At 41.3% G+C, this 144,179-nt stretch overlaps 3 protein-coding genes across 5 annotated transcripts in view; 2 read left to right on the top strand and 1 right to left on the bottom strand.

Moving 5' to 3' along the window:
• Positions 1-5,472, top strand: part of SREK1IP1 (SREK1 interacting protein 1) — an 11,348-nt gene extending 5,876 nt beyond the window's left edge. Inside the window, exons 3-5 of one of the 2 annotated variants that reach the window (XM_054986148.1) lie at positions 549-686; positions 2,803-2,881; positions 3,857-5,472. In XM_054986148.1, the coding sequence (XP_054842123.1) occupies positions 549-686; positions 2,803-2,881; positions 3,857-4,043 (404 nt within the window). In that variant the 3' untranslated portion in view covers positions 4,044-5,472. Of the gene's footprint in view, positions 1-545; positions 687-2,802; positions 2,882-3,856 lie in introns of both variants that reach the window. The other variant, XM_054986147.1, reaches the window with a different exon arrangement.
• A 25,170-nt stretch (positions 5,473-30,642) lies between these two features.
• Positions 30,643-92,108, bottom strand: RGS7BP (regulator of G protein signaling 7 binding protein). Of its 2 annotated transcripts, XM_054987048.1 has the most exons (6): positions 91,363-92,108; positions 88,038-88,204; positions 40,785-40,915; positions 35,054-35,201; positions 32,164-32,234; positions 30,643-31,601 (listed from the first exon to the last, which is right to left on the bottom strand). In XM_054987048.1, the coding sequence occupies exons 1-6, from the start codon at positions 91,519-91,521 to the stop codon at positions 31,510-31,512; spliced, it is 768 nt and encodes a 255-aa protein (XP_054843023.1). In that variant the 5' UTR covers positions 91,522-92,108; the 3' UTR covers positions 30,643-31,509. The 2 variants fall into 2 exon arrangements, with proteins under 2 accessions (XP_054843023.1, XP_054843024.1); XM_054987049.1 differs by lacking the exon at positions 30,643-31,601 and having other exon boundaries at positions 32,160-32,234; positions 35,050-35,201.
• A 16,679-nt stretch (positions 92,109-108,787) lies between these two features.
• On the top strand, positions 108,788-140,284 carry LOC129334538 (trifunctional nucleotide phosphoesterase protein YfkN-like). The gene is made up of 9 exons (XM_054986698.1): positions 108,788-108,984; positions 118,323-118,474; positions 119,904-120,484; positions 122,182-122,329; positions 122,605-122,770; positions 127,423-127,570; positions 129,608-129,791; positions 139,948-140,073; positions 140,259-140,284. Exons 1-9 carry the CDS (start codon positions 108,788-108,790, stop codon positions 140,282-140,284), a joined length of 1,728 nt encoding a protein of 575 aa, XP_054842673.1.
• Positions 140,285-144,179: the final 3,895 nt, after the last annotated feature.

The following is a 144,179-nucleotide window of genomic DNA, read 5'->3' as shown; positions in this document are numbered from 1 at the left end:
ATTATGTACATTCCCTTAATAATAATGGTGATGATGATAACAACAGCAATAACAACAATAATAGCATTCAGTTTATATACTGCCCTTCAGGACATCTTAATGCCACACTCAGAGCAGTTTACAAAGTGTGTTGTTATTATCCCCACAACAATAATCACCTTGTGAGGTGGGTGGGGCTGAGAGATCTCCGAGAAGCTGTGATTGGCCCAAGGTCACCCAGATGGCTTCAAGCGGAGGAGTGGGGAATCAAACCCGGCTCTCCTGATTAGAGCCCTGCCACTCTTAACCACTACACAAAACTGGTTCAATCTTGCCATCATGTCTTCTGGCAGCAGAACACAAAACAGATTTAAGGCTGTGAACCTTAAACTATTTATTTTAAAGAAAATTGCATTAATTTTGTTGGAAGAGCGTTTATATTGTTTTTCTACTATTCATCCATTTCATGAGGGTTGGTTGTTTTAAGTGTTCCAGAGAACAATAAACTCTTACTGTTTTCTGCTGCTGGATTTTCCTAAATTCCTTTTTGGTTCATTTTTACACAGCAGGCCACCTTACATTTGAATGTCGAAACTTTCTCCGGGTGGACCCAAAAAGAGACATCGTTTTAGATGTCAGCAGTACAAGCAGTGAAGACAGTGAAGAGGAGGAATTGGGTAAGCTGCAGGCTGCACAAGAAAAAAAGAGTAAGTTTTGGTCATTTGATTATCCCCTGCTTTTTTTTCTCATGTTCTTCCTGTTAAGTAGTCTTCTACTACTGACTCGTCTCTCACACAAAAATTGAAACATATTCCATAGTTATGTTTCAACAGCCTTGTTCACATTAACAAGCTACTTGTTGAAATATGTCAGTGCAGTTTAAACAAATGTTATTGGTATTTCCACCATAAGACTGATGACTGACTGACCTTTGCCAGGATAGTGACAGGGAGTACATTAAAGGTGTGTCATTCAGATCTATGGTTTGGGGGATAAGCTGAATTTTTGCTGATTTGGTCAGTGTCAGTCCTAGGGTATAAGTCCCTGGCAGTGAGATCCCCAAGCCCCTCACAGCAAGCTAACTTTATTCAGAGATCCATTCAGTTCAGGTATTCACTCATAGGGAAAAGTTGGCAGAAGTGATTAGGCAAACAATAGGACTACTAATATAGAGGGACGTTCTCCTGCCCCTTTGCATTTAGGCACGAAAGCCTAAAAAGTTACATGGAAACAAAAAGCAGTTTAGTCTGAGATAAGGTACACAGTGGAATCTTCCCTCCTGTGAAACAGATACATGTTAGTACCCAGCTGCAAGCTCTTAGCCAAGGCCACACAGAAATGAAAGCTCAGATTTCTTAGAGATAAGGGAGAGCTTGCCAGCTCCTTTGGCAACTAATATTAGCAGTTTGGACTCCTTCAGGAGTTTTCTCATAAAATGCATTAAATACAGTAATATAAGATAAAATGCAGGAGACCACAATTGTCTATATCATTCTTAGTATACAGCGATGGCATACAATACAACAATGGCATGTATGCAGGGCGTGCATGACAGTCAGTCAGGAAGTAGGTAAAGCACTTGCACATGGGCAACAGACATAAAACCTTACTGTTACTATCTAAAAATCTGCCTATCTAACAACTTAAGAGTTTACTACCTTAAACATCTCTGATTGGCATCCATTTGTTGTTCTGTCAGATGCATTCTACCCATCTGGTAGAATGCATGCTCCCTCCATGCTGTGTCCCTGGCATAGGGATATGCTGAGGCAGAAAGAAGGGTAGCTAGGTGAGCTGAGAAGCCATCTTTTCTACAACTCAGCACATCTCCCAGTACTCAAAAGCCAATCAGGGCCAAGCTGTTAATTAGCATTACTGCTGTGAGAACATCCGGGGAGGACAGATAGAGGCTCTCTGAGACCGTCTCTCGAGGTCGAATCACTGGGGAACTCAGAGACTGTTTGCAAGTGTTGTTGATCAGCTTAGCCAGCATGTTTTAGCTTAAGCCAGAGCCTGCGAACACTCACAACGTTGAACCAAAGTTCAGCCATCCTTATTAGAATCCTGGCTTTAACTGGCAACTTCCATATAAGAGGTAATCCAGGGATTTGGAGTGAGGTGTCACCAATATGTGGATGACACCCAGACTGTTTTCACTTAACAGCTAAGCGGATCTGTGGATAGATAAAAAGAAGCACTACTTCATGCAAAGCCTAATTAATTTGTGAGATAACTGTTGTGAAATAAGGTGATGGCAACTAGATTGAAAATCTTTACAGGGGGACTAGACAGATTCATGAAGGATGTATGTAGCTATGTTGGATAAATGGAACCTCAGTCTTCTGAGACAGCGGGCTGCTAAATAACAATTCCAGAGGCCACACCATGGAAGAGCTATTGCTCTCTTGCCCTGATTTTGGGCTTCCTGAGAGCATCTCTTGGAATTCAAGATGGTGATCCTGATAGGCTTTTGCTATCACTTGGCAAGGCTCTTTCTATGTTTTTAATTGTCCCAGTCTTTGGAAGGGAAGACATTTTAAAGATCATGTTAATGCTTACCATATGTCCTGCTAATATGAGGTGAGGAGGAAAGGTTATACTTCATTGCATCCAACAGCTTTAAAATCTAACTTGCTGCTTTGTAACTTCTGCAGTTTAAAGTCCTTTTATCCCCTGCTTTGTTTTGTATTGCCGAATATCAGAGTTGAGCAAAAGTGAAGTATGATTTTTTTTGTTACACAGTAATGTAAGTAGAACCTAAATTTACCTGATTAAGACTTCTGTAAACAATGTTCTGTAAAAGCTTACATTTTGAATCTCCAGATATTGCTGAGGAAGAAGATAAGAAAAAGGCTAAAAAGAAAAGCAAAGAAAAATCAAAAGTGAAGAAAGCAAGGAAGAGGTATTGTTTTAAAAAGTTTTCTATCAAATGTTCCAAATGCCGAAGGAATGCTTAAGAAGATCCTTATTCTAATCTCTGCATAATATGAAGCAAATAAGAGTTACTAGGAAATTACTTTGAATCTATCTAGTATTTTTACCAAAAAGAAATGCAGCTAAAAGATTAATATATTGGAAAATATTTGTTTAAATTAATAGAAAGGTAATCTCTTCTGAAATAAAAAATCTCTGTTTTTACTAATTCCTTGAGGAACCTGTGCAAGTAAATGCATAAATAAAAATAGTTGTGAGAGGTATTTGCTATGATCTTAAATATGTGTCCAAGACAGTTCCCAATAACAGAGTTCTGTTTATCTTCTGATTACTTTAGCCAGGAACACTACTGCTATTAGTGTTCTAAACTTATTCCTTGCTCCTATCTCATGGCACAAAGTAATTAAACAAAGCAAATGCACCAGTGTTACTCAGTTGGTCAGCCTGTTTTGCATTTGTGAATGCTTCTTGTATGTCCCATTTCCTTTGGAAAATATCCAGGGCTTTGTTTTAACCTACAGCACGAAGATGTTTCAAAGCTGGAGAACATTCACTCAAAATGCCTATTCATGTTCATATCTGATACACAAAAAGCAACTGTACTCAGTGAACTGCTAAGTGATTTATGTCTTTGTATATTAAAACTATCAGTGTGCTTTGTTCTCAGAGGGCAACAGGAGCACATGCATATGCTAGAAGAGAGATGTTTTCAGAAGATGCATCTGCACTGTGACTCACTATCACACTATTCACATTTTTCAGTGCAAGTGTTTATGCTGCTTGCCGACAATCATTGTGGTTGAATGAATGGAGTCTAAGTGAAGACTCTTTGGTGCGTTTATTACTAGAATGACTGAGACTTCCTTCTGACATAAAACCTGTTGGTTTCCACCAACCCACTATTCGCTGTTTTGGTAAATCATCTACATTCTTATGCTTATAGATCGTATCCATCAAGTGCCTCAGAAGATGATGAGACCAAGTCAAAAAAACAGAAATACCATAAGAAGGAAAAGAAGGAGAAAAAGAGCAAATCTAAAAAAAGAAAACATCACAAAAAGGAGAAGAAAAAGAGAAAAAAGGGAAGATATTCCTCTTCTGATAGTTCAGACTCTTCTAGCAGTGATTGAGAAGCAAAGCTAAACTAATTTTAGTTTTTTTGTGACATTTGAAGAGTTCACGGAATGAGTTGGCAGGGTGGATCTGTCCCTACCTTCCTACCCCCAAACAGCCTGCCGTTTGTCCTGAACCTCATTAGGAGATCCGCATTAGCAAACTGTGCCACAGGATAGGGTACTGCAGGGACAAAGGAGAATCTGTTATTCTTGCCTCTTTCTCCTCCTGCTGCTTGCAACTTCCATCAGTGGAACAGAAAGGGAAAGGTGATTTTTACTCCATGTCCCCTTCTCACTGTAGCACTCCACCTTGAGGCCGTTTTTTTGTGAGGCTGTCCTGATCTTCAGATAGGCATTGGGGGGACAAATGATAGGCTGTTCCGGGAAGATAAAGGGGTTTAAAGATCTGCTCTGCCAGCTCCTTCCATGAATTCTTTTGCTGGATCAGATCCTATGTTTAGTTTTCTATGAAGCTGCCAAGTTAAAAATATATATATTTTTTTACTTGAACACCCCACCTCTATTTATACGTTTTCTTTTATTAAATTAAACATTTTAGAAATCTACAGAGACTGATTCCCCCCTCTGCATTGTAGCTGTTCTGTTCATACTTTATTTTTTTCAAAGGGAAGTGGTTTCTTTTCTTAAGGGTTCACTTGAAATGTCTATGTCTGCCTTCTGTTTATATACAGGATATATTAATGCTAATATCAGGGAGTTCTATCATTAGTTATTTATGCTTGTGCTAGAATTTCAAGAAAACAAACCAGTGGAAACAGATGACATATAAGGCTTTTAGCATAGACATTAATTACTCAGTAAAATAGGATACAGACTATCATCTTGAGCCAGTATGATTGCATTTAGATCTTGACATTTTTGAAGTGTGGAGTCCCCTACTTGACACAACACTGTAGTGATAAGGATCCAGAGCAGGGTAGTTTCTTATAGTACGGTTGAGTCTGTGGGTTTGGGAAGGACCTTAGAGAGCCCTGGTGTGTATGCGCAACTCCACCCTCTCCCCCCATGTGCACACACCATACCTCTTTGAATCAGGACCTGTGTGGTTGTTTGTGCGTTAAGAGAGAGAGGATTTTTGAAGTAGAAATAGAGACCGTGTTTTCTAGACTGAACTGATAACATGCTTTTAAGCACGCAATGATGTTTTTCCCTAATGCAAAGAATCTTTCTGAGGTCCTGGACTAAGATGAAAGCTATCTCCCTTCAATGCAAATTTCCTATTTCCTTCTTTTTTTCCCCTTGCCATTACAACTAATACTTGTCAGATGATAGACTCATAATAGTTCATGTATATTTTGTTGGCTCAAATAAGTAAATATACAAAAATACTTTCTGTCTCCTTGAAGATGGTTCTGCTAAATGATGGTTCTACTAAATGATTATTCTGTAGTACCGGTAGTTTTAATAAATAAGGTTAAAATGATTCAGGACCGTCAATCCTGCCATTTCTTTAATACTTTTTATATTGGCTAGGGTGAGGGGAAATCTTTCCACTTCAAAAGTGATAATATTTTTACTGTATTTGTTCGGTCACTAATAATGTTATGAAATACCTAAAATTAGGTGTTGTTGGAAATGTCTTCCCTGTAACAACTGAAGATAAAAATTAGCTATTTTAGAGAAGAAAGGGTAATTGAATTAGGATATTTCTAATTAAGCATGTACTGGTTCTACCTGGCTGTTTGGTTCCACTTTAACTTGCTTATTGCAGCGCATTTTTGGGGAGCAGCTGCATAACGTCATCCTAGAGTTGCCAACCTCCAAGTGGGGTCTAGAGTTCTCTCAGTTAGAAGTGATCTCCAGACAGGTCAGTTCCCCTGGAGAACATGGCAGCTTTGGAGGGTAGACTCTACGACATAACATCCATGCTCAACTCCCTCCCCAAACTTCACCCCCAAATCTTCCGGAATTTCCTAACCCAGAGTTGGCAATCGTGCCTCACCATCTATTCATCCTGTTTCTGTATTTTTCTCTGGGGTTTTTTTGTGATCTTTCTCAAACCTGGTTTGTTACGTTTTGAGAGGGGGGAGGGGTAATCAAAGTGCCTTCAGACATTGTGTGGATGAGAAGACATTTCTGCAGGTTCTGCCCACATCAGCACCATTTTCCTTACCTCAGTCCCTGTGGCCATTTCCTCCCCCAGCCTCATAACTAGATTTTTTTTTAAAAATGGAAATAGATCACTAGACCATTATAATGCTATAATAAACAATGGACAAAGTCTTTGTTTTTATTTTGGAGTTAGAAGGGGAAATGGACAGGTTGCACATTTCTTGTTGTCTTTCTGCAATGAAAATTGCTAGAGACTGAACTTTTATGACAGCTGGGAAACTGTTGCACTATATCATTATAACATGTTACAGTGCTAGTTCCATTATCTTTCTATTCCTCACAAAAGCTGTTCAGTTGCAGCAAAGGGGCAGGGGAATGGCAGGCCACAAAGGGCTAAGGCAAGGAGAGTACAGGCAAAATGTGAATGCCTCTTCATTCACAGTAGCAATAAGAGCTACATAGAGAATTGTCTCTAAGTAGAAGCAGCAAGGGTTTAATCTGTTATGATTTTTTCTACATATAAGCTTCACTGAAATAAATGGAAATTGCAAAGAGAAATATTGTGTTTATTCTACCCATTTCAGTAAATAGGGGTATACATATAAAGCTGTCTTAGTGGATTCTTTAAAGAATTTGCTTCTAGCATTTAGGTTTTAACAATGAATTAATTTTTTTCTGAATGCTGCAGGTTTTTCAAGTGCAATGTACAGTGTGGGCTTGCTGTATAAATCAATGTACAGACATCGTAGGTAGAAATCTCTTCTTTAAAGGGGGAGGAGAATGAGCCAATAAGCATTACTCATATTTTCAAGATATTTGCTTCATGACGTTTGCTATTTTCATTTTAAAAAAATGTTTAGTAAGGTATTGCTGAACAGATAATCTTAGGAGAATTGTGCTATTTGGAGCCTACTGAAATGCTATGCCTTGCGCTGAGTGGTTCAGCTGAAAGAATTGCAGCCTCAAAGTCAATGAGAATTGAACAAGTGTCAGGGTTGAAATTACAGTGCAATCCTAAGAACACTTTTCTGGGAGTAAGCCCCATTGATCAGATCTGAGTAGGGTTCTGAGTAGACCTACTTAGGATTGCTCTCTTAGTTTCCTTAGCAGTTTGGAAGATGTTTTTGAGATTTTTTAAATTCCGATGTGGCCAGGATATATTGTTCAGCAACAATAGGTTCTTAATGGCGCTATGTAAACAATTTCCAAAAGAATATTCACTCTTCTTTCCAAAGGCAGAATATTTTCCTATCATCCTCTTAATGAATTTGGGTATATGTGTAGCGTTTCTCTCTGTCACACACACAGACACAGGGCCAAGCTAGAAGTGATGAATTATACTTGAATGGCAAGTGAACAGACTCACATGTATTCCTCCCTGTTCACTTGAATTCCACACGACTGTGTGGAGCGCAAGTGAAGTGCAAGTGAACAGGGAGGAATACATGTGAGTCTGTTCACTTGCCATTCAAGTGTAATTCGTCACTTCTAGCTTGGCTCATACACACACTTAACACACTGAATGCCAAGATGGAAAAGGTGCATTCAAAGAATTCCTGAAAGCAATACATCAGATGTAGCCTCTTATCTCAAAAACATTCTTATTAGATTAAAATTCATAATGGCTCCTTGGTGAAAATTAATTCACGAGTTATTGGACTTGATTGGTCCCTTATATCTTAGAAGAGGGAAGGCAGCATGGTATAGCCCTATCTTGTCAGATCTCAGTCAGAAGCTAAGCAGGATCAGTCGTTGGATGGCAAACAACCTCTGCTTCTCGCTTGCCTTGAAAGCTCCTTGCTGGGGTTGCCGTAAGTCAGTTGTGACTTGACAGCACACACACACACACACACACACACAATATCTTAGAAGCATGATATTGTTAAATGATTATTTAAAAGCCAGAGATCTGTAAGAAATGTTGGGAAGCAGAAGACCATTTGGAAATCCCACCCACAAACTCTTCCCCTTTCTAAGTTTTCAGAGGCTTCAGCTGGCTGTTTTCCTCTCGTTTCTTTAACTAACATTCAGCTGCTATCAATATTCTATCCCTTCTAGAGCAAATCAAGCTATTTTTCTTCTGTTCCCCGTACCTTATCAATGGGAATACCCATTGTTCAGTTTTCATCATCCATCTCGGAGGTGGTCAGTCCGTTTAGAATTTGATGTGGTACATTTATCAATGAAGATGGCCCATTACTAAGTGACTAAAAAGCAATATGCCTAACTCTGTCCCAACCATCAGTAATGAGTAATTGTTAAATAATAAATAACTTGAACCTTCATAGGGTCAGCAGTGAGTTGAAGAGACAAAAGGCAAGGATAAGATGGAGAAAACATTTACAAGTACCATTTTGCTATTTAAGCTTTGCTACATGTTTATCAGTTTACTGTAATTCTGGACATAATCAAAAAATCCCCAAAATGGTAATGGGGTATGGTGCTAGCAAGACAGAGCAAAGTGGCACTGAAAATCAGGAGAACTGTGCAGACCCTGTCAACAAAATCTGCTCAGCCTTCTCTGATAATCATAGAAATAGAAATCGATTAAGCATTCTGATAAGCACAGGGCCATACATCTTCCTAAATTATAAAAGAAGTCTTCTGTTAAATTAGGGACTTAACATAGTTTCTGGAGGCTTCTTGGCAAGATGTCGCCAGCTGGGTACTTCTGGTCTCTCCCTTTCTCCTCCTCTTCCCATTATAGTGAACAGATGAGCAGTGGTTGCTGCTATGAACAGCAGCTATGCTGATTGCTCGTCCATGCCTCTCCCTATGCTATGGCAGTGCAAGTGCGGCCCCCCCTTAAAGGTATTGGCAACCACCACCCCAAGAAATTAGGCGATAAACAAGTGAGGAGCAGCTAGATAGCTTATTCACCTGGGTGTGGTTGGCAGTGGTGCCTAGCCACCACCACCACTACTCTTACTTCTCTGGAGTGTCTGCCAGTACCTTTTAAGGTAACACAGTCTGTATGATAGCCTCTGTTTAGACTTCTTAGCTTCTAGGGAGCATTCAGGCTTGATTTGATCTAGAACCCACTTATTTGTCTTTTTGGCCATTCATAGTATCCATAAAACTGCTCCAGCACTGCATTTCAAATGAGTTGATGTTTTTCCTGTCAGCTGTCTTCATTTCCCAACTTTCACATCCAGAGGCAATTAAGTACAGATTATGCAGCATGAAATAATTCAGTTATTATGAGCATGTTGTTTTAATAATAAAAAAAATGTACACTGCAGTTTGAAGTCCTGTGCCATCTTTCACAACTGTTGAAAGCTTACGCCTCAATACATTCGTTTGCTTTTAAGGTACCACAAGACTGTTAATTTTCCCTACTGCTCTAATCCAAATGCATCAGGATGTTAGATTTCAGCAATATGTCTGTTTGGTTCCCAGAAGTTTTTTTAAAAATTAATTCTTCAGATTGGATATATTTTTGTGTGACTGAATTCAAGGGTACATTTGAACAGCTGGTTTTATTTTTTTTCTGCTGGAGTTGCCTAATGTGAAATACAAACAAAGGAGAGAAGAAGGAAAAATACTCCTTTACAGGCAAGAAAAGACCAAAATATTTTTTGCTGGCATGCTTAAGAATGGCTAGAAGCTTTACACAGCTAGAAACATGGTTGCACACTTTACAGATTAAACCTTTTCTAAAATGGCCAGTGTGGGCCAAACTGCATGTATGTTGCAGTTCTGTGACAGAAAATCCCAAGGAGGTTTTTTTTGGCCCTAAAAACAGTTGTGGGGGCCTGATTTGGATTGGGGCCACAGTGCTGAGAAAGAGGGTAGAAAACAGTTTCCATTTCCTCCATCAGAAATGGTTCCTCCACAAGCTGCATTCAGTCTCTATAGAGAACAAAGACCAAGCAGCCATAGAGTTTTCACAGAAGAAACAATACAGAGAAGAAAACAGTTAACTGCCCACCCACACAAGTACTGCGGCTCCAACCCGTATCAGCACTCAGCACCATTTAGAGCCAGAAAGTAATATTAAGAATATCAGCCACAAAACTCCATTGTCATGTGATCTTGTATGTGCAGTGTTTGTTGTACGCTCTCGGGCAGGAAATCCATGGTGCACACTGCACCTTACCCATGAGCAAACAATGCAATGGAGCTGTCCATCAAGGTCAGTATTCTTTACTTTGGATGACAATGGCTCTCCGGAATATCAGGTGGAGGTCTTTTACATCACCTACTCCTTTCTTCTTCTAACAGAAGATGCTGGGGACTGCACCTAGGCCTTCCTGCATGCGAAACTGAGATGCTCTACTACTGAGCCATAGCTCCCTCTCACAGCAAGCCTTGGATCTACAGCTGCAGCTAGGAGATAAAAATAAAGGCCTACGTCTAGGGTTGCCAGGTCTCTCTATCCTCCTGCCAGGAGGTTTGGGACCTGGCACTTACCTTTTGCCGGGCTGTCTTAAATCCTCTTGTGCGCTCTGGCAGCGACGTGATGACATCACTTCTGCAAGTGATGTCACCACACTGGCTGTGGGGCTATGTCACTTCTGTAAGTGATGTCGTTACACTGTTCTTGCCTGTTCTGCCAGTTTGGGGCCCAATCGGCCCCAAATGAAGGGCAGAAATGCTCCTGTGGCCGGCATGATGATGTCACTTACAGAAGTGACATCGCCGTGGCGGGTGGGAGTGCGGGCATGGTGCGTGCTCCTGAGGTGCCTGCTGGTGGCGGGCAAGCTCCAGGAGCTTGCTTCCTCCTGCTGATCGCCCAGTGATCGGCAGACGAGGGAGCAAATCCCCAGGAGTTTGCCCACCACCAGCAGGCACCTGGGAACCCTACCTACATCTCAGAATTTTTTGTTTTTAGGATTATAGAGATGTATTATGTGCTGTGAAGATTCTAAAGCATTACAGAAACGCTATGGATTATGAGTTCGGTCAAGCAAGGAATTTTTCATACTCTTGCATGAGTAGCACAAAGTTGTCAGGGTTAAATTGGGCAAACGGCTTTTTGCATTTGGATCTGATTACAAGTAATTTAAAGTAAAAATAAGCAGCATGTAATGTTCCTTCTTTGTTTAAGTTAACTGTCACATATACTTCTGCAAGATGTATAATTAATTGCCATTCCTACTAAAAGTAAACTTTAAAAAGAGGATTCAAGTGTGCCCTTATAATTAAGAACACTTAAAAGTTCTTTTTAATGTCAAATGGATGAAATTCCTACCTTCTTAAGCGGAAGGGCTCTCCAGATGTTGCCATTTCAGACCCCTATCTAGTCTCTGTGGCTTTGTATAAAACAACAACAGAGCATAAGGAAACAAATGACGAAGGCAAGTCGAACTAATTCACCAATTCCCAGTCCAGTCAATGCTCCTATGCTAAAATACGTAGTATCTATTACAGTTAAAAGCTCAACAGCACACATAATTACTAGCTGTAAAATGAATTGCTTGTTAAATAACGTATAACCAATGTAAAATATTTGTTCACACTATTAGATCCCCCGCCCTTTCACTTTGAAGGCCTGGAGCCTCCCACTCCACACAGCAAAGTTTGAAGCTGTTCTCCAGTATGAGAGGTGCCGTCTTCCAAGTCTTTCTCCAGTGGATGAGCCACTCAAGCTGGAGGAAGGCTTTTTAGGCTACAGGGAAACTTACAACTTTTCTGAATGGATTAGTAGGCCACATGCCAATATAATTAGACGGAGCCCCACAATTTTAACATAGGAGCCTTGCAGAATCAGATCCGTGGTCCCTCCAGTCCAGCATCCTGTCTTACAAAGATGCCAACCAGTTTCTCTGGAAGGCAAAGAGCAGGACGCAGAAGCCTTCCCCTGATGTCGCCTCCTAGCACAGGGGTATCCAGAGGTTTACTGACTCTTAAGTGTGGGTCTTTCCTTTAGTCACCGTTGCTAGTAGACACTTACGAACCTATCCTCCCCTTATGCTTGCGGCTATATTACATCCTCTGGCAGTGAATTCTATATTTTAATTACTTGTTGAATCAAGAAGTATTTCATTTTGTCCTTCCTGAATCTGCTGGCCATAAATCTATCATTTTATAACATAAACATTTATTATTTAGTCAGTATGCAATTTCTAGCAGTTACTATATTTCTAAAATGGTAGATGCTACCAAAATACCAATGTGGCCTACTAAAGATACTATTTTTCTCTCAGTTATTCTTTCTCCATTCTTCCTCCACAGTTCTTAGGTAGTCTCCCATCCCAGCTTCTGAGCCAGTTTGGTGTAGTGGTTAAGAGCATGGGACTGTAATCTGGAGAACTGGGTTTGATTCCCCACTCCTCCCCTTGAAGCCAGCTGGGTGACCTTGGGTCAGTCATATCTTCTAACTCAGCCCCACCCACCTCATGGGGTGTTTTGTGGTGGGGATAATAATAACATACTTTGTAAACCACTCTGAGTGGGTGTTAAGTCATCCTGAAGGGCTGTATATAAATCAAGTGTTGTTGTTGTTGTTATTCAAATTATCCAAAACACAATCAACAATAAGCAGAGGTCACATGTTATTTGTCATGAGTCAGCCTTGCCCTATGCTCAGTGAAGAGTCATCAGAGGAAGAGCTGCCTGCAGTTCACACCTACACTGACCCAGCTGCAGCTGACCTTGAGTTTGATGAATAGCAATTGCCGGCTAATCAATCGGCAGAGCCTTCAGCTGTAACAGACTCAGCTGGAGAAAGCCACTCCTCCCCTCCCTCTTCGCCAACACCCTGGCAGCGCCGGCGCTGTCAGAGATGGGTAGAGCTGCAAGAACACAGGAGGAGTGCACGACTCATGAGTCAGTGGCAACTGTCAAATGACCAGGATGAATGAGTGAAGTCAGGATGTATACCTAGTAAGTGGCTGACAGTTTAGCTCATTAAGACTTTGCTATAAAAACAGCTGGAAGGAGCAGCAGTTTGTGAAAGCAACTAGTATACTTTATGGCTGCTTCACTGGCCTGACTATTGTTCATACTCTGGACCCCGGACCCGGCTCTTTTGGAACTCTGACCCTTGGACTGAACCTGACTTGTGGCTTCTCTGGAACTCTGACCCTTGGACTGGACTCTGTTTATTCTTTGCTCCCTGGTCATAACTGGCCCCTGCACTCCAGCCCCTGGGGGACTACACCACTATTTTATTATTGATTGGCCTTGCTAAGCTGATACAAGTTTCCACAGGAGACCTAAGTATCAACCAGATATTGGCATAATAGGTATGCTGTTCCAAGTAGTGCCATCTTTTGCAGTTCTGTAGGTGTTATGTCAGAAAGCTGCAGTTTTTCCATATGAATTGCAAAGTTGTTGTTGTTATAATTATTATTATAGGATCTGGAAAGCTTAGCTTCAGCAATAGACCTGAACCACACTTTTCAGGCCAATGTGGAGGCCCTTATTGTTTGGCCTATGTTTGCTGTCTCTTATGTGGTGTCAATGGGTATCCTTGGACTTGCTTTAACCTAGTTAATAATAACAACAGAGTACTGATAATCTGCCCTTCTGGAGAGATTAGTGCCACACTCAGAGCGGTGAAAAAAGTCAGTGTTATTATTATCCCCACTATACAGAGGAGTGGCTTACCCAAGACCATCTACTGAGCTCATGGCAGTAGTGGGAGTAGAATCAGCAGAGTGCTGATTCACAACCCAGCCACTTAACCACTATGCTACATAGTGTTGTGGGGTCCAAGTTAGGACTTTGGATAAGTTCAGAGTACTGTCTATATTAGATAGGTACCATTTTGCTTAGCTGGACAGAATCATCCCATAACTCTTGCCAATCTGCTCTGTGTCATGGGAATGCGTTGGGCAGCTAGCACATACAAAAGACTTATCTACACTTTTTGCTGCACCTGGATAAGATGCATGTTAGCTTTAATTTCCCAGTATGCAACATGCAAACAGTAACAACCTCATAAAGCTATTAAAAGAATTAATGAGCTAAGGTATATGTGGCTAACCTGTGGCAGATGTGCCAAAAGTAGCAAAAAGACTGAAAGACTGTGACATTTCTTGAAAGAAGGACGGGGCAATAGACTTAGCCTACAATCCTATTTAGTTCTTTTTTTCTGTGCTATGCTGCAGTTTGGTCCCTAGACAAGTATGCTAGCCATCAATCCATGGCAATAGGAAAATCCACATATACTGTGTGCATACTAGAGTATTATCTCATTTTCTCAAGGACATCACAACCTGGGAGGAAAAGCAAAAGTGTACAGTTGGGTCTTTTGGTCATTTTACCGGAATATGAGTCTCAATCACAAGCCATGTCATACATCATTTAGTCTGGAATCTATCATTATTATTCACCTTCTTGCTTTAAAGCATGCTTTTTAAGAATTGCAATATCCCAAAATAAATATTAAATGTTTTAGCTAGGGTTGTGTGGATAAAGTTGCAACCGACTTATGACAACCCCATGGCATAGAGTTTTCAAAGCAAGAGATGAACAGAGGTGATTTGCCGTTGCCTGCCTCCGCAAAGCCATCCTGGACTTCCTTGGTAGTCTCCAAAGGCCAACCGTGCTTAACTTTCAATCTTCTCTTCCATTTTTATTACTTGAAACACTGATTTGTTTTTCTCGACAAATCCTTAAATTATCTAATATCTTATGAAAAACCTTTCCTATACATAATTTTCTTTCTGCTTCTGACAGTGCCATCCTAAGAAAAGTGCTTAGGATAGCAGTGGTTTTGGCCTTTTTAGTTTTTCGATTGACCTGGCTTCTAGTTGTCTTCCTGCAGTAGATAAGAGCAAGAGTCCAGTACCACAAATTTTGTTAGTCTCATAGGTGCAACAGACAGACTAACATGGCTATCCATCTTGTGTTCTCAGGGCTTGGCTGCCCTGGCTCGACAATCTAATTTTTAAAAAGCATCCCTCCTAGGGTTGCCAGGTCCCCTAACCCCCAGTGGGAGATCTGGGGCCTGGCTCCTGCCTTGTGCTTTTCTTTTTTGCACGTGCACAGTGTGTGTGCCCTGCCGGCATGCGCAATGATCTTACTTCTGGGATGTGACGTCATTGCATGGGTCACGGGCCACTCTGAGAGCACTCCTATGCTTTCCAGGGGGCCAAATCAGGCTTGATTTGGCCCTTTGACGTGATTCGGGCCCAAATCAGGCCGCTGTGGAGTGCAGCAGCACTCCTGCACTATGCAGTGGCCCAATTCATCCTGATTTGTGCTCATCTGGGCTGATTTGGGCCAAATGGGGCCTGAATTGGCCCAGATCCAACTGTTTCTTAGTGCGGCAGCATTTCCGTGCTATGTAGTGGCCTAATTTGGGCTGAATTCAGCCTGAAACAGGCTGCTGCAGTGCACAGGAGCATGCCGCACTGCCCAGGAACACGCTGCCCAGGGACGTGCCCTGGGGGTGTATCCTAGGAGGCATGTTCCCTTCTGCTGGCTAGGTAAGAGGGAGCAGGGGGGTGGGAGCGGGGGATTCCTCCTCCACATCCACCCTTAGTTGCAATTTAAAAGGTTCACTGGCCCATCCAATGGCCCTTGCCCCCCGCTATCTGCACGACACTTTCCCTTATAACCCTTTTAAGGCTCCTTTCCTTGCGCCTGAGGAATCTCTACCAGTTGCTGCAGTTCTCTCTCCTTATCTTAGGCACCACAGGTAGTTGTACTTGTCAGGGAAGTTGCTGCCTGGAGAAGCTGCAGCAGTAGAGCAGGTGGTCACTGTCGTCCCGATGTGGGCAGTGGAAAGGGCTGGCGTAGGAGCAGTTGAGTACAAAGCAGTGTGCGCAAACAATGGGCTGCCACCGCTGCTCATGGCCAAGCAGGGAGAAGAGCGAGGAAAGGTGGTAGGTGGCATGTTTAGTTCCCAGCCTCGATGGGAGGACGGGCCCTTTAGGGCACGCTGGTTGGCATCGCATTGGGAAAAATAAAGATTAAGAGGCAGTATACAAATTTAGTAAATAAATAAATCTCCAATAAGACATCCTCATATGCTTATAGGTATTGCTTCCAAATTGTTTTTGAAAGCTTGGTACAGACACTTTAGGATTTTATCATGCAATCCTAAGTATACTTATTCCAGTCTAAACCCGTTGATTTCAATGGGCTTAGACTGGGGTAACTCTGCACAGAGTTGCACTGTATGTCTTTTAGGAAATGTCAACTTGACAGAGTGTAATGATTTCCCACTCTCTTTTCTGACAGGGATCACAGGTAAGAGATGTCTCTTTTCTATTTACTACAAGTAGTGAATGTTTGATTTCTAAAATAATGTCCTGGGGTTCCAGGATGTTCTTCACTACTCTGTAGTATGATTTACAGTATCTTACCAAAACGGAGGGGAAAGGATGGGTGGGGGATGGTGTTCCATGTGTGGATGTACCCATCTAGTTTTAATGATTTTATAAATTTGATTTATTTTAGAAATTCAAATATTTTAGATACATTTCTTACATTACATTCCTTTGCTCATTGGGATTCCAACAACCGTTTAATTTTAGCTATTTTTTTATTACATTGAATGCAATTTCTTTCCTGGCTTTGCCCCTCACTGGAGTTGACTGCATGTATGTACATGTATACAGGTAAGCACGTTTCAATACTATTCAAAGTACTGATAAAGACTATTTCTTCCATTGGGTGCAGTAAGTGTAGTGCATAAAATCTTCTCATTTCACCTTCAGAATGCACTTTTATGAGAACAAAGCTTCATCAACAAAGTCATAATCTAAATAAAGAATATTATAAATTAGTGTGATTGGCTCTGTTAATGATCTGTTTTGGAATTCTTAGCTGAAACGATTGAGCTTTAAGTGATATTGCAAGTTTCTTTTAACTATTTACTTTGCTAAATAGCTTTATTTTTGTTTGCTTATCTACACGTTCCTTGTGAACTGTTTCCTGAATTCTTTCACAAAAACCATGTCAATTTAGTACAGATGCTTCCTCAACTGGATACAAAAATTATAAACCTGTTCTTTGCTGAAAATGGTTTTCATGGACACAGAATAAATATACTGTAGTAGTTAGTGTTGGGCTCAGATCTGGGAGACCTAGCTTCAAACTCCAACTCTTGTGGAATCTTACTGGGTGATTTTCAAGCCTGTCACACTTTCTCTCTCAGCCTAACCCATACCTTACTTTGGGAGGGCAGTGCAAACACTGAGTCATTACTAGAGATGGGCACGAGCCAAAAAAAATTAACGATCCAGCTGATTGTGGATTGGCTCTGGCAACGATCCCGAATTAACGATCCACACCGATCATCTCCAGTTCCTGATCCGTGGATCATGGAGGCCAAAGCATGGGTCCCATTCAGCAACACAGGAGGTCTGTGTTTGGCCGTCAGAGCTGCCTATCAAGGTTTGCAGGGATGAGATTGGAGTGCCCATGGCTACAGAACACCCCTTTCCCCTCCCTCCCCTGGGTGTCTTCTCCCAACTTGTGACTGCTTTGCTGCTCCATGGTTGGAAGGAAGCCCTGCTGATCAAGGAAAGCTGGGCTTCCATTTGGGTTTCCAGGGCGACAGAAGGAGGGCAAACAGAGCTCAGGCATTCCCCTGGCTCCGTTGCCAGGGGAATAGATTGCTGGCGCCTGAATGTCTGGATCCCCGATCCAAGCCCAGACGCCCCGATCCAGACCTCTCCCGATCGCTGGATTGATGGCTGTGGACAATCACGATCTGCTGGGTCACGATCGCGCGATCGCCATTATCGTGGTTTTTTTTCATTCGTAATGCAGATCGTGCCCATCTCTAGTCATTACTGACCCATGGGGGACGTCGCATCATGACATTTTCTTGGCAGACTTTTAATGGGGTGGTTTGCCATTGCCCTCCCCAGTCATCTACAGTGACTTTACTCCCAAGAAACCGGGTACTCCTTTTACTGACCTCAGAAGGATGGAAGGCTGAGTCCACCTTGAGCAAGCTACCTGAACCTGGCTTCTGCCAGGATCAAACTCAGGTCGTGAGCAGAGCTTGGACTGCAGTACTGCAGCTTACCACTATGCGCCACAGGGATCTTCAAGCAGTGACAAGCCACTGTGAAATACTGAAAGCCATGCCACATAAGGAAAAGAGGGTGGAGGGCATCAGTCGTGGGAAGAATGTAGAAATTCAGGGTAATATAGTATGCCTGTAGAATTATTCTAGAATGAACAAATGACACAGCATTCTGTAGTATGTATTGCATTGTAATGACTTTATTAATATTAAAGAAATAAGGAGTTAATAAAAAATAGTTTTAATCTTGCAGTCAGCATAATATGACTCCAATATGGTCTCAGACTACTCGTATTGTTGGAACTCAGTATGTAAATTTTCAAAAAGCTGTGGGATTTGATAAAACTCAAAAACATGTGAAGAGATTATAAGCAGTGCTGTTAAACAAGGTCCTGAAGTTCCTAGAGGTGAACATGAAAAGGAACATAATGAGCTTTCTTTTTGCATAACCACAGATCACTAATGCATCATTAGCATTTGTCCTGAAAAATATGATTACACTGAATTTCTGTGTTCCTTATGTATCAAATTGATCTGCTTTACCTCATGTTGTATAAGCTAGTGTAATGGCAAGCCCCAATGCAGTCAATGCAGACTTGTATAGATCTCTAGGGTTAACAACTGTCCAAGCAAACCATTTGCGTTCAGCTCTTGAAAATATTTTAAATTGTATCTGCTTCGTACGCTGTGACACTCATCATGAAATTAACTTGTTCATTTCTTTTGCATATCATCTAATTGGTGAATGATTATCAGCTAACACTGCTAAGCCGACTTTGACATGACTTTTACTGGGATTTAAACAAGTAAAGTTATCACTTATGGCTGTGTTGCTGCGCAGACAAATAATTGTTTATGGTCACACGGCTCACAGACTGCTTTGCAGGTGCAGTCTGGCAATTACTCGTGTCATCATAAGCAAGACAATAAGGGTATTATGCTAGTACAGCATTATCAGCCAGTGCTACTGCACCGGGAAAAACCACCAGTGCCAAATACAAAATAATGGTATAACAGTTACTACTTCTATAATTTTCTGGAAGCAATGCCTGTATCCAACAACATTAAAAAAAACTTAAGGACACTTAAGTTTTCTTCAGATGGTCTTCAGGAACAAATGAGGGATATGTTAATAGACTGGAATGGGAAAGAAGAATGAGAAGAAATTATATATTTCTTTATATATTTATACAGTGTGCATATAATTTAAAATCATATTTTTATTTACTTAGTAATTTTTTATGCCAGTCCTGAGAAACACCAGGCTAACAAAATACTCTGCACCCTACAATAGCCCTGCAGAGAAGATTAGCATATCAAGCACCAATCCATATGGAAAAGAACCTCCTCAGGATACAGTGAAGCCTCCCTCCATTAGCATTCCACACCCTAGGAAACTCTTACAGGATGACTCAGCCCAAACCCACCTCCCTGAGTAGATATAAATTACCTGCCAACATCTTCTCCACACTGTGACACAGAAAGATCTCTGTCTTTTGGTGCTACACCTCTGAAGATGCCAGCCACAGCTGCTGGCGAAACATCAGGAACTACAATGCCAAGATCACGGTTATATAGCCCAGAAAATCCACAACAACCATCATTCTCCGGCCATGAAAGCCTTCGACACTAGTTCCTTAAGAGTTGTGTTAATCATTTATGAATCTGCGAGTTGCTACTTCCTCAGCTTAGATAATCTCTTGTTAAGCTTTGATGTCATGACGGAACCGCCCCCCCTCACTCTCCCTACTGTGAGATAGATTTTCCCACCAAAATTCAGTTTCCCTGCTTTGACTAAGCTGCCCCAAGTAATGTGTTCATATTTGTGGTTTAGAAAGTCTGTTTGTCCCACCCAGATATGCAGATATAATTTTGTCTTTTAGCCCAGCCCAGGAAGTTGATGGGGAAAAGCAGGAGCCTTCTTCCTTTTTGCTGGAAATGGCACTGGAAACTGTATAACATTCCAAAAAGAAATAACTTTATTTAACAGGCAGGGATTGAGTAAGTGTAGTCAGAGGATGGAAATGCAGAGGTAGAACTTGGTTGGTATTACAGAATACACTTTGGGTAACAGGTAAAATAGTATTCTTGAAGCTTATTTTCATATATTCTTGTTCCCTAACCACAAGAGGTGTTTTACTTAGTAAATTTATTTACAGCAACAGTGTTTATTCAGGAAGTTGCTTATGCCAGTTCAGATTTTCTGGAGTTAGTCACTTTCTTTGTGTACCTAACTCACTCCTTTCCTGGAACTAGAGGGTATTTCTATCTTCTGGGTAGTCTAAAACCATTTTCCCTTCACAACAGATCTGGGGTCCTCCTCAGAGCCAACTCCCCTTTGAAGAATTAATCTTCTTCTCCCCGGAAGATATAACCCCTCTTCTTTTGGGCTTGAAAGGGAGTCTCAACCTACTACCAAATAACTCTCAACCAAAACACACTCCCAGTTCTCTGGTGTCTGTGAATCATCCAATTAATTTAAGTTTTGCCTATTAATATCCTTTGTCCTACAAGCAGTCGGAAATAGAGCACCAAATTTCAACACATTCAGTATTTATTTTATATTATGTTTGGTTTGATAAGCCCTTTCTCTTCATTATGTTTTTGGCATTCAATGGCAAACCACCTCTGTTAGTCTCTTGCCATGAAAACCCCACCAGGGGTTGCCATAAGTCAACTATGACTTGAGGGCCGGATTTCATTTCATATTATATACTAACCCTGGTTAGTACTGTGAAGAAGGTGGCAATGGTAAACCACTTCTGATAATCTTTTACCTTGAAAACCTTATGATGAAACAACCCAAAACAGAAGAAGATATAGTGCTGGATGACAGGACTCCCAGTCAGAAGGCTCTCTGTTGGCTATTGGGGAATAGCAGTGGACAAGTATGAATAGTGGTGTTCTTAATGACGGGACTGGATTATAGCCAAAAGAATGCGCAGTTGCTGATATGAACAGACACAAAAAGGAAGTTCAAACAAAGTTCTGTGACACATATAATAGCTGTCCCTGGGTGTCATTCTGGCCTTTCCAATCGTCTTTGTCATATGTCAGGGGGATACTATAGATAATGGAAAGGCCAGAATGACACCAAGGGACAGCTTGCTACAAGACAAGCCCAAAGAAAATAACAACAGAACACCACTGGTGGTCACCTACAACTCTCGATTCAAGCCAGTTCAACACATTATTAATGACCTACAACCCATGCTGGATTGTGATACTTTCCTCACTCAGGCACTGGGTGGGGTGGGGGGTGGGCTTTTCTTGCTTACAGGCAGCCTGCTAACAAAAAACAACTACTCATCCACAACAATAGACTACCTAACACTAACACGGACTCTGGTACCAAGGCCTGAAACAAACCAAGATGCCAACTTTGCTCTCATATAGATCCTAGCAGCACCATCAGTAGACCCAACAACATCAGACATACCAGCTCCGGTTCGTACTCCTGCTCATCCTTCAATGTGATTTATGCCATCATGTGTCGGCAATGCCTTTCCACGCTCTACATTGGACAAACTGGAAAGTCCCTTTAACAAAGAATTAAGTCTGACATCAGAAACCAAAACATTCAAAAACCAGTGGGAGAACATTTTAACCTTCCAGGACATTCAGTTGCTGACCTAAAAGTAGCAGTTATCTTGCAGAGGAATTTCAAAGGAAGATTAGAGACTGCTGAATTGCAACTGACAATGCTCAAGACAATGCTCCTGGACTGAACTGAGACCTAGACTTCCTGTCTCGTTACCAATACTGATTCTCCACATCAACTACCCCTCTGCATACCCCACCCTATCCAATCACACCTGCTATTGTCATTCACTGTCTATTGTCATTTGGCTTTTGAAATCACTCCTCTCGGAGCAGGCAAAGAACGCTCAAGACCCTAGGGTGAGCTAGATCTCGGACGAGGGGGGGCTCTACACAGCGAATCTCCCCCCGATCCTTGAGGTCCCACCTTGCGACGGGTCGGCTATAATCTCTGCGGCAGTTTTGGGGCCAATTCGGCTGGCATAAGACCTACATACCCAAGCATCGATTGGGGGAAGAAGCTGAGAGGAGAACTTAAAATCGAAACAGCGATTACAACCCGAGAAAAGTGAAGAGAAGGTAAAGATCATTATCTTCTGAGACGGGACAGATTGATAAAAACAGAGAGGAAAAAAAGTAGATTTTTAAACTGCAACAGACTAGTGAAAAGGAGGGGAAGACTCGGCAGGAATCGAATTTAAAAAGAGACTAAGTTTAAAGAAGTTATTAAAGAAATGGGACTATTGTTTTGAATACCTGTGGCTTTGGAGCTGTGAGAAAAAGACACCATCGCGAGATCTGCTGTGGGAAGACGGGAGACAGGAAGTGCGTAATAACAATAGAGTGGCTGGAGAGAAGCGGCCCTTGCTGGAGGGCAGGAAGTAGGGAATCGCCATTTTTGAAAGGGGAAGGGTCGCGGCTTCAGCAGAAGAGGAAGTAGGCCATCTTGGATTACAAAATCATAGAGAAACCATAGAGAAAAGACGCCCGACATTTTGGACTCTTTAAAACTTAATTTCTATAAGAAGACCGGGACATTTAAAATAGAAAAACGTTAAATTTTACGCCACGGAGTTAAGGAAGAGAGCGGATTCGTGGGAGCGAGCTAAAGCAAGCCCCACGATGTCAAAAAAAGAGTGGCAATCGGCAATAGAAAACCTGGATAAAAACCTGGACAAAAAACTTTTAGATATGATTAAAGAACTTAAGGACACGAAATTGGAGCTGATAAAAGAGGTTAAAGAGGTTACACAGACAGTAAAATCGGAGCTGTCAGAAGTGAAAAAAGGTATGGAAACAATACGAAGTGAATTACAAGGAACGCAGCAGAGAGTTAAAACAGTAGAAGACGCGATGGAGAATTTAGCAGACACGCAAAAAACAGAGATGAGATTGGTGAAGGGGAGAATGTCAGTTGCAGAAACTAAACATATGGAGAAGCAGCTACGTTTTCGTGGCTTGCCAGAAGTGGAAGGAAAGTCAGCGCAAGAACAGATGACTGAGGTGTTGGCTGAGTACCTGGGGAAGGAGGAGGAGGAAGTTGTGGCTATCCTAGATGTGGCATACCGTGTGAATTCGAGAATAGCAACCCAGAGGAAACTACCAAGAGATGTGATTGTGCAGTTTACAACACGAAATATGAAAGAGAGGATTGTGACAAAACAGTTTCAAGATCCATTGGAGATTGATGGCAAGACGATTATTATAATGAAGGAACTGCCCAGATCAGTGTTACTGGACCGGAAAAAATATAAAGTGCTAATTCAGATTTTGAAGGACATGAAAATCAGGTACAGATGGGAGTTACCGGAAGGAGTGTCCTTTGAGTTTGGAGGGGCCAAAAAACGCATCAGATCTGAGCGAGAGATGGAGCGATTTATTAAGGACAATGAAAAAGACTTACCAACAAGATCATGAGTATGGAGTGTAAAGTATTATCTTGGAATGTAAATGGACTAAACTCACCGAATAAGAGGAAAAATACTTTTCACTGGCTACTAAAACAAAAATGTGACATTGTTTGTTTGCAAGAGACCCATATCAGAAAGCAGGATGTAAAATATTTAAAATCTGGAAAATTGGGCAAAGAATATGTAGCGGCCTCCAACAAGAAAAAAAGAGGAGTGGTGTTGTACATAAAAGAGGAGCTACAGCCAAAATTTGTTATGAGAGATGTGGAAGCTAGATTTGTAGCAGTGGAATGTATTTGGAATTTAAAGAGAGTGTTGGTAGTCGGACTTTATGCACCTAACGGTGCAAAAGAAAGCTTCTTTGAGGATTTAAGGAAGCATTTAGATGATCTTGCATACGACCAGATAATTCTTGCTGGAGACTTCAATGGAGTGACAGACTTGGAACTAGACAAAAAGACTACAACGGCACAAAAGAAAAGAGGACTATTACCAAAGCTTTTTTTTGAGTTGATTCAACAAGAGACTCTTGAAGATGTATGGAGGAGAGAATATCCTAAAAGCAGACAGTTTACTTTTTATTCTGCAAGGCATTCTACATTATCAAGAATTGATATGATCTGGGCCTCAAAAGACTTAGCATTATGGACTAAGGAGGTAGAAATAATGCCTATGGTAGGCTCAGATCACAACCCAATTATGTGGAAATTTGGAAAAAAGAGAAAAAGGAAAGCATGGAGAATAAATGAGGACTTGTTACAGGAAAGAGAGAATATGGAAATACTGAGAAGAGAGACAAAGTTTTTTATACAATACAACGTGAATAAAGAAGTACCAACCAATAAAGTTTGGGATGCTTACAAGGCGGTTGTAAGGGGCATACTAATGGACTTAAATGGTAGAGCAAGAAAGAAGAAAGAGGAGAAAAGACAAGAGATTGAGGAGAAAATAAAAGCCAAAGAAACACAGCTAAAAAAGAGACCAGGGAAAAAGAAGGTATACCAGGAAATTAAAATACTTCAAGAACAGCTAACAGCAATGAGCAATAAAGAATTGGAGTGGAATCTCAAAAGACTGAATCAAAAAGCGTTTGAGGGTGCTAATAAACCTGGGAAGTACCTGGCATGGCAATTGAAGAAGAAAAGGGAAAAGAAGATAATAAATAAAATTTGCGAAGATAACAAAACGTATTTGGAGCAGGCTACCATTAGTAGAGCCTTTTATAAATTTTACGCTAAGCTGTATAATAAAAAAGAAGTAAACAAAGAATCAATAGTGTCATATTTGGAGAAAACCAAACTTCCAGAAATCTCGGAAGCTTGGAGAAATAAGTTGAATAGTGAAGTAACTGACGAGGAAATAAGTAAGGCAATACAATCTGCAAATCTAGGAAAGGCGCCAGGGCCAGATGGACTTACGGCTAAATTCTATAAGACAATGGCTAATGAACTGGCACCATTCCTAAAAGAGGTGATGAATGGGGTTTTAAGGGATCAAAGGATTCCAGAAACTTGGAGTGAAGCGAATATATCATTGATCCCAAAAGAGGGCCAAGACCTGACTAATGTGAAAAATTATAGACCTATATCGCTACTCAACAATGACTACAAAATTTTTGCGAAGATATTGGCGGAGAGATTGAAGGGGTGGCTCTCGGAAGTCATAGAGGAGGAACAAGCAGGCTTTTTGCCAGACAGACAAATAAGAGACAACTTAAGGACAGTGATCAATGCTATTGAATATTATGACAAGCGTTGTGACAAAGAGGTTGGTTTCTTCTTTGTTGACGCTGAAAAAGCGTTTGACAATTTAAACTGGGACTTTATGTTTGCCACTATGGAAAAGCTACAATTGGGAGAAAGATTCATCAGAGCAATTAAGGAAATTTATAGAGACCAGACTGCAGCAATTGTGGTGAATGATGAATTGACCAAGAAATTGACGATAAGTAAAGGAACAAGACAAGGTTGCCTGTTATCTCCATTGTTGTTCATTTTAGTATTGGAGATTCTGATGATACAAATACGTCAAGATGATGAAATTCGTGGAATAAAAATAAAGGACTATTCATACAAGGTCAGAGCATTTGCGGATGACATAATGTTAATTGTAGAGGACCCATTGGAGAACATGCCAAGAGTGATAGATAAGATCAAGGAGTTTGGAGACTTGGCAGGTTTCTTCATTAACAAAAAGAAGTCAAAGATATTATGCAAAAATATGACTAAGCAGAAACAACAATTGTTAATGGAAACAACGGATTGTGAAGTAACAAGTAAAGTGAAATATTTGGGAGTCGAATTAACTGCAAAGAACATAGATCTATTCAAAAACAATTATGAAAAACTATGGACTCAGATAGAGAGAGACTTGATTAAATGGAATAGATTGAATTTGTCATGGTTGGGTAGGATTGCAGCAGTTAAGATGAATGTGTTACCAAGAGTAATGTTTTTGCTACAGACAATACCAATCATCAGAGACTCCAAACAATTTGAAAAATGGCAGAGGAAAATATCAGATTTTGTTTGGGCAGGCAAGAAGCCTCGAGTGAAAGTGAAAGTTTTACAAGATGCAAAGGAAAGAGGCGGAATGCAACTGCCCAATCTGAGACTTTATCATGATGCAATCTGCCTAGTTTGGTTGAAAGAATGGATGACATTAAAGAACAAGAAACTATTAGCCCTAGAGGGATATAAAAAAATATTTGGATGGCACGCATATTTATGGCATGACAAAGTAAAGGTCAACTCGATGTTCCTGCATCACTTTGTTCGGAGAAGTCTATACATAATCTGGAAGAAGTACAGAATTTATCTACAAGAAGGAACCCCTTTGTGGGTGGTTCCATATGAGGTGATAGACCCGAGAGCTGTTGATAATGAACAACAATGTTTAACGTATAAAGAAATAACTAAAACTGAAGCATCCAAACTTAGAATAAAGACACAAGAGGAACTATCACCTAACTACGATTGGTTCCAGTATAGACAGATCAGAGACTTATATAATTCGGACTCTGTAAAGGGAGGTATACGAATAGAGAATTCGGAACTAGAGCAGACCCTTCTTAAAGAAGATAAGAAAAGAATATCCAAGGTATACCAAGTACTGTTGAAGTGGTATACCGAGGATGAGATAGTTAAAACACAAATGGTGAAATGGGCTATAAACTTTAATAAAGAAATAACAATGGAGGCATGGGAATACTTGTGGAAAACTACAATGAAGACAACGACATGTATTAATATCAAAGAGAACATTCATAAAATGATCTATCGTTGGTACATGACACCAAAGAAGATTGCGCTAGGGAATTTGAATACTTCTAATAAATGCTGGAAATGTAAGAAGCATGAGGGCTCCCTCTATCATATGTGGTGGTCGTGTGAGGTAGCCAGGCAGTACTGGGGGGAAATAATAAGAGAAATGAGTGAAATTTTACAATTTCAAATTAATAAGAACCCAGAACTCCTGCTACTGAACTTGGGAATGGAGGGAATTCCAGCCCAACACAGGACGTTGATATTTTATATGACAGCAGCAGCTAGACTTTTGTATGCGCAAAAATGGAAAGTACAAGAAGTGCCAACTATTGAAGATTGGACTTACAAATTGCTGTATATGGCTGAAATGGACAAGATGACAAGAAAATTGAGAGATCTGGACTCAGGGCAGTTCAACACAGACTGGGAGAAGCTGAAACAATACCTGGAGAAGAAATGGGAGGTGGGAGGAAAACTGTGGCAGTTTGAGAACTACTGAAGTATTGAAGTAGAGGGGGGAGACTTTACCGGGGGGAGAAGAGATAAATGTGAATTAATAAGCAGTCAGATTAATAGATTGACATATATATAGATATATATAGGTTAACAAACAGAACATAGAGAAAATAATTAATTATAAGGACTAAATATAAGGAGCGATTAACTAACAATATTTTCTTTTTTTTCTGACAAGTTTTGTACCAAACTGAATGTCTGAAGATATAGATGGGTCAAATTGATTGACTACGTGAGGAGAGATATATAGAACTATTATAAAAAGATAGAATGAGTAATATATATAGAGAATAAGTCAAATTGTTTGATATAAACGAATGTATGATCTATATGGTTTATGATATATAGAAATACCTGAAATTGAAAAATTGGGATAAATTGTTTATCTAAGATAGAAACAAAGGCTTACAGTTTGGGCATATAATGTTAAAAATAGTTAAGGATGTACTGCTTAGAATAATGGAGAATATATATTTGTTTTAGATAGAGGAAGCTAATAAAAGTAAGGGAAAGGGGACAAAGGGTTGGAAAGCTGTTGGAAGTCAATAAAAAGGGGGGGAAAGGGAGGGGGTTAGAGATGAAAAAATTGGGGAAAATTGAATGTAAATGTGGAAATAATGGATTCTAACCCAATAAAAATTTTTCAAAAAAAAAAAAAAGAAATCACTCCTCTCCAAGATATAGACGGATAGACTCAGACGCTAGCTGTATCTGAAGAAGTGAGCTGAAGTGTTAGTCTTATAGGTGCTACTGGACTCTCGCTATTTTCAACTACAGACAGACTAACACGGCTACTCATTGTAATCCTGTGTGTAACTGAAGTAAAGTAGACTGGTTTAGGACATTTTTAGTCCGAAAATTATTTTGCTGTGGAAATGACAAGCTTAGAAGAAACAGTGTTGCTTTTATAGTGAGGCGAGACATTGCACAAGCAATCAGGAGCTATAATGCAAAGTCTTACCGTATAATATCAATCAGACTTCATGGAAAGCCTATCAAGATAACTGTCATTCAAGTTTACCCCCAACTATGGATACTTAACAGGAAAAAATTCAAAACTTTTAGGAGACAAAGCAGAATCAAACATTATCTGAAAATTTGGACTAGGAGTATGAAACGAAGCACAAGAGTGACTTATAGAATTTTGTGAAGCCAACTGAACAGACTGTTGTGTATGTAAAAATCACTGAAGGGCCAATAAAGGAATTAAATATCCACAACAACCAAGGAATTAAATAGATTACATAATCACAAGCAGAAGATGGGAGCAGCTCAATTCTCTCTGCTAAAACAGCACCAGGAGCTCATTGTGGTACAGATCACCAATTGTTAATATCAAAAACTAGAATAAAATTGAAGAGCAATACTAAAAGAATCATAGTGCCAAAATATAATATAAATAACACCTCTGAAGAATGTAAAGACCATGTAAAGAACAGATTTGCATTATTAAGTTTAATTGATCTGGAAGAGAAAGAGCTGTGGGCTGAAACCAGAGACGTTAAGAATGCTGCAAGGCAGTAGCACCATCTGTGCAGGCAGAGAAGGAATGAAAAAGGCAGTGTATTGGTGGCTCTTGCACAAGTTTTGAGGGCTATGCTCCTTAAGAACACTCACTCCTAGGGTATGTGCCAAGAAAATTCCATAGTGTGGGCCACAAGCTTTAAACAAGTGGGATAGATATGCGTTTGTTCCACTTGGCTAACATAGGCTGCTTGTTGCTTTGTCTGCTGTGATACACAACCTTCTTTTTGTATTTCAGCTGCTAAGTCAACGATTGGGCTGCTCGTTAAAAGGAAGCCTCCCCTTCTGTGTATGACAAGTCAATAGAGCAATACTGTAATCTGTTAAGAAATACGATTACTTGGTTGAACAAATCAGGTCTATTTTATATATCTTTTGAAGCCATTGGCTAATATTTGATGCATTGGTCACCTTGAACTATTGCATTGGAGCTATAAAGAATCAGTAAAATAAATGGTCTGTCTTCAGTCCAACTAGATGTTTAGCAACTGACCCGGAGGCCATAGTTCAAGAGTACATTCCAAGTTAAATTCTTAGCATTTCCAGTTGAAGGACAGCTGACATGCAAGACTTTAGCGAGCTTCTGCCAGTCAGAACAGACGATACTGGGCTAGAAAGATCAAAGATCAGACTCGGCTTCATATATTGAATAAGGACTGGTAGCCGAGATATCGGTGGAGTGAGAGTTCAATTTGCAGTGTAAAAGCATCAGGGATATGTTTATCCACTTTCCCCTTACAGTGTCCAGTCAGGGTAACAAGATTTTATTTGTGGCGTTGCGAGGAAAATGAACTATTCAGCTTAAGAGGAAGAGGTTATAGATGAAAAACTGTAGGCTTCCCACTACTTGTTTTTATCTTACTGCTTCATAACTATTATTCAGAAACCCAGCTTGTCAGATCTGGGACTCCTGCTTAACACCCATGTCTAAATTGTCATAAATACAAAGTCCGACATGACAATTAAAGTTGTTTTTACAGGAACAATGCTGGTGGATATTGAGATTGTACATTCTCCGCCTCCTGCCCACCCCATAACTCAATTATAAAAAACTTCTGCTCTCATAGGAGTTTGTAGATCTAATCGATATACTTTCTATGGTTTGAGCTTGTCACTGTAAACCAGGGTTAAACTACAGTCTGGAATTTTGGTATGTCGGGGCAAAAACAAGTCATTGCTTGTGTGATTCAGACACAGCCACACCGATGGATTTCCATAAATGTGGAAATATTTCCATTTTTAGCTATGGGCAAAGAGAGGAAAAACCTCATGAACCCGAAACTCCTCCTGTATTGTTCCATTATGCAAACCACAGAGCTGCTGTAAGTGTAGTAGTTAAATGGTTGAACTCTGAATCAGCAGTCTGCGTGTTCAAATCCCACTGCTGCCATGAGCTCAGTAGGTGGTTTGGGGTAAGTTGCTCTTCTCAGAGCAAGCTCCCCAGGTGTATTGTGGAGACAATAACAACACTCTCTTTGTTCACTGTTCTGAGTGGGGCACTAATCTTTCTAGAAGAGAGGTGTATACACACACACAGTTATCATCTCATTTATCAGAATGCTCAGGAGAATTCCCTTCTCTACAACCACTCCAATATGGAGTACGGCAAGAATTGTTAGCAAGAACTCTTTTCTGTGAAAGTTCAAGGGGGAAAAGCAGGAAGGCAACCAGGTCCCAATTTCACAGTAGACAAGGGGTAAATTCATCAGAGCAGAGCAGTGACAATAGGGATGAAGAATTATACTTATTTAGCCATATAATTAATATCAAGACAACATGTTTTAAGTTTAACTAAAAAATATTTATTAACAATGTAAAATGTTTAATATTTTACAGTCAGAGCTACTCCTGGCATGCCCTATAAGCAATAAACACTAATTTAATGTGCAGACACCATGCTTCAACCTTTAATGGAAACAAAATGGGATAATCTGCTTTACATCTGTGGATTGTATAGTTTCCTACACCGTCTTTTAAACTTTTAGTCCTTTCTTCCCAAAGTTGAATAGATAACATTTGGTTTTTTTTAAAGTAAATTATCTATTTCTATGTATTGTACAGTATGTAGATATAACTCTCATATTTACAGAATCAACATATTAATGTTATGTTGCTTGTGTATTAGAAATTAAAATATCGTCGTATGAAGGACTTGGATAAGTTGAGATATAGAGTGGAAGACTAAATATGAATGAGAGCACAAAAAGCAATAGGAGAGTTTGTGCATGTTCTCTTACAATATTGGCTCTGTTTATTTTAGCGCTTTAGAACTTAAGCACAGTTTTGCTGTTCTAAATACTTTTCTATGGATTAAGATTGCTTAATAGAATATGTTCAAATATTTTAACATCATACTAGCAAGAGCTACAGTCATACTACTGTACTGTACACAATCAGTTGTTGTGGTTTGTACACTAAATAAAAATTTCTGCATGATTTATTTAATAATAATAATTGTATCTAATCAAAGAATGATTTCAAATAGACATGCCGTATGCTGCTTAAAAAAAAAACATTAAAATATCCTTAATAATGTTAAATTGGTTTCCCGATTTGGTTCTGATCAGAAACAATCTGTAAACCTCTTAAAAAGGAGAGGAATAGGTAGAATTAGGGCAGTGTAGAAAACATACATCATAACTTAGAGCATTAGGTTTATCCAGCTGAAGGTCAATTGTATTGGCTATGGTTATCTGAGCAGTTCTGCACTGAGTCCTCTAGCTTGAGACAAGACAGCAGAGTCCAAAGAACCTTCGCTTCCGTCTTCGCACTAACGGATAAGGAGTCAAGTTTAGGAGGCTGCTATCATCTGCGATTTAAAAAAAAAAATTAGGTTGAGCAGCAAGCAAACATTTATTCTCAATTCTGAAAGGGAAAAGGAAGCTCTAGCAAGAAACGAGGTGGTTCTAGGTGCCATTCAGGAAAAAGAGTGAGAAACAGATGGGGAACCCCACTTAAGTCTTTGAAAAATCCTTTCCACTTGCATTGAATAAATAAATAATAAATTATACGTTAGAAAGTTGGCAGCTTTTACAGGCACAGGTTATTGGGTGTCTTCTTTCACCCCCTTCACAATTCAGGACTGCCGAAGCTCTTAATTCCTTACATTATATTACGTATAAGTAGCTGCAGCTACATGACTCTTAACCTGTGAAGGTTAAGGCTTCACAGAAAACATGGATTTGCAGGAGGGATTTGAAAAAAAGGAAGGGGTACTTGGGTTGCAAAATTCTGGGAGCCAGCCCAGCCCCTGGCAAGAGTGAAACATGATACGTGCCATCATCTGTGTAATCAAGTTTAAAATATAAAGAATTCATTCAATCTGACCCCGACGGCATAAATATGCAAATATTATATGCAGAAAAGTTTACCTTGATTTTTCAATGGCAAAGGCATAGTCTCCCTGAGTTTGCTTAAAAGGTTTTTCATTTCTCTCATATCCCTATAAAAATGAAACACAGAACAAATTAAACAGAAGGAACATTACTAGAGTTGAGATAAAAACCCATTTTCTGTTTTTTTTCGCATTCTAAGAAAATAGGTGTTCTACATGTTCCAGAAATGGGTGGGTTTTTTTGTAATTAAAAAAATCAGAACATTGATTTGAAAGCTTCTGAAAACATCTAATGGCCAAGTGGTATATTTTTAACAATAAATACAATTGTGTGTTTTCTTAATTTCATTTGAGTATATACTTCCAGTGCAAATAAAAATAAGAAAAACTGGACAGCTGCAAAGTTTAATATTATCTAATAAAAATGCTTATCTGTAGGCCATTAAAGGTATTTGAAGCTGAAAAATGCATATCCAATTTTTTTTTTAATTGCTCAGCTTTCTTTATCAACCCAGTTTGTAGTAGACAGGTAAATACTATGAAACACTGACTTTTTACACATGGGCTATTTGCCCCACGTTTGGCCCTATACTGTGTTGGATGTTTTTCTGATTTATACACAGCATTCAGTACCTTCAGTGGCGACCCTGACTGTATCCTGGGGTTTGTCTGAGTTTAGTGGTTTCCTGCTATTTTTTCCTCAATGTGATAACATGCCAAATCTGACTCCTGTGTACATGTTTACATTTGCCTTTCTTCGTCCTGCTCTACACCTGCTCCCTGCATGATGACTGGTCTTTTTGGCTCCTCCCCGCTTTCCTTCTCCTCTCATTTCCCTCCCTTTTCCTGCCCTCTCTCTCTTCTTTCAGCTTCCAGGATATTTTAAAAAAATGGCTCTGGCTCCTTGTGGGCACTTCATTACGCTCCACAACCTTCTTGCCTTGTTTGTGTCATCTGGCCTCACCCAGTGCCAATGCACCGTGCCCTGTAGCACTGTGCTGCCAGTGACTTGGCCCCTGGAAGCACTGCCTGAATGCCTGGCGAGCCCCTTGGATAGAAACATAGGGCAAATACAGTCCTGAGAAGTGTCTCTCCACTCAGCACCTACATTCTGTCTTCACACATGTAATCTAAAGGTTTCTAGATGACTTGAAACCCAAATCATCTCTGCTACACAATGTAATTATAGATTATTTTGCTTACTATCACAGCAGTTAAGATCACCCAGAGCAAAATATGCAAGATGGATTATCAAGGCTCAGCACTTGTGCCGAGATGAGATCCCACAAGACTTCACAATGGATTCTAGCTTTAAGTGGCCAAGAAGATACTGCCTTAATCTCTCAGAACAAGATGCTTTTAGCCAAAACTCTATACGCTACAGTTGTGGGAAGGTAGAAAAAGCAGTAGCAGGTGTAGAAGTGTTGTAGTCATCATGGAATTCAGCCATTTTTTAAAAGTTTCTAGTTCTTAGGGATGCCAGGTGACTGAAGTAGGCAGGGCTCCAGTCCCAAGACCTGTGTCCCATGTGGACGCAAGCCAGAGCCAGCCAGCCTGGGCTCACACAAGCAGCCAGCGTGGCAGCAGAGCTCCTTTACCGCTAATGAGCAGGGGCTGAGCAGGCCAGTGAAGGAAGGAGCAGCTGCTGGACAAGCTGTATGCCACGGCCTTGCTGCTGTTGCTCTGGCTGCTTGCATGGACAGGGCAAGCCATGCCAATGCTACCACTGGTGAGACAACTGGGGGGGGGGCACCACTGCAGCGAGGAGCTCTCCAGGCATGCAAAGCTACTGAGGACTGTGTCCCGGGTGGCATGGCCCTGAAGTGCAGGATACTTTGGTCCTTGGCAAGGCTGGATGGCCAAAATCAGGCAAGAGGACTGAAGGGCGCTTGGGTGTACAGAACCAGTAGCATACGAAATAAACCAAAAATATGATGCAAAATCAGTGTGTGTAAGGAGAGAGAGGAGGAGAGATTCTCAGGCTGGATGTTGGCGATTGGTTGCTTTAGGAGTTTAACAGTTGTGCAAAGCAAATGATGTATGCAACAAGGTAAGCATTCTCAGAGGATCTTTCTTCCTGTCAGAACTCTTTTTCCAATAAGGCAGAACTGTGCGGACAATTAACATTGGAGAGAAATCTGACATGAAGGTGGAGGTGCATAACACTCCAAACAAAACAGGCTAAATAAATGAACTTTCACTTTTAACAAGATCAGGAGCAAGGCAAGAGTGCATGAAGTTAACTGGAACCCAGTTTTTCTTAAACTCTTTTTGTTCCTACTGGAGCCATTAATATCTATTATGCCTTACACATGGGCAACAAATACCTGCTACACTATGTGTGAAAGATTTGGAGGGGGGGGTGTTGAATCAGATAGTCTGACAGTCAATACTTGACAGTGGCAATTAACTCCTATTAAGTCCAGAATAAAGATTTTATCAACGGGTATGGAAGCAACTGTTGATTTTGGATTCCATGTCTAACCTTAAAATGGTCATTGAGATTCTAAACATAGAGGTATTTGCCATATTGTTAATAATTTAACTATTTAATATAATATTGATGGTATCACATTAAATTTTTAAAATTACCATTGGTTCTTCATCACGCATGTAACCTCCCCCCCCCTCGTTTTTGTATGTGACAACAATAGCAACATCCAATTTGGGTGGAGGGAAGTGTGAGACTAAATTCAGTTCCCTCTGTTCCACTATTTCTATGAAGGTGTTTGGTGCTGCTGCTAGACATATCTATGCCCATATCTATGCCCAATTATCAGAAACCACACACCTTTGCAGCAAGAATAAGTGGTTCTTCGTGAAGCACAAGCAACACAATTTGGAGCTGCTTTCTACATATTCCTCACCTTCACTGAATCAAAACAATTGTATTTAATGAGATCAAGTTTTTAGAATAAGGCACATACCTCTCTGTGTTTTCAATATCTGCGGAAACCTGCCATAGATGCTGCTGGATGTCTGTGGGTGAAGATGACGTATCTTCTAAAATAGGAACTTCTGAAGTCTCCTCTACTTTACTATCTACAGTCTTGGGAGCTGCACAAGTCTCCATCCCTTGGAAACATTCAAGAACAATAAAATCATCAACATTCGATCAAATCACCAACCATCTAGATACAGATAAGTCGTCCCTGGTCAGCTATTCCTTTGGAAAAGCTGGCTTGACTTTAGAGCTTTAAAAACTCAGAGCTCTTAAAAATATTCATTAAGAACAGCAGAACTCTAAATAAATTGTGCACATTTGCATTTGTTTGGTTATTTTCTGCTTCTGCTTGTCAGAGAAGGAAGGGGCAGAAGGGCAGTGAATGAATTATGCAGCCCCCAATTGCTGGAAATCTTGTCATTCTGTCACCCCCCCCCCCCGACTCCAAGTCTTCATTTACTAACCACAACATCTCCAGCTCACTGCTTCTCTTCAAGAAACATAAAAAAGTAAGAGGTCTGGGAATCCTCCTTTCCAATATCTAATTTCAGAGCCCAGATACAGATGAATACATGTACACATCTCCTCCTCTCCACATCTTAGTGCCCACCCCTTTCCTGTCTTTATCTTTATTACTTACACCACCTGCATATCTTAAAATAGAAGATGAAACCAGAGCCCCCTGGTTAAACTATCCATTCCTTCAACACTTGTTTGGCTTTAATTTAAACTGGAAAAATACCCTGGCTTTAATGAATTTCTCATTATCGGAAATATGAACTATCAGAAGTCATATATACTGGCATCAGAAGAGTCACTGTTAATATGACACAAAACTGCGAAACAGTAATTATGCTATGAACTTTAATTTCTGGACTGTGTATGGCACACATTAGGTGCATTGCACCATCGCCCTTATTTTGGAGCGTCCTCAGTGCAACCTATCTAGGTCATTTTGAATTTCCATCAAAGGTGCACTGTAGCAGAATCTTTCAAAGTTGCATGCACACAATTTTCCCTATGGGCCAGTCTCTTTCTTTTTGTATTTAAAGTAACTGCTTGACAGCATTTCTTCAAGCTTCTATTGTAATGATTTTTATGGACATGCCAATGCCCAGCTCTGTGCTTGGAAAGAATTAGCCAAACACTCAAAGGGACTCACCCAATAGTAACTCAAAAAGTGTGAGCTGCTTTCTCCAGCTTCCCACAAGCAAAACAAAGTCTTCCACAGGAAGTTCAGAAGATTTAGGACCTCTTCTAATTGAACTAACACAGAAAATTTATTTAAACAAAGGAGACAGCTGACAGCATAGCTGCAAAACAATGAATCCTTTCAGACAGACAAGTGCCAGTTGCACGCTTACAATGAGCACAAGGGCAACAGATTCTGGTGTTCAGCTGTCTGTATGCAATTTCCACTTCAGAAGCACTTGAGTGCCTCCAGGCGGTTATTCCACATTTTCCAATGCAGCTGCCCAGTCCCTGGCAAATATTCAGGTAGTGGCTCTTAAGTGGCATCTGTATACAGATAACTGAGGTCTCGTGAATTATCTCTGTTCATTAGAGGATAGTGCAAACCACAAGCTGTCTGACAAGGAAAGTCTACCTGATGATCTCCTTAACCTACTGATTAGGACAAATTTTCACATTATTTTTTCCCGACACAATTTATAAAACAAAAACAAAACCCAACCCCAAATAGGGAAGTGGGCTTTAGAACTTGGAAATAGCTGAAGGTGTGTGGTTCAGGGCTGACCGTTTTCTGGACAGACTAAGTATCTAAGATGGCTTTATTCAGATGGTCAGCAGGAAGCATACCCTAAAGCATTTGAAACTTTGTGGAAAGGTTACTAGGCAAAATGGGTGTTTGGGGGATGGGTGGGAGATACAGTAAAGAGACATAGACTTGTTGAGGTAGGAAACATGTTTGGGGATTTTAAAAAAATGGTTCTAAATAACTAAAGACTGTTTTGCCAAGGGAGTAAAAAGTTCACAACCAACAAATAGCAAAAATTAAAATAAAAGGGTTGCTACTCTTGGCAACTTTGGGAACAAGGACTGCAGCCATCTCTAACGGGCTGTAATGGAATCTTCACAAGCTCTCAGCTCTGAGGAGAACTAGTGGCTCTATCCCCCAAAACTACAGCAGCTCCAACAGTCCAAACACATAACAGGTCAATTACCTGAACTCTCCTCATGCTTCAGAGTAAAGTGGAAAAAATTCTCTCTTATGCTAACACAGATAAAATGGTGTACTCAAAGGGGGTTGGACCTGTGATGTCATATGCACCATCCAATAAGTGCCCAGTAAACTCATGTAGCTACATTCCTAGGTAGCCGACACTATAACTAGGGTAGTGCCAGCTGGAGGGAGTAGTTTACTGAAAACAAGATTCATGATATGTTCCTAATATGACAGAAAAAATTATCTAAATTTTTGGCTCCTGGGCTGAGTTACTCTAGCTACATTTCTACTTAAATTTTAGAGCATGCTGCTACCTAGCCATGCCTACAGACAACAAAGGAACAAGGAAATTTTGAACCTTGATGGGGAAAAAGGTAAGATTTTCCCAGTTTTAAATGCAAATATGTTTTATCTTAACGACTGTTACCCTTCCTTCTCTTCATCTTGTTGAAAATAGGATTATAAACTCCTCAGAGAAAGGCACATTTTTCTTTCTATATGTTTGTAAATGGTGGGCACTTGGCTCCCCAAACTGTTGCTAGGATTAGGTCTACCCTTCAAGTCACTTACAGGCTTGTCATCGGTGAGTTTCTGTTTGATAAAATGGAGGTGATTTTAGTGCAAAAATGGCAGGAGGCAAGTTCAGTATCTCTTCTGCTCTGCAGAAGTTTTCTTTTTTAGTTTGTAGCGTCCATGGCAGCATTTAAACAAACAAACAAAGCTTGGGAAAAGCTAAGTCAGTGTTACATCTAGTTTTTCCCTTTGCAAAGGGCTTAGCCACATCTAAGGGCTGTGTAGCAGGAAGAAGGCAGACTACTTATAGACACTAAAGCAAGCAACCAGATTTTACAAAACTGCACCTTTTATTTTGCAGAACAGTTTTCTGGCCATTACAGTTGCAGACCGGAGGGGAGTTTGAAAATGTAACATATTAAAACATTAGAAACGAAGAGGCAAATCCAAGTTTTCAAGAACTGCTTTATGTTTTGGTTCATCTGAAGGTAACAGAACAAGAATATTAGCTAATATTAGAGAAGTGGGAGGAAATCCTGCCGACTTGTTAGCAGCCGCCACCAAGTAAGATCTGGTCTGAATTTGTTTTTCTTTTGCTTGCAGGTACTTAGCATTTCTGGCAAGGAAATAAGTTGGTAAAATCCAGCTAGCAGCAGAGAGATAAATATTCAGAAAAACACTTCAAATTTTTCAGAAAAAGAATCCAATTTTTCCCACCCACCCCCATTTTTCTAAAGAAAAAAATGGGGAATTTGGGGAAGCACTTAAAAAAAATTATTCCCTGCAAATCCTAAACCTGGTCTCAGTAAAATCAAAAGACATTTCTAAGTAAACATGGGTACTCAGAATGCTGTTTTTATGTTGCTGGTTTATTTTTAATCACTTGGGCTTTTATATTGATAATTTATGATTATTTAAAAGCCTCCTTGAGCAGGATTCAGCAGAGGTGACATAAAAATCACCTAAATAAATAAAATAAAGCATTGCTCTCAGCACAGTACAAGTTTTTCTATCTCTCTTTTAAAAGAGCATGTGAGCATGAGATAACCATAGCTCCATTATTATAAGCAATATTTAGTCCTTGAGTTAATTCTTACATACTGAAATAAGATTTTTTTGTAGAATTGTTACTATATATTAGGAATTCAAAAGGAAAACATTAAAAATTGTATTCTTTGTAGTTTTTTACAAGTGAAGCAATAAGAAAAGGATAGTTAGGATCATGGCAGAACTGTAAGACAGTGGAGTTTGAAATAAATCCTTTACTAATCATGTTTATATAATGATTTCTTGTGTTTTCAACATGCCTCATATACATTATCCAATAATTCTGAAAATAATGTTGTATTGAATGACAGAATTATCACCGGAAGCGGGAATAGTTGCCTAAGCCAACCTAAAAGATTTTAAAATTTGAAACAGATGCCACTTTCCAACTAGCACTGCATTCCAGCCATTCCCATAATACTATTCTAAAATACTTGAACGGTAGCCTATGACATGGGGAATTTTAATGCCTGAAGATTATAAAAACTGAAAAACATTTTGCATACTAAAAACGCTCTTTTGCTTATAGATAAATCGTTTATAAATAGCTCTACTGATGCAAAATATGTTTTTCACATTTCCTAGTACTGTTTACCAGCACAGATTAAATGGGACAGATGAAAGGAGATGCATTGGAAGTGCTTTCAAAAACTCCTCCCCCCTCATCCCCACCATGTCCCCAGCAAAAAAACATGCACAGAGTCAAACTCCCAAGGCTTTGCTTCTGCTCAATTAGTGTGTGGGAGGAAAACATCATGATTGCAAGAGCACATCTGTACTAAAACAGATCAACCTCTTGCTGTAGAGGAGCTATTTTCAGTTGAGATGTTTCCACTCTGTACAACAATCCTAGATTTTTTTCCCTTTAGGTCACCTCCCTACAGGAAAAGTCTGAACTTGGATATCTAACTGAACTGTGCAAAAGATATAAAAAGAAACAGAGGGCTCGAGGCCTTGCTTCTGCAGGGCTGCTGTATTCCCATGAGGCAGGTGAAGGCAGCAAAACGCTGAACTGAGCAGCCTGCTTTTGCTCAACACCTGCAAGCACACATTTCCCCCCACAGTGGAGGCAGGCCATATTTATTTATTCATGAGTGCAAACATTTACTCAGTCCTTTTGCGCTATCAGGAACACTTCTCTGAATAAGCGAGTGCACACTGATATGGAAGGTAAGCTCACTGGACTTCTCTACAGAAAACTAGAGTGTTATGCATGGTAGAAGATGCAGTAGATAAATAATATAGGGTTAAAGATGGCTGAATTAAAGAATCATCCATAGAAAATGTGGGGTAATATGGGACTAGTTTCTGGTGAAATGAAATGCTCTCCTCTCCATTATTCATATCTTCTGCGGCTGTTTGTAAACTCCCATGCCATACTTCAGTGGCTTAAAGCACATGACCAGGAGATATGGAGGGTCGCCATGTTTCCTCTACTTTGTAGGGAAGCCTCCTGATGGCTGCAACACAACACTGGGAGACAGGGAACCATTCCCACATTGCCTATGAAAACGGGCAACACTCACTACAAAACTTTCTTTCATAAATAATATCTTCTAGCGCCATACTGCAACTGAAAAACCTTCATCTTGCTTTTACTGCACAGTGCCGGAAGACTGTGGAAGAGGACAGAAATAAGAGGTCTGCAGTGGATTCCCCTCCTTCCATCGGCAGAAATATTTGGCAGGATTCAAACACCCACCCACCCCATTTCACTGAAAGCAAAGGATGCACATTTGTTTGCACATGTTGCTCTCTCCACTGAAATCAGTAAGTATGCAAGAGCTCCAGGTGTGCACTGAGGGTGGCACAGGGTCTGAATTGAAGTATAAGAATACTAGAACCCTTTCAGCTGCCTGGTTGGAGACTAATAAAGGAAAGCTGTGCAGTAAAAGTCCTGTTGCACAGAAGGACAACACAAGTGAATGAAAGAGAATCAAGAGAATTACAGTTCATGGTATATGAATACCTTTCCGATGAAGCTGAAGCGATCCTAGTAGGCATATAGATTTTAGCATCTCTGTTGTGTACATTTCTAAGCAGCACTGCAACTGGATATATAGTCTACAGATTTCAGGATGAATCTCACCATCTTCTGGGCTGCAGCAATATTAAAAACAAACAAAAAAACCCTGAAAATGTTATCATAGCCAACTGTGGTTCCAATTCCAGTGGGGTAGCTGTGTTAGTCTGTTGCAAAAAAGACTAAAACTTACAGTAACATTTGTTTTTATAAGTGCACCCTATGATTCTCTTTGTGTGCACAACTGATGTATTTCAGTTTGTAAAATAAATTGCATTGGATTCTCCCTCACACAAGGGGAGAATCCACAACCTCTTTGGATTTCCCACTTGTGTTACAGAGGAGTTAGCCGTGTTAGTCTGTGGTAGCAAAATCAAAAAGAGTCCAGTAGCACCTTTAAGACTAACCAATTTTATTGTAGCATAAGCTTTCGAGAATCAAGTTCTCTTCGTCAGATGCATGGTACAGAAACCAGTTTCTGTACCATGCATCTGACGAAGAGAACTTGATTCTCGAAAGCTTATGCTACAATAAAATTGGTTAGTCTTAAAGGTGCTACTGGACTCTTTTTGATTTTGCCACTTGTGTTACAACTCCCTCACTGCTTCCCATGCCATTCTCAAGGATTCCCCAACCCTTAGGAGCAGCTTTGGGGTGCAGGGTTTATGGCAGAAAGCTGGTGGCAGCAAGAAGTACTTTTTTCCACAAGTGGTGCTCCACTCAGACTATTTTGGAATACTCACCCTCATTCTCCCACAGAAAACATGTCAAAAGATAGATTTAAAAGGGACCATACAGGCCTATACATCTGGAAGGAAAAAGTTGAAATTTCATGGGGGAAATACACATTTAAAAAATATTTGTTTCCTCAAGGATTTTTTCTTCAATTTTTCCATTGGAAAGTGTGTGTGGGGTGGGGGGTGGGGGATACCACTGACATATACAAGAGATTTCCAAGTGTATGCTGTATTCAAATGTAGCTAATTCTTGGTACAATTAATATGACATAATGTGCATATGTTGACAATACACAATAGAAGAGATTTATTTTTAACGGTTACATTTATATCTAAATCTGTGGACAGTCCTTAATAATGTGGCTGTATAAAGACTGTTTCCATGTCTGAATAATAAGTCTTGTTGTTTGCTACAACATTTTCAATATCTATTTTCAGCTTTCATTTTCCCTACTTCTCAAATGGCAATAGAGCACTTAGGTAGCAGAGGATGCAGCAATTTTCCATTTTCTCTGTCTGTTCTTGGTATTAGGTATATTTGCAATTTTCTTTGAAAAAAAAATGGCAGAAACTTAAATTTAATAAATATGCCAGTAGCACATCTTAACAGGAACAGTTATAAATGATGCATTTTATATTCTTAAAGCACAAAAGAAAAAATTCAGGTTTTATAAGGAAGTAAGCAGTTGCCTATATTTAAATATAAATTCCACAAAACTTCCCTTTTACTGTCAGTTCTGTCTGCCTGATGGCTGTAAAAATTGTAGAAAATTTACATACCTAATGGCCAAACAAACTTTAATTATCAAGAAACAAAAAGCCTATGGAAAAGTTGTCTCATTTTGCCTCTCTTCTCCCCTTTCCTTCTACCCAAGTTTTATTTGAAACAGAACAGTGTAATGAACTTCTAAAACTCTGGTCCATTAGCTAATCTTCCATTTGGAGGGTTTCATATGTTTTTATACAATGAACAGAAGTTCAGACAAGACAGCAGCATGGCTATCTCAGTGTATTTAGTGGCATTTGGAGAAAGCTGGATCATTTCAATAACTAGCCTCCATGACCACAAACATAGTCAGTAGTTTTTTTTTAAAAAATCAATGCTGTTTAAAGCTCTATGATTATTTAAGGATGCAGTACTACTTACACTGAAATACAATTAAAATCCTGGCTGCCTCCAGGGAACAAAAGAAACTAATTTGATAAATGATGTGCAGCAATTATATATCCCAGTGTTTATATTATGAGATTAAAATGATTTTTTATCCCAATCAAGACTGAAATATTTTGAGGCCAACAGCCAACAATGCTCACTTCTCCTACCTGAAGGCTGAGTTGCCCTTTTTAAATCTCCGCAAACACATTTTATTGGGTGGCTAACAACTGGTGTGCAATCACCCAAGGCATGCACTTTCTGCTGGCTTGCCTAAAATACTCTGGGAATTTTCTCATATTGCAAGGAAACAGGGTGCGGATGGAGGACTCTTATGGAGAGAATTAAACCAAGAAGTTCTACCAGTTGGCACTGATTGTTACAGAGGACAACAGAAGTCATTACTGAAGTTTCTCGAGCTTTTAGCATACCAGAAAGGTTAGTTTCCACTTTAAACAGAGCAATATTCATTCTTCATTCCAAGTGAGATCTGTTGGGACATACATGACATCACAACTTTTGATCTGAGCAAAACCTTCATCCTGTAAAGATGTTTATGAAAACTGTTCCAGTATTTTTAGTGCTATAACATTAACTTGATATTAATTAAATATCTAGGGTCTTTGTTAAATAACAAGCTAAAACTGTACGATTCTTACTGCCTAAAATTGTCAGTCATTAGCATAAAAATACATTTCTGAGAACTGGTTTTATATGCAAGTGTACTATATAATACAATGGTGGTGACAAATGCCATAAAGTTCGCAGAGGACATCTGGAGATCCCATAAGGTTTTCAAGGCAAGAGACAAACAGGTGTGCAGTGACTCTGGACTTCTTTGGCAGTCTCCCATCCAAGTACTAATCAGAGCCAACCTGCTTAGCTTTTAAGATCTGATGAGATCCGACTAGCCAGGGCCATCCAGGTCAGTGTTGTAATATGATGCAAATTACAGTATCTTAACAGATACAAAAGTAGAAGACTACTCGCTCCAATGCACAGCTATTTTGAGAAAATGTACAAAGAAGAAGAGGTCTTTCTGTTGGCTGCCATCCTGAAAGCATGACTGCATGCGTGGTGTGCAGCTTTGTACACACAGGAACTTTTCCATTCTTGTTAATGATGTGGGAATTCTCTGTCTGAACCATGGGAAAATAACCATATGTGCATATTTTACTCTGGATTCCAGCCATGTTTATTTATAAAAATGTTGTTTATATAATTTTTTTTGTCAGAGCAGTACAAATTATGAGCATGATCCAGCAAAAATTTAAAATCCTATTGATTTCAATAGGAGAAAATTAACTCTCTCCCTGAAATCAATCCTTACCAATCAGTCTTGCTTTTAAATTAGAAAACGGACTTCACAAGGTATGAATGAGAATTTTAGCCAATTTGAAATTATATTGTTATCACCATTCAGAAGAGAAATTTTCAAAAGAAAAAACAAATAAATGATGCTTAATTCTCTCACAGAAAACAGTAAGTTGTAAAAGCACTTAAGCCCCATGATAAAACTCACTGAAAAATCCAGCTCCCAGCCATAAGAAGTGCTTACTACGCCTGAGTGGGGGAGGGGTGGGAGCTATGAGGCCGATGGGTGGTTGTGCACCATGTGGGCTTTCCCAAATAACTGCCAGGGACCTCATCCTGTTTGGCTCATTTATGGCTTTGGGACGAATGGGAGGGGTAGCCAAGTGGACCAGAGTGGAAACCTCTGCTCTTTGGTCCACATCAGCATATCGAAAAGGAGACTGCTGGAACTGAGCTTGGCAGCACCAACTGGAAGCAAGTGTTCAGAGACGAAATCTTGCTGAGATTTTAAAAAAGGTACCAAGACAACATGAACAAAATCTTGATACAAGAGTCAATGGTGCTATGAATTAGGTTACCTTTATGGTGAATTCACACATTGTATCAGCCTGGGGAGAAAAGCCACTAAGGTTACTAACCCACAGAAATTTTTACTTGCCCACAGGGCCAAGTGAAATCTACAGATGTAGAAGAACAGGATAGGTGTGGAAGTGTTCAGAGAGACTAGAATGGCTGGTAGCAGTAGCCCTGAGCACATGCCCTCCTCCAAACAAGAGGGAGAGCAGGCACAAGCAAGCAGGCCTTGACCCTTGCCTCTTTGAAGCTGCTGGTCTGTCTGTCCAGTGTGAATGCATGGAGAAAATGTCCACGTGTATGCTCTTTTCTCATGATTAGAAATGGTTGGAAGCCCCAGGCATGCCTGGGGTCCCAGTTTGCAGCCTGTGGAATGGTGGTGGTGGAGGGGTGGGGAGCATGGTGGCCACCTTTAAACAGACAGTTAGCCAATTGGAAGCAGGTTGGCCGGGCTTGCATTGGAAGGGCTTCCCAGTAGGCAGACCTGGAGGACACAGTCCTCCCTCTTGTCCACCAGCCGGGGGGTGGGGGTGGGGAGTTGCGGAGCCAGCTGGGTTTTCAGCTCTTAGCTCCTGAACCGGTGTCCCCAATCATAGCAAGGAAGCATATACATAGATCCTCTGTGCATATTATGTTTACAGATAATGAGCTTTTATCAGGCAGAGTTCTTTCAAATGGAAATTAAGAAACCATACTTGCCTATATTATTATTATTCCTGGCAAGGGCCACACTCAATGTGCAAATTTTTATCCATTTCTTTGATGAATGTAGATGCTAAGATATTGCTAACAGACTTCAAAAGTTGTTTCAACCCTGGTACCTGTAGACCAGGTAGAATTCATCTGAGGCAGGCAATGGTCTGATAATCTCAGATTGGTTGCTGATTTGATTGTATTAAATAGTAAGAGGTCTGTTCAAGCTGCTATTCTCTTACTCGACGCTCAAAAAAGTTTTGGATAAAATATACTAGAAATTTATTTTTGCTACATTGATTAAATCTGGCTTTTCTCACAAATTTCTGCAGTGGATTAGAATTCTTTATTCATCACCTAGTTCTAATGTACTGACTAATGGCATTTTTTCTGCACTACTTCCTCTTGAAAGGGATACTAGACAAGGTTGTCCTCTTTCTCCTCTTATTTTTGATCTATGTTTGAAACCCCTTGCTTGTACCATCAAACAAAATAATAATATTCATGGCTTTGTAAATAACTCTTTGGAATTTAAAATTATTCTACATGTAGATGATCTTTTAGTGTTTATACTAGAATCTCCGTCTTTTATCTCAGTTTTAATGAATGTGATCGATATGATTGGTGATTTGTCTAGTTATTCAATTAACTGGACAAAATCTGAATTGATGCCACTGGGAGATAATATATCATGGAGTGTATTTGCCAATGGACATTTTCAATCATGCCCTGATGTCATCACTTATATTGGAATATCGACTCCTAGAAAAAATAAGTATATAATTATGTTGAATTTCAGCAAGTTGATTGCTGGTATATGGATCTGGACAGATGGACAATTTTAAACCTGTCATTATAGGGTAAAGTAAATATACTCAAAATAAAGATTATATCCAGATTTATATACGGTTCGCATACAATTCCTTTTTGTATACCTGGCAGATATATTCATAAAATTAGTACTTTATTTTGGAAATTTACATGGGGTTTCTTACTTTCTCAGGTTTCTCTAAAGAGGATGCGATTTCCATTTTATGAAAGGTTTTGTTTTCATGGTCTTAGTTTTATCATCAGGCATATTTGTTAACTTGTATAAATAGCTGGGATTGCTCCTCCCAGGTGGATTATCTTTTTGGAGGCTTCTTGTCTGGTGCCTCTCTTTAAATGGAATGCATTAGTGTCTATTCATGCTAAACTGGACTCTGTTCCTCCAGCTATTTCTGCAGTTAGAGATCTGTGTCACATAAAGTCATGGCAATATCGATTTGACCATTTTCACGTTAGATTAACATTATGAGCCAATCCAGATGTAATAATTGGGAAGGAATTTTTTCTGTGGAAAGCTTGGACAGCTAGAGGGATATGTACTTTGGATCAACTAGTAGGCAACGATTTTGAGTTTTTGTCGTTTTCTCAGCTGAGGTCTAGAATGGCAATACATACAACTACAAAATTTGTTAGTATCTTAATATGGCCCTGCAGCATTGAGTGTTTCGGAGTCTCCCCCACTTCTGGAAATTCTTATTGAATCACTGAAGATTCTCATTGAATCGCTACAATATTTATTTATAAATATTTGATGCTGGTTAATATATATGATCTATGGCATCTTAGGAACGAATGGAGTAAAATCACCAAATTGTATCAAAGAAGTGGGACAAGATCTTAAATGCTATACCTGTTTCTTCCATCGAAGCTGTGACTTATTCAGCAAAAAATTATGCTTAGGATACACTGGACACCACAGTGCCTTTTAGTAAAGGACTTAAATACAGTGTCTAATTGCTACTGGTGTTGTAACTTATGGTCTGCTTCTCTTAAGTATATGCTTTGTGCATGACCAGCTATTTGATCTTCTTGGAAGGAAGTTATTACTCGTATTAATTTTGTATTAGGATACCCATGGATTTTGAGGATGTTTACGTACTCTTACACTATCTGCTTGTATCCTGTAACCTAACTGATGGTCAGTAAGAACGGACCCTCTGTGTCCTTACTGAAGCTAAAATACTTATATTACAGCACTGGAAAGAAAATTCCATAATTCAATGGACTGAGGACCTTATAACCTTATCAATAATCAAATGTACAACATATAGATGGCAGCTGTAGATATATTTTTAAATATTTAGAAACCTTTTTTGGCTACTTATGTATAGATATTACTATTGGCATATTTTTAGTTTGTATTAGGCTTGTTTTAATTTTTTTTCTTTCAATAAAAATTTAAATAGTAATAAAGAAAAGAAACCCCATTTCCTGGTGACACACTTTTTGACACTCAATGCTAGTATCAGGAGGGCTCACCAGGAGAATCATTCTGGCTCCATGGCTTTCTCAGAAAAAAAATCACAGGCATGAAGGAGTGGTTCTGTGTAAACTGGGGTTTATTGTCACAACAAAACCTCAGTTAACAAGCCAGGTACAAACCATGGTTTAGAATCCCAGTTTAGCACCCACCTACCCACACCAGTTGGCTAGGTAGCCTGAATTCAGACATCACACTAATCAAACCACTTTTCCCCCATGGTATCTGAATGCAATTACTATTTATAACCTTCCAAGGCAAAATACAAGCTGTCTATTTACCCTCGTACAAGACTATTCTGCTACCCCCATGGTAGGTTAAGTGCTGCTATATCCCTTGGAATTCACCCTAACTTTGCTGAAGTCACTCTAATGTTCTTACTTACTATGATGGATTTTCAATCTGGTCCAGCACCTGATCCTAGCATGTGGCACTAAAGCCATGAGGACTGCATCCATTAGCACTATTTATAGCAATTTTCAGAATGAAACAAAATCATAAGCTACTAGGTACATTTAAGCATATAAATGCTGCTGGGAAATGTTTCATTGAAGATTGTTCCTTTTATCAATTTCTTTCTAAGAACTACTGAAATACTGTATTCAGGTGCTGTTTTTCTAAGGTCGTGGTCGCTATGGAAACTATGCTTTCAATGAACAGCATGATCCTCACTTTTCTTCCTCTCACCAAAGAGGTAATGAAGACTGGATGGGGCAATTTGTTTAACAAAACATTTTATATATTATTGTTAGCTTATTTCTGAGAAGGATAAGCAGATTCCGCTATAAAATTGCTTGGGCTGATTTTCCTTTGGATGTACAAATGGAAATTATTCATTAAAGGGTAGAAATAACAACTGAAATGAAATTCTTTACTCAGAAAATCAGTTACAGTGTGAGAAACTGCAACGCAGTGCTTTCGTCTGCCAGCCCGTCCTTCACTTGAATTCACCACAGCTCAGAATGACATACGACAATCTGACAGCTCAGAATGGCATACGTGATTCTTTTCTTCATTTTATCCTTGCAACAGCCATCTGGAAGGCTGTAACTGAGGAGGAACTAAACAATTTTTTTGAGAAGGAGCAGTGGACACTTTAGGTAGACTCACAAAGCATGGCTGGCATAAAATTAGTCACAAGGAAGATACTGATCTAACAGAATTGTGTTCTCAGAATCCTGCTGTGTAGCAGAGAGATATGGACCACTTAACTGAATTCAACCACTTTTTTATTGTTGAAAAATATTGGGATTGACCATATGACCAGAAAGAATTCAAAGAGTGATTTACCCATCTTTCCCCTTCCCTGTGCTTATCTCTGCAAACACCATCTCCCTCCTATTCCAGAGGGTCAAAAGCCCTCATCAATGGAGTGGAATATAGCACAGGAAGTGCAGGCTGAGGAGAAATTGGCAGGAATTCCCCTTCCTGCTTGTGTGAACTCTCTGCAAATGGAGCAAGTGGTCCCCTGACCTTCTGGAGCAATTTATTCTGGGGGTGCAGGATGCTGCAGAGAGACCATGGCACTGTCAGGGCTTGGCTTTGGGGGCAGAAGTCTGGGCTCAGGAGCACCTCCAGGCTGTCGTCAGCAAGCCTTTTTGAACACACTGGGACTTATGAGTAAATACGCTTGGCATCAAGGTACAGTATGTATGGTACTCATTGGCGTTAGAAGGATGAGGTGAGGCAGGCTGGCTGAATAGCCTATGCTTTGCATTTCAGGCATGATGTTGTGAGCTTGGAATTAGTCCACAATAAGTGGGGATCCCATCCTCCCCCCACAGCCACCAGCCTGACCAGTCGCTGGCTCCCACTCCTCTCCCACCCGCCTGCCTTGCCCCTGCCTCTGTAGTACATGGCAATGGCGGGGTGGTGGTGGTAGCATCTCTCACTTCTTCCCCACCTGGCTGTCTGCACTGTTGACCCTCTACAGCTCACACAGTAGTGGTAGTGGCAGCAGCAGCTCCCCCTTCTCCTATGGCCCCCTACCTAGTAGCCTTCCAGCCACTATTTCTACCATGAGGATCATGGCTGGCTGGCAGAGGCCCCTGGTCCTGTTTGGGGGCAGGAAACCTGTGGCTTCCTCCAAATTTGTAGAAAGATCTTCTTTCTCTCTACATGGCCCCAAGCCATGATTTCAGTATCCACAGATACGGCTGTGTTGAAAATTAGATACACTTATTCTATGCTACGAGTCCTGCCTCATGTAGCATACATCAGGGCAGGCAGAGCCAATGTTGAAAGGAATGATAATGCTTCTTAACCACTATAAATATCATTTCCATGGAATTTAAGTATTAGGAAATGGCTTTGTTCAAGCACCCATCAAGGCTGGGAAGAGGATGATACCTCCTTTGGCTGGGGAAGGTGGGTATCTGTGGATAGAAAGTGTAGTTTAGAAGAGACAGAAAGAGATGACAACAGACACATTATGAGTTGGCCAAAGCAATGTAGGGTGCAGAATCCCTCTAAGGATAATAACATAGTAATATTAAATTTATATATCGCCCTTCAGAACAACTTAATGCCCACTCAGAGAGGTTTACAAAGTATGTTATTATTATTCTCATGACAATCACCCTGTGAGGTGGGTGGGCCTGAGAGAGTTTCGAAGAGCTGTGATTGACCCAAGGTCTCCCAGCTGGCTTCAAGTGGAGGAGCAGGGAATCAAACCCGGTTCTCCAGATTAGAGTCCTGCACTCTTAACCACTACACCAAACTGGCTCTGATGTAGACTATCGGATCTGTACCCTGTAGAAGTGTCCCTTTGCTATACTTCTACATTTGTAAATAAACAAATAGTACAAAAACACCCAAAGTCTCTATTGTTCCTCGCTCCAAAGGGAACCAATCCAGAGAGAAGGAGTGTCTCACTATTTGGTGAAGAGGAGAATGCATAACATGGGTGGCGGGGTGGGGGGCGCAGGGGGGAGATGACCAAAATTACCTGACTGCATTGCTGCTTGGAGAAAGAGATCTGTTTCACAGGATACAACCCATCATATATGAGATACAGTGAAAAATCTAGTAGCATTTGGATTGCCATGACTCATTCACACATGCAGGTCACAAGAAGATAATGCAAGAATCCTAAAACGATAGGCAAATATGCAAACCAGCTCTAAGTATGCCAGGAAAGATGTATGCTGCTAAAGGCAAAACTCAGAGCTGAGTCCTGGGGAAAACCCATAAAAAGATCACAAACACCAATGATTTTGTTGTGAAAAGCACAAGGTATGACTGTTGCTTTCATTCATTTCTTTGGAAATCACACTCATGAGGTCAAAATTTCATGTTCAAGCCTAACTTGTACAAAAACATTCTTAAATCCTCCCTCATGGTTCCACTGTTAAAACGTGTTTCTTGTCCTATGCTTCAGAACTCTTTTAATACACGGGGAGTACAGATTGGCTTCCCTAAGCAATGTTTTTGTGCCAAATTGTCACTTAAACTAAAAATGAAAGGAATTCTTTCATTCCATTTTTTTCCAGCTGTTGGACCAAGGCCTTCCACCGATAAATGGACAGCTACCAAATCTAATTTACAACAACAACAACTCTGGGCACTTGCCAACAGTGCTGAAAAATTAAGGAACAAATTCCGTATTACCTAAACCTTATACACACAACCAGTTTTTTATAATGTTAGGAAGAAAGGGAGTATTGTGATACCTTATAAATGAACAGGTGTAATTAGATAATACTCCTTTTTGGTCCAGAGGTGACCATCAGATGCTTGAAGCGAATCATCAGCCAGCAACTATGCATATGGATACAGAAGGGGGAAACTGAACAGTGTAGTTAAAAGGCCAGAGGTACAGTCTGTGATATTTCTATGCAATGCACAAAAGCCAAATATAACCAAACATGGCTCTTTGGAAAAGAAAATGAAATCTTTCTGTTCATGCAAGTGTAGGTGGAATGCTAAAATACCAGGACTAATTCCTCCTATTAAATTTTCTGGACAGGGACCCTAGAAGAGCAATGATAAAAAGGGTACTGTGTGGCTAGGATGCTCTTATCAATATCCCAACATACAAACCACTGAAACAGTCTGGGAGTAGATAAGAGGGTCAATTACTAATTTATTTAATTTATATCTCACTTCTCCCTGATGGGAATTCACGGTGGCTTACAGTCTTGTCCCTGCTCTATTTTATCCCCATAACAACCCTGTGAAGTAGGTCAGAGAGTAAGTGGCTCAAGATCACCCAGTGAACTTTAAATCACATTTCTAGGTAAACACAAAATACAGAAGGCCAAACTTCTAAAGCTTCATGAAACTAATATTATGGAAATTAGTCTTCAACGAGAGCCCATGTGGTATATTGGTTAACGTGTCAGACTAGGAACTGCGAGACTCAGGTCCATCCCCCACTTGGCCATGTAAGCTTGCTGGGTGACCTTGGGCCAATCGCTCACGCTCAGCCATACCCACCTCCCAGGACTGCAGTGAAGAAAAAATGGAGAGGGGAACAATGCAAGCAGCTCTAGGGCTCCATTGGGAAAGGCAGAGTATAAACTAAGTAAATCAATCAATAATAAATTAAAATGAAGCCCCTCTTCCAATGAGCCATTTCAGAAATGGATTTTCACTTTGCTACACTGGTTGCACATTTCTACCAATGAAAAATGTTAACACAAAGAATATAATTCATTTACTCAAAAACTGTCTTGAGAGCTGCTCCAGTTTTAGGTCTACTGACATTAGCTGGGCATAAACAGATTAGCAAGCTATTAATAAAAAATACCAAACACACCTGCAGTGAGTAACTAGCTTCTAAGACATTAAATCCCCATAGAGGGAGCTCTAATACCATCCATTATCTTTTCAGCATTGTATCTGGCCAAAGGTAATTTAATCAATATAATAGCAAGGGACAGGATTCTGTCCTTGGAAATGAAAAATGTCTATAGAGTTATTAGCAGCCTGTAAAAAGGTTCTTCTTGAAGCACAATATGTTACATAAAGCTTTATGATTAACTAATATAACCCATCATTATTTTATTTGTAACAGATTGTGATTAAAATTGGAAAACCTTTTTAATAATGTGCTTGTCTGTCAGTGCCATTCCTATAAAAGCTGATTAATAAAACTCAATCTAGTAAAAACAATTCTTAACTATAATTCTAAATAAATATATAGCTACAGTTTATATCTGTATTAATTATGTATTCGGCACATCATCTTATGGCTCACAGGAAGATCAAGTCCCAAAACTTTTCTACACTGGTTATACATTGAGCTAGCTCCTGGTAGCCAAAACAAATATTAATTTAAAAAAAAAAGCAGCAGCAGTTCCCATCATGTAAATACTATCTCATGTACACACTGGAAAGACAAGACCACTGTCCAATCTACCTTTTTCTGAAAACACAATTCTTCCTAAACCCATCTTCAAATGGTAATCTCATACCATCAAAGTACATGTTATTCTTTGTTTCTATTTTCCAATACCTCCTGGCCATTATGTGACAGGGTTGGGTTCTTCTGGCCCTTGGCAAATTCTGGATCTCCTTGGTTAGGGACATGCAGTGGTCTTTGAGAACACAGAAATTAATAACCCTTGGATTAGATGATTCAGAATGTTATTCTGGAAGAGCCAGTGTGGTATAGTGATTACAATGGACCCACATTCCATTCACAAAGGGCAATCTTGTCCTAGTCACTCCTTTCAGCCTAACTTAACTTGCAGGATAGTGATTAAATGATGAATGCAGGGAGTCCCTGGTAAACAGACCCCCTTTCATCTCTCTTCAGCAATAGAACAGATTGGCCATTTATTTGCCAGGAAAAATCCTAGTAGGCCATCTGTCCCAGAGCCCGCCCTTCTGAAAGGCAAGCTATGAGCTGCCGTTCTGCCCGACGCGATGCTGCTTCTCTCTGCCATCTTCCAAGGCGCACTGGTGGGAGAGTTCCCTCAGCCTCAGAGCTGGGCAGGAGAGGGGGTTGTGTCACCTGGCTCCTTCTGCCCACTGTATCGTGAACTCTTGCACTCTCTCTAACCAGTTCATGCCAGCACTCTGATCCCCAGCTTCCTGGGGGACTCTGCCCTTTATAGCTCCTTTCCCTCTCCTCCTGGAGCAGCCAATCTGTCCTCATGCCCCTCCTGGTCCCTGAGTCTCCCACTATGGCCACCAGGAGCTCGTCCCTGGAACAGACTCAGCCCCTGTCGGTCAGACAGGGGTCCCTCCTCCCTCTGGGGCCCTCGCGCAATGGGCCAAGGGCTCCTAAGACTCCTTATCTCCACCTCCCCTGCTGGTGCTCCAGCCCTCCACCTAATCCATGCCCAGCCTGTCCACGTCGAGTGCGGCAGCTCCTCCACCCCCTGCAGCTGCCGCCACGGCACCACTGATCCTGGCTGACATGCAACTTGCTGCTGTGCTTCAGCGTGCCTCAGCTGTTTGTTGGGTCCTGCGGGTTGCTACTGTGCTGCTGTACGGTTCAACTGGTCAGTGGGCCTCCCTGGCTTGTTCCCAGCCCGGCAGCACTCCTCCCCCAGCGGTTTGCTGGCCAGTAACTGGGGCAGGAGCTCTGGGAATGGGTGAGCAGGGTTCTGCTTAGGGTTCTGCTGGGGGGGGGGGCTGGGCAGTTGCCAGTGTTAAGTTCAGTATACAAAACAATTATTTACCTGCGTAATCTTACTAATACCTTCAAAATTTATTATAACATATACGACACGTATAATCACCACAGTTGTATAAATAATTGCAGAAACCACATATATTATTAATAACCCTATTTGCAGTCAGAAAACCATTTTCACAGGTGCCTTCAGGCTTCTATCATAATTGATAAAGTGCTTAGTGCTCAAAGTGCTTCAATTATTATTATTGCACAGAATACTAAAGTACAAATGCAGATATAGCACCATACGAACACCAGTCCTTTCAACAACATCTAAGATTCTGAGCACCGTGTGTCCAACCCATAGGGTGAAATGTGGCCGCGAAGGTTCACTCCAGCCGACTGTATGGATCACAGTACATAAGCAGTCCTTTGGTAATTCTTCTTACGTGATCAACAATTCTGCTGTGATAACAAATCTTCTAACGGGTGGTCTAGATCCTAATCAAGCCCGTTTCAAAAATATCTTTTTCAAAGAATACAGTCACTAGAGAAAGATACAATAATCAATAACAATGCACAACACATGGTCTTAATAAATTACAATTAGTTACAATAATAGCAGACATAATAACACTTACTTGATTACTTCCAAATATATCTCTTGAGTACCCAATAATGCATCCATTTCCTATGACATCGCTGTAAACATATCCCGTTGTTACTAAGCTTTATATATGAAATTCCTAAGGTGCGGTAGGAATTTCATATAGTTTACAGTGATGTCATAGGAAATGGATGCATTATTGGGTACTCAAGAGATATATTTGGAAGTAATCAAGTAAGTGTTACTATGGGTTGGACACAAATGGACTGCAAATAGGGTTATTAATAATATATGTGGTTTCAGCAATTATTTATACAACTGTGGTGATTATATGTGTCGTATATGTTATAATAAATTTTGAAGGTATTAGTAAGATTATGCAGGTAAATAATTGTTTTGTATATTGATATTTGTTTACCACGTTACTCTCTGTTGTAGCTAACTCTAGTGTTAAATTCAGGGCAGGTAGGGCAGCTCCAGACACACACCCTCCCTACGGTTTGGCAATGTCAAGCCGTCTGGGTCTTTGTGGTTCCACAACATGTAGTCTGAATTCATATGGTGTTGTCCTGGCCAGTGTTGTAGCGTGAAACTGAAAGGGAGTAAAGAGAGGTAGCACCTTAGGATGCAGGGGTTGTGTTCCTTCATCCTGTCCATCCAGAGAAGGGGGGCATGATCCGTGATGAGTGTAAAGGGATTGTTGGCAAGATAGAACTGTAAGGTGCCCATGGCCCACTTCACTGCTAGTGCCTCTTTCTCTTCTGTTGTGTATTTGGTTTCCACCGGTTGTAGCTTCCAACTGATGAATGGCACCAGGTATTATTGCACCTTGACCTCCTGGGATAAGAAAGCTCCCAGGTCCATGTCGGCCGCATCTGTCTGGACCAAACAAGGCCTCCTGAAGTTGGGGTTGTGCAGTACTGGGGAATGGCGCCCTGCAGAAGGTCTCAAACATGTGGGTAAGCTGTGGTGTCCACTGTATCAACATCAGTTGGTCTTTCTTCAGGCAATTGTGGAGGGAGCTGGCTTGGCTGGCAAAGTGAGGGATGAACTTGCTGTAATACCCCACCAGCCCCTCATGAGATATTACTGCCACCAGCCCCAGGAACTGCCTCATCTGCCATTTCATCCGTGGGCAGGGGCTTTGCTCCAGTGTGGTTACCTTCTCGGGTACAGGCTGGAGCTCTCCTCGGCCGACCTGGTAACCCAGGTATGTCAATTCCAGGAAGCCTAGCGGCTTTTCTGCAGGTTTGCTCACAGGCCCGCCTCGGCCAAGGCTTGGAGGTCTGTGCCCAGGTGTCACACATGTAAATCTCAATCTGAGCTAAAAATTATTATATCGTCAATAAAAGCTCTGGCAAACCCTTGGTAGTGGACCAACACCTGATCGACCTGTCTCTGAAAGGTGACCGCGGCTCCATGTAAACCGAAGGGCATTACATTGAATCAAAACAGCGCTTGTGAGGTGGCAAAGGCTGTCTTTTCTCGGTCCTTGGGGGTCATGGGTACTTGCCAGTAACCCTTTGTGAGATTTAGGGCTGACAAGTACTGTGCAGTACCCAACTGGTTGATGAGTATGTCCACTCGCAGCATGGGGTAGGCATCGAAGGTGGCAATCTCATTGACCTGGTGGTAGTCCACACAAAATTGGACAGACCTGTTGGGTTTGGAAACCAACATGATCGGGCTTCTCCGGGCACTCTGGGAAGGCTTGATAACACCAAGGAGTAGCATGTCTTCCACCTCCCAGCCGACTATGTCCCAACACAAGGGCACAGGCCACCTTGCCGGGAGGGGTAGAAATAGTATGAGATATTACCGCCATCTGACCCGGCTGACAGAAGATCTGTGGGTTCTGCCAGAACACTTAGTGCACCTGGGCCCGTTGGGCATTTGTCAGCCTCTTATCCAGCTGAGGTTCCTCCTTGGAGTTGGTAGCGGCTGTCCATGGTAAGTCTCCTTCTGGGTGGTCTAGGGGTTCATTGGCAAGCCAACAGTGCTGGGGTCCTGGGGCCTGCCACGCCTTGAGGTTGTTGATATGTAGCCTCCTCCGGTGCTGCTGAAAGGGCCTGCATTGGACCTCGTGGACAAGGGTCCCAGTACTCTTGTGACTGGGTAGGGGCCCTGTTCCCAGCCCAGCAGTGCTTCTCCCCCAGTGATCTGCTGGCTGGTAAGTGGGGCAGGAGCTCTGGGAGCGGGCAAGCAGGGTTCTATTCAGGGTTCTGCTGGGGCGGCTGGGTGGTTGCCAGCATTAACTCTGGGACAGGCACGGGCTGCTCCAGACACAAGCTAAGAGGAGTTCAGTGATGCCTAGTTTTGCCCAGTGAGGAGCTGCATGGTGGCACCTCCTTTCCTTCCAGTCAGCTTTTGAGTCCTCCATCAAGTGAAGGGGGCATGGTGGCAGTAGAGGGTAGAAGCTTCTCCACGGCCATTTTGGCTTCCCCATCTGCCCCTACTCTGTGCATGCAGCCCTTCCTGGAAATCACCATCACAATGTGCACAAATGGTTGGGTCAGTTGTAGCTTGCATCATGGTGATGGAAGAAAACACTGTGTGAAGCCCAACTTGCTTTCACTGTAGAGATCATAATAGGAAGCAATTGTGCTTGTGGTCTGTGACAAAGATTGTAAGGAATGGTTCTCTCTCCCAGAAGGGAGAGACCAACCCAGAGAATCATTTTAGCAGGCATCTGAGATCTTTGGTCCCTTGGCCACACTGGATATTCAGTTGGTTTTCAAAGTGCTGTTGGACCTTGCTCTTCTATTGCAGATCTCGCTCTATATCTTGCCCTTCTAGTGCAGACCCACATGGCTACCCACCTGACACTACTCGTATATGCAGCAGAAACTGTACGGCAATTTCAGAATCACTGCTCTGGAACACAGATAGATTTGTGTGAATGGCTGGAACGTAGAAGATTAGATGGTACTGTTTCAGCACATCAAATATACATGGATAGGAAACTTCAGCAGACGGTGATTCCCTTGTCACTTCCCACTTCTAAAGACTAGTACAGGCTATACACTCTCCAGAGCTGTCTTCAATGCAGGGATAATCCAGTTGGCTTTAGCTGACTTTTCCAAGGCCACATCCCATGCTACAGATTGTGCAATTTTGCCCCAAACACAGGAAGTTGTTACAGTTCAGTTTTCACAGCTTGTGTCTTGCAGTGTTGCTTTGTCCAAAATTACACCACTATACTACAAACGCAGTTAAACCAGAACATTAAAACTTTTCTTATGAGGTTGGGTTCAGTGCTATTGTGAATGGAGGGGATTCGCAGAAGGGATTTTTGCCACCTCCTTTCCCAGAAGCCCTCCATGCCCCTTAAAAAGCCTCTGTTAGACATAAGACGGCTCTTAGGACCAGCATGGTGTGCAGAGCAAAGCAGCTAAAGGGGAAAACAACAACAACAACAAAACTCACAGAAGGGTAATGGTGGTGGTAGAGCTTTCCATTGATCCCAATTTCTGGCTGCAGCCCATTGTGTCGCATGACCTTAGAGTCCTCTAATCCGCAGGAGCATGGGAGACTGCCGTGAATGTTGTCAAAATCTCATCCATGCATTTGCTTCATTTGCTGAAGGATCAAATTCAACCTGTAGTGTCTTTCTGAAAGATATCCAACCTGATTCTAAAATGAATGAGATTTCATTCTTCTTTAAGGAGATTCATGCTTGCAGGATTTGATTGTACACACAGTAAAGAACCACGGCAATTCCCATGATATTCATTTAGGGTAATTTCCCCCAAACACTAAACTCGTCCTTCAAGCTTGTGTATATTACAACTACACGTCTGAGCAGTTTAGCTGTTTGCTGTCTTTCACAATTAGTATCCCTGCCAAGCACAACCTCTAAACTGGAGAGGTTGTAAACTGGCCAATCTTCAGATGACAAAGACAAAAATGCTGAATTTCAAAGAGAAGCACAAACAGCAGGAAGGGGCTTTAAAAGCCACAAGAAAGGGCTTAATAAGACAGGAGGTGAAAGAACTAAGATTAGCCTGCTTTAAAAAAACCCAAATTAATTAGCAGTCCCACACAGCTGCTTTGAATACTAGCAAAGCAGCACTGCAAGACTGTTCAAATCTTCCCTTCTGTACTTATCCCCTGATGTAAATCCCCTCCTCACACCATACAGCTGCAGTGCCAGCTCATGGCTTACTGCCACCCAAGTGCCCATCTTCCTGTGCTATCCTGGTTGGGTCCGAGGCGCATTGAACCCAGTGGTGGTAGCATGGTTTTGGAAAACAACAACAGGCACAACTCATGCTTGTTGTCTCCTCCCGCTGATTTTGCTCCCCAAGTGAACTGGCCCTGTATGAAGTTGTGATCAGTTCTGAGTGCGGGATAAAAATAAGCAGAGCAACTACACCAGTTACGCACATGGAGAGAAATGAAGCTTAGTGATGGGCAAGGAAGACGGACAGAGAGGCATGTGTGTCATGGAAATGGCACATTCTTCTCCTAGTGCTACTTCCCTGTGGGACTACGAATTCGTAAAGAAAAAAAGAAGAAAAAGAAAGCAGGGCATCCGAAATCACAGTACTCTTGCCCAGCTGCTACTTCAACTCAGGCCAGACAGACCACAGCTGCTTTCAGTTTTGTATCGGCGAGTGTTCCATCTTAACGTTCTGCTGACATAGTGGAATGGCTTCTGACTATTTTAAAGAGAAGACTACTTAATGAGGATTATTGTCACTGGGCACTCTAAAAATCTTTACCCTGTGAAATAAACTGTACACCAAAAAAAATAATAATACAATAGTGTTTTATTGTGAGCATAATTTATTGTTGCTGCCTTTTAAGATTCATGAGATATGAATATGGTGAGCTGCAGAATATGGTGAACATCTGAAAACACCTACAGGGTGATTATAAAAGGGAAATAAACATCTCCACGGTGGCCTATTCTTCTCAGCCCCCTAATCAGAGGTTATGGATGTGAAAGACTTTTTTCATTTCAGAAGGGAGAGGCAATTGTTCCTACAGCAGTCCTCTTGTATAACAAGCTCCTGAAGAACTTACGTCTGCCACTGAAAATCTAAACGGATTCTGTAATTCTGAAAGTCAAGCTGGGGGGAGGGGAGTTAAAAGACTGACACCTTCAAAATCCGTCTGCAGTCCTGCACCCATACAGTGCCTCAATTGACTAGTCAGCTTCTGCTTAAGACAGTAGGCGTTTTTGCAGCAGATCAAAGGCAGCATACAAGGCTGAGTGAGATTTCAGCAGCCTGTTCCTCTTGCACATTTGAGTCACCTGTGTCACTATTGCTCTTTTTAGACTGATTGCTGGAATTGATTTACTCTTAATTTTATATACTACCCCTGCAATGATGCTAAAGTCATAGTTAGACATTTTGCTATGGCAATCTGCCTTATGTGTACAAGAGCTGAAAGGGAGGATATAAATTCTCTAAACCTATAATGTGCCACTTCCATCCCTTAAGGTCAACCTGCACTTTTTGACATGTTGTTTATGATTACCCTAACCTGACTTTGAATCAGTCAGTCACACGTCAGTTGCAAGTTCCCCCTGGGAACTCATTTTACAAGTGTGTGGGGTCCTGGACCAGGTTGGATTGGATAATAAGGAGAAAGGCCATTTTCCCTGCCCAGTATAGGCTCAGGGGGTGCTATTTGCCTTCTTGGAAGTGGAACCATATGTAAGCCTATCAAACTACATGCAGCCCCTAATAAGCCTTACTAGTGTCTGTCATTAACAGACCCTGAAGCATGCCCAAGAACTTCCCACAACGTCCAAGGGTTCCCTGGTTCACAAATTAGCACAGAAAGCGTTCCTTAAACTCCATTGCTCAAAATTCCCGCTGAATGCAATAAATCTTGGTAAAACTGACTTATTAAGGTGCTGAAACAAACTGTGGTGCAAAAGAGATCCTGCCTTCAGGTTGCAGCTATATAACACATTGGTTTGCATACCTTTTGTTTCTTTTTCAGTGGCTGATTTTCGTGCAGCTTTTCCTGAAATCACTACAGCTGGGATGTAAATAAGTGGCAAGTATAAGAGACCTGCAATGCATGAAGCAGGAGCATCATTTTATGTTTTTTGCTGCAGTTTCTTGAACTTCCGAAGAGGCAAGCAGTTCTTGAGTTTCAAAAAAGGCTTGTCTCTCTGGTAGTGGGAACTGCTGCACCAAACACAACATACAGAGCTTTGGTTCCCAAACTGGTTCTTCTTATACTTACTTGAAGCTGAGCCTATAGCCATTAACCAGGACGAAAGTAAGCCTTCTGTAACATAAATGTCATAGTCCCAAATAATGACTATGTTAGGGTCCCTTGGCTGGAAGCATTTCAGAACCAGATGAAGCCATGAACTATAAACAGCAGCAACACGCGCTGTTTTACTGCCTCAGAGCATGCCAGAGGGCAAGTTATAAACCAGCTTTGCAAAGGATGACTCCTTGTTTATATAAAAATCTTCACTCACACTTTGAAGTCCACTTAAGAATATAACCTGCTTCAGCAGGGAATACAGTAAGGGAAACTTTCCATTCCTCACTAATATCTGATAAGGGAAAGAAAACTTGTCATATTTATCCTATTCAAGAATGAGTGAGCCATATGCAAAAGGAGGCTGGTAACAGTTCCTTGTTTATAATGCAACCCCCCCTTTATTTTGGTGGAATTTTTTGCTTTGTCTCCTCAGTTATCCATGGGAAGCCCACAGAGTGTCTTGAATAGTTTTGCCTTCCTAAACAACTTCTTTGCACCCAAAGTTCTTGTTGTACCTCATGAAAAAACAGCTGCTCAAGTTGATACTCATGTCACAGGACCAACATAGGTATTTTGGCATTTTATACATGCAAATGTAAGTACAGAATTTCTGCTTATGTCCCAGTTTTAATTGTATTTTCCTGCCTTGACAATCCAGCACATGCATAGCTTGAGAAGGGAAGAACAAAATTGGACCATCAAGCACACGTACATAGACTGTCCTAGAAACTGCCAGCTTTAGAAAGTATTGTTCTGTTTTTTGTACTGCACATGAGGCTTTGCCCATGAAGGCCTCAGTGCAGTGCTAAAGGGGACTAGTTGCCCTAGTTGTGGACAATAATGTGCATCTGAACAGACATTGAAAAGCACATCCCACTGAAAGTAACACAGTGCTGGCAAATACCTGCACTCAAATGCAAATTTCAATGCTAATCGACAACGTTTATGCGTTCAGACCCCCAAGCTCCACCTCTCCTTGGCAGACAGTAAATTGAATAAAACCATAAAGGCGGTTCAACATAACTGTACACACCTTTCTAAATATTTAAAGAAAGAGAATTTCAGGACTGTGTATAAATCCCTGCATTACTGGCCTCTGTGGCACGACCCATGCCAATATCTAACCCCCACTATTCATACAGTTGAACAGCTCTTTTTCTGTATGTCAGCAGTGGACAGAAGACACAGGCCAAGGGAACAATAAATAAATACAGGAAAGCAATTCTTTCTATACAGTTTTTTGTATGAGCATAGGTATCTGTACTCAGATTCTTCCCTTGCAATATTAGTCATGAAAATAAGACTCAGGCTAGCACAGGAGGTGGAGTCAAAACGCAAATGCGCGCGCACACACACACGCCCACACACACACACGCCCACACACACACACACATGCCCAAGAGGAGATAACAGGCAAATGGAAGATGACCAACTGCAATAAATTGAAGCTCCACTGCTTGGGTGCACCCTAGCTCCCACCACTTTACAGATGATCTGTGTATCCTGTTCGTGGGATCCCCAGTGAAAAGTCCTTGTGTCTGTATACAGGCAACCAGCCACTAGCTACTGGTTCTGCCTTCACAACAGCCCTGCCTACTTTCCTGAAGAACATGGTGGGCATTTGGGGAAGTAAGTGAAGAAACCCTGGCACCCACAGGGATCATGGTGGGGAACCTTAAAGGATGGTGGTAGCAACAGCACGAGACCTGAATGAGAATATTACCACACTGACTTTGTTTTGTCCTTGCCATTCCATTTCAGAATTTGAAACCTCCCATCCTTTGCATTTTACATTAAGAAGCAAGTAAATAGGGGTGTAGCCAGTGCAGAGCAAAAGGCACAGGGAAGCAAGACCACACTTGAATCAATGATGCTAGCTGGGAATGAATAGCCACTGGAAGACCTGGAAGGGAATAGCGTCACCCAGAAACCAAAGCAGGGGGAATTAGTTATCTAGATACAAGACTGGTTCCAAGCATCAGGACTCTGAATGTAATATCCAAGACTGCCACTACCGGTAGACATGGGCTGCAGGTGTATGTGCAGTCTACTACTTTTCTGTCTAAACAAATACTGCAGTACACGTGTCCTGCAACTGCAGGGCTGGGTTCATTACAAACAACCCCTATTAATCCAGACTCTTTAAGGCAGTAGTTCCAAACATTTTTGGTACGGTAAGTGACCCACAAGTCCAAATTTACTTCATATGGTGACCCATTCAGGGCTGGCCCAAGAGATTGAGAAGGAAGTGACGGAGGCATCCAATTAAGATGTAAGAAGATGGCAAGTGGTAAGTGGCTCGCTGCAGTACATATCCCGCAGCAGGCATAGGGCAGTGGCACACTTTGTGGGGATGGGCAAGAGGTTGGGCTGCTGAAGGAGCAGTGCCAAGACAGAGCCTGCACTCTTTCTCTCCTCCTCTTGCTTTTCCATGTGCCGAACAGCTCCCACCTCCTCTCCAGCCTTTCACACCCTTCTTGCAACTACTACTGTATAGTATTTGCCAGGCTTTCCCCCTTAATTAGTGTTGCAGAGGGGGAGGGCAACGCAAGAATGTGAGAAGCTGGAAAGGAAGAACAGGAGAGAAAGAGATGGGTACAAAGGACAGAGGACACCATTAGGAATGGCTGGCCTGCAACCCACTTTCAGAGGCTTCATAACCTACTTTTGGGTCCCAATCCACAGGTTGGGAAACCCTGCTCTAACGCATTATTTCAAGGACAGGATTTGAAAATGTATAGCAGAAGGGCCGCAAATCTTTTTTGTGCTGAACGGATTAGGAGTAGAAAGCAGTTGAACACGAAGACATTAAAAATAAAGTGATGAGGGCTCCATCTCAATACTAGAATTTTTGATATTATATAAAATAATCTTTATTCCATTATGCAAAAGATAAGAGGAAACTGCTTTGTAGGGGGTAAAGTTATATATTCACTGGTTAGGTTGGGCAATACTTCACAATTAAAAGCAAATAAAATGAACTAGCTTCTGGGGATGCCTTATTTTCTCCTATATGCTCCCTATGGAAACAGAAGATTCCTTTCAATGCAGTGCAAAGTAATTGCCTGTGCTCTTCTGTGAAGCACAGAATTAAAAGATAAGGGGAATCTTGGACTGCTCAACATAAAGCCATGCTTCTGTAGACAGCTTCTACATGGAACGTAACAATGGCGAGCTTTTGGGAAAAATTCATAATAGAGACATAACACAAGTAAATTCCTCATGCCTTTTACTAGTATAACCCATGGATTATGGCAATAAAACAAGCCATTGCCTTATTACCATGAAAGCCTTTCATGTAAGATTAAAAGACAGAAAGCTTAGTAGATAACATCAGCAATGGATGAATGTCCCCTGGTTTGAATCAGAATTAGGTTCCATGCACCACACTAATTTGCACACGCGCGCACACACACACAGCCAACAGCATGTTTTTTTCCCTTGTAGACCCTAAAATGGTGGTTTCTCCCATGATATTCAAAAGCTCCTCACCCCCCACACCACATGCTTGAATGCAGAGGTAGCTAAATGCTGCTGCAGCACTCAACAAGCAGGTGACTGGAGGGAGAGAAATTCTGATTCTGCGCCTGTGCCCCTCTCCCAGAACTTCAAATGCTATTTCAGCATTTTGTGAAAAATATGCCTCCCACCGCCCAACACCTAATGTGTCTGCCAATTCAGGTGCGTCAAGAACTCAAAGGGTTCACAGGTCAGAGGGGCCACCTGTCCCCAAATCCAGTACCTACCTCCAGTTCCCCTACTAAGTCTTAGCCAGAAGCTAAGCAATGAAGCTTCAGACCTTACTGAACTCTAGAGCATCATTTGTGCTTAGTCCCAATCAAAAAAGTTAGCACACGGCCAAATTGGTCTAGGCACAATTTTCAGACTGAAGCCACAAACTAATGAAACATCACACATATGAAAAATATCTTACATTCATATATAAGGTGAATAAAATAATAATTTTAGAGATTGTGCAGAAAAAGGTAAAATAACAAAAAGCTAAATAACCTAGTTCTTAAACATATCTGGCAAGATCCTTTGCCAATCTTAAATAGCTTTCAGAATTAAAGTTTCCAGGTTCAGGACATAGCTGTAATGCAAGAGGCTAAGGGTAGGGATCCAGGCTGGACCCCAAACTCAAGACAAAAGCATAAGTGACCTGACCATTTTTATCCCGTATGCCCCATCAACACAGGGTGATCTGACTGACTAACCAGGGCTTGGAAATGACGTAAGAGGATGACACAGCAGCCGTTTCATGCCCAAAGATCATTGCATTAGCTTCTTCCTGAGAACTGAAACTGAGCCCAGGTGAGCATAATTGGACAGAATGCTCCAGCCTTCGCTCTTTCCAATTTTCCCACTGCAATAGTCTCTGACTTGCACCGGGGGGGGGGGGGAGATAATTTGCATGGACATATCTCTGGAAATTACTCAGAATTAGTACCCATAATACACTGCAACTCTTGTCAAGCAGGACTAAACTTTAAATACAACTGTAGGCCAAAGAAGGCCTGTTTCTTCACAATATTTCAGGCAGGTGAGTGATATATTCTTATTTTGAAAGAAAATGGACAAGAGGAGTTAAACCCTACCCTTTCTTACCTTAATGTTAATCCATTGCTTTAAGCGTTTTTCTTGTGGATCTTTTCACTTTCAGCAAGGAAGCTAGGCTGGAGTAAAATGCTTAAAAATTATGACAATATTCATGGTTTAAGCATGAATGGGTAAATGTTTAACTAAATATGGGTGGGCCCCTCCATTCATGTTACATTTGGCCATCTCTTCTTCACTTTTAAAATCTGCAACCTTCTCTTTAGAGACAACCTATTATATAGAAACATTGTACCTGCATGAAAAAGTATTCATGAAAATCATGAAAAAGTATTCTGGGCTAGATCATACAAATTAATTCTTTCCATCTGTCCTTCTCCCCCAGCAGTTCCTTGCGACCCCCTCCTCTCGCCCAGGGCAGGAAAGGGAAGTAGGGGAGATTTTGATTCCCATTTCTCATTGCTGCAGTTCCTTCCTCCAGTACCCTACAGCATTTTGTTCACAAAGGCCATTAAGCATAGCTGATGGTCGCTACAACAGTAATTGCCTGGCTGCAGCCTGGAGCAAAGTTCTTGCCTTCAGCAGCAAATGCCTTTCGGCGATGTTTGCTGCAACAACAGATAATCCGGCTGTCACCAACTCTGCTCCAAAGTTTTTCTTCCTTCTTGTCTGACAGAGTGTTTTGTTTTTCTTTCTGGTGCCTTCTTAACACACCCCTTGCTGTAGCCAGAATTTACATTTTGAAAAGTAAAACTTAAGCGAGCGAGCCCTGACAGTTTTCGTTCCACCTAGCACCATAAGTTTGTCTGCTTAGACAGATCTTGCAAAGGGACAGCCCTGTCAGTCTGATACAGTAAAACAAACACTTTCCTTCTTCCTACTTTTCTCCTTTATTTTGCCATCATCCTGAAGTTGGTGGCCAATTTTCAAACATCTAGCTGATGATTTACACCTACCATAGGCAGAAGGACAGACAGACAGAAATATATGTGGACCCTTTGATTATCCATAGTAACTGCAAGCGAAGGGATTTGTTTTGTTATATTTGGTTTGGATCAGGGTCATGGGGGAGAGGGCGTGATGGAATCTTTGTCCCGAAGCCCATGTTAGATCTTGGCAACTCTGCCTTGTGGGGGAAGGGAGAGATGGGAAAGATCCACATGCGTCTTCCATGAGCAAGATAAATTGGTGAAGGGAGAACCACACATGCTGCCCTGAACTCCTTGGAAAAACAGCAAATGGAACAGATAGTTTCTACTGAGTTTATATAGAAGAATCACTGAATGGATTGATAACAAAAGAAAGAACGTCCAGTTTCTGTAATAAAATGAGCAACTTAGATGCAAGAATATTTCATACACAAAGGCTAATAAAGGAATATGCAATCTTACAAAAACCTCAATATAAATATTTATTAAGGTTTTATTACACTCCTGAAACTGTCAAATTCCCAAAATAAAGAAATGCTGAACTCACACCTTAAAGTATATTGGGCGTATTTATTTATTCTTGTAGGGATGCTTATGTACATACTTATTTTATTAGTTCCCTTGGAGTTCAATGAACTCATAGTGTACGACATACTTTTCACAAACAAATACAAAAAAAAAATCCTTAGTCCCCGTACTTATAAAATGAATTCTATTTCTCACTCATAGAATAGTATTCCCTAGTTATATGGCAAAAATGCTCATTTACTGCCTGATGGTGAAATATGGATTGTTACTGTAAGATAAAGATGCCTTAAAAGATATGGGCTGTCAGCCAAAAACCACTTATTCTGAAACACTCCCATTAACTTCAATGAACCTACACTGGAATAAATGGTTTGTGGACTGCAGCCAAAATCCAGGGCTTTCCATTTGGACCTCTTTTTAAAAATCTTATGTAGCTACATTCATGAATGTGTTGATCTCAGAGCATAAGCTAGAAATTAAGGAAGAATAAAATAATGTTACTTCACAATGTGCCAGGCCTGCATACTTCATGACCCGTCAATAAGGCATTCATCAGATATGTATTGTGACCTGCCAGGTGCTTTGAGCCTTATAAGGAATTTTAAGAGTCAAAAAATTCTGGATTCCAGTTCTGTAGATTTTGGGGATATACACAAGTAACCTTATTTACTCAGGCCCTCTCGTTTACATTTATTGCAGACTTGGCTCAAGAATGCCTAAAAAACTATCCAGAAAAATAAAGTAACAAGGAGGAAGAACAGTCCAGAGTTGATTCTGAACATACGCTGGAAAACAAAACTATGATAGGGCTTATCCCTATTTGATACAAATTTGTATCTACTCCTGAGTAGATACAAATGACCTACATCTTTTCCACACTGTGACACTGAGAGATCTCTGTCTTTTGGTGCTACACCTCTGAAGATGCCAGCCACAGCTGCTGGCGAAACGTCAGGAACTACAATGCCAAGACCACGGCAATACAGCCCGGAAAACCCACAACAGCCATCGTTCTCTGGCCGTGAAAGCCTTCGACAATAAATCTTATCCAATTAGGTTGGTCCAAAGTCTATTTGCTTCTGTAGAGGGTCTACATTCATGCACTCAGTAAACTTCACAAACTCTATTCCTTCCCATGCTTAATGAATAATCCATTGGTATTGAACGTTGCATCCTGTATAATCTTTCTTGTTGGTTCTGTTCTCTTCATGAATCAATGGTAAAATGAGCATCAGTTTTATGTGCGTGTGCAGGTGACAAAGATTAAATCAAGATACTTATGCAGGCAGATAAAAAATGTGATAGTTAGTGTAGTCAATTAGTAGTACTCACCTAAAAGGCAGCTAGTGGTGCACCAGAATGTCTGAACTGCAAGTATCAAACAGGTCTACCCAACAATATTGGATGGTAAACACTATGGTATGCATATACAATCTATTTGGTTCTACTTCTCCATGGCTGATATTGTTTTACTACTTTAAAAAGATTCTGCTTTGTCCCCAGTACCTCGCTGTACTCTTTTTTTCCAATATGAATGTACCCAAGAAGACAATGTATTATATTATGTACAGCTTCATTTGTTAGAAATAGAATGGCTCTGCACAGACGGCCATTTTGGTATAGAGCCAGTTTGGTGTAGTGGTTAAGAGCACGGGACTCTAATCTGGAGAGCCAGGTTTGATTCCCCACTCCTCCACAAAGCCAGCTGGGTGACCTTGGACGAGTCACAGTTCTCTGGAGCTCTCTCAGCCCCACCCACCTCACAGGGTGATTGTTGTGGGGTAATAATAACACTTTGTAAACCGCTCTGAGTGGGCATTAAGTTGTCCTGAAGGGCGGTATATAAATCAAATGTTGTTGTTGTTGTTATTTGAATCAACCATAAGATATTTCCAGTTGCACAATTTACTAACATACTGGAAGTGACTTCTGACTTTGCATTCTAGTACTTTTAAACTTGGGGAAGAATCAAAAAGAAATGGGTACAATAAATATAAATTATATTCCCTTTTTATCTGCCATATTTTTCAAATGGGGGGGGGGGGTAACAGAGATAACAAAGGCTAGAACTTAATGTTATGGCCTATGTGGGTGTCACCAAACATTATATCCCAATCAACCTTCTTCCTTAACCTCTAGTGATACGAATATGTGGTGTTACACCATTTCACTACAAACCTTCCCATCCATAATCAAGTTCATTGGCTGCCACTTGCAGGAGCAGGGAAACAATCACCATAATGAGGTCTTGCCACATATTCTGTACCACTATACTAAGAGACAGGGAAAATAAGGGGCAGGATACGCTTTCCAGTGGTACCCAAGAATCTACATCTAGTAACTATTTAAACAGAACGCACTTTAACAGTACCAAGATGAAGAAGGTTCAGATCAAGTGGATTTATGTTGAATAGCATTAGCCTCAAGGTACAGGAATATAGAGTTGCAAAATTCAGGTATGTGTAGGGAGGGAGGTCCAATCAATTCAATACCAACAGGAGTCAGAATTGCACCTCATCATAACCTAGGATTCAGGAATGCCTCCTGTCATATATTTGATCTGTTCTTTGCAATCAGCAGTTGCACCCTTGCTCTGTGTCCCTCTCAAATTAGAAGCAAGTTCAAAGGCATATAATAGAGCTCTTTACTTCATTCTAGTTCCATGTGTGTCTGTTCATAGCTGAAATACCCTTTGTGAACAGGAATGCTACCAGACCCTTCTCCTACAATTAAGAACTACAGTACTCAGCTACTGGAGACCACAGCTACACTGGAGAACCATCTACCTGTTACGTTATTTTGAGAACTGTATTCCTAGCTCTGAAGATGCCCCCCCTATATTTTTTTGAAGGGAAATGCAAACAAAACAAATCCATTAATTTCTGTTGTTGACAAGAATTCTCTCTGCAAATGCTCCCACTTTGAAGTTAGGAAATGTAAGAGGTTAATGCTATCCTTTGCAGTCTACTGAGCACTCACTGAAGTGTTTTCTAGCTAACAAACATTAGTCCTCTGTCTGAACATGCTGCCAATAAAAATGTTTTGGTATGAGAAAAAGTAGATGTAAATTGAAGCTGTGGTGTATTAAAAAAAACTCATTCATGCTCAACTACTCCAATAGGTTTAGGCATTTCCGCCCCCATCTGTAGAAAGATCTCTGAGAACTGTATTTTCTTGTCCTTGCCTGAGGAAGGCACAAAACAGAAATGTTAAAAAATTTAGTGTGTTCTATATTTCTATCTTAAAGCAGAAATTCTCTAACATTCAGACACCTGCAGTCACTTTGCCTCCTAGGATTGTAAAGTTAACTGATTCCAGGTCACTTCCAAAGTAAAAATTTCTTGTGTCAAAATCCCTGGGGAAAAGCCGTTTTCTGTTAACTTTGAACTATTAAAAACAGATTCATGAGCTGGCTTTAATGGTTTGTATTTCACAAATGCTGGCCTATAGCTCCGGTATAATACAAATGTTCTCGGAAATACTGAACTGCTTTTAAGGTGGACTATATACTTTAAAGCTGATTCTTACACACCCACATCGTGTTTAACAGGGTGGTACTGGGAATGATACATCCCACTTGCCTCTTCAGGAATAATATTATCATAAAATTGACAACTTTGCTTGTCCTATTTAGGAACAGTGATAATAAAAATGTACCACTTAGCAGTTAATTGTGTCTTTCCTCCACAGCTTGAAATGTGTTTCAAAGCATTAAGTAATTCTCACAATACCTCTGGGTGGGATGCAAGTATTATTACATTTTAATAGACAATTACTTGTAATAGATCGACAGACTGAGGCAAAGATGAGAACTGTATTCTTAATGCTTTTAAGGTTCAAACCTTCAAAATATTTAAGGTACCTGAAACACTGAAGTTTAGATTATGGAATAACCCTGGTTAAGAAGACTATATTTGAACAAAACCTATAAAATGAACCCTAAAAGCTACAGATCGGACTGTTTGACACAATTTTGCTATACAACTGTGCTAAGAGAACAGTATTTTCTTGCCAATATGACGCCAGCTTAATCATCAGAAACCAACCAACCTTCTCTCTGAGCAGAACAGGAGGTTCAGTCAGGCCTCCTTCACAAAGACTGCAGCCACGTAGGAGCAGCTTCTTTGTGTGGGCTGATCAAGTCTTGGTGCAAAGCCAGCCAGTACATCATAGTTTTTTCCGTCTGTCAGGCTTAACAACAATACAATAGACTGGAGGGCCAGGCTGCATGAGCTGACACGAACTCCATTCTGAGACTGGCCCCTCAAGTGTTCTTGGGGAACAAGTGATATAGGGGGTGTTTTATAGAGGATATTTAACACAAGTCTTCTGATAGGGAGTAATGAGGCTCGTACTACATAGAAGAGTGTGTTAGACTTCAGCCGTGGAGATGTGGCCACCAAGTTCTATTTCAGCCACAGATTTACTATGTGCTGACTTACTTTCCACATCTGAAAAAACTCTCTGAACCTTAGGAACAGGGTGAGAATAAATTGAATCAGCAACTAATAACATTTTTCTGCTTTGGAAGAAGTGTCGCACCAACTCCAGCCCAAATGGCTCCTGCCAAGACTTTGCTCTGGACTATGGTTTCATTTTCAACCAGGGTGGCCCAAGAGGATCTTCCTCCATCTCACTAACCAAGGGAGAAGATTCTGGCAGGTTCCACTCCCAGAAAACTGGACAGAGGTTGCATGTAACTCATAAACCACCAGTATGCCAACCCTATTAATTCAGAATAATAAACTATCTTGGAGTATAACAAACTGCTGACAATTTGGTCCTTGAGGCTAAAACAATACAAAGCAGCCGAACCCTTCACACAGCCTTGCAAACACGTGTTATGCATTGTTCTTTTCCTAAAAACTGTTGCATATTCTCTCAGGCTGAAGTTTGGGAGAAAGAAAGCTGACGCAAAGCAACATTGCACTTCACTGTTATACTGCAGAGCAACATCAGCTTTGAAAACCCTGCCAGCAATGGCAAGGGCAGGCTGGCAGGCAGATAACATTTGTCACTCGGCCGCTTGCCTAGAGGCAATTGTGACTTACCCCAGGCAAGTGCATGTCTGTAAATTCAGAGAGAACAAAATAAGCATCATCTCTTAATGAGAACAGCAGATGGGTATGTCTGATCTGACCATTAACTGTGTTTTCATTGTGTAAGCAATTCAAATGTATGAATACCACATCTAATAATAATTTAGAGAAAGTTGATACTTTCCCCATTTTATTCTTTTTGATGGGTTTTTTTTTGGGGGGGGGGCTCAGAAAGTGATAAAGGTGACAGAGAAGAACACAGTACTAAAATATAGCTATGGGTGTTTATTTTGTGGCGCTCCTATACTTCCAAAAACTGATATAATTAGAGCAGGGGAAAATTCTAACCAGTAAGCTTAAATATTTAAAAATGAAGGGGAAAGAAAAAAAAGAAAAAGAAATTCTTAGTTTTAATACTGTATTCCAGGTAATTAATTTTTTTAAAAAAAATTAGTTCCAGAATAGTTAGGACAATAATAGTAGCTGCTGCTGTGTATCACCAAAAATGTTTGTAGACTTGGACTTTGCCATATCTTTTCCCTGTTCTTTATGAGTAGAACTGTGCTGTTCCAATGAGGTTTAGTTTTAATTCACAAGGGGATTTAAAGTACAGCTTCGAGAAAATTGTTTTAATTGTAAAAAAAAAAAGTTTTTAACATAATGCAGAATGAGAGCAGAGTAATGGGAGAAGAACCAGACAACAAAAGAACAGAAATACCATATATTTTAAAGGTTAGCATGAGAGAGGTACATTCCACAATTCCACTACCAAAAATATACTTATTTGGATTGCTCTGTGTATTTATGTAAAGAAAAATGGATTTACAGAACTTTCTGCCCTTACCAACAAAAACCCACAAAAATTTGGGCGGAACAGGGGATCTTTCCAATGGCCTGGAGAGGGTGTTTTTAGAGCAAATGGCACCAAATTTGCAGAGAACCAAGTCATATCCCCCCCATAAGAAACAATGGGCACAGAAATCCAAACATCTAGAAAAAAATGAAAATAAACCTGAACTAGTAGAGGTATACCAAAAAAATTCAAGAGTATGGTACTACCCCACCCCCTGCGATTCTAAATCTAAATTTTATTTTCAAAATGCATATCCCTATTTAGCATACAATGGGGATATCAAATGACACTTATTTTAGAAAGCTATCATAGATCACATGGCTTCAGAGTACAAATACTTACCACCTTTAAAGATGTGTCCCTGTTTTAGAACCTTTCAACTCTTTGCAAGTGGCAGACTGTAAGTGGCCCTAATTTTTTAAAAATGTTGATCAAGAATTTCAAGGCCATACATGTGCTAAGATTTTGAAGTAAGACCTCACAGGCACCAATTCAGGAAGGAGAAAGAATAGATTTTTTTTAAAAAAAAAACAGCCTCTACTTCTGAAAGGATTGCTATGCATTGTGTATGCTCATTTCACTTTTGCTTCCAAGCGTAAGGTTTTACAAGCTTGTGCATGTTCAAAAAGGAGGAAAAACCTATTTTGTTTAGGGAAACAGTTAGACAAAACAAGTGTATTTGTCATTAAAACAATACTACTGAAATGTATTCAGTTTTTTAAAACAACTACTGCATGCCTCTAGCCTCTGTGCATCTGAAGCCATCTTTGCTAAACCTCCACCGAAACCCCAGTAGTCTGTGATAGACTGGAAGCACCAAAAAACCATGTGCAGTCCACACAAAGAATTCAAACATTCTAGTGCACCATGGTACTCAATTTTCTTTTTTTGTAGAGGCTGTGTTTCCCTTCCCCCATAGCTGTAATGCAGCACTGTCAAAGAAATGCTAGTTGTTTAAATCAATTCCTTTCTTGCAATTTCGCAAAATATATTTATTGCCATCCTTCTCTGGTAATTAAGCAAGTCTCATTTTGCTAAAATAGACTTGAAAAAGACAGCCTTTTTTTAACACAGCAATTTCAACCGCTATTAAGCTTCAGCTTATGCTTATCTCAAGAGTGTATTTTTGCCTTGTTCCATACACCTCTAAATCGAGCAAGTGCCTGCAAGATGCGGCCAGTGCGAGGGGACAGGTTCCAGCTTGTTACAAACAAATCTATAAAAAGGAGGCCCCCAGTGCTCTGCACCTTCACATCTCAACTAAACAGCACATCCTCCCCCAAGCTGTAGATGAAGTAAGAGGTGAAAGTGAATCCACAGAGGACAGATATTTTGAGAACACCAGTTATAGGTAAGTGACCTTGTTTTCTACTTCATTAATTGCTTCCCCAGATTCCAGGCAAAGACAGATCACGAAACGTGTTTGAAACCAAAGATGATTATTTCGGGGTTGTATTTTCTTTTATTCCTGCAATTTAAAACTGGCCAAAACTATTTTCATAATTCATTTCTAAAAGAATTTGATAGATAGAGAGCTGGCAAGTTAATGCGTCAGGCCTCATTCACCGTTTGCCACATAAATGTATTTGAACAAGGATTTCTCATTTTAGGTTCTGCCACCTACCCCTATGGTACACAAAAACCCATGCCGTTTTTAGCCAAGGTGAACTCACGACCCCCCTGTGCTCCATGTTATCAGTTTATTTACATAAACAGCTACAGAAGCATGTTATAGAAGTCTGCATTCAGCAACAAGAACCGATAAAACTCACTGCCTAAGAAGACAAAACTTCATAGAACCATAGAGATTCACAGCACACAGAACAAGTGCTCCCCATGATACATCATCATTCCACACAAAGCAAACGGAGAAGTTGCCCGGCAATTCACCTCAACAAATCTCATTAGTTACTATTACATTTCTTGCCTGCAGGATTGTGCCAACATAACTGGTACCCTGAGGGCCAAAAGACCATTAGGGTAGCATGTAAGGCAGCCATACCGCCCTTTCTCTTCTTCCCCTCCCCAACATGTATTTATCCTACTTAAAGCACAGTCCCCTCAAGCTTTCTTAACTTCATGGTTGGATACAGGGCAGCATACAGATTTATGTTATTGTTCTGTTTTTCAATAACACTTATTACACCTTCATGCTCAGTCCTTTGTGCTTTCAACACCTGCCAGGAGATGATCTCAGTAAACTGCCTTTGAGGCCCACTGACTATAATTTTACCTGAAAAGGATCCCAAGAAACCTTTGATTCCATATAAAGCTCCTGACCATCATCAGGTATACTGGCCTTTTACTTCACATGAAAGAAAGAAAGACAACCTCTTGGTGGTCCCTGAAATCAACATTTATTTAGGTTAAGGTGGAAAATAAGAGGGAGGAACCTTTAAAGGGAGTCAAGAAGATCAGTCTGCCCAAAGGATATCTTGGAGTTGTTTGCTAGCTGTTACCTCAGCATAGTATCCAACTAGGGATTAGAGATGGGTACGAACCGGGAAAAAACCGAACCATGCGGTTTGTGGTTCATCACATTTTACGAACCACGAACTTTCACGAACCTGCCCCGGTTCACGAACCAGTTCGTTTGGTTCATGAAAAGTCACATCCAGGTCAGCAAATCCTCACTCCAGAGGACTTCCTTGAAGGGTGCACAAGTGCTCCAGAGGACTTCCTTGAAGGAAGCAAAAGCTATTATCAAATCAGCCCCCGGGGGGGGGGCTTTGCTTCCTTGTCACACAGGGAATGATGTCCTCCGGGGCACTCCACTAGGAAAATGGAATCCCTAATGACAGCCCCCAAAATATCAAATAGACATTCCTACTGAAGCAATAGACATTTATGTAGCACTGCATGAAGAACCACCACAAAGGGTAAGATAGGCTTGGCAGTCAAAAACTGAGAAGGGTGCTCAAATATTGCTAGCGGGTAACCAGATGCTTGACTGGTGGTAAGACAAAAGGATCCGGTTTAAATCAGTATTTGTGTCATATTCCAGAGTACAATTTTATACTGTCTATGAGTCTAGCGTCATTAATAATGCTATTATTTCATTTACCAAAGAAAAATCTGATAACAGATTCACTAAACAGCTGAGCCAAAGTACATCGACTTATACATCAGAGTAAGTAGAGATTCTTTGGCTTATCTGACCTGTACTGGGTATTGTACTGAAAGAGTTACAACTCTGTCAATCATATTTATGGACATTTCTTATGTATGAAAACACAAGAGCAAGACCCTTCAAGAAACTGTCAAAATTTCTTAGCATTGATTACAAAATCCCACTGACAGTCTTACAATGCATGCAAGTAAATGGTTTCATTTTACAATTTATATATGGCATTTGTAGTCTGCACCACTCTGAATCTATTTTTACATTTATAGTCTGCCTTTCCTTGACAGCCAAAGATGGCTCACATCATAACCATAAAACACCATAATAAAATGTACCACCATAAAAACAGAAACTTCAACGTATCTCAGTCCCAACAAAATACAAAAGCAACAGCTATCCAAACACAAAATCTAATGGGCAATTCCAAGGAATCATACAGAAAACAAACTCTATGCCCTCCTATTAAGCCCAACAAAAATGTATTAATTTGACTGTCTTTAAGTAGTTAATTCCAAAGAGTAGTGGCTACTTTAGAAAGGACTGGGAACTAATATCTTGTTCCACTCTGAGACCACAACCAAAAGATGTTGACAAGATGAGTAACTGGGGCATGGGAAAGGCAGTCCTTCAAACATGTGGTACCCAGGTCATGAAGAACTTAAAAAGGTAAGAAATAACAATTGGAATTGAGTTCAGAAGCATATAGGCAACCAATGTGGCTGTTTCAGAACAAGTGTTATATGATCAAAATGACCTGATATTAAAAGCAGGGTCACCACACTTTGCACTAGAGGAAGCTTCAGAGTTGTTTTCAGGACAGTCCCAACTCCACTGAGGGCTTTACAGCAGCCCAATTCAGAGGTTACGGAAGCATGGAATCAAAACAGCAAGGATAGCCAAGTCCCAAACAGGCAATACTTTACAAATCTGAAGCTGAAAGAAAAAGGCATTCTTGGCCATCCCTCTGGCTTGCTTCTCCAACAACAAAGCACAGCCCCCCCCCAATTAATATAATCCCCAGAAGGAAATCTACTAGCTGTATATAAACTCTATTTAGAACATTAGCTGTCCCCCACCAATATATCCTATATTCCGTCCAGCTTCAGTTTCAGCTTGTTTCCAGAATGGTTGTTCAGGTAGGTGAGGGAAAAGAGACAGCCGCTTCTGAAGGCTTAGCTAAAGAGATGTATCCAACAAATCTTTGTGCCAATAGCAGCCTAAATACACAAAGTCAACTAGTTGCAACACAGTAAGTATAACTTCTACAGATATTAAGACTTGACCTCACAGATGCCCCATTATTGGCTACCAAAAGCAGCCCCACCATCATAAACCATTTCTGAAGATACTTAGACTGGGGCTTTGGTTAACCCTCAGCATGGGGAAGGTGTAATTCCATATGTGCTATCCTAAACATTCCAAAGAAATCTTGACCAATCTCATGTTTAACATGACCTGAACTTTCAAGTACCCATTTGTGCACTTTAACATATACAGAGTTATTTAAGCTATAAAGTGTATATAAAGGATTTCTTCTGCAATTTACAAGAGACCTTTGCCATCTTCCCAGAGAAGCTCTGAACTGCAGAAAATACACAGAAACCTAAGTAACCTCAAGATGCTGAGGAAAAGGAGGGAGACTTGGCAGAGATGGCCTCCCTCACTATTTTTTTTGCTCCATTTGTGGACTTGCTACACTTGTGTAAGAGAGATTGGGTTGGAGCCTGCCAATAATTTCCATGCATGCATGGGGTGCACTGATCCCCCCTCCCCCATGCAGCAGACCTCCAAGTTTCCCCTTATACTGTTCACAGGAGTCCCCTGTTCCCCAAGAGCTGAATTTCAGGGGGTATTTTGGGCAGCGGGGCAGGAGACAAGAATACATGCTCTGCAGATGGAAACCCTTCTGTTAGCTGAGATTTGACAGGATGCAAGCTATTACATTTTTTGATATAATATCTTTGAATACTGCATAAATGATGCTAAAAAACTTTCAGAATATTTTTTCACACAATATACTATAGTAGTAAGAAATATTACAGTATTGGCAGGATACAAAGTAAGTGTAGTGCAGTGTAGAGTGTTGTATCTGGGAGAACTAGGTTCACATCCTCACTTTGCTATGAAGGTGTCCAGGAGATCTTGGACTGGCTGCATTCTCTCAGCTTTACTTACCTCAAAAGGCCACTGTGAAGATAAAATGGGAAAGGGAGAACTATGTTCCCCCGAGCTCCCTAGAGGAGGTTTGGGATGAATGTATAGATGAAGTGGGCTGAGACAGGGTCTTTAAAGAAAGAAAAGCAGTAATTTCTCTTGTTGACAGGTAATGCCTCCCCCATAAACTGGCAAAATGCACAAATATATGGAATAAAACTTGAGATTTGTTAAGAAATTTTCCTCTTGCAACAGTAGTGATTTATAAAATGTGATGGAATAAGTTAAGACAGTACATGTTCAAATGTCTTCATTCCTTTATCGAAATGAGCACTGCCGGCAGGGGCAGGAGAATGCAGCAGCATCAGGGCACAATCAGATGTGCCCCAAGCTTATTTTATTCAAGCATTAATGCTCCTTCAGAGTTCCAAGTGTACCCAAATGTTCCCCTTACTACGTTTTCTCAAAACTATATAAAGCTGCATTATAATACCAAGGCAGACCACTCATCCATGCAGCCTATTCTGAATGGCAATAGGTCTCTGGTGTTTTGAATAGAGAGCTTTATTGGCACTGCAGACCACAATCCTTTTATCTCGAGTTGCCAGGGATCAAACTTGCACTCTTCAATCTATATGCACATTGTCATATGTTGTAAAGCCATGCCCCTTCCCTCAAAAACGTGTGTATATTCTTATATACCGTATGTAGCCTTATCCTACTCAAAGTACTGGCTTGCAGATTTCAGACCTAACATGGATCCAGCTAGTGCTATGGCACTCACTCCATGGCTTACGGACATCACATTCACAGTCACCTTCAACAAAAGAACTACAAGACCACAGAAGCCCCTCCCCCACATCCAGGGCTTTTTTTCTGGGAAAAGAGGTGGTGGAACTCAGTGGGTTGCCCTTGGAGAAAATGGTCACATGGCTGGTGGCCCCGCCCCCTGATCTCCAGACAGAGGAAGTTGAGATTGCCCTCCGTGCCGCTGAGCAGCACGGAGGGAAATCTAAACTCCTCTCTGTCTGGAGATCAGGGGGCGGGGCCACCAGCCATGTGACCATTTTCAAGAGATTCCGGAACTCCGTTCCACTGAGTTCCAGCTGAAAAAAAGCCCTGCCCACATCCAATATGAACTATGAATATTAAATATATGACTATAAATAGAATAAACATTTTCAATGCAACAAACACAAACCAACATGTGAAAAAGAGCCAGAGATGGCATATGAAATTGCCACATGTATCTCTTGAGCCACAAAGTAAGTACTGCAGAACTAGGGTTCTGCCATGAAAAGAGCTGTAATCTGGGTGAATTCCTGGCCTCATCTGTCTGTTTTTTTCCCTCACTTGTCTTTTCCTCAGACTGAGAGCAGGAAAGAGATTTTCATTGTTTTTTCTTCCTAGGCATGTCTAGGAAGTTGCCAACCACCTGGAGAAAGAATACCCTTTCCCTTTAACAGAGGCTTATGCCCTGACCTGGATAGCCCAGTTGAGCCTGATCTTGCCAGATCTCAGAAGCTAAGCAGGGTCGGCCTTGGTGAGTAACTAGATGGGAGACCTCCAGCAAAGATCAGGGTTGCAGAGGCAGGCAACTTCAAACCATCTATGTTAGCCTCTTGCCTTAAAAACCCCACTAGGGATTGCCATAAGTCAGCTATGACTTGAGGGCACTCTCCACCACAATGGGATGTTATACACCTTCGTGATATATTAAACCACTATTAAAGGGACAGAACATTTTTCTCCAGTCCTGCTGGCAATCCAAGGAATGTCTGAAACACTAATGCGCAGGATGAACACAGAACATTTGCAGGCTATTTGGAAAGGGCTTATAAATGTGACCCAGCTGGGATCGTGGAAAGGGAAAAGACTGAAAATGCCAGCTGTTGAATAATACAAGAAACCTGACAAATCTCTAATCAATTTTCTAACCTGAGGATGTAAAGAAAAGTTTTAAAAGATTGAATAATTTTACCATGTACTGGTTTTACAGAGGAGCATTCTTGTAGAGCACTCTATACTGAAAGGCTGTACATTCAGACTTCTATTGAACCTTTGGTGTAGTAACTCACTTAGCGTTGCCAAATAACCAGGAAAAAAGCCTAGCCTGTTCTTGTGTTATTAACTAAAGCTTACTAAACAATAAGTGAACCTTTTACAACCTGAAGATAAACTTTATCACCTGGCAACATCTGCAAGCTTAACAGCTAGCAGCAGTCAGTTCAGAAGTTGGCAACTCAACTCATAGGTACTACTTTTTCTAACTCTACTGTAGTCATGAGGAAAAGGATGTATGTGGAAGAACAGTGACCACTTCAAAACCAATAAATGGCATAGTATGTTCTTTGCTCCCTACTCCTAAATCTTCAAGACATGTAATCCCCGTGGACTGACTGGGAATGAAATATAAACCTCCAGTTGACTCTTCCACTATTGCTTCAATGAAAATTTTATCGGCAGCAACAGCAGACATTAGGACGTTGTTGAGTCAGAGTACTCTGGTCCAACTACAGAACATAAAACAGTATGAAAAAGCTACAGGTGGTTTTATAGCATTTCTGAAGTTGAATGGTTTTAGGTATGGTAATTGGTCTCTAGGCATTGTGTAGTAATCAATGTCCAGAGGTTGCCCCTTAAAACATACTTCCAGAAGACAAGGCAAAGTGAAGTTATTCTGGCTGGGAATAGGGGGTTAAATTAACTGAAGGGGTGGGGTGGGGTGGGCTAATAAAGCATAGCTGCTTTCAGTCTTCTATTATAGCAAACATCATGGATTTCTCAACCATAATGAGGTCAACTACTTTGTGATGTTTCATGCCCTCGACTAATTTTTTTTTTTTTTGCAAATAGCAGTGTATATTCTGACAGGTTTTTTTAAATCTTAACTGTACCTGTACTATGAAACAGACAAAATATAGGGTGACACATACAAAATGCTTCATTTCCTTTACTTTCTTATAATTTCTCCTCTGTTTTTTTTTTGCTGCTATTCTAACCCTCTAATGCCAGAGGGGAATATTTAATGAAGGGTTGGGTATTTTTCCCTTGACAACTGTTGGCACTGGCCTTCAAGGTCTTTTTTTTTAAAGTTTCTATAACTTAATTTGAAGTTTGATCAACTTTGAACATTTGCAAATGGCAGAGGAGGCACAGACTGCTTGTTGTCTCTTTTTTTGGACCTGACAGGGAATGCTCACAAATCCCAGAGAGAGGGGGAGGGGAGGGAGGGCGAGAAGAGAGAGCCCAAACCATAGGCACCATCCATAAATACAGCTGATGCATCTAAATATGAGGGAAGAGGTGCAAGTTTCCCATTAAAGATTATACACAATCGTAAAAATGATGACATACGACTCAGTTAAACCATTTCTTCCTGGTAAGACACAATGTGCAGAGATGAGTTAGGTGATCTCTACTTTCCAATACTAAGACAGATGCTGCTGTTGGATTGTAGGGAGAGGTTATGTTGTGAGGAAAGTGGGGGCTTACAGATGGAATCTTCCTTTTTATTTTATACTTTTCTTACTTTTTGAGATAATTGTGCATTAATTAAATCCTAAACTAGTGTGGGGAGCAGGGATCCCAAAAGTAATTTATCTCATTTATTCTCTCTCTAACCTACAATGTAAAGAAACCTGCTGAAATAAATAAATAATAGTAATAATAACAACAACATTTTTATTATAGTCTGCCTTCGTTACTGAGATCCAAGGCAAGGGAATACAATATAATCAAATTTGAAAACTAGCAAATAGCCGAACACATAGATGAAACCTTTATGAATTAATGTATAAGTAATTAACATGATATCTTAAGCAGAATCGAACTACCCTGTAGGAACTATCTACATCAGCAGTAAGTAGTAGTACCCAATAGCCTAGTGTATAGTCCCTGACCCTTACAAAGGTATCTCTTTGAGATATTTGTTATAACACAGCCCTATAATCTGAGTAGAATAAGAGAAAAAGGGGCACAGTCTTCTTACATATCCCTATACAAAACTACTTTGTTATCTTATTGATTTTAAAGATTTGTGGATGATCAGTGCAGAACATACGCCTCCACTAAATAATCTCATTTGCCTGTACCATGCCCCTTAACTCCACACATTAAGTAGTTAAAATATTTTCTATTTTTTCCTATTTTGAAACAGTCACATGATTAGAAGTCCAACTTGCTTTAAAAAACATCAATTTTATCACACATGAAGAAATGTCTAGAAGCAATTTTTTTGCTCGCCTGGTTACTTTAGGAAACTGGGAATAATTACTTCTAAATGCTTTTATTGGGAGCATTGAAAGGCTCAACAATTCCAATTAAAGCACAGCCACAAGAGACTTTGGCCTCCACTATTTATCACAACAGTGGCAATTTAATGGTGTCGAGTGAAGCACAGGAGCTGCAAGACCAACTATTCCCCCCCTCCCCACCAAGAAATTATCACTATATAATAAAATAATTTTAAAAATAAATCACTATACTCAAAGTAACTGCAGAAGAAAATCATTTACTTATTTCACTAATTATTGTGTTCTTCATAAACAGGGCAGTCTAATTATTCCACCAACAGTAGAGTTTCTCAAGCCTGGAGAATCCTCACAGGGGAAGTTCAATAAGATGCGAGGGATGCACTCAAAACCAACAAGAGACATACGTGAAGAGAAATGTCACTCAAGCATGAATACTGTTGGCGATATTCAGAAGGTGCTGCAAGGCTTGCTTATTTGCCAGGACTTTTGATGGGATGTGAAGGGCAGGCTTCTTTTCAGAGGGGTGAGGTGTTTTAATTTGGAAATTTTAAAATCCTTTTGTAAGCCACCTTGAACTATGTGGAAAGGTGGGGAATGAATGAGAGAATGAATGAATGAATGAGGGGAAGGGACAGGATCCTGGTTGCTCCAGCACATTTTGTTTTTTTATGATATATTTTTCTGACGTTCTAATGATACATTCCACCATCACAATTAATGTCACCCAAACTATCTAACTGGAAATGTTCACTTTGACTTTTACATAATTGCTTAGCTACCATAATTATTTATCCAGAGATGACTTAGAAGATTTAAACACATTGCCAGTGTTTCTGAGCAAGCAGATTCTAGTCCTCAACATAAATACATCTATGTAAAACTCCCACAATACAGCACAATTACACATGCTTAAACCCCACTGTTCTAATACTAGAAGTTTGGGCCACCCAATGAAATTATTGGAAAATTGGTTCAGGAAAGAAAAAAAAGAAAATACTTCTTTATTCAATGAGTAGCTAAACTGTGGAATTCACTGCAGGTGGAGGCAGCGATAGCCACCGACACAGGTATCTTTAAAAGGGGGTTAGACAGATTCATGGCCCATCAATGGCTACCCGCCATGGTGACTGAAGGGAGACTCCGTCTACAGAGGCAGAAAACTTCTGTAAGCCACTAATTGGAGGAAGCAATAGAGGAAAGCTTCCACTTCTATACCCTGTTTGTCATCCGGGGCAACTGGTTGTCCACTGTGTGAAATAGTATCCTGAATCAGATGGACCACTGGTTGCTGATTTTAACAAGACATTCACACAGATTATCTGAGCTGTGGACTATGTCCAGAAGCTCAACACAGTTACCTTTATTTTGTCACTCTGCTTTTCACTTGCCATGAAATGCCCTATTTTTAAAACTTTTGAAAGAAAATTATTTTCTCTTCGATAATGACTGCATACTGAACTGACTGTAAGTGCCCCCAGTGAGAACCCACGGAAGCAAATGAAATTGATGCTACCAATGTGACAATGTTTGATAATGATATTTGCTCTTACTTCCCCAGAGCTAAAACTATGAAAACCTCATCCTCATAAGGCAACACTGTGGTCCTTCTGATAGCATACAGCACTGCCGGGACCAGAAAAAATCACTTGGAAAGTCATTAGGACAAGGGGAGAAAAAATTTCCAATGGTCTACCCAAGAAGCAGTACAGGCAACTTTCTGGGATAGAGAGAAAAGTCCAACAGAAGTTAAAAGCTCCATCACAGTGTTGAATAATACATCCCATAACTTTTGCTAACCTGGCTATCCAAAAAAAGATAGGACTTCCAATATAACATGTACAGAGGGCAACAATGTGTGTCTGCTCAAATCAGGTATGGCTATGCAGTAGTGATCCAATTCTAGAGCCACTAATGAAAAAAAAAACTCTTCTGATGTAGCACAATCACATTACACAGCACTATGAGCAGACTTACAACCAGAGCAACTATGATTCTTGCTGTAGTTTGCTCATCCTTCTTTCCTTCCCTCATCCCTATATGCCATAGTCCAAATGCTGCTGGTAACTAATAAACAGCAAGAAGTTCTTCTGACTCCTCTGTCAGGGGTCATAAAAGATCCCCGTATCCTTCCCAACATCCCCACCCATTCCCCATCTTTATGAGTGTGTGTGTGTGTCATCTGCCGTCGAGTCGCCTGTACTTTCCCATCATTTATTACTCATTTCAGTAGTTCAGATTAACATACGTGGAATTTTTTTTTCAAAAAGACCCTTGGAAACAACAGCCAATATATACAAGATTATATAGCAGGTGACTGTTGTAGCCTATAATTTAGGGTGGTTGTGCTTTAAACTATTATTAACAGCTCCATTCACATAAGAATAATGAAGGCTTAATTTGAGCAGTCTGCATAATCTAAACTGAATGTTCCAGTTTAGCAGAGCCTACTTCAAGCTGCAGTAACTAGAGCTTAAATTCCCAGGCCAATTTCCAATTTCAGCCTCAGAACATGCCATCTGGAATGAAAAAGAAGGTTTCTGAGCATGTGCCTGCTTCCACATAACTGGAGCAGGAGTGCTGAAGGTTCCAGCATATTTCCCAGAGTAGCGTAAACACTGATGTTCCTTCTTTTACAAAGCTGCTGCCATTTCTGAGCATCAGTTGACCAAAGCAAGAGTTGTAAAATGTTGGCTCTCTCAGAAGTATCTTTTTAAATTTAAAACTAGCATTTGTGTAGCATTTCAGTGTTCTAAGCACTTCACATATAAAATTATTGCAGCAGTCTTTGCAATACCCCTGTAAAGTAGACCAGTATTATCATCTCCGTATTTCCGATGAGGGACTGTGAGAGGATTGCCTAAGGCTGGCAAGTGAATTTGTGGCAGACATGAGATTCAAACTGCCAACCTCCCAGGTTGCAGAACAATTGCTTCCCCTTTCTGGCACACCAGCTACATTACAGCTGAAGAGGGGAAAGCCAGAAGAGATCTGAAAAGATGTACAAGAGAAATGCTGCAATAATTTAGAGAAAGACCAATATACAGAAGACATTCAAGATGTGCAGCTATTTTTCCCGTGCAGTTACTTTCCTGTGCGATTTATTATATAAACGATTGCAACTGCCCATCACTTATACTGCTAATTAGCTCACAGATTGTTCTGAAAGTCTCCTTTGTATTTCCTAGAATACTTTGAGAGGCTCCCCTCCTTTCCACCCACCACTCTTACCCAGCAGTCCTTAAGAAAAATCAAAAGAAAATGGTCCCCCAAGCAGTGGTTAGAGCACTAATCCAAATACTGATTAGTGTAGATGAGTAAAGGAATTTGTTCATGGTATTTTTTGCAAGGATATAAGAATGACAGTAAAGAGCATATAATCAAGCTGCCATGGAGGGCTGCAGCAAATCTCTTATTGACATTACTACATTTCACCCATCTTCCACCAAGCCCATGCAAAAACTAGTTCAAAGTTGATGGCATTAACAGCCATGCATTGCTAGGAACTCTCATAAATATACCTTCCTTGCTTGGATCTGACAACTCTCTTCCACTACAAGTGGCGCATTACTCTAGTGATATCGCCCCCACCATGGAGCCCCCTACAAAGATTCATCTTTAATGGAACTGAGAGGTAGGATCCAACTAACTCTGTGGACATTCAGCTCTGCAATCCTGGCCCACTCCAGAAATATCTCATCCTTGTTTCTATTTGCACCACTTTCTTAGTTCTTCTGGAACATGGCAAGGTAGTCTAATTTGAGGGAAGGAGAGCCTAAGAAGTAAGTATTTGACAATTCAGTACCTATAAAAACAGGGACTATGATTTTAAGATGCTTGTCAGAAAGACATTGCTAAGTGTCTTAAGCTCCATTTGGGTAGTAAACAAATTGAGGGTTTTTTTACTACTTACCTGGGATAAGTGTTCAAAAGGATGGATTTTAGCCTCCTTTTTGCAGGTGCAATAAGTACCTGTATATTTTGATACATAAAATGAACAGCCAAGGTAAATTAAATGTGTTCCAATTCTGTTTGCACTCAAATATAATGTACAGGTATATTAAAAAATGAGTGTACATTTTACAGATGCAAACTGTACCTGCAAGAAGGAAATGGCTTTTTAAAGGTAGGTATTTCTTATTGAATTTGGTCTGTGTGATCTGCTATGTTTCTGCTTTCTAAAGAAAAACAGTATTACTTTTGTTGTTAACAGAGCTGTTATCAGGAGTGAGCAGGAGCATGAACATCACTCCCATTCCGCAGTCACTTCATTGACTACCTATCAGTTGCCATGCTCAGTTCATGGCCTTGGTCTGGCATACCTGCGGGACCGCCTCCCTCCCCATGTTCCTCCACGGCAGCTTCGCTCATCTGAACAGGGTCTCCCGCAGATGCCAGCCTGCACACGGGTGAAATCAACAGCAGCTCGTACATGGGCTTTCTCTGTGGTGCCCCCTACCCTGTGGAACGGCCTGCCTAATGAAGTCAGGAGAGCTCCCACTCTTGGGGCTTTCCACAAACGAAGCAAAACTGAATTATTCAAAAAGGCTTTTTACTCAGATAGGACTGTATTGTAGGGAGGGGGGTCTCAGATGCTTTGCTAATGAGTTAGTTGCTTACATATTATCCGTTGCTTTAAATATGTACTCCTATAAGCTATCATGTTGTCTAATGTCAGTCCTAGAACTGATTACGTTTTGTTTCAGCATTTCTTCAATTCTGTATTGGATCCTTGCTAATGTTATGTCTTTGTAAATTTGTATTTATTTACCCCATGGCGTTGTTTATGGAAATGCCCTTGATCTTGTATGGACATGTTCTTGATACTAATTGTACTAATCTCACACTATGTAATCCACCTTGAGTCTCAGTGAGAAAGGCGGACTATAAATGACATAAATAAATGAATGAATGAATAAGGCTGGTATTTATCTTAGAATCTGTTTCCACTCTTCTTAGGACATCTCTTTACATGACTCAACTCTGAGAGCAACAATTTCTGGTTCACAAGGGGAGGTAAACAATTCTCTGAAGCTCTACCTACATTACAAACTTCATCAGTTTTATATCAATTAAAGAGACGTGGCTTCTCCCAAACAAACCTGGGAAGTGTAGTTCAGCAAGCTGCATAATCCTAACAGATACGTCTACTGCCTCCTCAAAGAACTGCAGAATCCAAACTTCCTAGGGGAGTGTTATAGCAATTTAAGCCTACAGTGGGGCTACTGGAAGTACCACGCACCAAGCAAATGATTCTCAAATATTCCTGTGACGTTGAGAAAGCTGCTGCTGGTTCTTCCCCCACTGCAGCACTCACACATTCAGTTGTAAAAAATAAAGCCAAACAGGATTATTCTAATCCTGGTTTTCACATGTACTCCCTTGAATGTATGGACTAAGCAAGTGCAGGGGGAGTTAAGTGGTGTCGTAAAACACTAACAAATATATACATCACCTACAAAAGTACAATAATCTATTATAATCTCTGCTATGACTTATACAGAACTTTTAGAACTCCAGAAGCTTGCATATGACAGAGGCTGGACTTGACGAAGTGGAAGGAATCTCATACCCAGAAATTGCTGCTAGCTTTTGGTGTGCCTGACAGGCAGTCTCACATCCTTTGGTTCGAGTCCTTTGCATTTCAGCACGTAGAGATGGACAAGTGACTGACACATCCCCAATGGAAATGACCAACTCACGGTACAGAGCCACCTGCGTGTTGAAATCCTGGACGAGCTGGGAGGGAAAGAAAGATTATTTAGCAACATGATGTATTTTCACTGCAGTATAAAGTAAGGAAGTCTTTCTAAAATTGCTGCTCCGACAACTCTGTACACCCTTGGATACTGAACCAGGCAAGGATCAAGCCATGATGTCATAAACAGTAAAGCATGCTGTGAGAGATGCTCTTTGTACAACCAAAGTGTTCATTTCCAGTTGGGAGAAGAAAAAAAATCCACAACCTCTAATTCTTTGAAAGCGTTCTTAAATCTTAAAAGCAGGCATAAAACAACAGCTTTTCTACTCCCGGAAGTGAGAGATTATTTTATCATGAAAGACGATAACGTTTCCAGAAATAGTTTCCTCCCTTTCCCCACTGATTTGCAATTTGCTACCCATCTAGGGAATGGAATGTGCCATTCATTTCTGCAATGGAGATTCTGCCAGGTTTTTTTTTTGCTATTGTTATTCCTTCTGCCTCAAATACAGTTTCTACTAGACTAAAAAATCTGGCCTTGCTAACTGAGAAGATATATGGAAGGGGGGGAGAACCCTCCCTTCAACCAGCTATTTGGCTTGTGTAAAATAAAACAACAAACAAACAGATACACCCCTCCGCTGAATTACTTGGAAACAACACCTTACTTGACAACCTATATGCACATTTCTGGAAAAATCCATACAAGCACAGTGCCATCAAGATAACTATTATGTTGTTCAACTTCACTATACTGCTGCTTAGCTTTTAAAAAATTATTATTATGTAGAAACAAGTGAATGTGCAGTACAGAATAACATTAGTGGCTTGTTCCAATATGTCTCCTTGAGGAAGAATGGACAGTATAAATTTGCCAAATTTCCCCAGCATTTAACCTTAAAACTATTGTAAAAGAGACAAACTACATCCCTTCTGACAGTGCAATCCTATGCAGAGTTACTCCAGTCTAAGTCCACTGAAGTCAATGGGCTTAGACTGGAGTAACTCTCCACAGGATTCTACTGTAAGTGTACCAGGATAATATGGGTCATGTAACATACTAGTCCCTTAAACCTAGTTCTCACAGTTGTATGTTGCTAAATATTGGGCCATGATGTTAAATTCTAGGATCAAAAAAGTTTTGTTTCTATGATATAAACCACTGTTGCTATTAGCACTTGATGCAAATAGAGCGCTTATTTTCTATCAAATGTTGGTTCCAAATGACAAAGAATTAATACAAAATGGGAATATCTACCTAATATATTCAGGCCTTAATGGTATTACTCTGAGAAAGTACTGAGAGTGAAAATGAGCCTTCCACAGAGGTCATTTTCAGTTCTCAAAACCCTTTAGTCTAAACTCTAAACAGAGAGGGGAAAGGTTTATTTAACAGAACAAGCGAGCCAAAATCTGGCAACACATATCCACAGAAGTGTTTTTGTAGGGCTTGCAAGGCGTTACTAGAACTTCATGAACCACAGCTTATGTTTATGAAAGAAGTTAAGATTTAAGCACTTTTGGTTATAGAAATAAGTTTGAAAATGTAAAGATTAAAAATTGCTAGGATTTAAACAGAAAGGATGAGGGAAAGGGGGTGTACTGCTTTCTACTGCTTTTTCCTCTAAATCCAGATATCTTTGAAAGGTTTTTCAGACTGAGGGGAAGGATTTCAAAAGAATACATCAGTTTGTAGAACAATCCCCACCAACTGACACCAGAGAGGATCACAAAAACTATGTGCCAATTATGTGACGGGTCTTAAATTAGCCCCTTGCTACTGGTTTCCACTCCAAGCCCAGTGTATTAGAACTAAACATTAACAGCAGGGCCACAAGAACCAGTCAAACTTTCATCTCTAAGTACTTAAACAAAATATAGGTATGGGAACGACTGCGTTACTTAAAATATGATACCTGGCCCAGGTTACATTCATATATACAGGTACTGTCTATACACATCATGGATCAAGGTACGAATACTAAATCCAAATTTTAAAACTTTCACTTCTTCTGTGCTTACCTTTATCACTTTAGAGAAACTAAAAGCTCAGCCTAAAAGTATAGTAACAATTTATGAAGTACTCATTTTCTGATTTATGCCAGAGTATGTTTGGGGGAGCGGGTATGTTTGTACAGTTATTTTTAACTACAGACAATAAAATGGGAAGGATGCAAGGCCTAGAACTGCCAGATTCCAAAACAATACATACATACATAGACTGGGCAAGTTAAAAATCAAGAGCGGGATTTTTCCTATAAAAGGAGATCTAACACAGCATGTTTCTAAAACTGCCCTAATTTTTGATGTAGGTGTTAAAAATGCCTTAATTATGACTGCAGTTTTGCCATAATCTATTGAGATGGTCAATTTTGGTATGATCAAAACAAAGCAACAAGAACTGCTATTCTAAGATAGCAGCAGTTAGGAAATTCAATTAGCAAGCTTTCAAAGCAAGCAAATTCACTAGAATCCAGATTTTGGGATCATCACAGACACCTATAGCAGATTCATTACTGGTCCTGTGACTACAACCAGGCATGCGGGACTGACAATATTGAGCAAAATAAAAGGGCCAGAGTTCATTTGTGTGTTGGATTCTTCAGTAGTTGTGGTGGAATGGCATCTTCCTCCAGTAGTCTCTACCTTGACTCGTTTTCTTTATTAAGCCACTACAACGTGGTGTGTGTTGGGGTTGAATTTTACCTGCACACGGGCAGTTACAGGTGTTAGTTCTGGATTTCTGAAGCATAGTTCCTCTGGCTCTAGCCTATTTTGCCTCTCCACCGAAACCTAGAAGCTCTCTACTCCCTAACCACAACTCTTGCTCTCAAACCTACGTCCTCCTTCCTATGACACCATCATCACACATTTTTGTAAATTTGGGCCACAGTCCAAAAATAGAAAGATCTTTGCACTTCCTAGAGACTCCCTCGCCTCCCCCCCCCAGCTCCTTCCACCATGATATTCAATTCTTGTCTTTAAGCCACTGAGGCTGGAGCAAAAAAACAGGGGGGGGGGGGTTTCAACTCAAATTGCAGACTGCAGTTTTTAAAATAGTGCAATTGCACGTGATTGGAATAGTCAACGCGGGGGAGGGAGAAAAATAGGAAAAATAGGAGTGGCCCCTACTGCAAACAACAAAAATGCGCTCAAAAAGCATGGGGGGGGGGAAGCGCGGCTGCTGGTTACGCACCATCTTGCAGTCATCCAGGGCTCTCTGGGGCTTGTAGGCGCCCTCCGAGGTGCTGCCTCGGCGCTCACCGTCCCTGCCGTGCAGCGGCGTCTTGCTGATCTGGAAGATGGAGCCCGTGGACCTGGGGCGCTTTTTGCGCCCATTCGGTGCAGAACTCATTCATACGCATCCACCAAGCAGAAGCTGCTGCTACGCTCAGCCCAGCCGGGGCGGGCAAAGGTTTGGTGTTGTTCCTCCCCACCACGCCAGCCACCACCAGCGGCGGCGGCGGCAGCCCCGCGTCCAGGAGCCCAGCAAGGGACCCAGAATCTCCGTCCCGATCGCGCCCCTCACAGGCGCCCGCGCTGCTGACGCTCCCGAGAGCCCGTCGCTTGCCGAGGAGCCGGGGAAGCGAGCGCCCTGCCTTGCGGCATCGTCGCCTCACAGCAGCCAGGCAGGGGCCAGGGATGCCGAGCAACTTCTTCCCCTCAGTGGCACCGGCAGCGGGAGCAGCATTGCAATCCCTGGAGCCGAGAGCTCATGGCTGGCACGCCGAGCCCGCCCGCCTGTCTCCTCCTCCTCCTCTCGACAGCGCTTCCCGGGCAGGCGGAATCCAACGGCGCTCCTGGCGACGCCGCGCTTCCATTCAGAAGGGAGGCGGAGGGGAGAGGCAGCCTCTTTTCAAGCCCGCGGGAGCCGCTCCTCCGCGCAGACCGCCGGCCCCTGCCTTCCCCCCTCCCGCCGGGCCGCTGCGGAACAGAACGGGAGCGGACGCCTGGGCGCGTGTGCGCCTACGAGCCGGCGCCGGCCACGCGCAGGCGCGCGCCTCGGGCTGGGGACTCGTTTTCCCAGGGCTCCGGTCCTTCGCCGGGAGGGGGCTCTCCGGAGGCTCCCTTGGCAGACGCGCCCTCTGGGAGCCCTGCGCGGGAGGAGGCTGCAGGGGGCCTCTGGCAACTGGCCGGAGCGGCTGATTGGAAACTTATCGCCCCAAGAGAGTAGACAGGGATCCCGGATTGCCCACCCCTAAAAATGGACTGTGCGAATCCTAAAGGCGGTGAATGAATTTGGGCAGCATAGACGCCATCCCTGAGACTGAACTGTATTCTGGCACTCTCACCCTTGATTTCACATTACCTGTGGCAGAGGCACACAGTTCGGTCAAGCAAGGCCATCCAGACCAGGGGGAGCCACAAGCAACGAATAGGTGCTTTAAAGAAAGACACAACAGACTGGTCAAGATTACTCATGTAATGGAATCAGCTCACTCCTTTCCAAGGAAGACCGACACACCAGGTTTTCTTTCCCAACCTACTAATCCAAAAATGGATACTCAGAGCATGGATGGCACTCTCCCTAGTGCTGGGCAAGCTGCTGTCCGGGGGTGGGTTTTGACATCTGGGCATCCCAGGTGAAAAATTACAATGATGCTCTTTCCCACCTACTTCTGTGCACAGACCTTTCAGGCAGCCCTCTGCAAATACCGTGGAATGATTCAGCACTGACAACACACAAGATTTTTGATATACATCATGCATGCATCGTTTTCTCTCCTGCAAAATGTTTAAACAATCTTTTCCACACCCCAAAATAGGGCCTGTTATAATAGTTTATTATGGCAAATTCAGCGCTACTACCACAGAAGAGTAGAATTCAGAGTAAAATGTCAATAACTAGCAACAACACATAGTAAATAAATGAAATTCATCACCACAAAATTGGGTTATGACCAATAGTTTCAATGGCTTTGAAAAAGATTAGGGAAATCCACACATATTCATGGCTAGGATAGCTCCATGGAACCTCCATGGGAAGATGCAGACAAGAAATAAAGGGAGGCTGTTGCTTCTATGCCTTGCCCATGAATACCCAGATGCCTGTGGCTGGTTGGATACTGCCAGAAGCAGAATACTGAATGGTCTTAGAGAGAGCTTGGTCTGATCCAGTCAGGCAGTTCTGATGTTCTTATGTGCTGTCATCCATTTATTATTTGTTTATTTAATTCAATTTGTATTCCGCCCTTCCCACAGCCTGCAGGCTCAGGGCTTATCACATACATCTAAAACACACAATAATAATTTACATTAGATACATTTAAAATCACTTAAAACAATATCATGTTTTAAGTGATTTTAAATGAGACAATATTGTTAATGCAAGTGAACCTATCATGAGGCAATACTGTTAATGCAAGTGAACCTATCACAGAGAGAGAAATGCTAGAATAAAGTGACTCTCCAGTCGGATTTGAGGAATCTATTGATCTTTGCCTGATGAACAACTCTGCTCCCACCAAAAGAAAAGCCCCCCCCCATATGGTGGTTGGGGTCAGCCCTGATTGCTGGTGTACTTCTGTAAACACTGCCATGCACAATTGGCATTTTAACTATGACTATACTAATAAATGCAATAATCTTGGCCTATTCTTTGGTTTTGATGTATTTAGTAACTTAATAAAAGTATTACATGACGTTTGCTTTTGGATCATCCCTTTTATAGGAATAAAACTGTTGCCAGAAGGCAAATTTTTTTCTGAGCCAAACTACATGATACAATTTCTATCATCAGCTACAGGGAATAGCATTTGAAAAATCTGTGGGGACCCAGCTGTGCTTGAGACTGCAGTGTGGTGCAGGAGGAGCTCCTATTCTGCCCAGTCCCATTTTTCCGAGCCAAAATGGCTGCAGGGAGGAGTTTTTTGCCCCATTTTTGGAGCTGTGTGTGCAGTCCACACCACAGTTGCAAGCCAAACTGGGCCCCTGAAGACTTTTTTTAAATGTCTGGCTGTGGGAGAAGCAAATCGGGTCCCAGATCTGGACCCAGACCCAACTAGTTAGAAATCATATATAGCTGGGCCGTCAGTTCCTGCCATTTGTTCTGTAATCCTCAGTAATCTTTCAGATAAACCAGATGTGTGAAAATATATAGGGCCAGGCTAGCATTTCGAAACACCCAGAATTTGGGTTGCTAATATGAATTTTCTGGCATGGCTCCTGTGCTTTTATCTGCTGTGCATCAGACAAATAAGCAGTGAAACTTTTTGTTGGAAGCAATGGGAAAAGGTTCGCCTTCCACATTTCTTCCTGTCATGCAGCTATTAAAGCCTGTTAAGCTGCTGGAACTTTGCCAGAAAAATTGACAGCCTACTCAGAAGAGTCAGGAACAAAGGAGAAATCAATGTGTATCGTAAAGATATTAAGATGTGGTTTCTCTGATAGGAAACTAATGTTTCAATTGAAACTATAAAAAAGAAAAAGGAAATGGGGTGTGGGGGGAGATACTTACTGGTGCTCTGGTGTCCTTAAAGGATTTTCATATACAGACACATCTTTTTGGTTTGTCCAACTAATTATGTTAAAAATTATTACTCTTATTTTGTTCTATATGTAAACTACAGTACGTATCACGCATTTCTGTCTCTCCCTTATTCTCTTTGGCTACATTCAGACATCACAAACAAACCTCAGCTTGTGGTGAGAACAAGCAAGGAAATCCTGTGGCTTGGCACCTCTTCACACTCTTGTGTGGAGAGAAAATTGAAGACTTCCTGATTCTATCTGACAATATTGAGTAAAAATGACAAATTGTCAGTTGTTGTCTCACCTACAAACTAGGATTCTGGACAACAGTTTAATCCTGGTGTCAAATCCTAGTTTATAGGGAATTGATCTGAATTTTGTGACAAAATACAATTAAATAGAAGCAAGAAGTCTTTCAATTTCCCAGCCAAGTATCAAGAGGGGTGAGTGGAGGTCAGTGACCATTCTTGCATACTCATCACAACCAAGCTGAGATTTGTTGTGACATCTAAATACATTGCATTGCGTTTAGTTTCTATATTTCTTTGTAAAATCCAACAAAAATCCTTTAAAAATACTTGCTGGCTGTCTCTACTATTTCATTCACAGTCTGCTGTATTTTTGCATCAGCAGTGACTTTCTACAGATAACAGTATATAGCTATAGTTTACCACAAACTTTCCAAACATATCTACTTACAATGGTGAAGTGTTCCTTTCAAAACAAATCCTCTAAATGTCTGTCCACAGATGGAGAAAACTGAAGCCATCTGGAATTTCAGAAATATCTTGTCGAGGAGAAAGCACATTGGAATTGCAAATTTTTGTCTCATGATATGAGTACTTCTAATGATAATAGCAAAAATCATTTTGCCCCATCCAGACCCATCCAACCTTGACACATACAGCACAGATATCTCTGTGCAAACCCAGGCAACTAAATGAAGGTCTCGTGTTCACTAGGAATTATTATGATAAATTCACTCATGGTCATACAATTTCTGTCATATGTATACCGATTTCAGTGTTGAAATTGTCTACCAATCACAAACTTGCAATATAGATTTTTGCTGAAGGAAAATAATAGAGACAGTAATAGGTTGGTGTTCATCACCTGGGGTTCATTAGTTTCTTCATGAAATGCTGACGAGCGCTTTGGGAACATGGGTTCCTTTTGTAGTAACTTTAAAAAAGTAATGTGTTGTATACTACTCTTAAGTTTTTGGAACAGGGTGGCAAACTCAGGGCTCTAAATCTAAATTTAAAATATTTAAAATGTACGGTCACTAAGCTTCTTCAAGAATTTTAAGAGAATACAAGGCACAAAAGCATCATTTCAGAACTTTGCTGATTAATGAAAGAAAAGTCCTGCACACGAGAAATTATTGGTCCAAAAACATACCCTGCAGACTTTTCTTACCCGAAATATAAATTTCAAGAGTGTGCGTGTGTGTCATCTGATGCCATGATGTTGCGTCACAGAGACAAAAATGTCAACATCATGTAACACAAGTCCCAACCCTTGAGTCTGAGAAACAAATACTAGATCATGACTCTCTGTACCGTTTTAACAGCAGGCTGGTAGGGGGAAAAACCCCACAGGGTAGTAGTGATACAATTTGGTCAGACTCTGGGAAATGGGACTGCTGATTCAGGAAATCAGATGATGCCATGTACCCATAATACTATCATTTCTTCTTGTTAATTTCTAAATGGTTGCAGAAGCTGGTTTCCGCAATTTGCTGTGCACGTTATTAAAATAATACTTAATTCATATTAACACCTTTAGAATGTTCAAAGCACTTCACATACATTAACTCAGTAATTCTTGCAACCCTTTAATATCTTACAAGGTTCATCTTAACATTGCAGATAGATATCTAAACAAGGCTGAAGGCAACCTAGAGAGAACTGCAGAGGAGAGACATTTGAACCAGAATATCCAAGCTTTAAGCTCATCCTTTTAACAACTCCAGATCCATTCAGCCAAACCCCAGAAATCCCTGCTACACGCTCCTTGATTTTCAAGTACCTGATTATTTATGTATTTATTTAGATAATAATATCCCACTTTTTTCTCAGGGGGGAACCGGCTTACAACATCATTCTCCCCTCCTCCATTTTATCCTCGCAACAACAAACCCTGTGAAGTATGTTAGGCTGAGAAAGAGCAGTTGGCATAAAGTTACCCAGCAAGATTCCATGGTAAAGTGGGGATTTGGTCCTGAATTTTCTAGAATACAGTTTGATGCTCTAACCACTACACCACACTGGCTCTTCCTGTTTACCTAAGGACTTCACACCCAGCATTCACCTTCTTGGCCTTCCTCTGCCCATGGTGCCATTTAACTGCCCAAATCATAGAAATGATTCCTGAGAACAATTGTGTCTCCTCAACTATTGCAGACTTTGAAGTCTGGCATGCAGTCAAAATATGAAATAAAGTAGATGCACAGAAGCTCAAGTAGAATTAATTACAAACCTGTTAATTCCTGCAAGAACAGAAACAGGTGATAGCTATCAATAACTGTTTTCTGCAGACTAAACCAAGTATTGGGAAATCAATTGTATCCTACTTTACAAAAGTCTAAAAAGAGGGGAGAACAATGTGCCAGCCTCCATTGTACTCACTCTACTCACTCACTCTGCAACTCTGCTTCTGGGCTGCAGAGAAGAAACCCAGTTGCTACCACTGCCTATACCCTCCACAGCCTTCACCATCCCCACTGCTGCTTCCGTCTGTTGCTCTCCTTCAGTGGCAACAGAAACAGGCAGCTACAGTGGAACCCATGCATAGATACGCATTTTCTTCAGCTGTGGAGTGTGAAACAATACATAAGGAAATAGATCTTTGTGAGATACTTTAGTGCACGTGTGGATATATTCACATGCCAATGTATAGAGTGGTAGAGATCTGGAACAGCCATCCCACAATGTGGCATCATAGTGTGCAGATGTACATTTTCTATAGAACATGTATGCTACATGATCGCAATAGAAGAGCTGCCGTTTCAAATAGCTTTTCGTATTTCAGATCCAGCAGTTGACCTGGTTGATGAAATCCTATCCAACTAGCAACAATAATACACGAATAGTATTTATGCTACTGTTTCTCTAGAAGGAAGAGGCAGATTGTACCTTCAGTTTGCCAATAGCAAAAAGTTCATGGTAAGTTTTTGAAATTAAGACACCTTACGTTTAAGAAGAAAAGAGGCAAATTTGTTGCAGGTCTTGGGACTTGACACTAGGAATTGATGCCGTGCTTGCTTGGGGGTTGGAGAGATCGTCAAAGGGGAAACGGCAGCTCTATTTTTCTCCGTTTGTCCTTGAATACAATGCCAAATCTGTTACAGGGAAGCCTATCATATCAGGGATGGGCCTCCCATTTTTTGTAACAGCTTGCTCTGTATGGAACCTCACATGCACACAGGGTGTATATATATGCTCACATATGTTGATCCTATGAAGCCCATTCCAGTTCAGTTCCAGGTCATGCCAGGTTAGCCTGAGCCTAAGGAAGAAAAACTTCTACCACTTCTCATTCCTAGGAATTAATGGCTTAATTGGATACACAACCAGGGTTTTACAACTGGTTGTGTATCCAATTTTGGCAAGTTGCAAGCAAGGGGTCATTTGACAAAGAATTTAGGCTTTGGTAAATCTACTGAGGCCCTGAGTATGAGGAAATTGGAGATGGTTTTATTGAGAGGAATAATTCACATGAAGTCAAGCAGCAGCAGTAAAAAACGCAAGGTCTAAATTGGGGATTATTAGAAAAAGGACTGATCAGCCTATATTATAATGTCCCAGAGTAGATCTATGGTGTGGCCTCATTTGGAATACTGTGTGCAGTTCTGGTCACCTTATCTCAAAAAAGACATTGCAGAGCTGGAAGAAGTACAGAAGAGGGCATGTGACCCTGGGGGGGACAGCATGGACAGACAGAACTTTTTCTCTCTCTCCCAACAAAACTCAAGTGCATGCAATGAAGTTGATGGCAGTAGATTCAGGAGAGTTAAAAGGAAATACTTCTTTACACAATGAGTGATTAAAATGTGAAGTTTATTGCTAGAGGATGAAGTGATGGCCACAGGAACAGCCACCTTTACAAGGGAATTAGATTCCTGGAGGATAAGTCTATGTTAGCTAAAGGGAACCTCCACACTCAGAGATTGTAAACCTCTGAATACCAGTGCCAAAAGGCAATATCCGGGGAAGACCTTGGCCTCTAGAGTAACTTCTTGGCCACTGTGTGATGCAGGATGTTGGACTAAATGGACCACTGGTCTGATAAAACTTTTGACTAACGTCTCCCACAAAAGGCTTATGAGCACCTTTAACAGTAATGGGATGGGAGCCCAAGTAATTTCATGGATTAATAACTCATTAGACAATGGGAAGGAAAAGTATGTGTAAATGGAGAGCTCTCGTAACAGATGAAAAAAAGCGTAACTCCAGAAATATTAGGGCAACTGTTCCTAAGTCTTCTGGAAAGGATTAGCCAAATTTGCTAAGGACACCAAATGGCTGGAATGGTGAAAAACAGAGTGGACTGTGAAAACATCCAAGAGGATCTCTCCAAACTGGATAAACCATGTGACAAATATTAGGTGGAATCAATTAAACATGTTTTGCTTCACTGTTGTTTTTATCATGAAATATGTTCGAAAATATCTTCCCTTTGCTTAGGAAAGTCCCTAGTTGCCCTGACGATAACATTTTCAGGTTGTTTCTGGAGTGTTAACCCCCAGTTCAGTTTGTTGTGCAAATTTTTTTGCAACAGCCTGTAAAATCCACAATGAAAATATGCACACGGAACCTAAATTTTAGAATTTCTTTTTAAAAGCTATATTTTTGTACAATGGATATTTTGGTCAAACTTTCTGTATTCAGTATTGTTCAGATTTGTGCTGATTTTTGACCGAATAAATTGATATTTTTTAAAAACAAAGTGGATTGTGAAAACATTCAAGAGGATCTTTCCAAACTGGATGAATGAATAACAATGTGACAAATATTAGATTCGATGTAAGTAGATGTAATATGATGCATATGGTGGAGGTGGGGGTGGGGGTGGGGGTGGGGTGGGGATCCTAACTGACCAGGAAAGACATCTTGGCATCATAGTAAAATAGTAGAATAATAATAATATTATTTTTTTTAAAAGATTTTTTTATTTTTTTTATTAGCTACATTGACTAACAATACAGAGGGGAAGAAGGGGGGGCAGGGAAAGGAAAGAAAAAAAACCAGCAACATATAACAACACTACACTACACATAATGCTTTCCCTTCATACTGCCATTATTAAAGAATTAAAACTTTGTATGATATTGATGGAGTGGTTGACCTTGCAAAATACAAATTACAATTCAAATTAAGTCTTCCTCCCCCCCCGGGCCTCGGACGCAATTCTCTCTGAGCAACTGCAGTGCTCGTTCCCTCTCCCTCCCCCCCTTCAGACTTCGCCTTTTCTTCTTGTTTGGTGTCTTGCTGAAATTCTTGATTTTTGTCCTCAAAATCCCTTAGTTGATCTTCTGATGTTATCTTGTAAGCTTGATCTTTGTAACTGAACCAGATACCTTCCGGAAATAGCCATTTGTACTTTATTCCACGTTCCCTCAGAAGAGCTGCGAGCTTTTTATACTTAAATCTTCTTTTCCGAACTAAAAATGGGACGTCCTTCAGTATCTTGACTTTATTACCCAGAAAGTCCAGGTCCGCATTGTATGAGTTGTATAGGATAGTGTCTCGGATCCTTTTAGATGAAAAATTGATGATGATCTCGCGAGGCAGCTGACGCTTCGTTGCATATTTTGAAGAAGCCCGACGGACTTCCAAAATGGCACTTTTTACCTCTTCTTTAGTTGCCCTCGCGGGTGTCGCCAATAGTTCCGAGGCCATACCCCATAAATCCTCATTTTCCTCCTCTTTCACGTTCTGGAGACGCAAAATTGTCTGTGTTCGTTCCACTTGTAGCCCGATCAGCTGTTTCTCCACCAGCTTTAACTCTTTATTCGTTGCCCTCACGAGTGACGCATTTTCCCGGGCAGACTTCTCTGCCCCCCCCGCTGCTTCCTTAATGGTTTTCACTTCGCTCTCAATTAAGCCCACCCTTTGATCTGTTTCATTCAGCTTGTCAACAAAGGGCTTTATGGCTTCGATAACCGACCTCTTCACCAAGTCTTCGAGCGACTCTCCTTTCCCCTGCAGGGCAGCCGAGATTGACTTGCCCAAAGTGGGACTCTGCTTTTTCGCTGCCATTTTAGGGGGGGGGGGACCGCCAACCAAATTCTAAAACTCAGCGAGGGGGAAGAACGAGCCTTCTTAGCTTCAGATCCCACCACTCCTTCGCGTGCGCTTGTAATAACAGAAGGGATTCGCTTACTTACAGGCTTCCGCCTAGTTCTGCTCTTTGCCGTTTTCCATGGCCCGGCAGCACTCAAGGTGCCGCGCACGTCTGCCGGCCTCCATAGGGACAAACGGGCAATTTACCCCCCGCATCGATTTCAGGGGGCTCTTCCTGCCGCGTCTCGGACCCTGCCTCCCTCACTGGGAGTCCTGGGGGCTAATCTTCGCAGATCAGCCGCCTGGTCAGGCTGCTCGGGCGCTTCCTCCCGGACCTGCGGAGAGGAGCGTCCGACATGGCCGAGAAAACGAAACCGAATCCGAATAATAATAATATTTGATAATAATAATAACCTTTGACTCAGAGCAGTTTACAAATTATGTTATTATTATCCTCACAACAATCACCCTGTGAGGTGGGTGGGGCTGAGAGAGCTGTGACTGACCCAAGGTCACCCAGCTGGCTTCAAGTGGAAGAGTGGGGAATCAAACCCAGTTCTCCAGATTAGAGTCCCGGCACTCTCAACCACTACACCAAACTGGATCTCTACAGTTTTGAGTGCCCCATCTCAAAAAGGACATTGCAGAACTGGGAACTGCAGGGTAGCATCTTGTCCCCCATGCTATTTAATATATACATGAAACTGCTGGGAAAGGTTGTCTGGGGATTTGGATGAGGTGTCACCAATATGTGGATGATACCCAGCTCTGTTTCTCCTTAACTGCTAAGGCAAGTGGATCTATAGAAGTCCTGAATAGGTGCCTGAAGATGGTAATAGGATGAGGGCCAATAAACTGAAGATCAGTTCAGACAATATTGAGGTACTGCTGGTCAATGGAGAAGCTGACCGGGGACTGCAGAATCAGCTTGTCCTGGAGGGACAGGTATGTATCCTGGTGATGCACTGGATCCTGACCTATGGTTTATTTATTTAAAACATTCTTATGTCGCCTTTCCATTCAAATGAGGTCCCCATGAAAACATTTCGATGTTAAAACAACATTTAAAATAATATATAAAATAATTCAATAAAAACATATCAACAAACGCACAACAGTTGGAAGCTCTGGTCTCCTCTGTGACATGTACCTCCTTTTGTTAGCTCCAGCTGGCTCACCAGCTATGACCATTCTGCCCCTCAAGATCTGCTCTCTGTACCCCCACCTTCAGAGGTGAAGTGGGTAGTGAGACAGGGCATTTTCTGTGGTGGCACCTTTCCTCTGAAATGCCCACCCCTTTGAGATCTGCCTGGCACCTATGTTACTTTCTTTTGAGGCTCTAATGCCAAAACAAACCTTTTTTACCCAGGCTTTTAATTAGGGGTTTTCTCTTACCAGCTTTTTAATGGTTCGGTTCTGTTGTACGGATAACTTTTGTGCTGTTTTTATATGGTGACATTTTAATTGTAAGCCGTTTCAAATAGGATGCTGAAGAGGTGATATAGACTAAATAAATAAGGTGCAGAAAAGGACACAAAAATTATTAAGAGGTTCTTTGGGGCTTTTCAGTTTAGAAAAAAGATGAGTGGTGGAATTGATAATTTTTTAATAAAATTATGCATGCTACAGAGAACACGAATACTAGAAATACTACCATTCAGGTGCATCCAACCAATTTGATTTACGATGGACAACTGTTTTGTTTGGCATACCTCCAATAACTGTTATTGTCCCTCTTTCCTAGTGTTGATGTTATATATATTCATGTTTTTATTTAATTATTTTATATATACTTTACTTTAAATGCTGATTTAATGTTGGAATATTTTAGTCTTGGGGGCCCTATTTAGGTAGAAAGGTGGCATAGAAAGGTTTTAAATAAAATAAATAAAAAATTAATCTGGTATAGCAGTTAGTGCATCAGATTAGGATCTGAAAGACCCAGGTTCAAATCATTGCTCATTCAACCAGCTCACTGGGTGACTTTAAACATATCATACTCTCTCAGCGTAACCAACCTCACAGGGTTGTTGTGAGCATAAAATGGGGAAGGCTGAACCATGGCCCTGACGTCCCAGAAGGAAGAGTGGGTAGACCCACAAACAAAAGAGGGTACTCTTCACAGGACAGATAATTAACTTGTGGAACTTGCTGCCGTGGGAAATGGTAATGGCTACTAGCTTACATGGCTTTAAAATGAGATCAGACAAACTCATGAAAGATACATCTATCAATAGCTATTCACCACAATAACCTGTTTGGAGGCAACATATACAGTTCTGGGGGCAGCAGTGGAGGAGGGATGTTTGGTCTCTGTGCCCCTGCTATTGGTCTACAATGGCATATAGTTGCCTACTGTAGAAAACAGGGTGTTGATCTGGTAAGACTTTCCTAATTTCTTATGTCCAACTTACCAAAGGTATATATGGTCATTGAGCATGAGCATGCTCAATGCAAAGCCTCCAGGAAAAGCTATCAGAATGGAAAATTATTGTATTGGGTGAGATATTTTCACAGATATGCACAAAAGAATATATGTAATACCTTTAAAATGGATATAGTTATAAAGGTATAAACTGCAACTAAAGGATTCAAACTCCTGCACATTAACATCTGTTAATGGGTTGCCCAGTCATTTATAGAATTTGGTAATTGCAGTTATGGTGTTTTCTCTCATATAATCAGGTGACTGATGCTTTACTATTTCAGAGTCAGTAATAGTTCCAGACATGGGTAATAATAATCCCAGCTGACCTGTGAGAACTGCAGCAGAGAGGGCACATGCTGCTGCAGCTCTGAATACACAGTGCCCATTGCACAAACTTGTACACATATTGTCACACGAGTATATAGGCCAAAGTATATAAAGTTATGTGCGTGTATGCTGAATTGTGTTGCACCCTTCTATCTTCTTGGTAGAACAGAACTGCACACAAAAACCAATAGTATCCACTGGACTAAAGGGGCTGCAGTACCTGAGACTAATGCCATATATGCACCTGCAGATTGTTCCATGACCTGCATACTTGCCCTGGAATCTCCCAGCAGCAACCATACGGGATTATTTAGTGCATCACACAGACAACAAAAATGAAGGGAGAGCAGGGAAAGCCCTGCAGCTGTTCGTTGCCTCATAATTGCCAAGGTTCCTCCTGTTAACTTCCAAACTTTTATTCATGTAAAATATTTTCTTGAAAGAAAGAGGTTTATGCAAAATTTGCCTTAAAATTTCTGTATACTTCCTTGTACTTTATTATCTGTTTAGCGTAAGTTTTAAGCTGTGAAAATGAACATTAAAAAAAATTCTTGCCTCCTTTCTGTTTCCTTGATAGCTTTTCAAAGGCTAAGCTACTTGCGGCAAGAATTCATGTGGAAAAATACCTTCCTTTGATGAAAGCAAAGAAAGATCCTTCTCTGGCTTCCTTGTGATCAAAGCTGCAGTATAGATTTCTGTTAACAATGCAATCAATATATATCACTTAAGCTTGCGTAGTTTCCTTTAAACCAACTGCTAATACAGTTGGCAAAAGGTAAAAGGGTAAAGGTAGTCCCCTGGGCTAGCACCGAGTCATTACTGACCCATGGGGGGACATCGCATCACAGCGTTTTCTTGGCAGACTTTTTACAGGGTGGTTTGCCATTGCCTTCCCCAGTCTCCTACACTTTACCCCCAGGAAACTGGGTACTCATTTTACCGACCTCGGAAGGATGGAAGGCTGAGTCAACCTTGAGCCGGCTACCTGAACCCAGCTTCCGACGGGATCGAATTCAGGTCATGAGCAGAGCTTGGGCAGCAGTACTGCAGCTTACCACTCTGCACCACGGGCTCTTTAATATTGATGTAAGGACGTCTTAATCCATCACTAGTGTTAGTATAGCAGAATCCTTTGACTGCTGTAACACATGAATGTTCTGGGAGTAACTATACCCATGAAGTCTAGGAGCCAAAACACACGTTAAGAAAAACCTAGGTTCAGCACGTGTTCTCTTACCTCAAGGTTTGCTGGGATCTGTAGGCGTCCTGGAAGCTTAAAGTTTAGCATTTACAGAGCAGCAAAAAGGGAAAGGGAAATACAGGCGCCTGTATTTTAAGCTTTAAGCTTCCAGGACGCCTTTAAGCTTCCAGGACGCTTACAGATCCTTTAAGCTTCCAGGACTTTAAGCTTCCAGGACCCCTACAGATCTTTAAGCTTCCAGGACGCCTACTTTAAGCTTCCAGGACTCCTACAGATCCCTGCAAACCTTGAGGTAAGAGAACACGTGCTGAACCTAGGTTTTTCTTAACGTGTGTTTTGGCTCTAGGTTGCCATGTCCCGCTTGGGAACCAGCAGGACACTTACCCCCAAGGATGGCCCACAGCATCGACATGCTGACATCACTTTCCAAGCTGCAAGAAATGATGTCAGCACACTGCTGGGATGTTGTGGCATTTCTCAAAAAAACGGCAGAGCATTGCATCAGTTTAAACCAGAAGTGACACCAGTATGCCAGTGCAACACTGGCACACCAGGCCTTTCCCACTCCCTCCCCAGTTTGTCCCATCTGTGCCAGGAGCATTGAAGGGGCTAGCCAGGAGGCCTGGAGCGAAGTCCCATCCCATCTCATTTTTATTTATTTAATTTATACCCCACTTTTCTCCCCAATGGGAATGTAAAGTGGCTTACACAATTCTCCTCTCCTCCATTTTATCATCACAACAACCCTATGGGATAGGTTAGGCTGAGAGTATGCGACTGGCCCAAGGACACCCCGCAAGTTTTTTATGGCAAATTACAGATTTGATCCTGGATCTCCCCTATCCTACTCTGACACTCTAATCACTATGCCACATGCAGCCTGGCTCTATTTCCCCCATGCTATGCTAATACTGTGCGTCTGGAGAGTGTAGCAGGAGAAAGAAGAAGGACCCAAAAAGCATGAGGACAGACTAGTTTGGGGCAAAGTTCAGTCTTCCTATCACAGGGAAGATCCAATATGCTGGATGGTAAATTAAATAAATAAGTAAATAAATAAATAAACGTATAAGACACTTATTACTTGTTATTTCAGTATCAGTTTTCAGAGCTGTAGATATTTTACAAGTTGTGAGCTGATATTTATTCACAAGTGATATTCAGGTCTGAGAGCTCTACTTTCAAATATATATATATATTTGAAAGTAGAGCTCTCAGACCTGAATATCACTTGTGAATAAATATCAGCTCACAACTTGTAAAATATCTATATCTATATCTATATCTATATCTATATATAAAGGAAACCTAGAAACTTATGAATTTTAATAGAAAGTGCCATCAAGTCATAGCTGATTTATGACAGTGTAGTTTTCATGGCAAGGGATTATCAGATCTTTGTTGGAGGCCTCCCATCCAATTACTAACCAAGACTGACTTTGTTTAGCTTCTCAGATCTGACAAGAGCAGGCTTACCTGGGCTATCCAGGTCAGGGCAATGCATCTTGCTATAACTATTTTAATATGTCCAAGGTCGGACAAGCACTTACATACAATTTTCTGCTCCACAGAGGCAGTGAATATATACTATTTATAAAATATTTACTAAGGAAGAAATACGGGCCATCTCCTATTATGGTATGCATGGGAAGGCTTATCACACAGAGCACCATGAAGTGAATCTTGTATTTTCTTCTTCAGCTGTATATGTGGATGGACAATAATACTACCAGTTTACATTTTGATACTAATTCAAATGGCCCATTTTAATATTTAAATGACTGTGTATGCAATACTCCAGGATTTCACCTCAGTTCAGTACCTATGCCGGCCTGACAGGAAAAAGTTCAGCTGATGATGCCTTTCCCATCAATGCATTTTCCAGTTAGGAAAAGCAACATCTACTGAATGGCTGTCTGTCATTAGCTGTTAAACGCATAGGAGTCATGCATCCCTAACTTCAGTACCTTTTGATAATGTTCTCTTGGTCTGATTTTATAGGTTTTTTCATGGCTAGGGTTGCCAGATGGGATCTGGAATAATACTGGATCCCAGGGAAGGGAGGTAGACTCACTTAAATAAAAAAAGACTTGCATGCACTCAGTGCATGCGTGCTCCTGCTCAGTGTGGTGATGTCACTACGGGATGTGATGTCATTGTGATCAAGCACTTCCAGCCCCCCAGGCTGGCTGGCCACTTGGGCAGCACCGCAGAGCCACAGGAGGCCACCATGGCACACGGGCTGGCTGTTCATGCAGCCCATGCAGCCACAGGAGGCTGTCTGGGCTCCTGGCTGCTTGGGCAACCCTGTGCACGTGCAGCCACAGGAGTGCCTGGGCCGGCTAGCTACTCCAGGTAGCCCACTCAGCCACAGAAGGCTGCCTGGGTGGGCTGGCTAGCCACTTCCCCAGGCTGGTGGTGGTGCAGTGCAGCTGCAGGAGGCTGGGCAGCCGGGCTGGGCGATAGGGGAGGGGCTGGGCCTGTTGACCAGTATTTTGGAAACATTTTCCCCAGACAGTCCCCCCAAATACTGAACTGTCCAGGTGAAAACCAGACTCCTGACAACCCTATTCATGGCAGTTGCTTGAATGTAGGGTTGTCAGGTCCAGGTTGAGAAATTCCTGGAAATTTTTGGGGTGGAGCTTGGAGAGGGCAGGATTTGGGGAGGGGCCTCAGAATGATACGATGCCTCTAAAGCAACCATTTTCTCCACGGGAACTGATTTCTGTCACCTGGAGATCAGTTGTAATTCCGGGAGATCTCCAGCCACCACCTGGAGGCTGGCAACCCTAGCCTCAGTGGGGTATAATTCCATAGAGTTCACCCTCCAAAGCAGCCATTTTCTCCAGGGGAACTGATCTCTGTTGCCTGGAGATCAGTTGTAATTCCGGGAGATCTCCAGCTATCACCTGGAGACTGGCAACCCTACTTGTACATCTATTTGAGTCAGTATTTTCAGTAAAAATGGTCCGGTTATTCTTTCATTTATAAGTGAAGATCTCTATTTGCTATTTGATCCTGAAAGGCAAAAGATGCCCAGCTGACTCTGGCACACGCATCTGGCCAGTTTATTTGTTAAAATACTTCGATTCTTGGCTAGCAATTACATTTGTATATTTTTAAATGAATGGGCCACATGCAATGAACAGCAGTAGCCATGCTGTCACAGACACTTTCATGTCTAAAATTCCAAAACTATTTGTATATTCTTTCATTGTATTTGGGCTCTAAGTGGACAAAGAACAGTTGAGATTATTTCCCCAAAATAACACAGTCCTCCTCACGTTTCTTGCTGATACTGAATTGTCATCCACAGTCATGTCAGGTTCTCTGAAGAAAACAACTGTGCTTGAGAACTCAGTAATCTGAACACTTGAAGCAGAAAACATTTTTCAAAATGAAAGACACATCATTTCCCTGCCCTGGATAAATACAATTCCATTTTGTGAAGCAGTGGCTTGCTACTGCCTTGTGGTTGCAGCCATTATGAAGGCCTGTGGTTCCTTGTTGCTATGGTTTCTGAATAATGTTGCACAGAGTTGTTTTATTTAGGCCCCTGTGTGCAACTTATCTGTGGGGAAGTATAAAAAACATGATTTGTCTGAAAGAATACAAACAAGGCCCTTTCTGGAGAGATGTTGTTTATGAGGAATTTACCAGTAATATGGATGCTAGGTCACAAATTTGCTGAACACATTACACTCATATGCTGAGGATTTGCAAAACATACCCCCCACAACAAACACATAATGGTGTCCTCCTATGTGTTCCCTTCCTGAGAAATATCAAGCTTTCAAATAACTCATGTCTGCCATTCATGTACCTCCCTCAAATCATGTGACTCCATAATCCTGCCCTTGCTGTCTCACTATTGATGTCTAGAAGCCATTTTGTGCACTCACAAAGGACAATGGAAGACCTTTCTGCTCAGGAGGAAGGCTGCTCTTCCCTTTCCTCAGACTTCATATCTGGAACGAAGAATGACGACACCCCCCGCTTTGATCCAGCATCCCCAGATGAAGGCCAGATTGATCTGGTCATTCTCCACTTCAATGACGTCTACGAGGTGGAGTCTAGGAAAGAGGAACCAGCAGGGGGTGCTGCCAGGTACAAACAAATCTTCCTTCTTTCAAAATAGTTATGTTAGGATAGGAGGAGATATTTATGTTCTTCTAGCTTGGGTTGAGGAAAAACCCAGAAAGGTATTTCCTTGGAGACAAATAACAGCAACCAGGCAATTAAAAATTATCCCCTTCTTTCTCAGCCTTCTGGGAAGGGGTATGCTGTATTTTGTGAAATTCTAATTGTTTAGCAACCCTAATACCACCTTTCACTGTTTAACTCAACTAACCATTAATGGGCAGGTGAAAGAACAGATATCTGATAGTTCTAGGTAGGGTTGCCAGTTCTCCTTACCCTCCCAGGGGGAGAGGGCAGGACCCAGCATTCACCTTTTTAGACTCCTCACGTGGGCGGCGCGATTTTATTTCCCAGAAATGATGTCACCACATCCTTGGGGAGCGCGCCCACTGTACAGTGGCCTGGGAGGTTTTTTGCCTCCCAGGCCTATTCCCTGGGCGTTTTCTCTCCGCCAGCCAGGTGAATGGTGGGCGGGGGGGGGGGGTAGAGGTTGTGAGCAGTGAGTCCCCTGCCCCCTGTCCCCCTGGGGGACTGGCAGCTCTAGTTCCAGGCTTAATTTGAGCCAAGACTTACTTTGGACAAACTCATACAGCCTCCTCAAATGTAAGGCGGTTGAAAGGCAGTTGTTTATCACATGCCCTGCATGGCATGTGATAAACAACTTGTATGCAAGACAGCCCTCCTCCTTCCCCAGGCAAATCAAACAAAATTAGTTTATAAATCAAAACTTTAAAATAAGGGAACATTCTCATTGGTCTTATAACAGTTATTGAGGATAAAGTATGAACCTTGTGTATTAACACTGCTTTGACAAGAATTTTTGTCCACCCTTCATACAGGCAGCTCATTTTATCCCAGTCTTCTACTTTATCCTCACAACAACCCTGTGAAGTAGATTTCGCTGAGCAATAGTGACTGGCCCAAGTTCATAGTAAATCCTGTGGGCAAAGGATTTGAATAAAATTCAGTCCTAGCCCAACACTAACCAGCACACCACATTGTCTCTCAGTGATCACTGGTATCCACTAGATTGTTTGAATTAAACATCAACATTTTTAGAAACTAATTGTATAAGGGTAGCCATGTTAATTTTCAACACAAACAAAACTTTGCTTGTCTTTAAAGTTTCATAAAATGTTATCTTGTGAAATGTGTTTGTCTTTGAGTTATCATACATTGCTACTGGAGTGAAAAAATGTGCTTCATTTCTGGGTTGTAAGCCACAGGAGAGCCAGTGTGGTATCGTGGTTAGAAAGACTGTTGGACTAGCATCCGGGAGACCCAGGTTTGAATCCCTGTTCTGCCATGGAAGCTTGATGGGTGACCATAAGCCAGTCACTTACACTCAGGCTAACCTACCTCACAGGGCTGATTAGAGGATATAATGGTGGAGAGGAGAATGGGTCCCCATTGGCGAGAATGGTTGGGTACAGGGTTTTTTTTCAGGGGGAACGCGGGGGAACAGAGTTCCTGAACCTCTTGAAAATGGTCACATGGCTGGTGGCCCCGCCCCCTGATCTCCAGTCAGAGGGGAGTTGAGATTGCCAGCGGCACGGAGGGCAATCTAAACTCCCCTCTGTCTGGTGATCAGGGGTCGGGGCCACCAGCCATGTGACCATTTTCAAGAGGTTCCGGAACTCCATTCCACCACGTTCCGGCTGAAAAAAAGCCCTGGCCACGGGGCACTACTGAGAATGCAACAGCCCTTCCTACCATGGAGGTTCTGTGGTTCCTTTGTTCCCTCAGTTGTGTTCTGTGTATGGATTGGGACAGAAGGTGGTCAGGGTGATATGCTGGCATATGCATATATTGGTTAGCTGCTGCCATATGTTGTTGATATAGGAACATCATCGGCATGCAGGAGTATCTTGATGTCGCCTATGTTGCTATGGTCTCTGGTGTAGTCTACTCTCTACTCTTTAGAGTTAGAAATTTAGGGCATCTCTTCTCCCTGCTGAGTAAGCACAGGATAAATGACTGCCTCCACATGGAGGTTTTCTCTGTACCTTAGCTCCCAAACTCCTGCAAGGTATTTTGGAGCTATAGCATGTGATCCTCTAATCACTCATGTTGCTAGTTTTCCCCATCCTTGATAAATTATTTCTCATACCTGGTTTGGTAGCTCTTTCAAGAAAGAATGCAATGTCTGGACAAGAAGGTGCACATTTTTGAAAATTGCACCCACACTGGAACCATTTTCCTTCCATCAGCGCCTCATGGTCACCATTTTCCCCAGTGCACTACCAGAAGGCTTTTGGAGGGCTTTCTTTAAGTAATAAGTAATTGCTAGCATACTGTTCTGCAACAACATTATAACAATCTAGTGCCACACTAGCTGCTCCGAATTCCAATTTTTTTAAAAAAAGTCTCTAGTCCCTTTTGTTGCAGAAACAAAATGAGCTATAAAACGGAGAGGAGGAGAATGATGTAAGTTGCTTTGGGTCCCCTTTGGGAAGAAAAGCGAGGCACAAATGAAGTAAATAAATAATTTTTTTTTAAAGTGAAAGCTGGGATATGAAAGCATTCAGGGGGACTAATACATCATGGCAATAGATCATTATAACATCATAGCCCATAGCAATTAGGATTTTTTTTTAAAGCTCACCCAAAGTCACCTGATGGTCTGGTGGGGGACAGGAGGATGCAGAGGAAATGGTGGCTGGCAGAGGAAAGCGCACACAAAACTCCCATCTGGATGTTCCCTTGCCAGAGAACATGTTTTTGCATTTCCAGCAACAATGATAGGGAAGTGACTGAACGATCCTTGCTGTGTGTATGCAGCTAGAGTCTAAGTATGTACGCTCTGTGCTGGCACCAGCAATGTCCCATCGTCCAGGGCTTAGGATCAGATTGCCTGTGTGCTACCCAGAGAGTTTCAATAGTCCTCTGATTTTGTATATTTCTTTTTCTTTGCCCACTTGAGTCTATAGGCCACTGCTCATGTGGGTGATAGCTGTGTAACACAGATGGATATGTACTTCAGTCACAGTTGGTGCATTACTTAATTGAGTCCAATAATATTTACTAGCAAGCTGCTACATTCTTGTGTAATTTATTCATCCCAGCAGGACAGAATTTATTCTGATTCTGCCCACTGTCCTCGTAATTTTAATATGTATTCGGAAGTTTTAATCACAGTTATGCATGCTCTTAAGTCTTGCTAAAACTAATAGTACTCAAGTGTACATAACTGTGCACTGGATTTTGCCAGCGATGGATTTCTGCCCACAGCAGGAAGGTCACACTAAATATATTTAGTTTAATTAACCCATGGTGTCACATGATTTCTGAGTCGAGCCACTCACTCACTTCACTTACATTTTTCTTTCTAATTTGAATTGCATTGTACATGTCCTGACCTGGAAATGACTGCTCTAGGATTCCTGTGTTACCAGCAAATATTTAATACTCCTGACCTTGCCAGACAATGATTTCTTTTTCCATTAAAGGAGCAGCTGTTTTTCATTTATTGGGATTGGGAACCAGAAATCAAAGAAGCACTTCTATGGTAGAGAACAAAGTGTTTTTCTAGCACTTAACAACAATCAGTGAAATCCTAAGCAGAGTTACTCCAGTCTAAGCCTAATTAAACTTGAGTAACTCTGCTTAGGATTTCAATGAATATGTTGTCACTGGGTAAATGCAATTCTTTTCACATATTACTTGGAATACCAATGGATGGTCTAACTTGAGGGATCTTTTTTGAGAAGCTTCAGGGGCATCTATTTAGTGCACCTTTTGAAAAGTGTAGCTTATTTATTAGTTTGCTGGACCAAGGCTAGCACAAATATAGTTTAAAGGGCAGAAGGGAGGGCACCATTATTTTGAAAGACTCCAAAATGAGAACAGGAAAGACTGTTTAATACAGATACTATTAGATTAGGAACTTGTATTTTCCAGCTGAGATAATTAGACATGATGGGAAGTGAAATCTTGAACCTTTGCCATCTAAAATACATGCACTACCTCTTGCAATAATCTTGAATTTTGCACGTTTGTCTGTGCAGGCCACCAAATTTTATGACATGAACAGTGGTATTAAATTATAGTACTGGCAGACTTGGACATGGCCACTTTTCATTACTTCAGACTGAGGGTTGTCAGCTCCAGGTTGGGAAATTCCTGGATATTTGGGGTGGGGGTGAGGTAGAGCCTGGAAAGGGTGTGGTTTGAGGAGGGAAGGGACCTCAACAAGGTATAATGCCATTGAGTCCACCCTCCAAAGCAGCCATTTTCTCCTGGGGGAACTGATCTCTATGGCCTGGAGATCAATTGTAATTCTGTGAGGTCTCCAGCCGCCACCTAAAGGCTTAGCAACACTGTAGTAACGACACGAGACAGGATCTGGATGCAAAGTCTGCCCCTCCAAGATGGAGGGGAGAGTGTTATTGAGAAAGCTTTCAGGAACCCGGAAAAGAGCAATGCCCAAATATGTCTATAGCCATAGTTACACATTCTAAACCAGTCAGAGGCAGATGGGCAAGTATGCTGTGATCAGCCTTCTGTCTTATCTATTAGGCATAGCGAAAGGAACACAGTGGACCTTAAGACATGTAAGAATATTACTTAGAGTGTATGGGAATATTGTGCTCTGTGAAGGGTGAGAGAACAAGATAAAACATGTTATAACTACTCCCTGATTCCTGTTGTGGTGTGCCAACTGACCAGGAGATCAGGAATGTAAGGAGTTGCCAAGGCAAACTGGGTGGTGTGCCAACTCCAGCTAGCCTACACAGCACCATGGAGAATCACGAGAACAGTGAAGGTGGTTTCTTCACTCTGCTCCATCGGACCTATACTTTGTTTTGCTCCTATGAACTTTGTTATTGTATAAAATGGCTTATTGAAAAATGTACGAATATAGTTCATAGGTATTTCCATCAAGTATACTGTATGCACTTAGCACTTTATGTCTAGGTCTGCTGCCTAGATTGTGTGCCTCTGGGAGTGTGGATACTCTGCGCATTACTTACAAAATAATATAAAAAATCGATTTTGTAAATGCTTTATTAATTTATTTCAGTAGTATCTCACGATTTTTGTTATGGTTACCACCTAAAGGCTGGCAAACCCAGATTCCCAAAAAAGTTCCATAGCTTTTCTGGGTTTTCCCCCCTTTATTTGAAAGAGCATCTATACACTTCTGTAAAATTTGTTAAGTGGGTTGAGAACACATTGGGAGACAGGATAAAGGGTAGCAGTTACAAATTTTGTCTGTCAGCTGATGCATATAAAAAACATTTCCTCAACATATTCATAAAACCTGTTGATTTTTGTTGAACACAGGTGTGAAAGACGTCATGTGCTTATGTATAAATGTATGTGCAATAATAAATATCTGTGCCTAAGATCTGTTTAACTATAGCAAACTATGTCCATAATGATCATAAAGCTAAATTGTAACAGGAAAAAGGTACCTGCTGCATTAATTTCACTCTGGTTTATCAATTTAATAGCCAAAAAGCAAAGCTCTTTAAAATGTATTTGAATGGTCTATAGAAAGTAATCATCATCAAAATTGCAAAGATACTCTATAGAAAGCTGAACAACACAAAAAATTCAAAGTGGATAAGATCAATGTCTTAAATGTCATGTAGGATGATTAATTTTTGAGAAAAGATCCATTATTTCCTGGTTTATTGGAAAGGGCTTAAAATAGAGGGCTTATCTTTTTGCTCCTTGCTTTATTGGCAGCTAGGTGGAAAATAAAGAGGTGGACATTTTCTCAAGTATAATGTAATCTAAGGAACTGAACTATTATGCCTATCCTTTTCTTTGAGCCTTCTAGACTCCTTTGCTAAGAAACTCTGATAAAGTCTGTCTGTCTCCCAACACATTTTAAAAATTTCTGAATACCATTAATGTGACGTATGGGAATAGTAGTGGCATGGTATAGTCTGATCTTGTTAGAGCTTGGAAGTTAAGCAGGCTCAGTATTTGGATAGGAGACCCCCAAGAAAGACTCTGCAGAGGAACGTAATGGCAAACCACTTCTGCTTCTCACTTGCCTTGAAAGCCCCTCGTTGGGGTTACCATAAGTTGTGTGCAACTTGACAGCACATACATACATACATGTTTTTATTTTTATTTAATTAAATACTTCATTTATACCCAACCAGGGCTTTTTTCTGGGAAAAGAGGTGGTGGAATTCAGTGGGTTGCCCTCGGAGAAAATGGTCACATGGCTGGTGGCCCCGCCCCCTGATCTCCAGACAGAGGGGAGTTGAGATTGCCATATCACACCAGCCATATGACCATTTTCTCCAAGGGCAACCCACTGAGTTCCACCACCTCTTTCCCAGAAAAAAAACCCTGCCTGTGGCTACCATTCTGGAAGCTCGGCAGATACGGACCTGAATGCCGTCTTGCCCTTCTGACCGGTGGTTGTAAAGGGAAGGAAGCACGGACATTCCAACTATATCATCCAGACTCTGTCAGAGCTCATTTGGCAGCATAAACCACCACAACGTCTTCCAAGCAAGGTTTCTGGTACCAAAAGCAGCTTTTTACAAGGCATAGGATACACTGATGCACAGATACTAGACCAGCAACAAGAGAACACAGAAAAGATCATTCACAGAAGGAATTCCTGTTGCTCCCCCAATACATCCCAGGGAAAAGCACTCATGAGAAATGATCATGACAGGTTCCAATCCCAATGAAGGGGAAGGTGGGAACTGGGAAAAGTTTGCCTTCTGTCCAGCAGAAAAACAGAAGGAAGGACATGAAGGGAGAGAGATGGAGTCCTGTGGCATGCACTGTCATCTGAGGTATGGCTAGGGGTTATAATAGTGCATGGCAGAGCTATGATTGGAGACTTTGTTGGTATCCTAAACTGCAGCATGACAGGAGGAAGGTGGGGAACGCTTTGTTTTTCACTCCCATTGAGTTCAGTGGGAATACTTATACCCAGGGTTGGTTCCAGTTTTTGGGGAGCCCTGGGCAGAGATTACTCAAGGGCCCCACTATGCCTACTACTGGGCTCCCCTTCTTGCCCTTCCACCCACATGCCCACACCTGCCTGCACATCTTTCCTTTGCCCTCTCTCAAGCTCTCCCACCAGCTGCAGTCAAGGCTGCCTCCACTGCCTGTGCACCTTTTCCCTGCTGGTGCTGGGTGGTGGGTGCAGCTAGGAGTGCCATTGCCATGGACACCAGGAATGCTGATAGCTGGTGCATCACCCTCCAGCAATACTAGGCACGTACAGCTAGGACAGAGGTGACACAAGCAGGCAGCGGAAGGGTGAGAGTGCAGGCATCAGAGGAGGTGCATGAGGAGGGAGTCAGCAACAGTGGGCCTTGCCAGAAACCACTAGCTCTGGCAGCTGCTTCACCTTGCCATGTGCTGACGCCAACCCTGCTTATATTCATGTCAGCATTATTGCCACTGTGAAGTTATGCCTGAATTATGCCACTATAGGGTTTAGTTGCTATTTCAAGGAGTTTACAGACTTTTAGGTTATGGTGGTGTCTTAACTGGATAGAAATACATCCAGAATATAGGGATATGTTGAAGAGAAGGTGCAAGTGACAACAGCTGTGATCCAGATTTGTCTGTTGAATTGTGACAAAAGGTAGCTAATGTACTTCTAGTTTCAAGCATATCCCATTGTACAGTGTATTGTAATAGTCAATGCTTACAGTTAAATAAAATCTGCATAATCAGAAAAGTTAACAAAAATCAGTTTGTAAAAGGGACCTTTCTGCCACCAATTACTCAAGAACAAACTAGACTTAAGATAGTGCTTAGCTGCTTGACCAGGGAGAGAATGAATGATTGATCATCAACAAGCTATTTTCCTCTGGATTCTGGAATTATAGCTACCATTCATCCCATGAGTCTAATTCAGTTCTAGCAAGGTTTGCTCATTTAGCTGACCCAGTTGTCTGCTAAACGCTAGAGAATTGGATCCCCTGTGTGTTATCCACACTGAACTCCTAATCCCTAAAGTATGGATGATCTTTCCTGGTGGCTCCATATATACATGAAATATAAATGGACTTTATACAGTTCTGGGAATTGAGGCATCCTGATAAAGCAAGGCAAACCTTTTCATAAATATTGCATCAGCAGTGTACTTAGGAGCAATTTATAGTGATATTAGTTCTATGATCTCTGAAGCTGGGAGAGAACTGAGTCATAGAGTGCTGCAGGATTGCTCCTAAGCTGTACAGGAACATTTGCTTCCTCACTACTGCTTCCGTGCAATACTCAGATAGATAGTGTTATGAATATGGCCGTATTCCGAATATAGCCATAATCCTGCCATTAAAAAATACTGTAAAATAATGTCATCTTTTTAATCCAAAGTTGCAGAGAGTTTCAGCACCATCAGTCTTCTTCCATATGTCCCTGTGTACCAGCTACAGTTTTCAGACAGCGATCTGCTGGCATTCCCACCTTTTAGGGTAGCCTTTTGGTTAAGTGGTTCGGCTGTGAATCAGCACTCTACTGGTTCGAATCCCACTGCTGCCATGAGCTCAATAAATGGGTAAGCCACTTCTCTCAGCGCCAGCTCCCCAGCTGTAATGTGGGGATAATAATAACGCTAATTTGTTCACCACTCCGAGTGAGGCACTAATCTGTCTAGAAGAGCAGTATATAAGTGCAGTTTGTTGTTGTTGTTGACCAGAGCCCAGGCTTTTTCCATTGTGGCTCCTGCTCTGTGGAATGGGCTCCCTGGAGAAGTCCAAGGAACTCCCACCTCGGAGACCTTTAGGAGGTGCTGCAATGCCTGTTTGTTTGCCAGGGCTTTTGAAGGGTTTGAATGAGGGACATGAATGGTGGGAGGGAGGGGTTTGGGGCTCCAGTAGGTGGCTGGAGATCTTCCAGAATTACAAACAATCTCCTGGCAACAGAGATCAGTTCCCTTGGAATAAATGGCAGATTTGGAGGGTAGACTCTATGAAATCATATCCCAGTCCCACATTTCCCAGGCTCTGCCCCAAATCTCCAGGAATCTCCAAGGGAGCTGACAACCTTATTGGAGTTTGTCATTTTATTTTGATTTTAACTGCATGTTTTTCATCTATTACTGTAAGCCACTTTGAGCTATAAGGAAAAGTGTGGTAAAATGTTTTAATAAATAAATCAATAAATCAACAAGATCCCATGCTGAGTTTTGGATGAAGCATATCTGCAAGGGCTCTCGGCTCAGTCATGGCCCTGTGGCCAGGGTGCAAATTGGACTGAGATGCATTTAAGAATTGTGTCATGCTGTAAGTGTCTGGAGTTACAGAAATCTGATTTTCTGTTGTATTTTTTAAACCATCCAGTGATTATAAATTTATATTTTTGTCTCGTAGATTTGCTACAGCAATTAAAAAGTTCAGTTTCTTGAATCCCCTTATAATCTTTAGTGGAGATTGTTTAAATCCGTCAGCCTTAAGTGTTATAACGAAAGGAAAACATATGATTCCAATTTTAAACGCACTGGGAGTACACTTTGCAGTGTTTGGTAAGTACCACTTTTCATCCATGTTTTCCTCGCCTTCTCTTTGCTCAACAGCATAACCGAACATGTACTGCTTTGCTACAATGCAATTCCGCTAGAACTAGACAAAAGCCTCTAGTTCAGTGGTGTAAAAACTCTGGCATAAAAACATAACAATGGGCCAACGTTTAATGTTTTGTGTGATGCTGGAAGTGAATGCTTGAATTGCCAACATACCTTTAGAGGATTTGTGATGGTCCTGATGGAATTAGCAAGTGGTTTATTGGATTGCAACTTGCTGGTTTGATGTAGATCGCATTCTCTTTGTCAAACTGTCCCTGTGAAGTAGTCTAGATTAAGAGGCAATGGTAGTGTCAAAATCATCCAGTGAGACTCATGGGAGAGCAGGGATTTGAACCTGGATCTAAACAAGGTTTACTGGAGGAAAAACTGAAAACGTGCTTGGAAAGTTCATGTAAACAAGAATGGAAAAGAAAACAAGATACTCCTTTACAAGACATTCCTTTTTTAAAAAAAGAAAAGGAAAATCAAAGGACGTGGAGTCACCCTCGCCTTGGAATCCCAGCCAGGTCTCTGTAATACATGCCAGGTCTGCTTGCCTGCCCAGGATTAAATCCAGGATGGGATTTTTTTCCCCATTTACTGATGATCTAAGGCCAAGGTTTCTGTTGGCTGACAGGCGGACTTGAATGAGTGGCCAAACTGCAGCCAGGCTTTCTTCTCCTGGAACAGCCAGTCTGTACCCCATCACCATCTCTCTCTCTGCTCAGGACCAAGGGGATGGCAACCCCTTCCCTAGGGTACATATCCACTGGCTATCCTCTCACTAAGGACGCAGCTGAGAACTACCTGGCAAACCCAATATCCTGCAATATTCCTGCAACCATGGGGGTTGGCCCTTGCCGCTCTCCCCAAGTGACCCCCCCCCCCTTTGGCTTACCAGATCATCCAGGCAGGCAAGTAGATTCTGAGCTCCTCTCTTGGCTGTGGTGTTAAGGAGACTGAAGTGTTAAGCGGAACAGTTGGCAAATAGGACAAATTGATGGTTTCCAAACCAAAGCTAGCTCACAGATTTTTGTATGACATCACATCTGAATGGATAAACCATCGTTTGGGATGTTGTTTTACCTTGGAGATGCAAACAAACAAAGAGAGTATCATGGACCCAGTGATAAAGCAGACAAACAACACACAATATCTTACTGTCCGCAAGAAACAAACTCATTGCTTGGGGTAATCTATAACAGCAGATCTGAACACAGTGATCATATTAGGCAAGGCTGAACAGTCAAGGAGAGTTTCCAGGGATACAGGTGGGGAACAGGTGCAAGGAGTGTAAGCAGTGGGTTGAATGTATGTTTGAAACACAAACCAAGCTCGATATGTTTCAGTAATAATATAGAGATGCCATTTTAAACACATTTTCTTTTAGGAAACCATGAATTTGATTTTGGTTTGGACCTTTTGGAAGAGTACAGAAAACAAATACAGTTTCCTTGGTTCCTCAGCAACGTGCAGGATAAAGTTACTTCTGAACCACTGGGACATGGAATTATAAAAACCATCGTAACCTGGAATGGTGTGCAAATTGGTTTTATGGGATTAGTGGAAGAAGATTGGCTGGATACGTTAGCTACAATCAATAAATCGAATTTAAACTATGTTGACTATGTTAAGGTTGCCAATGAACTATCTGTGGAACTGAAAGCCAAGGGAGCAGAAGTTATAATTGCCATGACACACATGAAATGGGTAAATGACATAAGGCTGGCCCAGAGTACTGAAGGAATTGACCTAGTTCTAGGAGGGCATGACCATGATTATGGGATAAAACAGGTGAATGGAACGTGGATTGTGAAAAGTGGATCGGATTTTAGAAATTTCACAAGAATAAACATAAAGAAGGTCGGTGAAGCATTTCATTACACATTTCGAAAAATAGACGTTTTGCAGCATTTGGAGGAAGATACGCATATACAATCAATAATACAAGATTCTGCTCAAAACTTGCAGGTAATTTTTTTACTCATCGCTTTTTGAAATGGGAGGCTAATAAAATGGAGAGTAATCACTTACAATGAAAACTGAAATTAATGCCCACACAGAGGTTTGTATGGAGATCTGATGTTTCTTCCTGGCCATTTAAACTCTCTTCTTATTCATGGGAACATCTGGAGGAGATCCTCCAACCTTCTAGGACTGCAGTCCTAACTAGGCTACTCAGAATCCTGCTCGGGTTTAGTGGGGCTTATTCTCATGGAAATTGTTTTAGGATTGAACTGTAAATCTCATACAGGGGCTATGCAGAGGCAATGTCATGTAATTGTAACATTAAATGTAGTGGCACGTTGTATCTGCATTGTTGAGTGCTGAACTGAAAACATGGGAATCTTGCTTGGTAAAGTTCCCTAAATCTTCCCTATCTGACATTTCAGGAAAACAACTTCACATTTTACTCTTGCTTCTCGCCTCTGTTTTTTTTATTACATTTACTACCCTTAGAACCTTAACATAAGGAACATGCTCATCCTAGTAATCTTGTTTAACAGCATATACAAAAATCTGATATTTTATGGGTTACCCTTATAGAAAAACAGGGTAGTTCTAGCAGTAATACTGAAAAGGGCTTGTTATATCTAAACTATCACTGGCAACTTTTCTTTGTGCTATATAACAAGAAATGATTGGTGTTTCTGCTTGTCTAATTCCATTCAAAAATACCTGGATTTATATAGCTTTTATCAGCTTCTGTGCCTCTGCCAAGCAAGCTGCACAAAATGGTGCCATGTAACCAAAATTTAGAACACTGTTGTTCTCTTACAAAAGCCATCGTCTCCATTCTAGAGAAAGGCCTGGTTTTAAACCATGTGGTAATAATGTATTAGAATTGAGTTCCATGTGATCCCTGTCACAAACAAACGGAATAACTGGTACCTGCAAATGCAAAATTTTCACACCAGCATCACATGCTCCTGAAGCACAGATTCTAAGCATTCTTACGTTTTGTGTACAGGTACCAAGGATTCAGTTTATATGGGACACTGAGTGCATGTAACCAGTCATGCATAAAAAAAACACCCAAGCTTGGTGCCACATTTAAATTGAACCACATATTGTACATTTCAGGAAGATAAATTTTTGTCTACATGTTTTTGGATCACACCCCTTTTGCACCCGTAATATAAAACGGCAAACTTTTCAAGAACCAGGGCCGTTTCCAGACGGCTTACCTGGCTGCGGAACGTTGCGCCATCTTGTGGGGAAAACGCGAAATATCGCGTTTTCTCGCGCGAGTTTTGCGCGACGTCGCATGATGTCGCGCAAAACTCGCGCGAGAAAACACGATATTTCGCGTTTTCCCCACAAGATGGCGCAACGTTCCGCAGCCAGGTAAGCCGTCTGGAAACGGCCCAGTTTGGTGTAATGGTTTGGAGTGGCAGGACTCTAATCTGGAGAACCGGGTTTGATTCCCACTCTGCCACTTGAAGCCAGCTGGATGACCTTGGGTCAGTCACAGCTCTCTCAGAGCTCTCTCAGGCCCACCCACCTCACAGGGTGTTTGTTGTGGGGAGAGGAAGGGAAGGTATTTGTAAGCAGCTCTGAGACTCCTTAGGGTAGTGAAGGGTGGGTTATAAAGCCAACTGTTCTTCTTCAACACAGAGCTTCATCAGTTAGAATATTTGCTTCTGATAAATCTTTCTTTCTTGTAGACTCTTCTGAAGGAAGTTCTCTGCCCAATCGATGTGGAATTAGATGGTCGTGTTACAACTGTTAGAAGAGTGGAGAGTAACTTGGGTAATCTGGTAACCAACGCCATGTTGGAAGCTACCCATGCAGATCTAGCATTGCTTAATTCAGGTGGTTATTAGTAATATTGTTTTGTATTGTTGTATCGATGAGATTGTTATCCAGGCTGTTTGAAGCCTAGTGTGCTAGAAAGACATTCAGAAAAGATTATCATTTGAAAGAAAACATATCTGTTAGTCATCCTAGGCTCTAAGATTTATCAGTGCATGATTCCTCTTGAGTAGTTCATAATTTAGGCTGAAGCCATAAAAATTAGATGGAAACAATTGTTTCTCAGTTCACTTCCAGACTTATGCTTGATGGTGATTTTGTTTTAATTTTTATAGGAACACTTCGTTCAAATCGAATACACCCAATAGGAAATTTTACAATGCATGACCTTTTGAGTATTCTTCCATTCATGGATGCCCTTCTGGTAGTCAGAATTACAGGTGAACGTCTATTGGAAGCTCTTGAAAATGGAGTTTGTAGATACCCAGCTCTTGATGGAAGGTATACAGTATTATTTTTTCTTTTCTAAACATCTGAACTTAGTTTTTAAATTTTGTGATAATCAACATTTTATCAGCTTGTTCTAAAATAAAAAAAATTATTAGTCTTTAAGGTGCCATAAGATTCCTGTTTATGTTTGTTGCAACAGACCAGTATGACTACTAGGGTTGCCAACATTCCTGTGAGTCTTAGAGTTCTCTATGATCTCCAAACTGCTGAAATTAGTTCCCCTGGAAGAACTAGAGGAGTTAGCCATGTTACTCTATAGTAGCAAAATAGTAGAGTCCAGTAGCACCTTTAAGACTAACCAACTTTACTGTGGCATAAGCTTTCGAGAAACAGTTCTCTTCGTCAGAAGAGAACTGTGTTTCTCGAAAGCTTATGCCACAGTAAAGTTGGTTAGCCTGGAAGAACTGGCAGCTTTGGAGGGCAGACTGTATGGCATCACATCCCAGCTAAGCTCCATCCCCTCCCCCAATTCTGACTTCCTCAGGCACCACTCTCAGGAATTTCCCAAGCTGAAGTTGGAACCCTAGTGATTACTCCCTGGAGTCTCCTGTCCTTTGAAGTCAGTAATCTAGGAAAAACTGTGCTATCATCAATGCATTTAATTCTCAACATAGCTCCATCGGTGGAGCCTTAAATCCAGAGACTGGAACCAGGAACAAACAAGACAGATCGTCCTACAAACTTGAAAAAAGCTCAGGTTAGCAGAAAAATCTGAAATAGATTGGAAGGTTAAAATACCCCAAAATAATAGAAGTAGCACCTGTACCTTTAAGAAATGAATGCCCTCAGAGACCATTGTGTGGAGGTAACTAGGTAACTACAACAATATTGCCAACTTTCAGACCTTGTTTGCTGTCAGTAAAAGGCAGAGAGAGAATGCAGGGCTCTTTCCAGAGTTATTTTGGCCTCCCGGACTACTCTTCTCCTGTCCCTGCTGTCCTTGCTGTCCAAATCTGGTCCTTGTTTGGCGATTACCTACCTTGTAAATAAAACAGTTTTACTCTGCTTGGGTTCTTATGTCTCTAGCTTGACTGATCATTTGGTAGTGCCCTCCCCAACAGAGAGCAGCTGCTTGGAAGGGGAGGGGTTCTCTGAGTCCTCCCTAACTGAACTCCCAAATCAGAGTGGTGGCAGCCAGTATATGGCCCTTGCTTGCTCCAAGGTAGAAGGGGGCAGGAGGGAAAGGGGTGTGTTTGTGGAGCTGGAGGACTCCCAAAAGGGTATGTTAGGCCCCCACAAGTAGGATTACCAGTCTCCAGGTGGTGGCTGCAGATCTAGAGTTACAACTGACCTCCAAGCAACAGAGAACAGTTCCCCTGAGAAAATGGCTGCTTTGGAGGGTGGACTCTACAGCATTATAACCTAATGAAGTCTCTCTCTGTCATGGGCTCTGAGTCCTCAGAGGATGAAGACCTCAGGGAGGATGACAGGAGAGGGAGTATTCCAAGCCCCTCCAGAGAAAGACCAGCAGGGAGTGGAACAGCAGGAACCCTTGCCGGAGCAGGCTGAGGAATCCAGGGCAGACTCAGAGACAGAGGCTGTTCCCTTACCTGCACCAGCACTGGAGACCAGGGCAACATCCCCACCCAGCTCCCCTGAGCCTGATAGGCAGTGCAGAGTGCGGCAGCGTCTTGCTGCACAGGAAAGGAGGCCAAGTGCAAGGCTTCAGGCACTCAAACAGCGGCATAATGACCTTGAGTCTTAACAGGATGCAGCACTGCCCTGAAGGCGAGAGCTCTTAAGCCAGGACGCCCTTTCCCTCGTTGCAGAAGCACCTGCGTACAGACCCGCCCGGTTCTACTGCGACCCAGCTTTGCTCTGACTGCTCTCTTGGCTCTGACCTTTGAATTTGGCTCCCTGGACTATGCTTCCTGCTTGCTCCCCGGTCGGCTTGGTTGAACTCTGGACTTTTAGAGAAGCTTGTGGCAGACTCCCTGCCTGCATTCCAGCACACTCCCCTCCCTAAATCCTGCTCTTCCCTGGCTTCACTCCCCAAATCTCCAGGAGTTTTCCACCCTGGAGCTAACAACCCTGCCCACAAGGCCCATGCACCATGATGGAATTAACCACAAAAAATAATCTAAGCAGTGCCTGAAGCTTTTAAAAATAAATGCTGCCTAAAATCTCAGTGGGCATTTTGGGGATTGCTAGGCATCGCAGCAATATTGCCAGCCTCACCCAGGCCTAGAGGCGACCATCTGTTGTCTGTCTACTATACAATAGAAACCACTGCACGACTCACCTAGACCTGCTACCATGCCATTTGTGCAACTCATCCAGCTACTGGATGTCTTGATGTCATGTAACTCACCTGTGCCCAGCAGCATTCTCCACACAACTTGAGCTACTTGGCCGGGACCAGTGATGGCCACTGCACAACTCACCAGAGCGACCTGCCACCACACGACTTTGGCAACTTGGCCAGACTTTTCCCAAGGAGAGGTTGCCAGAGGAGGGAAGGAAGAAAGCTGAGACCCAATGTGTTGTAGTGGTTAGAGTGTTAGACTAGGGTTATTACTGGGATAAAATTAGGAGAGGAAAACTGCGCAAGCTGCTTCGGGTCCCCCTTGGGAAGAAAAGTGGGGTATAAATGAAGCACATAAATAAAGCTGAAGAGTTGGGAGGAGCAGATAAAAAGAGAGAGAGGGAAGTAGAGAAAGGAGAGAGAGGGAAAGGAGAGAGAGGGAAGTAGAGAAAGGAGAAAAGATATGGGAGCTTCCTGGAGGAGGGAAAGAAGAAATAGTCTGGGGACCACGATTCAAGGGAAAATGAAGTACCCCCTGCAAGTCCTTGTGGATTCCCTGCTTGTATTTATTTATTACTATACAGGACTGTATAGGGTTGCCAGCTCCTGGTTGGGAAATTCCTGGAGATTTGGAGATTTTGAATATTGCTATATCATAACTATGTATCAGTCAAGCCTTGTTTGTATGTTACAGTGAATGCATGCGCATCCCTGTATGTATGTGCATACATCTGTTTCTAAGAAAGAACCAATGTGCATTCGCTTCACAAATGAAACCACGGACCAGTTGTCAGAATATAAACTCACTTGCACATGTGTAAAGGCTGTTGTCCCCTTTAACATAGGGTGAGTCAGCAGTTTTTTGACAGGCTCACACCTGATCAATTAAGCTGGTGTTGCAGCGAGGTTGCATCAGCCTTGTGCTGGTTGGCTGACTCCACTGCACCCTATAGGCTAGTGGACACTTAAAGGTCCAGCCAAAGGTTTGTACTGGGCTGATCTGCTCAGCTTGGTGCCTGGTGCAAACCTTTGTCGCTCTCTACAAACTCTGATAACTCTGGATACTGACCTAAGGACTGGACTCTGGTTTTTGCTCTCTCTGTATGTATGTATGCTGAGCACCTTTTTGCACCTGTAAATATATGGACTTGTAAAATACACCATCTGCACTTCATCACAACATCCTGGCTCCAGTGTTTTTGTTGTTGGGCAAAGCGGGTCACTTGGCAGCACTAATTACAGACGGTTATTCCGTCACCAGTACCTGGATAAATGTGAGGTTTCAATTGCACATTTAGCTGTACACGTTTTGACAGTTACTGAACAGACATATAAAGAATAGTAAAGTGTACACTGTACATGAATTGTATGTGTACTACAGGGCTAACTTGTATATCAGGTTCTCTGAATTCCTAGCTTTCATTTTTTTAAAAGTTGGTTTTAGCCCTTTGCGTTGCAGAGGTATAAGGAGAAAGGCATGTCTCTACAACAAAAGGGGTTAGAGACTTACTTTAAAAAAAGAAAACTTAGAATTCAAAGAACCTGGTGTGTTATATCATTATAATGATAGTCAATTGACAATTTGAAAATAAAAACCCTGAAAAAGCCCTGGTGTCTTTTGGGGGGGGGGGGTTGTGATTGTATCTTCCCCAATTTTTTTTTTTAAGATAAACGGCAGCTGTCTGGGGTCCCAGTTAAAAGCGAGGACTTTGTCATTTGTCATGGGAGTGAGAAAATAGGTGATTTAACATTCCAACCTATATAATTTCACCTATTGAAGCTGACTCCTCCCCACTCCAGCCAACATTTTTTCTCCTAAAATGGAACTGTTTGTATTACGAGACCCCGTGATGTTGCAGCTAGCAAGAAGTCTGTAATTGGCTATCCAGGCAAAATGGCATGGCCACTCCAAAGACTGGCTAATCCAGCTAATCAGCTGGCAGGAATAGCCTACAAATGGTCTGCAGCACCTGTAGACTGGACTACTAAAGCCCACCTGACACTAGGTGAGGCAACAGACCTCTCCCCAGCGCTTTAGATTTTATTTATGTTGATTTATGTTGACATTTATATCCTGGTTTTTTTTCTTCAATGGGGATCCAAAGAGGCTTCAAACATAATTTCCCTGTCTTCTATTGTATGTTTACAACAATAACCCTATGAGGTAGGTGAGGCTGAGAAATTCCAGGAGTTGCATGAACGCACCACAACGCTGTGGGGAAGCAGAGCCCCCCCCCCCAGCTTCCCAACAGTATTGACCCCAAGGCAGATAATCCGTTTGAACATGATGTAGAAGAGTAGGTTGTCTAGATTTTTGGAAGGGGTTGATCTGTGGAAAATATTTGTTGGTGAACTACTGTATCATTTTTTTAAAAAAAATTGTTTTACTCATATTCAGGTTTCCTCAAGTAGCAGGAATAGAATTTGGATTTGACCCAAATGCAGAACCAGGGCACCGAATTTTAAGAGACTCTGTAAAAATTCAAGGACAGTATCTGAGGAGAAAACACATTTATCGACTTGCTGTTAAAGAATACTTGGCTAATGTAAGCCATGAGTTTCATATATTGTTTTAAATTCAAGTGTGAAAAGTATTTTTTAACAAAAGTATTTCTCATGAATGATACCATGTTGGAAAGAAACTGCAAGAAGTGCATCATAGAACAGAGAGATACTGGAACTCATTGCCACAGGAAACAAGATTTTGGGATGAATGGCCTTTGGTCTGACCCAGCAGTGCTCATTATATGTAATGAAATTATAAAACTGTATTTCCTGAAACATTTGAAACTATCTTCTAGGTGTGGTTTAAGTGCAGAACATGCTGCGGTTGCAAGGCTGGTCTAGATGACTCAGAAATCTCTTCCAGTGTTATTATTCAGCATTTATAATGGCACCAAATTTAAGGATTATTACTGAAATGAAATTTATATGGATTGCAGCACATACGAGACTTTATATATTTTTTAAAACTATGAAATGGGGAGCTTCTCCTAGTCGTCTGAATTTTAGAGGATCTTTTGAATGAGAATTTAATCTCAATGAGAAAAAATGAGTTTTCCCCATTCAAATCAACAAATAAAGGATATAATAAAGAACAATTCCCGTGTAATGGCTATAATAAAGCTACAGAACTTAAAAAAATAAAACAAACAGAAGCATTTTTGATGCACATCGTTTCTTGCATCTTTAAAATTTTTAAAATTATTTTTATTAGTACAAAACAAAAAAAGCAAACAGAAAAAAAGAAGACAGTGCTGGTTACAAAAATATTAGTGGCAAATATATACAGTATACATCTATTAAAGGTTTACAAATATCTAAAAATAATTGCCATCTATATGTGATACGTTCAAATGTTGATAAGTTTATAAGATCTTCAATCCAGTGAATTACAGGAAGTGGGCTTTTGCCTTTCCCGTGTTGTTGTATATATCTTTTAGTGACTGTATGGGCAAGGAAGGCCTATTTCCATTGACCATCAGTTAGATCCCAAGAGACAAGCAAAGTTTAACAGTACATTAACATCCTCAAAAATAAATGAATTTTCTAATTCAAAATTAGTATGACCGATTACTTCCTTCCAAAAGGGCTGAATGACTGAACGTATCCTAAGCACATGTTTAAGAGCCGCATCTTGTGAATTACACCACCCACAGTAAGACACTGTGCTTAAAGCTTTACTAAAAAGGAGCTGTGGTGTCATACCCTGAACATCATTTTTTGTTGAATAAGTTGCAGTTTAAGAACTGTAGCAGCAACAGGTACATGGCTTAAAGCGTTATCCCAGTCCTTTAGCAAAATTGGATGCTCCAGCTCATTATTCTAGTCATCTCTAAGACTATGTGTATCATATTTATTAACCACCCTTAAATATTTATATATAAATGTTGTAGATTTTGTTTTCTGTATTGATTCAATCGGAATTTCCAAAAGAGAGATTCTGAGGCACTCCGAACTACTGGGCCATATTTGAACACTAGCAAACGTTGCAAATTGTATGAATGAATTTTATTCATGGTTAATGACCAGCACTTAAAAACACCAGTAAAAAGATACCACAGAAATAAATAGAAACATCAGTAAAATCATTCAGAATACAATAGATTAAAATTTAAAATGCTTAACAGTACAGTAAAATCTTAACATTCGTCTACCTGAGCAGTTAAGGTTTTCCTAATCCTCGAAGCAAGCCATCCAAATTAGCTACCTGTTGCAATTGTAAATATTGCCATTCTGCAGAAATTGACAAATCACATTTAGACCTCAGGGTGGAAAAATGACACGAGCCTTTATATATTTTTTAAAACTATGAAATGGGGAACTTCCCCTAGTTGTTCGAATTTTAGATGATATTTTGAATGAGAATGTCATCTCAGATGAGGGGGAAAAAAGTTTTTTTCCTATTCAAATGAACAAAATCAAATAAAGGATGTAGTAGAGAAAAACAAGGGTAAATGGCTATAATAAAGCTAAAGAACATAGAGAAATTAAAACGGACAGAAGCATTTTGAATGCACATTGTTATATGTATCTTTAAAGTGTGGATGATGTGGATGATTTTAAGATTTTTGCCTTTTCAGGGAAAAGATGGCTATGTGATGTTTCAAGATTGTCCTAGGATGTTTGGTACAGAAACTGCACAGATGCTTTTCACAGTTGTTATGAATCACTTTGAGTCCATCAAAATTGTTAGAGGAACCAAGCAGTGCTGCTCTGGCCACCGAATGAGTTTAGTTACCAAATCAAAATCTACATCATTAATAGGTAAAGATTTCATTGAACATTTTACAAAAATGTGGTTTTGCTCATAGGATTTGCAGTGTTCCTAATTGAGATGGGCATGAAACAGGAAAAAAACAAAATGAGAGTTTCGTGTTTCGTCACATTCCACATATCACGAAACATGAACTTCCATGAAATTGTCCCGTTTTGCGATACTATTTGTTAGTTTCGTGATTCGTCAGAACCCGGGGCACTTCAATGGCCCCCTTCATACCCAAAGATGCCAAACTCACAGGGAGACTTCAGCAGGCTCTCTTCCACCCACCCTCCCAGTTTGGCCAAGATTGCAAAACGTTGACCGGAATCCACAAAGCTGGGCCTCAGAGCCAGGCAGTGGCCCTGAGACTGGGCTTGGGGGGAGGGCCCCAAAACCACCACACAGACACCTGCCCAGGCAGGAGAGGTGCACAAAATAAAACCAAAGGAGAAACAAGAGTGTGAGCCCTCGAGAGAGCTGAGAAAGAATTAAGACAAAACAAAGACAAGCAAAGAAAAATAAGAGAGGCTTCAGTCAAGCTAGTCCCCAGAGCCAGGCAAAGGCCTGAGACTAGGGTGAGGTAGGGTGGGGGGGGGGGGAAAGGCACCCTCGCCCAAAGACCTTCCCAGCAAGGACAAGTAAGAAGGAGGCTTTTCAGTTTCTTTTGAAGCAGCAGCAAATCCAGCCCAAAACTCCCAACTCCACTCTCTCTCACTCAAAATCCCAGCAACAGATCCTCCCTCTCTCTCTGTCTATTGGAACTAAAAGCACAAGGCAGAAAGAGGTGCCTTATATAATAAATGCTCACATAGAGCAGAATAGGAGGTCTGTGATTGGCAGACAGACCTGCCTAACAGGGTTTGGAGGGATGAGATTAGTGTTCCCATGGCTACAGAAGGCCCAACTCCTCAGTTGCCTAGGGGATTAACCCTCCTGCTCCTCACTGAGCGACGTTAGACCAGATGTTATTACTCAGCCTAATCTACAGGATTATTCTAAGGATAAAAAGGTGGGGAGAGGGCTGTAACCATGTAAATGGCCATGAGGTCCTTGGAAAAAGAATGAGATGTAAACAAACAAACACTAGTACTGAGTAAATTTTAGCATTTTAATTAATGATTTTATTGCTTGATTTTATTGGCACTCGTGTGTCTAGATTTCCTCCTCTTCTTTGGCTGGGAAATCTCAAAGTACAATGCCATGCTGTAATTCTATTTTCCCACCATGTAGCAAGTTTTTCAGACATTACTATGAAGAGAGGAGAACTACAGTTGGGTTTGCCATAACATTCATTTGCAACCTTCCATGAAACTGTCTTATTGTATCCTCCCAAATCTCCAAGAGACAGATTGTCAGATATACGGAATTGCTCAGGGTGTCCAGTGAGCCTCATGGTTAAGGGCTTTGAATTTGAGATGAACACTAGCCACTTCTTCACAATTGCTTTATAACACAATGTCATGTTGCCTTTATGTAACAAAATCATTTGTTGCCTAGGAGAATTCGGATCTTTCTGAGTTTGAATACCATCACACTTATGTATTTTGTAATTATCCTCTATCCTTCTTCTGTCATTTCAGATTTTTAAAAAACCAATCCTATGTAAAAAGGCTAGAATATGTAGGCATCTTTAGAATGATAATGGGTCTTTCTTTGGGAACTGTGATGATGGGTTGGTCTACTAGTCTTGAGAGAATTTATCAAGAGTGGCTATTATCAGGATCAGGACTAGTAAGAATTCTAGGACAATTGGAATATAGACTATTGAGTGCATTCTGTCACTGTGAATTACAAATGCATAATTCAGGCTGAACTTTCTTGTCATTTAGCATGTAATCCTCATGCAGGCAGCACTGGTACATCTGGGAGTATTGCCAGTATTTTCTCTCTCTCACACTGAGTTCTTTTTCACAGCAGGCTTAGTCTCTTTTCACAAATAAGTAAGTTACAAAAACTTCCATTGCTAAGTCATGCATACTTCTGTTGCAGGGTGGGAAGGGATTTGAGCTCAGATAGATTCAAGTTGTGCTAAACTAGAAGTTTTTGTACCATCTATAAAGGGCCAGTTTCACACTAGTTGTTACTTTTTCCATATAACCCATCCACTGTTCCCAGGCACATATTCAACCTAAACATGGGTGCAACAGTTCCCATCCCCACGCCATCTGGGAAAAAACTGTACCAAACACATCTGCATATTGCTTGTTTCATACCTTAGTTTTTCTAAAACTTGCACTCTGCCTTGTGCTCTGTGGAATAAGCAGCTCTTGGTAGTCTCTGGCCCGTGGGACATTTGTCTGGCCTTGAACACACTCTGATTGAGATACGATCCCTGCAGGACCTGTTACAGTTCCACAGGGCTTGCAAAAAGGAGATGTTCTGCCGGGCCTTTGGTTGAGAGCCAGCAAATTGTCCCCTTCGTGTTTGCCCCATCCCATGCTCTGCTAGCAGCCACTCTGAGCTGTGCTGCAGCTATGTACATGGTTTTTTAGATATTTATTATAGCGAGTTGATCATGGCACCAGTTGTCTGTATTGTTTTTATGGTTTTTAGATATGTATAATTGTATAATATATGTTGTTAGCTGTCCTAAGCCTGTTCACGGGGACAGCGGGGTATAAATTTGATAAAATAGAAATAGAATAAATAAAATGATCATAGGCTTACATATGATAAAGGACTGAGGAAGAATATGGCTTCTCGCGTAGACTGTCCCTGATAGATTTGCACACATAATCCAGTGTATGCCATCATCAGGACTGGGCATGAGCAAACAACCAGTGTTGTATAGTGATTAGGTTGTCAGACTAGGGCCTTTTCTGCATGGGCTCCTCTCTTTTTGAGTGTTCACTCCTAAGGAATCAGATTTGTTTTGGCCACCAACCTTTCTGCACACTGCTTTTAATCCTGCTGAGAGTGCCATCATTTTTGTCCACACCTCAATGAAATATGGAGGGTTATGTGGTGAGGTGTGAACTTCATTGTCGGCATCACTGCGTCACCGGTGCCATCACATCAGCACCACCCCTCTTTTAATTTTCATGTATTCCCACTCGCATTATTACATTATGATGTTATGGTGACCAAAGGCACCCAGTACTTAGGCATTAGCAGTAAGGGGGGAAAAAAGAGAAGTGAAAGTGAAAAGAAACCCAACATGGTGCACATGCATTGTTGGTGCAGAGTCATCCCAAACACAGAACTTGTAAACCAAAAACCACAACCTAAGTTAACCATCATTATATGGTTATGAGGTACTACTTTTTTTTGTGAAGAAAACTTTATGATGTTATAACATCGTAAAGCCATTGTTATCTCATTGTGTTTTGTTTTGCCCCGTGCCGGCTACTGCCTCCCAGCTCTGAGTCAGCCTCAGGGCTCTCTAGTTTGGATGGTGGAGGGTGGGTGAGTTGTAAATCCTAAACAAAAATGTCTACTTGGAACATGGCTGTCCTAAAATGATGTTATAATGTTATATTATCATGATGTTATAATGGTATAATACCATGATGTGGTTTTTTAATCTTCTGTTCAGAACAGCCATGCTCTGAGTAGATATGTTTGTTTACAATTTACGACCACCCCTTGCTGTCCAAACTGGAGTGCCCCGAGAGGTAGAGGCTGGCACCAGGGAGCAGACCAACACAATGAGATATCAACGATATTATGGTGTTATTACATCATAGAGTTTTCTTCACAGAAAAAATAACTGTCTTGGGAAAGGCAGAGGATGAGGGGAATGAGGAGGGGAGAAGGGGGATGCAGGAGCTAAGAGGAGGATGTAGAGACCAGTCAGGGAGAAATGGCCTGCAGAGTGGGGAAGGAGGGCAGAACAGAGGATGGAGAGGAAAAAAACAAATGGAAAATTCTGCATGATTGAAAAAGCAGACTTAAAACGGCATCAAGAAAAAACTGGGGAATAAGCACAGGCAGAAAATCCAAAGAGAAATCTTGAAAATTCCACATTAAATCTGAAGTGGGAGTTAAGTGTCCGGAATTCAGAAGAAAACTCAAAGAGGTATGGGGCCCAAACCGGTGAAAATCGCCTGTGCAAAAAAGGCCTAGGACTGAGGAGGCTGAGATTCAAATCCCACTCAGCCATGAAGTTTGCTAGCTAACCTTACACCAATCATTTTCTCTCAGATTGGCCTGCCTTATCACATTGTTGTGATGATAAAACAGGGAAAGGGAAAGAACCATGCATGTTACTTTGTGATCTGTGGAAGAGGGTGGGATAAAAATGTAATGTCTGAATAACAGATAGAAGACCACAAGGAGATGATGCTATATGGCCAAGAGTTAAGGTTAGAAATCCAGTTCCAGTGGTCCATATTACCCAGTGGTGCAGTTAGGTAATTTTAGATAATGTTCTATGAGGGCATTTAGATGGTCATGTGTAATTCAAATGCTTGCATTTGGGACGCCAGCTGACTTCTACCCCAAAGCCTAACCCTGATAGCTCACTGCATATACCATAAACCTTCTTCACTTTCCCTATTTTTCTAGAAACCTGTCATAATTTCGCCTTGTCTGTATATTTCTTTGCTTTATAATATTGTCTTTTTGAGACAGAGTCATTGTGCTATCTTAAGCAGAGTTACACCTTTTAAGCCCATTTGCCTTAACTGAATTTAAAGGGTGTAACTCTGCTTAGGATGACACTCTAAATAAGCTATTATCAGGACAAGTAATGACAGTTTCCAGGTGTGTAGCTTGCCAGATCCAAATGCTTACACTAAAAACACACAAGTTGACTGGTCAAAGTTCTTGCAGTTACCTGTTGGGAAGTGAATACAGGCATGAAATGACACTGGTCCGGTTCTTTGTGCCCTATATTAAGCAGGGTTGTCCTGCTTAATGCATGGTGCGTTGAGTATTATTATCCAGAAGGGCTGTCCCTCCAAAGAAGTGCTGTTGTGGGCCATATATCTTTCCTTAATTCATCCAATTTAAAAAAATGTTTTGGATTGTAAAGATAAGCAGAGTTCAAATCATTCTCTTTGGATTAAGTGAAGCAAATCTAACATAAGATTGAATGCTCTTCAGTGATTGATGTCTCTAACCTAATTTAATAAAAAGCTTCAGATAAAATGCAGAATTGGCCCAAATTTCTTGTTTGTAATGATGTCAGACTAATTTATAACTCACAATCCTGAAATCATCAGCAAATCAGAAAAAAGCAGATATTATCTAAAAAGAAGAGGAGAGGAACAGCTCAAAGGCCAAGAGGTCTGTTTTCATTTTTAAAAATCTTTAGTACAATTGTACTAAATTGTACTTTCACGGCCGGAGAACGATGGTTGTTGTGGGTTTTCCGGGCTGTATTGCCGTGGTCTTGGCATTGTAGTTCCTGACGTTTCGCCAGCAGCTGTGGCTGGCATCTTCAGAGGTGTAGCACCAAAAGACAGAGATCTCTCAGTGTCACAGTGTGGAAAAGGTGTGGGCAGGTCATTTATATCTACTCAGGAGGGGTGGGGTTGAGCTGAGTCATCCTGTAAGAGTTTCCCAGGGTGTGGAATGCTAATGGCGGGAGGCTTCACTGTATCCTGAGGAGGTTCTTTTGCATATGGATTGGTGCTTGATGTGCTAATCTTCTCTGCAGGGCTATTGTCGGGTGTAGAGTGTTTTGTTAGCCTGGTGTTTTTCAGAACTGGAAACCATGCTCTGTTCATTCTTAAGGTTTCTTCTTTCCTGTTGAAGTTTTGCTTATGCTTGTGGATTTCAATGGCTTCCCTGTGCAGTCTGACAAAGTAGTTGGAAGTGTTGTCCAGTATTTTGGTGTCCTGGAATAAGATACTGTGCCCTGTTTGTGTTAGGCTATGTTCAGCCACTGCTGATTTTTCAGGTTGTCCAAGTCTGTAGCGTCTTTCATGTTCTTTTATTCTTGTCTGGATGCTACGCTTTGTGGTCCCGATGTACACTTGTCCACAGCTGCAGGGTATACGGTATACTCCTGCAGAGGTGAGGGGGTCTCTTCCTCACTACATCCCGACACACAGAGAAAACTATGCAAGACAGAAGCACAGCCACCCAGACTATATGGACTCCCAAAAATACATAAGGATTCAGTCCCACTCCGACCCATTGTGAGTGCCATTGGTTCACCGACATATGAATTAGCTAGACATCTGGCCGATCTCCTGCAGGACCACATCGGGAAAACCTCATCTTACATCAAAGACTCAGCAGATTTCATCAACAAAATCAGTTCTCTGAAACTCAATCCACAAGACATACTTGTCAGTTTTGATGTTGTATCCCTGTTTACCAAGGTTCCAGTAAAAGACACTATTGCACTTATTAATCAGATTTTCCCAGAGGATGTAACAGCCTTATTCCATCATTGTCTGACAACCAGTTACTTCCAATGGGATAACGAATTCTATGAACAGATGGATGGGGTGGCCATGGGGAGCCCTCTCAGCCCAGTTATAGCAAACTTCTACATGGAACATTTTGAAAAAACAGCTCTAGAATCAGCACCCCACAAACCTAGTGTATGGTTTCGGTTTGTGGATGATACATTTATCATTTGGAGCCATGGGGAGGAAGAATTGATGGGGTTTTTGAATCATCTCAACAACATCCACCTGAACATACAATTCACAATGGAGAAAGAAATCGAGGGAAAACTCCCATTCCTGGATACCTTGGTCATCCGCAAAGCAAACTTTTAGTTAGGTCACAAGGTCTACAGGAAACCAACTCACACTGATCGGTACTTACACAAAAACTCCAATCACCACCCCCGACAGAAAAGAGGCATAATGAAAACATTAGTGGATCGTGCAAGACGGATATGTGAGCCGCACTTTCTCAATGAGGAAATTAATCATCTAAACCACGCACTTCAGGCAAATGGCTACTCCAGAAATGAAATCCGAAGAGCAATCAAACCCAGGATGAATCAAACAACCAAGGAAAAACAGTCTCCTACAGGAAAAGTGTTTTTGCCTTATATCAAAGGAATTACTGATCAGATGGGAAAGCTTATGAAAAAGCATAACCTTCAAGCAGTATTCAGACCCACCCGAAAAATACAACAGATGCTACGATCAGCAAAAGACAGTAGAGACCCCCTCACCTCTGCAGGAGTATACCGTATACCCTGCAGCTGTGGACAAGTGTACATCGGGACCACAAAGCGTAGCATCCAGACAAGAATAAAAGAACATGAAAGACACTGCAGACTTGGACAACCTGAAAAATCAGCAGTGGCTGAACATAGCCTAACACAAACAGGGCACAGTATCTTATTCCAGGACACCAAAATACTGGACAACACTTCCAACTACTTTGTCAGACTGCACAGGGAAGCCATTGAAATCCACAAGCATAAGCAAAACTTCAACAGGAAAGAAGAAACCTTAAGAATGAACAGAGCATGGTTTCCAGTTCTGAAAAACACCAGGCTAACAAAACACTCTACACCCGACAATAGCCCTGCAGAGAAGATTAGCACATCAAGCACCAATCCATATGCAAAAGAACCTCCTCAGGATACAGTGAAGCCTCCCGCCATTAGCATTCCACACCCTGGGAAACTCTTACAGGATGACTCAGCTCAACCCCACCCCTCCTGAGTAGATATAAATGACCTGCCCACACCTTTTCCACACTGTGACACTGAGAGATCTCTGTCTTTTGGTGCTACACCTCTGAAGATGCCAGCCACAGCTGCTGGCGAAACGTCAGGAACTACAATGCCAAGACCACGACAATACAGCCCGGAAAACCCACAACAACCATCTAGTACAATTTCTTCTTCTTCTTCTTCTTCTTCTTCTTCTTCTTCTTCTTCTTCTTCTTCTCTCTCTCTCTCTTAAAAACTGCTTTGTTTTGATCTGGATAAGTTTGCTCGAGTTTTCCTGTCCTGAGGCTAAGTAAAATAGCTGAAGAGAGTCTAAGATAGTCAGACTAAGAAAGAGAATCTTGTTTTCTCAGGTACACCAGCCCAAGGGCAGGTGAGTATATGGGAGGCCAAGGCAGGGAAGATTACTGGCAGGACAGAAATAGGCTGCAGGCAGACAGAATGAATGCATGAAGCAGACAAACTGATTAAAGGCCATTAGTCTAGAGTGCAGAGGGAGAACCAGTTACTCTGCCTTGGTACCGAGCTGCCCAGAGAAAGTTAGCAGGCTTAAGAGTAATGCATTGGCCCGCCCATATCACCTGACTTCCCAGGCTGTGAAAGTACAGGCTTTTATGTGTCCTAACCCGGCAGTTTCCCTACGGCCTGATGGTACAGAAGGCAGAGAGCCATATCTGCAGAGCTCCCAGTTAGAACCCTGTGGCATCTGACTAACGCAAGGCAGAGGACTCGCTAAAAGGAATATAATAAATCAGCTCTGCTAAGAAACTATCCCTTACCCTGATTATCCACGTTCTGAGTAAAAATTCACAGAGCTAACTAACTGCTACTAGATTCCTTCTGCTTGAAGATAGGGATCTTTAGAGAAATTGATTAAGAGGGCATACTGTACACATAAGTCAATGACCTCCACACTCTGGATTTAATGCCTTTCTATTATTTATTTATTATTTATTTGATTTGATTTATACCCCACCCTCCCCACAGATGGGCTCAGGGCAGCTAACAACATTCAAAAAATACATTAAAAGTCACAAAAACATAAAATCAATAATAATTTTTAAAAAGTCATTAAAATAGTCCAGGAGCAGGCTATTTAAACAAATATTGGGAGTCCGTATACGGGCATAGCAGATGGCCGAGGGCAGCCCCAGAAAAAGTGGTGGTCTTAGATGGAAGAAGGAGGACACCCGCTGGCACTCAGCCAAAGGCCCGGCAGAACATCTCCGTTTCTAGTCTCACTGACTAGGGTTGCCAGCTCCACATTGGGAAATTCCTGGAGATGTTGAGGATAGCACCTGGAGAGGGCAGGGTTTATGGAGAGAAGGGACTTCAGTGGGGCATCACGCCATAGAGACCACTATCAAAAGCAGCCATTTTCTCCAGGGGAACTGATCTCTATGGCCTGGAGGTCAATTGTAATTTCGGGAGCTCTCCAGGCACCACCTAGAGGTGGGCAACCTACCTCACTCCTATCACTCCTATTCAGATTAGTAATACCTGTGATGTTTTTAATTGAGCTTGCAAAATGACATCATTTTAATACATTGAAATGAAAATGATAAGGTTATCAACATGTACAGGCAAGTTAGAAAAGAAATAAAAAATTAACATAATTTTAACCTCTGTGCTGGCTCTGCATTGAGAAAAGTTTTGGTGAGTGAACTCTTCACACGTAGAAAACGGCTAAGAATCGGCATTTTTAAATCTCACCATGTATAATGATGGACATCTTTTTTCTCCCAGGTACACCCCCCCTTTGGGACAAACTTTCTTTTGCAAATGGTTACTTTTGCAGGAATAATTTTGCTTTGAGGCACTTGGCCAATCAGTACTTTTCAGACAGGTTTCAAGACGATGCAACACAGAGCGCATGGCAGAAAACAATTTTATATCCAAGAAGTCTGATCGTTTCCATATCTGAACAACAGTTTTGTAATATTCTGCTTTCTGCTACTTCCTTCAATTGTTTTTTACAGCTGTTTCCTGGATTCTGTCACAAATGAAAATTAATTGCCCCTCACTCAGCTCTGAATGCAATAGCACCAAAGAAATGAAGCACCTTCAGCTCAGAACTTTCAAGCATTAATAATTTAGTCAGAAAAATCCGACACCCTGATAAGGGACAGAGGCTAGCCCACAAACTCCACTGGGATTTAAACCAGTCTCTATGGCTTCAGTATTTCTAAACTAGTATACATTCCCCATAAAAAGTCTACCAAGAAAACGTCGTGATGTGACATCCCCCCCATGGGTCAGTAATGACTCAGTGCTTGCGCATGGGACTACCTTTACCTATACATTTGGCATTACTGATTTATAGATCATAGCTAATGTAATCTTGAAGGTGACACTGCAGCTATGAAAGACTTGGAGGATAAGCTTATGAGAGTTTTACAACCCATATAAAATAATTAATGCAAAAGCCACTGGTACAAGACAGGATAATATTTTTTTAAATAAATGAATAAATAAAAATACTGAGCAGATGTTCAGATACTCATTTCAGTTCTTTTTCATCTTAAATATTTCCAGAGCTTTGCACTAACATCTCATTATATTGTTTCAAGCCTTTGAAACACGAACAGATGAACAAGAAGCTATCATTGCTGTGCCCGGTATAGAAGGAAGAATATGTCACATTTCACAAGACATGAAGGAACACCTGCAACAGATCCGAATGGAAAGGCAAGAAGGTTTGCATATGTTTCCTCCACTCCACTGCAGCAATTCTGAGAATTCTGATTCAGATGAATAAACAAAACACTCCACGTGCACTGTGGGCTATGGTGGAAAATAATAACTGTCTGACACTGAAAAGTGACTTTGTTAAGATATTAGTAAGAATCTTTTTTATTCTTGTTTCTCTTTTATTCAACAGGTTTTCTTGATCTTTTACTCATTTGAGACAAAGAGAAAAGTTTCATGTATATATCAAGTTTTTGCACTACAAATAAAATGCAACTTTTTGTTGTGTTTGTAACTAATAAATGAGGAAAATGCTCAGTTTTGTGTTTTTTAAATCAAACTATCTTTCCACCAAAGCGTATTTTTACAATTTATAGCTACATAGCTATCTGTTTTAATTAAAACATCTGCAGTAAAAATATATCTAACAGGAAAGTGTTTCATTGATACTGAATATTATTTAAGGAAGAGATTGGTGTAGCTGTTTAATGCTGCAACATTTTGTACTGATCCTTTGAACTGGAAAAAAAAGCTATGTGACAGGCATACAGGTTTCAGCTTTAGCATTTTTAAAAATTTCATGTTTAAAGGCATTATTTATAATCTGTGCTCCTAAAACAGAGAGGAAGAGTTGGAGGTCATCCTTATCACTCTTCAAAATAGAACAAGCTTCAACGTTTCTATTGGCTTCAGAATAGGCAGCTGAGAAGTTGCATCTAAAGCACTAAGCTATGTATTAATTTGGCTTCTATAATGCTAAATCACAGTGATATTTCAAGGGTACAACTGGATGGTTTTGGATTTCATTTTTTAATGGTAGTCTAGTAAGGTTTGCCAAAATAATTGCTGATTTTGTGAGTTAATATGCCAATCAATAAGCAATACTTCGCAACTATAAAAGCTTTTTGAAGCCATTGGTAGAGCTCTTCTCAGTTTTGAAGGATTCTACTGATCCTGAAGAAACTGAGACACTGTAGGATGGAAATTCAGGGGCTCATAGTTGTGGGAATTTTGTTTGCCTTGTGAATAATGACCAGAAACTGAAATCCAAACTATGACATTCCCTTGTCCTTAAACCACAGACATGGCACCAGAGGTGTTTTTAAAATTCCAAAAACAACTAAGTCATTTATTTACATTAGAGGGGAAAGGTCAAGTGAAGTCAAGAGTTGAAAATTTCTGAGGTAAAATGCAGAGCATGCACAGACTTTCATTCTTAAGCTCTTCACTGTTACTTAAGGCTTCTGTTTTGAGGCTTTGGTTCCCCCCACCCCCCAGAATTTTAGTATACTTTCTTTCAGTATTCTCTTTCTCTTCTGGGATTAGGAAAGTTGGTATCCACCTTCTAGTACACCAGTCCTCTTCACACACCAGTGCTTTCCTTCAGTCATTGAGTGAATCTGAAGGTCTCCAAAGGCAGTTTCCAACCACACCCGACCAGAGTTCTCTTCAGTCTCTAGAGCTATCTGCCTGTTTGGCCAGGTAGGGAAAAATCTCTCCTTAGAAGATCTCTCCCATTTCTTTGGTCCATCTGGGATTCTGCACCTACTTCCCAAACCTCTTGCCAACTCTCAAAGTTTTTCGGCTGATGTTGAAACTGCTCCCCTGAGGACTCCTTTCTACTCTTGATTTCACTCTCTCCTAGGACTGAAAAAAGACCCTCCTTTTTCAAGCTCATGCTACCCAATCAGATGCTTTGAGTAGCCTGTCACTCAAATTCTGTTATGGTTTAACTCTTAATCGCCCTGCAACTGTGTGTACAGTAGACATGGGCACGAAAAAAAACCTAACATGGTGTTCGTTATTCGTTGCCATCCACGAACAATGAACAACGAACACTGACGAACATGATCCTGTCATGAACATGTTCATTGTTCATGGGAGCCAGCAGGCTCTCCTCCAGCCATCAAGATCCCTACTGCACCACTCCCAGAAACCCTACCTGAGCAGGCAGCAGGAAAGGTACCAATAATAAATAATAGCTTGGCCCCAGAGCCTGGCAGCAGCCCTGAAACTTGAAGGGGTAGATCCCTACCGCACCACTCCCAGAAATCCTACTTGAGCAGGCAGCAGGAAAGGTACCAATAATAAATAATAGCCAATAGCTTGGCTCCAGAGCCTGGCAGCAGCCCTGGAACATGAAGGGGTAGATCCCTATCCCACCACACACAAAGAAAATTCAAGCTCCAATGCACTCACCTTGTCTCTCTAACAGCAGCTGTCTCTCCCTGAAAGCCAGAGCTGGGAGCCCCCCTCCCCCCTGGGCTTTTCCTCTTGTAACAAATTTGGAGCTCCAGTCCTCATTTGGAAGGAAGACCTGCCTATCAAGCTAAATTGGGCTTAGATTGGGGTTTCCAGGGCAACAGCAGGAGTTCAGACAATCCCTGCCTGAGTTGCCATGGGAATTGATTCCAGGTGCCAGACTGTCTGGCTTGACGAACAGCAATGAACAGCAATGAAGGAGGCTTGCAATGACCATCTGTTTGTTTAGAATGGGGCCTCACAAACAGCTGGTTCACAAACAGCAGATTGGGCTGTTCGTGACTTTTTTTAGTTCATATTGCTGTTCGTGCCCGTCTCTAGTGTACAGCCCTACCAGGCTTTTCTAAGATGTGCAGTCTGTCACACAAACATTGCTGTGAATATAGCTCACTACCTTGTCTCTAGCATTTATAATCTGTAGTTTATAATCGGATTGCAAAAACAGGTGTCCTAATGGGTGAAAATACAATGTGGTATGTGGTTTACCAGTACCATACCATAGTTAGCAAGATCCACAGGAGAAGCAGCTATCAGGGTTTGTGAAGGTGGGGAGATGGTGAAAAGCCCTATTCCAGCCACTTTTCAACCTTGGGCTCAAAATAATAATTTAGAAAGTAAATCACCCAACCTGGGTAGGCACACCAGGATATATGGGAGAAAGTGGACCTTTAGGCTGGGGAAATGAGAAAGTCATTGGTCAGTGCTGTAAATATAGGGGAGTATTGGAGTGGCTGTGTACTGGTTATCCTTGTGATATCGGGAATTTGCCCGATATCACAAGGCATCCTGGCAGGATTTATTCACCAGTAGAGACCAAATGACAGCTAATTATGTCTGCCATGCTGAGGCAGCTCACACTGGTGACTGGTATATTTAAATAGATTTTTAGCTTCTTCAGCCCCAGAGTCCAATTTAGAAATCAGTTTCTAAAGAAAATAAATTTGATTTCATTTCAACAATTGATTCAATCCTTAATCACAAACAAAGTATTAAATTTAAACTGAATTGTAATCTGTGAAAAAAATAATCGCTGATGTCGCTGATGTCACTTTCTTTCTCCTTCATTAATCAACTGCATTGGCTAATTTCATTGGCAATTGTCATTTCCATTTACTTCCTACTTATGTTCATCTCTCAAATATTCCCCCTGAGCAGTGGTAAAAGCAGCAGCAGATTTACTCATGTAATTCAAAATGTAGTAAAAACTGCACTATGCATGTGTATGATGGGTAAAGCTACTTCACATTCCACTTTTATGTACTTCTCATTAATTTGGAAAGTTTTACACAAAAGGAAAGAAAGTTTTTCTTTAAAATCCTGCATGACAGGAAGTAACAGTAGCCCACATATTAAAAACTGTGGGAAGCCTGTATTCAAATTGCTTGGAGAAACATAAAATATGAATATACAAAGATACAAATAACATCTCAAGTCTTATTCACATTGGGTAAGCTTTACAGTTTTGGCATTTGGAAGGCAACTACCAGGTGTAAAGATTGGGCTCCTGGAGATGTGCAGAAATTCTCTCCAGCCTAAATTTCTGACTTCCACTTTCCATCCCCCATCTCATCTTCTGATTTAGCCCAGGGTCAAACCAACAAACACTTTCCAGTTGTTGCCAATTGGATGTTCAACTCTCCAGAAAATCATTTCATAACCCTCCAATGTAAGAATCCAGAGAACCCTGATATTATCCCAGGAGCAAGCCTACATTTAAGCATATGCTAGATATAGGTGGGCAGAGAGTATTATGAAAACCCTAGGCACAGAATTATAATAGAATGTTATAATGGATTTATTATAAAAAGAAATCAGAATATACATGTCAATGAATGGTTGCAAGCAAAGGCTT

Source organism: Eublepharis macularius, chromosome 8 (genome assembly GCF_028583425.1).
Source record: "Eublepharis macularius isolate TG4126 chromosome 8, MPM_Emac_v1.0, whole genome shotgun sequence".
NCBI classification, from domain to species: domain Eukaryota; kingdom Metazoa; phylum Chordata; class Lepidosauria; order Squamata; family Eublepharidae; genus Eublepharis; species Eublepharis macularius.
The sequence above is the reverse complement of the archived record's forward strand: the minus strand, read 5'-3'. Positions and strand labels throughout refer to the sequence as shown.

Excerpts from the sequence above, each read along its gene's own strand:
- RGS7BP (XM_054987048.1), bottom strand. The coding sequence starts at position 91,521 with ATGAGTTCTGCACCGAATGGGCGCAAAAAGCGCCCCAGGTCCACGGGC. Across the intron at positions 40,916-88,037 it reads AAGCTAGCAGCAATTTCTGG|CCCAGAAGATGGTGAGATTC; the intron begins GTATGAGATTCC and ends ATATTGCTGCAG. Across the intron at positions 32,235-35,053 it reads GATATTGAAAACACAGAGAG|GGATATGAGAGAAATGAAAA; the intron begins GTATGTGCCTTA and ends TCATTTTTATAG.
- LOC129334538 (XM_054986698.1), top strand. The coding sequence starts at position 108,788 with ATGGAAGACCTTTCTGCTCAGGAGGAAGGCTGCTCTTCCCTTTCCTCA. Across the intron at positions 122,330-122,604 it reads TCTAGCATTGCTTAATTCAG|GAACACTTCGTTCAAATCGA; the intron begins GTGGTTATTAGT and ends TAATTTTTATAG. Across the intron at positions 140,074-140,258 it reads CCGAATGGAAAGGCAAGAAG|GTTTTCTTGATCTTTTACTC; the intron begins GTTTGCATATGT and ends TTTATTCAACAG.